Genomic DNA, 144,179 nt, shown 5'->3' with positions numbered 1-144,179 from the left:
TTGATTTTATCAAAAGCTTCTTGATATTCAACTGTCCATTTGATTGCCGCATCTTTCTTTAACAACTTAAATATGGGTTCACACGTGGAGGTCAATTGAGCAATGAAACGACTGATGTAATTCAATCTTCCCAACAAACTCATAACATCTTTCTTGGTTCTTGGAGGAGGCAAATCCCGAATAGACTTTATCTTTGTTGGATCTAACTCGATGCCCCTCCGACTGACTATGAATCCCAAGAGTTTGTCGGATGGTACCCCAAATGCACATTTGGCTGGGTTCAGCTTCAAATCATATTTGCGCAGCCGCTCAAAGAATTTTCTCAAGTCCCGAACGTGGTCGTCCTGGGTTTTGGATTTGATGATTACATCGTCCACATACACCTCTATCTCTTGGTGCATCATATCATGAAAAATGGCAGTCATGGCCCTCATGTAAGTTGCCCCGGCATTTTTCAGACCAAATGGCATGACTCTATAACAGTAAGTGCCCCAAGGTGTGGTAAAAGCTGTCTTTTTGCATCTTTTTCATCCATCAACACCTGGTGGTATCCTGCGTAACAATCCACAAAAGACTGTATTTCATGTTTGGCGCATTTATCAACAAGGATGTGGATGTTTGGCAAAGGGAAATTGTCCTTGGGGCTTGCTTTGTTCAGATCTCGTTAGTCAACGCACACCCGGATTTTCCCATCTTTCTTTGGCATAGGAACTTTATTAGCCAGCCATATGGTGTATCGGACCACTCGGATCACTCCCGCCTTTAACTATTTTGTGACCTCTTCTTTAATCTTGTCACTGATATCAATTTTGAACTTCCTCTGTTTTTGCTGGATAGGGGAATAATCGGGGTAGGTTGACAACTTATGGACCACTAAATCGACACTTAATCCTGGCATGTCATCGTATGACCAAGCAAACACATCTTTGAATTCAAACAAAAGTTGGATCAATGTGTCCCTGGTTCTTTCATCCGTATGAATGCTTATCTTGGTTTCTTTGACTTCTTCAGAGCTACCCAAATTAACCGGCTTGGTTTCATTTAAGTTTGGCTTAGGTTTATTCTCAAATTGTTCCAATTCTCGATTTATTTCCTTAAAAGCCTCTTCTTCATCATATTCCGGTTCTTGGTTCATTATTTCGCAGTTAGACAGCGTGTTTGGATCTGGGCATGAAGTCCGCAAGCATGTCATGTTATTTAAAGCCACATTATTAGAGCTGAAAGAAAAAAGAGAAAAAATAACAAAATCAGAAAGAATAAAGAAGGATGGACGATGAAATATGATTTCATTTCTTTGAATTTGAAGATAACAGGGTTTACATTGGAAATTAAAAGACAAGAAACTAAAGAAAAACATCCGAGTTACACCCTGACATAACTCGCGATGCAGAAAAAGTGGCAGGACAGGTCTACCGGGACTCCCACCTGATTGGGAATGGCGTAGCCTTCCAATTCTGTAGCTTGCCATTGGGTCCCATATACAGCACCTCAGCGGTGCTTGAGCCCTCCCCTGGCTGGACCATGTGGGTTTCATATAGTATCTTCCTCATCGCCCCACAGATCTCTTCAATCTCTTCGGCAGTAAAGGCCTCATCTTCTTCTTTCTTCTGGTATTTTGGCTTGACAAATGTTCTGTACAGATACGGAACCGGCTGAGGCAAGACCCAACCATCATTCTTTCTATCATCTACCCATCTTATATCAGTTGGAGTGGGTCGGAAGCCTACCCCGAAGAACCTTTCACTGGTGGGCAGGGTGATAAGTTCAACTATCCCTTGCAATGATTTCCCAAGTCCCTTCCCCAGTTTGAAGCCATGTCGGATCATTTCTTTGGCCACCATGATTGATGCATTAGAAAGGAAGGGTTGGGGGCAAGGGTTTCCTTCTTTGTACTGGTCTGCAACCACAATTTCAAAAGCCTGATAAACTATGTGCTCACTCCCCTCTCTTGCTTCAAGACATGGGACTGATGGGTCCCGATAAATTGATTGCTCATCTTCTCCGTGGACCACGATCTCTTGATCCTCATGCTCGAACTTCACCATCTGATGAAGAGTAGAGGGTACAGCCCCCGCTGCATGAATCCATGGCCTCCCCAAAACAAAGTTGTAGGATATGTCCATGTCTAGAACGTGGAAGGTTACTTCAAAGTCTATTGGGCCGATGGTCAGAATTAGATCGATCTCTCCAATTGGGTCCCTTTTGATGCCATCGAAGGCACGTACGCAGACATTGTTGGGTCGGATTATTTCGGTCCCGATTTCCATGCGCTGTAGAGTTGAAAGTGGGTAAATGTCTAATCCAGAGCCTCCGTCCAACATAACCCTTTTCACGTAGTGCCCTTTGCATTTGACTGTTAGGTGCAGGGCTTTGTTATGTGCGGCCCATTCTGAGGGCAAATCATTTTTGCTGAAAGTGATTTGGTTGATTGCGAAAAATCTTTCTGCCATTCTCTCCAACTGCTCTACAGAAGTGTCAACAGGCACATATGCTTCGTTAAGGGTCTTGATCAATACCTTCTGATGTTCGGCTGAGTTCATCAACAAAGCCAACAAGGAGACTTGTTCGGGAAATTTTCAAAGCTGGTCAATCACCTCATAATCTGTCATTTTCATGTTTTGAAAGAAAGCCTCCGCTTCTTCGGCACTCACGGGCTTCTTAAGTGGGAAGCGCTTTCTAGTAGCATTGTTCACCTCTTCCAAATTGGAATACTTTTCAACAAGGTTATTTTCTTGAACTTCTCCTGGGATTTCTTTGCCCTTATAGGTCACCACCGTTTTGTTGTAGTTCCAGGGCACAACAGTAGGATCTTTCATGGGCTTCTGTGGCGCGCGTCCAATAACCACGGGCTCATTCAACCTCGATGGCTTAATTGGCCCTCGCATCACATAAGCCCCATTGGGCACATACATCTGGGTTGTTTTGTTCAGCTCGAATCTCCTAGGAGGACTCAATGTCATCTGCTTTTCTTTATGGCCTTGAGGGACGTAGAGAACAACATCTTTGGGAGGCGTTGCCCCGGTCTCAACTTCAATTTTCTTCTCTGACTTTGGAGGGGTGGTTTCTTTCTTTTTCTCCCCTTTATCTTACTTCGGGGCAGCTTTTGGTTTCTTTTCTTCGTCAACAATGGAAATGATGGCCTTCAATGCTGGGTCAAATTCCTTATCCTCATAAATCATTCCAATTACCGGTCCATTGTTGTGGGCTGGCAGTGGGTTATTGGTCACATTAGGAACATCTTCATCCCTCATCACTATCTTCCTTTGTTCTATCAAGTTCTCCACGGCTCTCTTCAGAGTTCAGCAATCATCTATGTCATGCCCTTCTGCCCCTGAGTGATAGGCGCATCGGGTACCGGCTCTATAAGCGGGTGATGCTGGGTTTTGCCTGGTTTGAGGAACAGGCTGTAGCAGACCCATTTGAACAAGCTTTGGTAACAGTCTGGAGTAGGTTTTGCCAATTGGTGTGAAATTTGGCCTCTTGGGCGGTTCATGAGGGTGGAAATGATTTTGTAGAGGACGGGGGTTGTAGTGGGTTTGGTAAGGAGGTTGGTTTCTAGGAAATGGAGCTTGATTTCTGTTGTCTTGTTGTTGTGGCCGGACATAAGGCTGAGCATTCATGACCGAGTATGGCTGAGGAGTATAGGCCAAGTCTTGGTGAGGGTAATAGTGTTGCGGAGTCCTTTCTGAGAAAAGGGATCTGGGAGTACAGTTTCTCCTTGCACCTGATACTGCCATGGATGTTTCTTCCCTTTTCTTTCCCTTTGCTATTCCTCCAGACCCACCATGAATGGCTTGGGAGGTAGCTCTGATAGCGGATTGGCTTATAATTCGACCCATTTTCAGCCCATTTTCAACCATTTCGCCAATCTTGATAGCTTCAGCGAACGATTTACCCATTGCGGACATCATATTTTGGAAGTAGTCAGCTTCCTGAGCTTGGAGGAAAACTGTGACCATTTCAACCTCATCCATCAGAGGCTTTACCCTGGATGCCTGCTCATGCCATTTAACTGCGTACTCTCAGAAGCTTTCTGAGGATTTCTTTTTCAAGTTTGTCAATGAGTTCCTATCTGGAGCAATATCAATGTTGTACTGGAACTGCCTGATGAAATCTCTAGCAATATCATAACAGATGTACCAGCGGGATATATCCTGGTCCATGTACCACTCAGATGCGATGCCAACCAGACTTTCTCCGAAATAGGCCATGAGTAGTTCTTCCTTTCCACCGGCTCCTCGCAGCTGATTGCAATATCTCTTGAGATGAGCAATAGGATCACCATGCCCATCGTACTTCTCAAATTTTGGGGTTTTGAATCCCAATGATAGGTGCACATGAGGGAACATGCATAAGTCGTCATAGGATACACTTTTCTGTCCACTCAAGCCTTGTATGCTTTTGAGACTCTATTTCATACTCCTCATCTTCCTCACAATCTCTTCTTGCTCAGGAGTTTTGGTGGTCTTTTCTTGCCCCGCAGTGAACTCAAATTGGGGTGGCTGAGGGTAAGTATAAGTAGGAAACTGAGGAGGTTCCCCTGGGTAAGATGGTGCTTGAAATGTGAAGGAAGATGAATCAAAGTGAGGCCTGGGTAAAACAGGTTGTGCCGTAGCTGAACAAGGTGGCGTAGTGAATATGTTTGAAGCCGCACTTGAAGCTAACACCTGGGGGCGAGACTCAGAAGGTGTTCCAGTAAAGTGGGCTGAAATGGTAGGATATCCCAGTGGGGTATTTGGATAGCTTATGGGGATGTTGAAGGTCCCACTTGCCCTGGGAAAAAGCTCAGGGAATCCAGGGATCGCACTTGGTGGTTCTTTTCCATTGGCCCAGGCGTCCCACATTTCCATCATGCGGAGATGCAGAATTCTATTTTCCTCAGCCGTTGCTGACTCAGAAGTTGGGATGGCCGAGATCGGACTATCCTCTGGAATAGGAACTATTGGCAGAGGAACTTCCGAAGACATTTCAACGCTTCCTTTTGACCTTGTGAAGTATGAATGTGAAGCCAGACTACCACAAAACCAACCACCTTACTATAGAACCTTTTATAATAGTAGACAACAAACCAGTTAGTTTGAAGCAATTAATGCATAGGAAATCGCACGTTGGGGTGTGATGCACCTATATAGTTAAATGTGTTTCTACATGTTTCGCAACGGCTACATGTTTCATCCCGGCTCTGCTTATTTTCCCAATTTTCTTTTTCTTTCCACTTTTGCCTTTTGTACTTCTCCTCTTATTCCCATTTTCCACTATTTTCTTTCCTCTCTTTCCTTGCCTTTTTTTTTCATTTTTCTTTGGCTCTCTTTTTCACATCCCTCTCTTATTTGAGTTATTTACAAAAATTGTGACCGGATCCGATAAGGATTGCCTACGTATCACGACGCCGTGTGAATCAGATCATTACGTAGTTCAAGAAAAACAAGTGCGAAAAATAAAGAAACAATTTTTTGGGAATTTTCAAATTTTCAGTAATAAAACTCCTAAACTTTCTATTACAAAAGACTTCAAACTACTCATTTTCTTGGAATTTTAAAACTACCAACAGACTAAAAAATAATTTCCAAAATACAGACTCAATAAGTGAAAAATTATGAATACATCAATGCTTCGACTCCTGGGGCCCGTGGGACATCATTCGGTCTCACGGGCCTACGTGCGAGATCCCCTTGAAGCCGCTCCAAATCACTCATTATCTGGCAGACAAATGTCATTACAGCAGCGGAGAAAGTGGTCTGAGTTATATCCTCACATGCGTGGCATTTCATGACGATGTAGTCGGCAATGGCTCTAACCCTCTCTCGGACAATACCCTTTTCCTGAAGTAAACGCCCGATTTGCTGATTCCGGGCTTCCAACACTTGAGTGTCATGATGATTTTGATTCCGCAATTGTTGCATATCTTCGTCCATTTGGGCCATCAAAGCATAACAATGTTCCCTATCGGCTTTAAAATTCCTGGCCTGTTTGTCCGCCTCATTTTCAAGGGTGATTAGCTTTCTCTTTAAATTGGCGATTGTCCCCTCATATTTTCTTTTCATTTGTCGCACAAACTCTGCCCGCCCTTCTGCATTCTCTGCCAAGTGTGCTCGAACTTTTGCTAGACTAGCCTCAGATTTTTCTAGGTCATCTTGACACTCAAGTACTTTCTTTCTCAGACCGCTTATAAGCCTTTCATCTGCCCGGCTTCTTTCCGGGTTTCTAGCAGCTATTCTCATTTTATGGATTTGAGCTTTGAGAGCTTCGTTTTCCTGAGTTAGCCTTTTCTTTTCCCCTTCATCTGCGGCAGCTTGGATACTGTGGCCAAATTTGAGGTCTCTGATTTGTCCCTCTAATTACTTATCTTAGCCCTATAGCTTTCTTCTTTTGCCAACCATCCCCACTGCTCCTGCGAGTCGTTAGTGAATTGTTGGACATGAGGTCTCTTAGCAGGTCTCTCAGGCTCTCGAGGAATTTGAAATCTTTTGCCAAACCAAACCATATAATTGGGGTCCACCTCACCTCTAGCTAGATCCCGCACCATAGTCTTGGGTTCGAGAAATCTGCACTCATTCCAAACTTGACGAACTCTTCCTTCTGGAAATACAGCCTTTGGGCCCAATTCGACGACATGTACACTCAAATTTTCGTCATGGGGGACGGTTTGAAATCTTCCTAGTTGGCGCAAAACCTTGTGAGGAGTATATGGCTGGATGCTCCGGATGCCCATTAGGAGAAAGTAGCACACTTTAGCTGACATGTATATGACTTCGGTGGCAGGGAGCCATCCGAACGTCCACTCAATTTTATCCGAAGTTAAAGAACTCAAGTGGGCAAACCAAGCTTCGGTACCCTCTGGAAATTCAACCCCCGCCACTCGGCTTTCAAATTCTTCGATGCAATCCAAACCGGTCATGCCGTAGTTCATATACCCGACACGGTGGCAGAGATGTTCCAGTATCCACAATTGTAGTAGTAAGTTGCAGCCTTGGAAGAATTTTCCCCCTTCTCGACAGATGTCCAAAGCTCGGTAAATCTCAGATAAGATCAGGGGAACTAATGTGCCATTAGCTTTCTTGATTGCGACATCAACCATTCCCACGAGGCCCAATTCTATGTTGTCGTCTTTTCGCGGACATATTATAACACCCAAGAATGCTACTATAAAAACCAAACCCCGCCTTGCCTCCCATTTATCTTTATTTCCGGCATGGGTCAGACCAGTATTCGGTGCTTCGAAACCTTGGGGATTGCCATAGCGTTGGTACAGGAACTGGAAAGTGCAAAACCCTCCAGATAAATTCTCATCCTGAATATCCCGGCTAATACTCAACATATCCAGAAACTTGTGAGGAGATACTGGTCTCGGTGACACCGGGTACCGACTTCTAAGGTTTCCGCTAAGGCCGGCGTAACCCACAATTTCCTCTAGAGTGGGTGTGAGTTCAAAATCAGAAAAGCGAAACATATTGCGTGTCGGATCCCAAAAAGGTATCAAGGCTTCAATCACATCCAATCTTGGCTTGATGTTAAAAAGTCCGACAAGACCACCCAAAACTTTTCTCACAGTTCCTCGGCTACCTTTTCCTAGGTCATTCCACCACATGTGGAGCTGTAAGGGGATCTCTTCAAGAGCTGCGAAAGGTTCGTTTTCATCTGTGCTCATCCTGCACATTTATTAGGGTGATTTAATTTAAAAGGTTACGACTCATTTTGACTCAAGAAAAGGTTATCACTATTTGTTTTTTAAAAATTTCATAAAAAATTCGGCTTTGCAAATACGGCCTTTCAGCACTTCGGGGAAGAAGATTTTAAGGCTGTGTTTGCTAAATGGCCAAAACCTTAAAAAAACTACTAAAGGTGGTTGTTCTTGCAAAAAGGGCCTTCCGGCGCCCTTTTGGAGACAATCAACTATTTTAGACAAGAATGACATCACCTTCTTATTTACAATCAAAACAAAATTTTTTGTTCTTTTTGGGCTATTTTTACAAAAATGAAGTTGGACCCGATGGGGGTTGCCTACGTATCCCACATCCGGTGAGAATCAAACTAGTGTAGTTCAGGAAGACCAAAAATAAAGTAAATAAACTAACTCTTTTTTTTGGAATATTTTAATTTCCGCAAGAAAGACTTATAAAGAAGAAAGAAAATATTTTTGATTTCAATTTTTTTTTTGGGAATTTCGAAAGAAGAAAGATTTTTTTTTTAATTTAGACTTTTACTGGTTTTTTTTGGAATTTCGATAGAAAAAAAAACTTCTAAAGAAGAAAGAAAAATATTTTTGGAATTTTATTTTGAATTTATGAAAGAAATGCTTCTAAAAATGAAATATTTTTGAATTTTGAATTTTCTTTTCAATTTTGAAAGAAGAATGAAAATATTTTTGGATTTTTGGAAGAAATTAAAAGAAAATATTTTTGTATATATATATTTTTTTAAAAACAATTAGGGTCTAAAGAAGCAGTAAAAGAAAATATTTTTGTATATATTCTTTTTTAAAAAAAACAATTAGTTTCTAAAGAAGCAAGTAATGGAAAATATTATTTTTTGGATTTTTTAAAAATTGGGGTTTAAAAAAAAGACTTTTCTAGAGAGGAAGTGAAGGAAAATATTTTTGGATTTATTTTTTTGAAAATTATGGCCCGGAACCGATGAGGTTTGCCTACGTATCTCACATCCGGTGAGAATGAGACTCGCGTAGTTCGCCAGTTTTGACAGAACATGGCAGTTGAAAACTTTGGCTCATTTGGAGATGACTTTTTTTTTTTCCGGAATTTCGGCAGAGTTTCAGAATTTTCTAAATACCTACCTCTCACTCCTATATTATTATTATTATTATTACTATTTTGATTTTTTGATTTTTTGATTTTTTTTTTGATTTTCTTCCTCTGTTCTAGAAGCCGGTCAACATGAAAGCCGAAACAAACAGATGCGCAAGTAGCACGTAAGATGCATCAGGATGGTCTTTTTCATTTGGGTACACCTGTCCTAGACAGACCCAACCCCTGTGTTGAGTCTCCAAGGTCAAATGCACATAATGCAAACAAACGTTCCTACTAGGGATCCGACATGAGGCTTGGTATACTAGGTTTAAAAACCTGAGTTTATTGTTCTAGACATGGCTTACCCGAGCGGACAGCTCGAGCCGAGGGGGCAGCATACCGGGAATACAGAAGCTTCACCGGCTTTGCAACTTGTCTGAACCTCGTTCTAAATTGGGATAAGACTCTAACAGAAAAGAAGTCACACGAAGTGCACACTTCCCAGATGATTTAGAAGACTCGGAGAGAGAAGGGTTTCGTAGCAATTTATATATAGTCCAAACAATATCAAAGCGGTAAAAACGACATTTAGCACATTAGGCTCAACATGTAAAAATCAGATAAAACAAGCCAACTATAACAGTTATTCTAAGCTCGAATTCTTGAACCCTGAACCGAAGTTCTGGGTTTGGATCCCCAGCAGAGTCGCCAGAGCTGTCACACCTCCTTTTTACACACCCGAAGGTATATAAGGGAGTTTTTCCAATTTAAGTGACATTATTCGAAATGGGATTAATTATTCAATTCAGAGTCGCCACTTGGGATAGTTTATTTGGTGTCCCAAGTCACCGATTTATTTTAAATCCCAAATCGAGGAAATTTCGACTTTCCTTTTGAAGTCTACGAACCAGAAATTCTTAGTAGGGAATTCTGTTAACCCGAGAGAAGGTGTTAGGCATTCCCGGATTCCGTGGTTCTAGCACGATCGCTTAAACTATTAAAATTGGCCTATTATCTGATTTTTAAAACATTTTTCAACCTATGGTATATTTTTAACTTATTAGCCGCTTTTAATTAAAAAAAATGGAAAAATTCAACATCATATAAAACACGTATTGAACCACGTCACATGAAATGCACCCGCGGTCCACGACATATTTTATCTAACGTTGTTGAGATTTGTATTTGGGTCACATAAAATGCACACCCGAGTTTAGGAAATTATTTTTTTTAAAAAAATAAATAGCGCGCCTAAAGTAACTACGCACTTTCAAGTTTGTGAGGGCCATGGAAAATTCAACTAAATGGCACGCCTCGATTTCTAAGGATTAAAATTAATTAAATGAGGGCCATGAGTTTTGAGATTTTATTTGGCATGGCGCGCCTCGATTATTCTAAAAGGATTGTATTCAATTTAAAGCAAATTACAAATATTCATGATTACAGTCTTCCTAAAACTACTTTGAGATTATTGCAAGGTCATCATTTATGAATATGGAATTATTATTGAAGAAATATATGATTTGAGTTATTATGGACCTAATCACCCATGTCGGTATCAAATTTGCTATTGACTTAACATCCTTTAATTTGGATCCAAGCTATTACATCGTTCTCTCTCCATTTTGAATACATTTTCCTATCTTTCCCTATGAACTACAATCTCATTGAAGAAACTCATTCTGTCTTTTATGAATTCTATTTCTTGATGCTCTTCCTTCATATTTTTTTTGTTCATATCTTTCAAGTTGGTAGATAACCAAAATATAATATACAAATCAAAAGAAAATACGGTGAAAGAAAAATAATGGAAACATTGGTTAAGAAAAGAATGAACCTTTTATAGATGAAGATCTTATTCAATACATATGGAGCAAACAACCATCAAATTTAATGTGCAAATGAACCACAACCGGAGGCAATGAGCGGAAACCTTTCGAACCGAACTCGACTTCGACCTCTTCGGGCTAGTATTTTGGGCTATCTTTTAAATTGAGTTTGAAGCTTTTGGATTTGATTTTTGGTGTGATTTAGCTCCTGTTTTTGAGGTATTTTTTTTAAACAAGGTAATGAATGGCTATATGTTTTTTTTTTGTTGAAAGAAATAGGTAGAAATAATAAAACTAGTAGAAATTCTCTTTAGCATAGAAGAATAAAATTTATTTTCTCTCAATATTCTTCCCTCTTCTCTTCTCTCTTTTCTTCAAATATTTCTCTTCTATTTATAGGAGAATTTTTAAAAAAATTTAGTTATTTTTTTATTTTTTTATTTAAAATAAATCCCACTTATATTTTGCTTTTCTTTTTTTATAAAAAAGAATTACCACCTTTCTTTACTTTTATTTTTTAAATTCCAACTTTAATTACTTTTATCTTATTTAAAATCCCACTTTTTTTACTTTTTTAAAAGAGAATTCCACTTATTTTACTTTTCTTAAAAAAACAATCCACTTTTTTTTACTTTTCTTTAAAAAATTCTACTTTATTTTAATTTAAATTTTCAGCTACCTTTATATTATTTTTTAAATCCAACTTTCTTTTACTTTTTATTTTTAAAAATTTCCACAAAACTTTACTTTTATTTTTTAAAATTTTCACTTTCTTTTACTTTTTTAAAAGAGAAATCCACCTACTTTTACTTTCTTTTTTAATTCCATACTTCCCTTTTTCTTATTTTTTTAAATCTCTCCCGAAAATTTTAAAAAATTTTTAATATTTTTCTGATTTTTTATTATTATTTAAAAATAAGAATAAAAATAAAATAATATTAATAGTAATAATTCACCTTCTAAAATTTTGTATTTTTAACCTATAATAAAAAGTATAACAAAGCTAAAAATTTGTATGTTAAAACCCCCTAAAATATTTACATAGAAGAAGTGACAAAAAAAAATATTGTCAAAAATTAGGTGCTCACAAACGTTCCTGAGAGCGAGTTATGTGTACCAATTCAATCTTATTTGTGGAATGTGTGTGATGTATGTGGTGGTAAAAATGGTCACTTTTATGGTTGTGCTTATATTTCTTATCTTCCCCAACCTCTTACTATGATGGTTTTACCTTTTCTTGTGAAGTTAACAGGAACAAAGAACCTAGGAATGCAGACCTGAAGGAGATCAAGGATATGTTAAAGTGCCTTCTGAAACAAAATAATGAAAAACAATTGCATATAGAAAGGCAAGAGACAATTATTCGCATGTTGGAGGTTCAATTGAGTGAAGTGGTTGGAGCTTTTAATGCTCAACAAGCCAATATTGAGGATAGTAGCCAAGAAGAGCATGAATTTGAGGTGTTAATTGGGGAGGTCAGAGTGGAACATCAACAACCTAGCCAACTACAATTTGAGGATGTCAATGTGGAAGAAGTGAGACTAGAGCCAGCTAAGGACTTTGAGAATATAAATTTTGTTGACTCTAGTATCATTGATGTTGAGGATGTTGAAAGTCCTGAAGTTCATGTGTTTGAGCGCATTGGTCTACACTCCAAGTATTTTTTCACATTATGTTTGGATGAAGATATGGAAATAGAGTCATCCGAACCAACTGAAGAGTCAAGGAATGAGGAACAAGGTGCATATATTCTGAAATTCTTCTTGCTAGAAAGTCAGGATTACATACCTCATACAAAGACCAAGGAGTGAAGAATACTACATTATTTCCTTGGGCCAGTTAGATTTGTTCCACCGCCCCATAACCATAATCATAAGCTTGAATCAAAACTTGGGGTTCAATTCATAAGCTCGAGGTAGAGGCAAAAAAGTGATTCACGTCGTGCCGCGACATTAAATCAAGCGCTTGTTGGAAGGCAACACAACTTTATTTTTTCTTTATTTTTAATTTAATTTAGTTTATTTATTTTATTTTTATTATTATATTATTTTTGTAGTGTCGATTTTTTATTTTCTAGGAGCATGGAAAGTAAAGCTATTGGAAGGATGCAACAACAAACCATTAGTTGGAACTAAGTGTGAGGTACCCGCACGAAGGATCAGGCCTGGGAGAAGTCTGAGTACCCTATGAGATGCTAGTGCTTCGGCCTTTGGCCTACCAGGGAGTTCCTTTTACTCTCTTGTATGTATGGGTGTTCATTGGGGACAATACACAATTTTAAGTGTGGGGTGAGTAGATTGTCTGGGTGACTTTCTATGCTATTTTAGTTATGTTAGTTTAAATGAATATTTTTTTTACAAAATTAGAAAAGATTGAACTTTTTCCGACAATAGATCTATTAAATAATTTTCTTGATGGTTTTAAGTCTAAAGAAAAAAAATAATAAAAAGGATTTTTTTGTTAGGTAGTGTAGCAATTCCCCCATGGTTTTTCTTTGTGCCGCGGTTCTTTTTCAAGGGTTTTGTTTGAACCGGGTGTAGTTAGTCTTTTCTTTTTTTGAATAGGAGTCATTGTGTTGTGTTTTGAAATGAATCAATATCTCTTGACTTTGTTATGCCTTGAGAATAGTGAGTACTTTGGTTGTGACGCTTAGGCTCTGTTTTTAACTCTTGTATAAGTACCTTAAATTGTATGATCTTAAATGTGCTTAACTGCTTTGACTAGAGTGTCTTGATGAAACCAATCCTGAGTGAGTTATGTGCCGTGTGTGTGTGAGGTTTGGGTGTTATTCTGTACATTGCATTTGATGTCTAGAACTTGCCTCGCGTGTTTGCAAAGCGAAATAGTAGTTTTGTTCAGTCTTGGAAGTGATATAGGCGTTTCTTTATTGAGCCAGATATGTATATTTTACCCACCTAATTGTTATGTATCGTAGTTAACCCCTTTGAGCCTGTAATCTTATTTTTTTGGCAACCACATTACAAGCCTTGCCCATTTGTTTGAATTAACCATCTATGTAAACCATTGCAACCTCTCATGAGCACTTGAATTGTTTATGAACTGTGTAAAAGTTAAAGTGTGGGGTGGCTGATTGGCTTTTGAGTGGAACTGATGAAATAAGGAGAAAGATGCACTGTTTTGAACAAGAGAGCCACTTGAATTAGAAAAAAAATAGTTGTATTGATGTGGAAAAAAAAAGTATTCCTTGATAAATGGTGACTCTTGATGTAATTGTGCTTAAAGAAGTATGGGGTAATATACATTGAGGTGAAGGTGGAGTTTGGTTTTACATAAGTATGTGGTTTGAATGTTAAAGTATATATATTAAAGTGCTTAGGGAGGTGTAGTCACTCTTATATCTAAATGTATCATAGCCGTCCCGCAGCCTACATTACAAATAAATAAAGTCTTACTTGATTCTAGACTGAATGAGCTCAATTAGTAGAGTAGTACACTACGGACAAGCCTATGGTGCATCTTTTGTGACATATGAATGTTATTTCTAATAGTGAGTGAATTCTTTCTATCTTGAGTTCCTAAGTGTTCTTAAATTTTATTATGTGAAACTACTCTCTTTTGTTTTGTGGGAGCACTTGATTCATGAAAGAAAGGTAATGTCAGTGACCTCTATAGTAGAGTAAGTGGGTAAGTTGTGAAAATGCATGGTACTTGTGAGTCAAATCTTGAGGTGAAGATGTTATGCTTTTGTCCTTAGTCTATTTAAATACTCTTGGTGTGATGAGTTAGGAGAATTGTTTAAAAAAGTTGTGTCTATATAAAGTGTAGTTTGATTACTCGAGGACAAATAATGGTTTAAGTATGGGTTGTTGATGATAGGCTATAATTACGTATTTTAGTCGATTATTATACTCTAATTTACTGCACTTTAGTTGAGTTTGCGCTTTAATCTCTAGTGTTTTGCACTAATTGTGTGTTTTATGCCTTGTAGGAGTGATTCCAAGTTATGTAGATGTTATGAAATGAATTCAAGTGATTTGGAGCTTTGAAGTCTGAGTAAAAGCCCAAGAAATTAAGCTGGAATCGTATTCGGGGATCAACGGATAATAAAGAAGCAAAACAAAGAATCGAGTAGGCATATTGCGTAGTGTCTAGTAAAATGCACATACCTTTTCTCTGAAAACTCCATTTGGACTCCACAATATATGCTTAGAAATCTAACTCAAAGGACGACAACTTTCATGCTTTACGTTTTTCCAAATTCAAAATGTAACAGGGTTAAAAACGCGGTCGAAACCGCGATAGAGGACCTAGATGCGGACTGAGGCAGTCCAGACCTAAAAAATATCCTTTTTTGCATAGGAGAAGGTATAATTATTTGTGCCCGACTCTACTTGGTATATATACATGGAAAAATGGTATTTTAAGGGGTTGGACACACTTTTGACACAATTTAGACCTAAGGAAGCTGAGGAGACCGGGGATTCGACCTAAGGAGGCAAGAACACACTAGGAGCAAGACGGAGAATTCTTCTATGAGTTTTTCACTTCCTTCTTCCGATTTTCATTATTGATTATGAATTCTAGTATTGTAGTTTTGCATACTATTATGAATAGCTAATTTGTTTTCTAGGGTTTTGATGGAACCTATTGAAGGGTGATTTTCTTGTTAGATTAATATAGATTTGCCATAATATTTTCTTTATTTGTTCAACTATATGATTATTGTGGTTGGTTGAAGAGTTCTCAATCGATTGTGCCTATTTAGTGTGTATTACTCGGGAGAGAGTGCATATTTAGGAAGTTGTTGAACAACATCACTCCGAACATATATTAGGGATCAATACGGAGGGTTTAAAAGTGGGATTAGGGATAACGAAATCTTGGGTGCAATCTGAATGAGCCGTACTTAATGCGAGCTAACGTAATTCAGGAGAATATGTCTAGTAAATTGTGGTAATTACTCGGGAGAGAGTTACGACAGTCAGAGCGCTCATGATCGGTAGAGAATACTTAGGCAAATTTATAGAAAACGTAGTGGGAAGGATTCCAACAATAGGGGAAATCATTACTCTAGACTTCCTTAATCTTGTCTCTAACCCTTAGTATATTTAGTTGTTAATTTAATATTTTAATTTGTTAGTTAATTAGTTAAACATAAGATCTTAATATCTATAAGTTAGAAATTGTTCAAGTTTGTCTTCTTGGTGATAGTGAACCGTTGTACCTAAGCCTTAGTTCTCTGTGAGATTCAACTCCGGACTTGTAAATCGGATTATATTTGCAATGACCGCTTAGTCCTTTTTATAAGGCATAGTTGGACGTGATCAAAAAACACTACAACCTAGTTGATAATTAAAAAGACACTTCATTTCATATATTTTGGAAATCCAAACTACTATTATTGAAATGCAAATATGTGTGTTGAAGTTCAGGAAAATGCAAAGATTCAAACAATTATGAATATCTTGCTCACTTTCCTTTCTAAATCCTTCAGAAAGAAGATGTGGGGAATTTATCTGTATCTTGTTTTATTTCTTTTTAAACTTATAGAATCTCAACATCTAGGCACTGCTCCCCAAACTGGTAGGATTTGTAGTGGTTTGTATTGTGGTTGCACGTTAGTTTGTATGTCCCATCTTTAGTTTCATCACCTGTACGCATAATTCAGTTTACTTTGTGATAAGATTGCCTATGTATCGGTGGAACAACAGATAGAATATTATAATACTGGAATGTGAGGGAATTACTTTTTGTCAAGTGAATAAAGTGGGTGATAAAGTTGAAGGTGTAAGGGTCCTTACTGCTAACCAGAATACGTGTATTAGAGGAATTGTCAAGAGAATCGGCTCAGGTATGTTAAGACTAGTCCTTCCTTCTTTTGGCATGATCCAAGTAACGATACGTAAACGTAATGATATTCCATAAGTGGTTCTACTCTTAGAAATTAAGGATGTCTATGTTATTCATTTTCGTAAAGTGATATCCAAACATGTCTAACTATGTATCTAGTCCCTATTGAGATATATGTTAAAGAATGTGGATTCTATTCTTTCAAATACTTTTCTTCTAGGATTCACAAAGAAGATGTTGCATAAGATTGTTCTTATCAAAATATTTTACTTACTTCTATAGATTCATCCACATACAAGTAGATAACAAATTTTGATTGGTTTAGCATTAATTTGTTGCTAGTGGCACACATTTGCTGACAATTACATTATCCTTCCACAAGAAAGCATCTTCTATTTGGGTATCTTGTGAATTTTGATGGTTAACAAATGTGATATGCCTTAGTGGTTTAGGGGTGATTATCATTTATTGTTCTACTCATGATTTTCAAGGAGATTTCGTCAATCCTATCTTGTGGTAAGTACAAAAGCCAGGAAGGTTTACCAGAAAAGTGTAATCAGTCTAGGATGATTATTGTAGTTTGACATCTCGTGGCTAGTATGAGAAACCAACAAATATGACTAAGAGTATTTATTAGTGCTTTTACAAGAGTGTCCTAATTTTTGCCAAATTATGCATATTCATTTACTACCGTGCTATGGCCGGTTTGGCAGTCATGCATCTTCATTTACCATCGAGCTACGGTCGGTTGGGCAGTTATGCATTTACCACCGTGCTTTGGCCGGTTGGGTCATTCATTTACCACCGAGCTACGGCTGGTCGAGCAGTCATGCATTTACCACCGGTCGGGCATTTACCACTAATCAGTTGAGCAGTCATACATCATATAATATGGATAATAAAAATAGTCTCAAAGAGAAGCATATTATATATATATAAATGCATATACGGCGGCACTTCAGATATTCAGGTTATTCTTATATGTCTTTAATTAATGTTGAATTATGGTTATGTTCAGTTCTGCCTTACATACTCAGTACATTATTCGTACTGACGTCCTTTTGTTGGGGATGTTACATTTATGCCTGCAGGTATAGATAATCAGTTTGACGAGCCCTCATAATAGATGAGATTGGCATTCAACGAAGGATCGGTAAGACTCCACCTCATTCGGAGTGCAGCGGAGTCTATGAGTCATCGTGTCAAAGTTTTACTACAGACTTACGGGTAGGCCGGTACCCTATCCCATTTGATGTCAATTAATCTTAGAGGCTTTGTAGACATAAGTTTATTTTGTACAGTATGTCAGAGGCCTTGTCGGCCCATATGTATTTATGATTTAAGAAAGATGGTTCATTGATACAGTGTTTTCCCACTTACAGTTATACGTTACGAGTTGTGGCCATATTGGCCAATGATAGTTGTAGAAGAAAAAAATGAGTTACTGAGTGGTTCGCTCGGGTTTGGGGCGTGACACCCTACCGTTATACTTTAATTTAAAATTGCGCTTAACTATAACGAGGGACACGTGGCAGCTCAAGAATAAAACGTTCAACCCCCATTTTAAAATACCCGATCCAATTAAAACCACCCCTGATTTAACCCACTAGCCGACCCATATCCCTCATTCTCTTCTTCTTCATATCTCCTCCCTCTCCCTTTATTCCCGACCAAATCCAAACAAATTTCAATATAAAACAATAGTACTGGGAAAGGAGTTATGTTTGCTATTTGACTTCATCATTGATTTTTCTCATCGTTGATATTATCGATTTTCTCACCGGCGAACGGAAGAGAACCGCATCTGAAACTTTTTCATATCTTACTGGTTGAATCGCTATAGTTGATCATTCTTCGAGTTTCCATCATCACTCCTGCTCCACGGTTCCATCTCAGAAAACCCACAGTTTTTTTCATACGAACCAACCGATCGAACCAAAGAAGACGTTGGAAGTGAGTCTAATTTTCGTAATCACTACCATTGTCAATCTTACTTACAAATATCACTGCAATTGATGCATAACAATTTCTTTTTTTGAACTGAGGTTTCCAACTCATTGCTGTGCTTATTCTTATACAAGTCCAATCAGTAGCATCATCACACAATAAGAAACAAAAATGTGATAATGATGCTGGGTGTATTTTTGTGACAGATACATCTCCGTGATTCCACGCTAGTTGAATGGGTAATAAGAAATAGAGAAGCAGATAGCGAAAAATCGAGCAATGAAAATGAAGAAAGTAAGACATTTCACTGGTTAGAGGCTAGTATTCAGTAATTGAGTTGGTGACATTTTTCTCTTTAGTTCCATGATGGTGAAAGTTGTTCCTGCTTTCTGTGATAGTCTCAGATGAATTGTTCTTCTAAAATGAAAATTTTGGAACAAAGGAGAAAAAGATGATATAGCAGCGAGAGATGGTTCTTGTTTATAGGTGAAAAGGAAATGAAAGATGGGAGAGGAAGGTTTGCTAAGAGAAAAAAAATGAGTCGGCGGATAGATTTTTCGAGTGAAGTTTCGGATGGGTCAGCTAATGGGTTAATGGGTTAAATTAGGGGTGGGTTTTAATTGGACCGGATATTTTAAAATAGGAGTTGGGCTTTTTACTCTTGAGCTGCCACATGTCCCTTTATTAAAATTAGGGGCAATTTTGAACTAAAGTATAACGGCAGGGGTTCAAATACATTGATAATATAACGGAGGATAAATGTGAACAATTTTCGATACTAGAAGGATATATTTGGCCCTTTTTCCGTTATTTATTTATTGTTCCCGCTTTTTTCATTTGTGACTAGTACCCATTTTTTTGACACTTTTACTTGTACAATTTTTAAATATCAACGTTACAATAACAATTACAACACATCAAATTTGATTTCACAAGTAAAATTTGGAGAGGGTGGGATATACAGACCATCCCTGTCTTGTATAAGGTAGAGATATTGTTTTCGATAGACCTTCGGCTCAAGAAATATTTTTTCAAAATAAATTTTTAAAAAATATACGAGCAAAAAAGTTATGATGATTAAAAAAGAAAGTACTAACTGCAAAAATAGTAAAGGTAACTAAAGTAAACGGAATAACTATAGTAATAAAATTAAAGAATAAAATAACAATAAACTAATAATACTAATACTGATAAGGGGAAGAGGGGACAAATAGGGTTCTCTAAACTAGAATCATGCTCTCTTGTGGAGAAGAGAGAAATCACTCGGCTACCTACTAATTTTCTACCCTAATCCTCGACTTTTATGCTCTCCTATTTAGGGTCATGTCCTTGGTGAATTGGAGATGTGTCATGGTCTGTCTAATCAGATCTTCCCAATTCTTCCTCGGTCTAACTCTACCTTTCTTTAGACATAACACTACCAATCTCTTGCACCTCCTTACTGGGCATTTGTGTTCCTTCTCTGCAATTTTCATATACTTGAATTATCTTAGTCTCGCTTCTCGCATCTTGTCTACCATGGAGGCCACTCTCACTTGCTCTATATATCTTTGTTCTTAATCTTATCTCTCCTGGTATACCCACGCATCCAACTAGGCATCCTAATTTTTCATACTTTTATTTTCTAAACGTGTGAGTTCTTGACTGCGCATACAACATTTTAACTGCTCAGAAACTGCCACTTTAATCTTATTCATACTACCTCTCATAATTTTGTTGTTTCTCCTTTTAAAACAAAACATGTACATTCAATACTATAAACACTATTTGTAGTACATTAGGAAATGAATTGTGCAAGTCCAACCCCAACTAGAGTTTATGACCGTGAAACAATGGCAGATGATATTACTGAATGATTACACAAATTTGTGCTTACTGAAGAGGAAACAAAAGCTGTATCAATTGGCTTTCTAGATATTCAGCCAAGCACGAATGATTGCGAAGTAAGCTTATTGGGTAAGGTAATCTCTGATAGAAAGACAAATTTTAATAGATTTAACAACGCGATGCCTTTAGTTTGGGAAATCCAACGGGTTTGCAAATTAAAGAAGTTGGATGGAACTTCTTCCAAATCATCTTCAAAAATAAGGAGAGTATGAAAAAAATATGGCTTGGTGCACCATAGTTGTATGATAGATACCTCCTTAACCAGGGGCGGATGCAGTGTTGTATCTACGGGTTCAATTGAACCCATAACTTTCGACCGGAGTAAAAATTTATATATAAAAATTTAATAAAATTACAAAAAAAGTAAATTTGAACCTATAATTTTAAAAATATAATGGGTTCAATACTAAAAACCTTAAAATTGAACCCATAGAATTTAAATCTTGGATCCGCCTCTGTCCTTAACATTCATTCATGGGAACTAGGCTTGAAAAGCGACTCTCTGATTTTCAACATGTGCAACCCAAGTTAAGAATATTCCTCTTCATGGGATGTTTATGCACGTGGGACGTAAAATCGAACATGCTCTTGGAGGTGCAATGGATATTATAAGTCCAGAGAACGGAAGCAGAGAGGGAGCACACATGAGAGTTAAAGTTATGATGAATATTAATAAACTAATACTAAGGGGAAAACTGATAACTTTGGGTCTCGAAATAGTATGGGTTGAAATATGTTATGAAAACATGCCTTATGCCTGCTTGTATTGTGGTATGTTTGGCCATAATGATAAACCATGTGTGCAGAAAGAGAAAGATATAAGAATGGGTAACATAAAAAAAGATTATTAGTTTGGGACATGGCTTAGGGCAGAAAGTTATGGGATTTCATCAAAAAATATATGGCGTCAAGAAAGAATCATTAACGATAAAAGAAACGCTTGGGTTAAGAATTACAACTTTAAAGGGCTGCAGAGACAAGAGATGCGGGAACTAGAAGGAACTTTTTAAACTTGGAAGAAGGGGCGGACTCAACAGATTCACAATATGGGAAACGAAAGGATGATTTTTTGGGTGTCGAGCAACATGGTTCAAGAGGGAAACAAAGCATAATATCGGAAGGGAATAATACTAAATACAAACTAAAAAGATTATAAACTCCAGTTTGATCACATGGATGCGACGAACTACGACTCGGGTGAGAAACAATCTGTTGGAGAGGATTCTTCTGATGGTAAGGGTGTAAGACATTGCAAAACTTAGATGAAGGGCTGGAATCAAAAGGGTCGCAGCAGTATTAAGTGAAGAACCTTTCTTCGACGATACTATAGGAGGATGAGAAACGAAAATGTATTATCTGTTATCTCAACTTAAGGGATTAAGAGATTATAATGACGAGAATACTTTAAGAAAATATAATACATTAGTCATAAAGAAAACTGGAATTGTTGCTGCTTCTTCAACTGATGACGTTGAAAAAATGAAAACGAGCAATGTGCAGGGAAGTAAAAATTAGGTTTGTGTGGATTCCCTCTTGAATAATAGTATGTCAATGCTCATCTTACAAAGAATTTTCCAAATATTGATAAAATAGTTGCATCTCCTGAAAATAACATGAATTTCAGTGTGACGACCCAAAAGGTCATCTCTTGTTTTAAAAGTCAAATTTGTGTTCTGAGGCCTTAAAAACCTCCTTTTATCTCACCTCGATTTGTGTGCGCAGTCCGATCGTACATGTGGAAAGCCTTTATGTGAAAGTTTGAGGAAAATGCTAATTTTGCTTTTAAAATTGAATTTAAATTAACTTCGGTCAATATTTTGGGTACATGGATCCGGACCCGTGATTTGAGGGTCTCAGAGGGTCCGTAGAAAAATATGGGACTTGGGCGTATGCCCGGAATTGAATTCCGGGGTTGCTAGCCAGAGAAAGGAATTTTTGAAGAAAATTGTTTAACTGAAAATATAAGAGTTTTTGGAAATTTAGCGATATTTGAATTTGATGGTATCAGATCCGTATTTTGGTTCCGGAGCCCGGTATAGGTTTAATATGGTATTTAAGTTATGTCTATAAAATTTGGTAAGAAACGGAATTCATATGACGTGATTCGAACCCTCGGTTGTGAAATGGAAACTTTAAGAGTTCGTGAGATTTTTTTTTGATTTTGATGCTAAACTCGTAATTCTAGGTGTTATTTTGGCGATTTGATCGCACGAGTAAGTTTGTATGATATTTTTAGACTTGTGTGCATGTTTGGTTTGGAGCCCCGAGGGCTCGGGTGAGTTTCGGATAGGTTTCGGGATGTTTTGAACTTAAGAACTTCTACTATTTTTGTTACTTCTGGTGTACAGACATTTTATGCTTTGCGGTCGCGAAGCCACTCTCGCGATCGCGAAGTGTACTCAGGGCTGGGGCTGGGGCTGGGTTTGTTCAACGCGAACGTGGAGCATTAGAGGGCTGCTCTACGCAAACCCGACCTGTATCACGCGAACGCGTATAGTAAAATGGAGGCAGGCTGGAAAACAGTCATTTCTTCTATACGAACACGTACGATGGTCCGCGAACGCGAAGGCCTGGGGGGCATACCCTTTGCGAACGCGTGGAAGAACTCGCGATTGCGTAAGCCTGAGCAAGGCAGCTCTTCGCGAGCGCGGTAGGCCCTTCGCGAGCGTGGAAGGCCCCTCTCAGTTATTTCTGAAGAAATTTCTTCCTATCGCTCAGAGGGAGGACTATCGGAGGCAGTTTGAGCGTCTCCAACAGGGTTCTATGATCGTCACTCAGTACGAGACCACATTTACTGCCTTGGCCCTTCATGCTTTTATTATACTTCCCACACAAAAAGAGAGAGGGTGAGGAGGTATATTAAGGGACTAGCTCAACCTATCAGATTGCAGATGGCTAAGGAGACAAGGTGTGAGATTTCTTTCCAGGATGCAACCAATGTGGCTAGACGAGTTGAGATGGTTCTATTACAGGGGAGTGGTCAGGGGTCTGACAAGAGGCCCCGTCATTTTGACAGGTTCAATGGTGCCTCATCTGGAGGCAGGGATTCTTTTGGTAAGGGCTATCCTTCCAGGCCGTTTCATTCAGCACTACAGGCTTCTCACGGTGCTCCAGGTGGTCGTGGTTCTCATATGTAGTATTCTGATCAGTTACCCTACAGTGCACCACTAGATCCTCTCAGTGCACCTCCGCTCCAGAGTTATCATGGTGGTTACTCAGGCCGTCAGGGTCAGTTTCAGGGTCAGCAGTCTCAGCAGCCGAGGTCTTGTTATACATGTGGTGATTCGAGGCATATTGCTAAGTTTTGCCCTCGAGCTTCGAGTAGTTCTCAGCACCAGGGTTCTCGTGCCATGGTTCCAGCACCGGGTGATCCACTACCCGCTCAGCCATCTAGAGGTAGGGGTCGAGGTGTTAGAGGTGGAGTTCAGGCTGTTAGAGATGGAGGTCAGGCAGCTAGAGGTGGAGGCCAACCAACAGGAGGCCGTCCTAGGGATTTAGTTCAGAGTGGTGTGGCACAGCCCCGATGTTATGCTATTCCAGTCAGACCTGAGGCTGAGGCCTCTGATGCAGTTATCACAGGTACGGTTTCTGTTTGAAGCAGAGATGCTTCAGTTCTATTTGATCCAGGGTCCACATATTCCTATGTGTCATCTTATTTTGTCCCTTATCTGGTTGTGCCTCGTGATTCTTGAGTGTTCCTATATATGTGTCTACACTGGTGTATGATTCTATTGTGGTAGATTATGTCTATCGTCATGTGTGGTTGTTATTGGGGGTCTTGAAACTAGTATAGATCTCCTACTTCTCGATATGGTAGATTTCGATGTCATTTTGGGGATGGACTAGTTATCCCCTTATCATGCTATATTGGACTGTCATGCCAAGATCGTGCCCTTAACATTGTCGAGGTTGCCTCGTTTGGAGTGGAGAGGGACTCCTGGTCATTCCAGGATTATCATATATATGAAGGCTCGACGTATGGTTGATAAGGGATGTTTGGCCTATTTGGCGTATGTTCGTGATTTTAGAGCTGAGGTTCCTTCTATGGATTCTGTGCCCGTTGTCCGTGAGTTTCCAAAGGTATTTCCTGCAGACCTGCCGGGTATGCCACCCGACAGGGATATTGACTTTTGCATTGATTTGGCTCCGGGCACTCAACCTATTTCTATTCTACCATATCGTATAGCTCCGCCAGAGTTTTGAAAGAACAGTTGCAGGACTTGCTTGATAAAGGCTTTATTAGGCCTAGTGTCTTGCCTTGGGGTGCGTCGCTGTTGTTTGTTAAGAAGAAGGATGGATCGATGAGGATGTGCATAGATTATCGACAGTTGAACAAAGTCACCATCAAGAATAAGTATCCATTGTCGAGGATTGATGATTTGTTTGATCATCTTCAGTGTGCCAAGGTATTTTCGAAGATTGATTTGAGGTTTGGCTACCATTAGTTGAGGATTAGGGCATCCGATGTCCCTAAGACAGCTTTTCGCACTCGGTACGGGCATTACGAGTTCTTAGTGATATCATTCGGGTTGACAAATGCCCCAGCAGCTTTCATGGATTTGATGAACCGAGTGTTCAAGTCTTATTTGGATTCCTTCGTAATTGTCTTCATTGATGATATTTTGATCTATTCCCGTAGCCGGGAGGAGCACGAGCAGCATCTTCGAGTTGTTCTTTAGACTCTGAGAGACAGTCAGTTGTATGCAAAGTTTTCGAAGTGTGAGTTTTGGTTGAGTTCAGTAGCATTCTTAGGTCACGTTGTATCAGTAGAGGGTATTCAGGTGGATCCTAAGAAGATTGCGACAGTCAAGGATTGTCCTAGACCCACATTGGCTATAGAGATTCGGAGTTTTTTGAGTTTGGTGGGCTATTACCATCGGTTTGTGGAGGGGTTTTCATCTATTGCAGCCCGATGACCAGGTTGACCTAGAAAGGTGCTCAGTTCAAGTGGTCGGACGAGTGTGAGGTTAACTTTCAGAAGCTCAAGATAGCTTTGACTATGGCGCCAGTGTTGGTATTGTCCACAGGTTCAGGGCCATATACAATGTATTGTGATGCATCTCGTATTGGACTTGGTGCGGTGTTGATGCAGAATGGCAAGGTATTGTATATGATTCGCGACAGTTGATGATCCATGAGAAGAATTATCCAGTTCATGATTTGGAGCTAGCAGCCATTGTTCACGCACTGAAGATTTGTAGGCATTATTTATATGGCGTGTCGTGTGATGTGTTCACGGATCACAAGAGTTTGCAATACTTGTTCAAGTAGAAGGAGCTAAATTTGAGGCAGAGGAGGTGGTTGGAGCTATTGAAAGACTATGATATCACCATCTTGAATCATCCAAGGAAGGCCAGTGTAGTGACCGATGCTTTGAGTAGGAAGTCAGCCAGTATGGGCAGTTTTGCATATATTCCAGTTGGTGAGAAACCATTTGCTTTGGATGTTCAGGCTTTAGCTAATCAGTTCATGAGGTTGGATGTTTCTGAGCCCAGCCATGTACTAGCTTGCACAATCGCTCGTTCTTCATTATTTGAGTGTATCAGAGATCGGAAGTATGATGATCCTCATTTGCTTGTCCTTAGGGACAAGGTGCAGCACGGGGGTGCCAAGCATGTTACAATTGGACATGATGGAGTTTTGAGGATGCAGGGTCGTATTTGTGTGCCTAATGTGGATGGACTTCGTGAGTTGATTCTGGAGGAGGCCCATAGTTCCTGGTACTCTATTAATCTGAGCATCACTAAGATGTATCAGGACTTGCGGCAGCATTATTGGTGAAGGAGGATGAAGAAGGATATTTTGGCATATGTAGCTCGGTGTTTGAATTATCAGCAGGTAAAGTACGAGCATCAGAGACCTGGTGGTTTGCTTCAGAAAATTGAGATTCCTGAGTGGAAGTGGAAGCGTATCACTATGGATTTCATTGTTGGACTCCCACGGACTTAGAGGAAGTTCAATACAGTATAGGTTATTATTGATAGGCTGACCAAGTCAGCGCATTTCATTCCTATGGCAGTTTCTTATTCTTTTGAGCGGTTGGCGGAGATTTATATTCGGGAGATCGTTCGTCTTCATGGTGTGCCCGTGTCTGTCATTTCTGGCTGAGGTACGCAGTTTACCTCACATTTTTGGAGGGCAGTACAGCGTGAGTTGGGTATGCGTGTTGAGTTGAGCAGAGCATTTCATCCTCAGACGGACGGACAGTCCGAGCATACTATTCAGATTTGGAGGATATGCTCCAAGCATGTGTTATTGACTTTGGAGGTTCTTGGGATCAGTTCTTTCCATTAGCAGATTTTGCCTACAACAACAGTTATCAGTCGAGTATTCAGATGGTTCCCTATGAGGCATTATATGGTAGGCGATGCCGATCGTCGGTTGGGTGGTTTGAGCCGGGAGAGGCTCGGTTATTGGGTACAGACTTAGTATAAGATGCCTTAGATAAGGTTAAGATTATTCAGGATAGATCCATACATCTAAATCCAAGCAAAAGAGTTATGCCGACAGTAGGGTTCATGATGTGGCATTCATGGGCGGAGAGCGAGTGTTGCTTCGGGTGTCGCCCATGAAGGGTGTGATGAGGTTTGGGAAGAAGGGCAAGTTAAGACCTAGGTTCATCGGACCTTTTGAGATCCTTGATAGAGTGGGAGAGGTGGCTTACAGACTTGTGTTGCCTCCGAGTTTATCATTTGTGCATCTAGTGTTTCATGTGTCCATGCTTCAGAAGTATCACGGCGATCCATCCCACGTGTTAGACTCAGCACTGTCCAGTTGGACAAGGATTTGACCTACGAGGAGGAGCCAGTGGCTATTTTAGACCGACAGGTTCGTCAGTTGAGATCGAAGAGTTATTCTTCGGTTCGTGTCCAATGGAGAGGTCAGCATGTACATGAAGCTACCTGGGAGTCCGAGTCTGATATGCGGAGCTGATATCCCCATCTTTTCCCCGACTCAGGTACTTTTCTATATCCGTTCGAGGACAACAGTTATTTTAGAGGTGGAGAATGTAATGATCCAAAAGGTCATCTCTTATTTTAAAAGTCAAAATCTGTGTTCTGAGGCCTTAAAACCTCCTTTTGTCTCACCTTGATTTGCGTGCACAGTCGGGGCGTATATCTGAAAAGCCTTTATGTGAAAGTTTGAGAAAAATGCTAACTTTGCCTTTAAAATTAAATTTAAGTTGACTTCGGTCAATATTTTGGGTAAACGGACCCGGACCCCTGATTTGACGGTCCCGGAGGGTCCGTAAAAAAATATGGGACTTGGGCATATGCCCGGAATTGAATTCCGAGGTCCCTAGCCTGAGAAATGAATTTTTGAAGAAAATTGTTTAACTGAAAATATAAGACTTTTTGGAAATTTAGCGATGTTTGAATTTGATGGTATCGGGCTCGTATTTTGGTTACGGAGCCCGGTACAAGTTTAATATGGTATTTATGTTATGTCTGTAAAATTTGGTAAGAAACATAATTTATATGACGTGATTCAGACCCTCGGTTGTGAAACGGAAACTTTAAGAGTTTTTGAGATTTTTCTTTGATTATGCTAAACTCGTAGTTCTATGTGTTATTTTGGCAATTTGATCGCACGAGTAAGTCCGTATGATGTTTTTAGACTTGTGTGCATGTTTGGTTTGGAGCCCCGAAGGCTCGGGTGAGTTCGGATAGGTTTCGGGATGTTTTGGACTTAAGAACTTCTGTTATTTTTGTTGTTTCTGGTATACAGACATTTTATGCTTCGCGGTCGCGAAGCCACTCTCGCGATTGCGAAGTGTACTGGGGGATGCGGATGCGGAGCACTGGGGGCTGCTCCATGCAAACGCGACCTGTGTCACGCGAACGCGTATAGTAAAATGGAGGTGGGCTGGGAAAGAGTCATTTCTTCTACGCGAACGCGTACGATGGTCCGCGAACGCGAAGGCCATGAGGGCATACCATTCGCGAACGCGTGGACGAACTCGCGATCGCGTAAGCCTGAGCAAGGCAGCTCTTCGAGAACGCGACTGACCCTTCACGAACGCGAAGAAGACTGTCATGACCCAAGTTCTCCCTCCGTGAACTGTCGTGACGACACCTAGTCTCTACAACTAGGTAAGCCTAACAGATTGCGGAAAATAGAAAATAACAGAACAAGACTAGCCAAAATTATAGAAAAATATCAAATGAAACATTTAATATGCCGCTCGGCATATACAATACAACTCTCAAACTGGAACTACATTTCCCAAAACCGGAATCTCATGAAATCACAAACTTTTGAATGTCTACAAGTATCTAACTCCAGAATGTCTTACAAAAGAAAACACAGAAGGGCTAAAACTTAAGGAGAGAATAGAAAGGGACTCCTCGGTCTGCGTACGAGGAAGATATACCTCAAAGTCTCTAGGAAAGTCGCCTCGCCTCAAGGGTGGTAGGACTGAGTTGAAGTACCTGGATCTGCACATGAAAAACATGTGCAGAAAGGGCATGAGTACACCACAATGGTACTTAGTAATTGCCAAGCCTAACCTCGATCGAGTAGTGACGAGGAAGGTCAGGGCCCTACTGAGTTTAAATGAAAAACAAGGTATAATAGTATAGGGTAAAACAGTATAATTAAGTGCAATAGTAAGAAGTAACACAGGAGAGAAAGAACAACAACAACTATAACAAAGACAAAATAATCACAGAAAGGAATACAGCTCAACACAAAGATAACAACCGGGGATCTCCTAGGATACTGTCCTATATTCCCAAATATAAATGTCCAGTGGATCTTCCAGGATACCGTCTCGTAGTCCAACTCATAATGCGCGAGGATTTCCCGAAATACTGATTCGTAGTACCAAATGTAAATACCCAGTACTGGGGGAATCTACCGGGTGCAGTCCTGTAGTTCCAATATAAAAGTGCAGGGGGATCTCCCGGGATACCGTCCCGTAGTCCCAAAGTAAACATGCAGGGGGATCTCCCGGAATACCGTCTCGTAGTCCTAAAATAAACACACAGCAACAACACGAAGAACACTTAACTCAATTCAAATGTCATACCAAGGTACAATAGGTATTTCTAACCTAGCATGCTATAGGAATCCAAATAATGCAGTTTGAGCAAATAAAGCAATTAAGTCAATTATACATGCTTCCCTAAGCTAACAGTAGGCTTAAATTGCAAGTTGTATAAACAGGAAAAGAAACACAATTATAGTTAATTAATGAAAACCGAATTTTTCAACAATTAGCACAAGTACGCACTCGTCACCTCACTTACAAGGCATTTCAAATATCATCAATACCAAATCCTAAGGGGATTTCCACCACACAAGGTTAGGCAAGCCACTTACCTCGAACCGGCTCAAAAATCAACCCGAAATTACGTTCTTGCCACGAGTACTCGACTCCAAATGGCCCAAATCTATTTAATTCAATTGCATAATGTAAATATAACTTCAAGTAACTGATTCCACAAATAAATTTTAAGCTAATACGCAAAATTAGATAAAATGACCAAAATGCCCTTGGAATCGGGTAAAAGTTACAGATTATGAACCCTCATTCTGTCATGACCCTAAACCCAGACCCGGTCGTGATGGCGCCTCTCGTGAAGACAAGGCCAGCCGACACAACACCCAATTCATTTTAAGCAATTAAAATAACACAATTTAACTCTTTACCATGATTAAATCCCAAATAAACAGTGAAACAATACAATTTGCGGAAGCAGACACAGCCCGACATCGGGGTGTCACCAGTCATGAGCAACTAACACAAGTCTGGGAATATGGGAAAAGGAACTACACTATCTATTACAAAATCCAATCCAATACAAATAAAAGAAATAATGATAAGAGGGAGAAACACTGGGCTGCGAACGCCGAGCAGCTACCTAGTGGACTCCGAAAATCTGTTGGAAGCTATCAACCCTCGCTAGCAGGACCTGAAATTCCTGAATCTGCACACAGGGTGCAGGGAGTAAAGTGAGTACTCCAACTCAGTGAGTAATAACAATAAATGAAGACTGAGCGATAAGAAATCACGTAAAAACACAACAACATGCTATAAAGAGGCAGAGTAAAACCAATAAAGTGCAATAAAATATTGAAATATTATAAAAACACCTTAGTTCAGTATAAGCTTCTTTAAAACAACTTTTTAACAGTTAAACAAGTAAATGCATGACAGCTAGAAAGGATAAACACATAAAATCTGCCCCTCAGGCACAATGTCAACAGAATCAGCCCCTCGGGCAATAACATGGAACAACACCAGCCCATCGGGCTATATCTTATATCACAATGGGTACTCGCACTCACTGGGGGTGTACCGACTCCAGGAAGGGCCCCTTACGGCCCAAGCGCAATATCAAGTCATCTCGTGGCATAATCAATAGGCTTTCGGCCTCATATCAAGCCACCTCGTACAATCTCAGGCCCTCGGCCTCATAATCATAAATTAGTGTATCACTGTTGCGGCGTGCAGCCCGACCCAAAAGTATCCTCACAACACAGGCCCTCAGCCTTACTCAGTCAGAATCTCATAAGCCACTCGGGCAATAGTAAAACATGATGCTCAACCCAAAATATCATTTAAAATATCATTTAACATTTTAAAACAGAGTAAACATGACCGAGTTATGAAAATAGTAGAATATAGCATGACTGAGTACAAGTATAAAGTCAAAATAGGGAAGACTAAGTCACAATCCCCAACGGTGCACGACCCCACACTCGTCATCTAGCATGTGCGTCACCTCAACATAGCACAACGATGTGTAATTCGGGGTTTCATACCCTCAGGACAATATTTACAATCATTACTCACCTCGATCCGGTCCAAACTCTAGCCTGCGATGCCTTTGCCCCTCGAATCGGCCTCAATTCGCGTTGAATCTATCCAAAATCAGAATCACGACGTCAAAATATGCTAAGGGAACGAAGTCCATGCGAAAATAATTAATTTACAACATAAATCTCGAAATTAACCAAACCCGACCCCCGGTCCCACGTCTCAGAATTCGATAAAATTTACATCAATAGATTCCTTATCTCCCCACGAGTTCATACATATTAAAAATCCCAAAATCCGACTACAAATGGCTCCTCAAATCCCCAAGTCAAGGTCTCCAGTACCAAGCCCTAATTCACACTTTTTAACCCTTAATTTCTATTAATCTTAGGCCAAATCAGTGAAATAATGCCATAGGATCGATTATTAGGTTAAAAAATCTTACCTCCAGACGTTATCCCTTGAATCCCTCTTCAATATTTCCCAAAAAGCTCCAAAACCGACTTGAAATGGTGAAGAACAACTCAAAAATCGCGAAGGAATTCTTTTATACCTTCTGGCCCAGGCTTCTCACACCTGCGACCAATTCTTCGTGCTTGTGCAACCGCTTCTGCGGTCATCACTTAAGGCCCCTTCCGCACTTGCGACTAGACATCCGCTTTTGCGGGTCCGCAGGTGCGGTTCATATCCCGCATCTGCAGTTTTCACTTACTTTGCCTTTGGCCGCATCTGCAGCTCCTAACTCGCTTCTACGAGACCGCACCTGCGGTCCCCTAGCCGCAGGTGCAGTTATGATAGCAATGGGAAAAACTTCAGCTGTCAAAACCCAACTCAAATCTTCCGCCAACCATCCAAAATCACCTCGAGGCCCCCGGGACCTCAACCAAAAGCACCAACAAGTCCTATTCCACTATCCAAACTTATACCAATCTTCAAAACACCTCAAACCACATCGAATCAATCAAAACACCTCGGATTCAAGCCTAAGGTTCCCAAAATCTTTCAAATTATGCTTTTGATCAAAAAGTCTACCAAACCACGCCCGAATGACCTGAAATTTTGCACACACATCTCAAATGACACAACGGACCTACTGCAACTCCCGGAATTCCATTCTGACTCATACATCAAAATCTCACATAGCAACCGGAAAACGCCAAAATTCTAATTTCGCCAATTCAAGCCTAAATCTATTCCGTACCTCCAAAACACATTCCGATCACGCTTCTAAGTCACAAATCACCTCCCAAAGCTATCTAAACCATCGGAACTCACATCCGAGCACTTTAACACATAAGTCAACATCCGGTTGACTTTTTCAACTTAAGCTTACTCAAAAGAGACTAAGTGTCTCAATCCTTACCAAAACCTTTTCTGAACCCGAGCCAACCAATCCGATAATACAAAAATACAGATGAACAAGGAAATAAGAAGCAAAAATGGGGAAAACGGAGCGGTAACTCATGAAACGACTGGTCGGGTCGTTACACATTCACTCACGAGTCTAAACATACCAAAATTATCCAAATCCAATGCCAAATTCCCAATCAAAACTCGAAAATTAGGCCTAAGAAATTTTCCAAATTTTTCCCAATTTCTCACCCAAATCCGAAATTAGATGATGAATTCATGTTTAGATTAATGGTTTATAAGCAAAATGGGGTTAAGAATCATTACCCGCAAACTCTCTCCGCAAATCTTTCCAAAATTCGTCTCCTACCCAGCTCCCAATTCAATTTTGTGATATGAACTCAAAACCCTCAATTTTGAAATTTAAGTTCTACCCAGACGCGTTCTTCTTCACGAACGCAAGACTACTACCGCGAACATGATGCACAAAATTCCTACTGGCCAACTTCCTCTTTCGCGAACGCGATGCCCAAGTCGTGAACGAGATGACCATCTTCCCTTCTCCTACGCGAATGCGGGACCATCTTCGCGAACGTATAGGTATAAGAACCCATAGCCTCGCGAATGCATGAATACCTTTAAGAACGTGAAGCATTAAACCTCCACCAGTCCCAGCTCCTCTTCACGAATACGAGACTCCACTCGCGAACGCGAAGAAGGAAACCAGAACTGACTGCTGCAATTTTTTTTCCTGCAATTCTCTAAGTTCCAAAAATTACCCGTTGATCATCCGAAATACACCCGAGGCCCCCGGGACCTCAACCAAACATGCCAGCCAATCCTAAAACATCATTCAAACCTGTTATAACCTTTGAAACGCTCAAAACAACATCAAAACACCAATTTAACATCGGATTCAAGCCTAAGAACTCCAAAAATTCTCAAATTACGCTTTCGATCAAAAAGTCTATCAAACCTCGTCCGAATGACCTGAAATTTTGCTAGCACGTCACATTCAACACTACAGAGCTACTTCAACTTCTGGAATTCCATTCCGACCCTGATATCAAAATCTCACTATCGAACCGGAAACTTCGAAAATTCAACTTTCGACATTTCAAGCTTAAATAAGCTACGGACCTCCAAAATACCATCTGAACACGCCCCTAAACTCGAATTCACCCAATTGAGCTAACTGAAATATCAGAATTCCATTCTGAGGTCGTCTTCACACTGCTCCGACTACGGCCCAAATTCTACAACTTAAACTCTCATTTAGGTACTAAGTGTCCAAAAACACTTCGAAACTCAAAACCAAACATCCCGGCGAATCAAAATAACAGAAATAAACATGAGGAAAGAAGTTAATAAAGGATCGGGGCGTTAATTCTTAAAACGACCGGCCGGGTCGTTACAAAGGCCTGCCCACTCTTTTTAAAACAAAATCAAAATGGAAAAATGCCATAATTTCATTTCTCCTTCCACAGAATCCGGCCTTAGGCAATTTTTGAAGAGAAATTTCAACACCAAATCATAGGTATGTCTTCTTGAACTCATTTCTTTCATTTTCCATCAACACCCATTAAATTTCTTGGCCTAAATCTTGTTCTTTAAGGGTAGAAATCAGGGATTTTAAGAGAATTGGGGATTTTACAAAATTGGGGATTTAGATCTCGATTTGAGGTCGAATTCTGAAATTAATTACATATTTGGGTTCGTGGGTGAACAGGTTTTGGTTCGAACCTCGAGTTTTGACCAAGCGGGCTCGGGGTCGGATTTTGACCTTTTTGGAAGAATGTTGGGAAATCTGTAATTTTCCATTTGAATTGGTTTCTTTGGCTTCCATTAATGTTAATAAGTTAATATTGGCTAGATACAAGTGAATTGAAAGTGGAATCTAAAGGGAAAGCAGTATTTGAGGCTTGAGTTTGGCCGTGGCATCCGAGGTAAGTGTTTGGTCTTACCTTAGCTTGGGGGAATATGTGTTGCATCTTATTTGCTATGTGTTAGTGTCGAGTACGACGTATAGGTGAGGTGACGAGTATCTATACATTTCTGTCAAGCATGTACGTGAGTCTTATATTAAGATTATTGTGATTTTATTAGGTATTCATCATGCTTAAATTGATGATTAGCACTGTGGAATAAGATTTATGATAAATTCTTGGTAATTGACCATTGTCGAGTATTGGATCAAGTTGAGGTTTATTTTGTGAAGTAACTGTTGAAGCTAGGTTGGTTATAGCTGATTCCCTTGCCGAGATAATATTGTTTCTATTGTTGACTCCCTTGCCAGGACGGTATTGTTTCTATTGATGTTTCTATTGTTGATTCCCTTGCCAGGATGTTATCATTTCATTTGTTTGGGTGAGGAAGAGTGTAAAGCATGAAGGGTGATGTCGTGCATGATATTATGAGTGAGTATTAATGCACGAAGGGTGATGCCGTATCGATATTGTGAGTGATAATACACGAAGGGTGATGTCGTGCCATATTATTGAAAGTAAAGGCACAAAGGGTGATGTCGTGCCATGATTATGAGAGAGTAAAAGCACGAAGGGTGATGCCGTGCCGTTTCTGTTGATTTCTATAGTGAGGATGAGAGTAAAAGCACGAAGAGTGATGTCGTGCACTTGTTACTGTGTTATCATTTCCATTGCTTCAAGTTTGATAGTTGCTTTACTTTATTACTGTCATAACCTGATATCACCCCAGCATGTTTCCCCCTTTTCCCGCCATATTCTGCTTAATTCTTGTTATTATTGCTTCTCGTATATGATTTAACTGCACAGATGCATATGGTTGTCGCGTCCTAGCCTCATCAAGTTAGGCTCAACACTTACCAGTACATGGGGTTGGTTGTACTGATACTACACTCTGCACTCTTTTGTGCAGATCCCGATACTAGACCCTACGGACCGTAGTTCGAGGTTGCTTCCTTCAGTCCAGTATAGACCCAAGGTAGTTCTGCAGGCATCCACAGGCCTTGGCGTCCCCTTCTATCATATTTCCATTTTGTTTTTACTTATTTCGGAGACATATGTGTATTTTCTTTATTCAGACCTCTATTTATAGTATTCTTAGGCAGTCCGTGAGATTGTGACACTGGTTCTGGGTGGAGTTTTATTATGGATTCGTATTTGTATTAAGTTAAATTGTTAAATTTTGTTCTTCCGCATTTTGTTTTCCGCTGATTTTCTTATATCATCTGATAAATTGTTAAAGATAAAGGAAAAAGGTAAAACAATCAAAAATGTTGGGTTGCCTAGCGGGTTCAATATTAGGCGTCATCACGGTTCCGACGGTGGAAAATTCGGATCATGACATTTAGTGTGAACGCACAAGGAAAAGAATTAAACAAATAGTGAAAACGTTTGGCTAGGAAGAATACTTATTCTGATGGAAGTCAAGGAGAAAGTCTAATGGGCATGAATGAGGAAAATCTTGCGGATGCTAGTGTAATAGAGGAGTTTTAAAAGAAAGAAACTACTTTATTAGCAACTCACTTGAAACCAAAAAAAATTAAAACAAGTGGTGGAGCAGGAAGCCAACCCTAAATGGCTTCTATCGTCAGAATGAAGATGTTGGTGTGAAATTGTCAAGACCAGAGGAGGCACTTGACAGTTCCTTTTTTTAAGGAGTCGATAAAGCTCCATTCCTCAAATTTGGTGTTCTTATGTAAAATAAAAATAGAGTTGCAAGAGTTCAAAGGTTACAAAGGCAAATTGGAATGACAAACTTTCAAGTAGTTGATCTTGTTGGACTTTCGGGGGGGGGGGGGGGGGTGGTTTGTGCTTGCTTTGGTCTGATGCTATTCAGGTTCGTCATTTTTTTCATCTAGTTACTTTATTGAAGTTTTAATTAATGATAGTTATAACAAATATGAGTATTAGTATATTTTTCTTTATCTAAGTACTGATAGAGTTACTAGAAGAAGATAATTTGATGAACTTGTAACTAAATCAACTAAATAGGGTTTCTCGTTGATTATTACTTGTAATTTTATAATATAATAGACGAATCAGAAAAAATTGGAGGACGGGTTAGGGAATCTTGGTCCATCAATTATTTTAAAAACTTTATTTGGAAATTAAATGGAATTGTTTTAGGTTATAAAAGAAAGCCATAAACTTTATGGTGTTATAGGAAAATAAGGGTGTGATTGAAGAACGACGGGATAGAGCTATAGGATCTCCTAATTAGAGAGCTAGATTTGACAATACAAATGTTATCCATGTTGAAACTGAAGCTTTAGATCACGTGGCTCTTATTATATCAACCGAAGCTAGTCCTATAAGCAAAATAAAAGGTTTACTTTGATAAAAAAATGGTGTGACAAGGAGGAAATTACCGGCATGATTCAGAGAGCTTAAAATATTAATAATATTAATGACTTTAAACAATCTAAGTTTCATTTTAAACTAAAATACATTTAGTTGCTTGGTAAAGGGGATAATAGAAATTTTAGGAAAAAGATCTTGGGTAAAAAAAATAATTGAGAAAGTTAGAAAATATCTATGTGAGCTTGATATGAATAAACGGAAATGGGAAAAAATCAGAAATAGCCATATTTATAACTGGTAATTAAAAAATAGTCACAAAAAGCAATTGAAATTTAGTCACTTTTCATAATCTGAAAATATTCCAGCATAATATGATGGAGTTCAATTTTTTTACATATAAGCTTCCAACATAATATGCTAGTATGCTCGAGTTCCATTATAATATGTTGAAAGTTTATATGCAGGAGCTCCATAATTCCGCATATTATGTTGGTAACTTTTCATGTGCTGGAGTTCTAACATAATATGGTGGAAGTTTATATACAGAAGCTCCATAATATGACATATTATACAGGAACTTTATGTATTTCAATTAAATAATGGCTATTTTTCAATGACTTCTCAAATGCTGGTTATTTGCTAATTACCAGTCTGAAGAATGGCTAGCCCATGCTATTTTCACACTAAAAATGCTAAGGAAAGATTTAGGTCAAGCATATAAGGATGAATAAATTTATTGGAAACAAAAATCTCGAGCTTTAAGGTTGAAAGAGGGAGATAAGAATACATTTTTTTTTCATATGTCTATTATTCGGAGAAGAATGAGAAATACTATTAACAATTTTCAAACTGATGATGATCGCTGGATTTCATATCAAATAAGTATTGTGGGAATGGTAGAAATTTTTTATACTAACCTGTTTAAATCTACTAAACCATCAGATCTTGAGCATATTGTTCCTTGTGTGTCGATTTCTATTAATGAGTCAATGAATAGGAGACTAATAAGAGATGTATCAGATGCTGAAATTAAAAAGGCTACTTTTCAATGCATCCCTTAAAAACTTCAGGTATGGATGGAATGACTCCACTATTTTTTCCAGAAATATTGGCATATTACTGGTAAAGATGTTTGTGAAGTGGTTGGAAGTTTCTTTTATTGGGGACATTTAATTTCAGAATGGAGCAAAATTTTAACTACTTTGATTCCTAAAGTTAAAATCCTATCTTTGTGGCTCGAGTTAGACCTATAAGTTTGTGTTCAACTACTTATAAAATTATTATTGAAGTGTTAGTGGCTAGAATAAAAGAATTTCATCCTATGATTATCTCACCAAATTAAGTAGCTTTTGTGGGAAATAGATAATTTACTGATAATGTGGTGATTGCTCATGAATTTATGCATTTGCTTAAAAATAAAAGAGAAAAAGAGAAATTTATGGCTATAAAATTTGATATGTCCAAAGTATATGACAGACATGAATGGATTTTTGTTTCAAAAATATTTTTGATACATCTCGCGTTTTCGTACGTTAAAATTTCGTTTTTAGTTAATCGACGTAGACTCGGGGATGAGATCATCTTGACGTTAACGTATTTAAGCTATTTATAACAAGCGATAAATAAGTGTTATGAAGGATAAAAGGGGTACACGAATTAAAGAAAACGAGTTTCGTTGAAAGTGGCCAATTTGGAATAAAATATAGGTCGAGCGATAATATCCGATAATTATGAACTAGTACCATGCAAGGTACCATGTGACCACGGTAGTAAAATATATAAAGTATATATGAAGTATTTTAAAAATAAATAGAATTTTAAGTAATTTGGTGGCAATTTTTAAATTATACAGGTAATTAATAATTACCGGGTAACAGAACATTACCCAGTTAACTAATAAGTGGATAAGAAAATTAATATCCCCACCCCACATGGCAAGAAGCCACAAGTTTGAAAATGACTAAGTAGTCATTCTTGTCAGATGGCTAAATTATGAATATGACTAACTTTTGATTATTATTTAACTTACTAAACAATTCAATAGATAAGAACTTGCAAACCAAGTGTTAAAAACGTTGAAATCAAGAATTTGAAACCAAAATCATTTCATGTCCTTGGCTGGAAACCAAGGACTTTGAAACAGAAGCTTCAAGCAAAACGTTGGATCAAGTCTTAGCTTAAAACCATTCTTTGGTTCACAAAGCTTTAGAAGCAGAAGGCAAGTTCGTTTCAATTTCAAGGAAATACAAGTGTAGTTTCGTTTATATTTTGCAGAAGCAGATTCGTTCAAATAATTCGAGAAACAGGCATATTAAGGCCCTCCCTTCTTTCTTTTGGCATGGTTCAAGTTATACTGAAGAAACGAGCAAACACGCAATTTTCATAAATTACTCTATTCATAGAAATAGTAGGGGTGTCTATATTCTTGTTTACCCATAAAAATATTATTATCTTCTGTTCATGGGTCTCGGAATAATGCGCAGTTGGAAAAGTTTATCCGGAAGGAATATTGAGATGTTTACGTATTTTTCATCCATTTCACTCATTTATACATGTGCATTGACCCATGACCAGATGGCGTTATATACGCGTATATATGTAAATATATGTATATGGGATATGGAAAAAGGTTACGGTGTTATATCGCACCACCACCTGATCAGCTGGTATATGATGATGATGTTGCCCACAGTGGCTGAAATATGATTCAAACGGTGTTATATACGCATATATGGGTATAATATATGTATATGGGGTATGAAAAAAGATTACGGCGCTATATATGCACCACCACCTGATCAGCTTGTATATGTTGATGATGTGCCCACAGTGGCCGAGACGATATGATGGAATGCCCTCAGTGGCTTGATGATATTATGTACACCCATACCTATGCATGACATGACATTTTATACGCAGATGCATAATGTTATAAACGTTTTAGAATTTACAAAGTTATTCAGATTTAAAGACGTGTTTCTATATTCCATGTTTCATCTATGTCTGTTACGTACTAATTTTCATGCCTTACATACTCAATACATTTTTCATACTGACGCTCTATTTCACGGGGCCTGTGTTTCATGCTCGCAGGTATAGGTAGGCAAGCAGACGATCCCCCTCCTTAGGATCCCTGATTAGCGAGAGTTGGCATGCTCCACTTAATCCGGAGCAGCTTTGGTTTTGGTTAGATACGTTTGTATATATGTATATGTATATGGGTATGACGTGGCTTAGTCCCGTCTTTGTACAGTTATGTTTCTATTAGAGGTCTGGAGACAATATGTCTAGTTGGGTTGTATGTGGCCTTGACGGCTTTCAGTTTTGGATATATAGTTGTCTATAGCAGCCTTGCCGGCTCGCCCACATTCTACCTGTATATGTACATATGCCTTGAAGGCGGGTTTCCTTCATATATGTTATTTTCGTAATTCAGCAGATGTTATACAAGTTCATATCCTAGATGCATACTCAGGGGTGTTTGACAAGTAGGACTCAGGGGCCCGTCGTGGCCCATCGGTTTGGGTCGTGAAAATTTTTAAGAGTGGGATTTGATAAAATATTTGTGGTTTCAATAATGAAGTAAATTACTTAAACAAGTTATAAATTTAATATTAGTGGTAAAGTAACTGGATGGGTTAAGACAACAAGGGGATTACGGCAGGGTGACATGTTATCACCATATTTATTTTTGATATGTTTTGAAGATTTATCTACTCTCTTAAAAAATGTGGAAGATATGGGTCAAATTCGAAGCTTAAGATTGGTTAGAAATAGACCTAGTGTAATCTATTTACTTTTCGCGAATGATTCTTTAATCTTCAGTTCAGCTGGTACTCAAAGTGCTAGTACTAGTGTGGATATATATTAAGATAATATGCAAAATATTCTGGTCAAGTAATTAATGTAGAAAAATTATCACTATCCCAAATCTCCCTCCGTAGGATATCGTGATGGCACCTAGTCTATAAGACTAGGTAATCCTAACATACATGAAGAACTAACGTAAATAATAATAAAACTTTCAATTAAACCAACAACTATCATAAAAAGGACTCCACAATACAACTCAAAATAACACCCAAAATCTGGTAAAATCGAGTCATAAGCTCTACATGAGTATACCGAAATATCCCTAATACATCAGTATCTATAATAGGAGTATGAAATAGAAACTAATATAGAGGGTGACTCCGAGACCTGTGAACGCGGGCAAGTATATCTTGAAGTCTCTGATCCAAGCTCAACTCACGGATGCCAAGGCTGGTATGAAGTACCTGGATCTGCATAAAAAATATGCAAAAGCGTAGTATGAGTATACCACAATAGGACCCAATAAGTATCAAGCCTAACCTCGGTAGAGTAGTGACACAGTCAGGTCAAGATACCTACTGGAATAAATAAAGAAGCTGAACAGGTATGGTATAGTATAATAATGGAAACAAGGAAGTGATACAATGAAGAGATACAACAAGAATAGCTACACTGCAATTAAGGAAATAAAGGCATCACGGAAGAAACACATAATACGAGTACCAAGAAAATGATACAAACAAAACACAAGTGATGTAAATGAAAGATAACAACAAGAGTCACTACCGAAGTACCGCCTTGTAGTCTCATTTCACAAATCAAATCGCAATCTTTCCTTAAATCACCGCGGGAGCCTTGAATTTGGTTTTAAATATTATGTTCCCAAAATAGCTACCTGCGTTTTAGCCGACCTTATCACACCGTGTTGCATCAAGTAGCTCCCCTACTAGCAACACGCGTATCAATCCCACCGTATCTCACCGCATGCGTATCAACCCCTATCCTTATACCACCGAATGCATATCAATAATACAACATATCACAAATCTCACCTCAAGTGCCCAATACCACAACTTGCCAAAGAAGTCAACAATAATAATATTTTCACAATAAATAGCTCATGGATCAACCACAATATGTACAAGAGTCTCAACAATAGCAACTGAAAGTGAATAACTCAACAAGAATGGAATTTCAACAATTTGCAATTTTGCCTCAATGTGATCACGGCTTTTACAACCTCAACACCAAAACTCAACAACAATATATTCCAAGAAATAACAACTTCAAGTAAGGTAACTCAACAGTTGAGTATTTAATAAGGAAATGAGAAAATAGTAACTTCAACTAAGCATGCAAATAACAAGTAAGAGATGAGACAAGTATTAACAATGTCAAGTAAAGTATGTAAAGATAGATTAACGATGATGAATATAACATATGATGAAAATTTAATTAAAGGCATGAAAGAATTCACATAGCTTAAACCGGTCAATTACCATATTTAACCTGTGTACCCACTCGTCACCTTGCGTACGCGGCTTTCATGTACCACAATTAACAAAAACCAACACCAATCCTAAGGGGAAGTTTTCCCACACAATGTAAGGCAAGATACTTACCTCAAAACACGCTAACTGTTACACCCCATATTTTCGTACGTGGAAGTACGCCATAAGTAAATTGATATAAGCTCGAAAATGAGATATTACATTCCGCATTTTCGTACGTTAAAGTTTCATCGTAAGCTAATCACGTAAGTTCGAGAATGAGAATATTTTGGAATTATAAGTATTATATTATTTCAAACAAGTGATAAGTTAATTCGCGAAGGTGAGAGGGTAAGCAAATCGAAGAAAATAAATTCCGCCAAAGTTTGGCAATTTGGGAATAAAATACGGTCCAAGCTGTAATACCCCGTATTCATGGACTAGTGCCATACAAGGATACCACATGACCATGATAGTAAGGTGTATGAAGTGTGTTAAAAATAAGTAGTATTTTAAGTAATTTGAGATAATTCTTAAGTATGTGGATAATTTGTTAATTATAAATTTTTAGTGAGATATTAACTAAATAATTAAGCTAATTAAGTAATTAAGATTTGGATAAGTTTAAAGAACATAAACATGGCAGCCATGAAAACCAACAAAATTTGACTCATTAGCCACAAAGCAAGGTGGCATAATTTGGGCATTCTTTAGCCAAGTCACCACACAAGTGGGGCCTACAACCAAAGACATAAAGACCTCCCATAATTCACTTTTCATCTCTACAAGCTAATAGACAAATTCAGCAAGTATCGAACAAGACCTCTCAAATACAAAGTAAGATATCACATGATTTGAATGGCAACGAAAGTTACTTCAACAATTCATACGAAATTGTATCTTAGCCACGTGAGATTGTGCAATTTTAAGGAAGTACGGTGCAATCTTTCTCAAGGATATCATATGAATTTTTCCCTAATTCGATCCGCCGTTACGTGGTATCACAATTGACGTATGTTAGAGGAATTGTCAAGAGAATCGGCTCAGGTATATTAAGGTTATCCCTTTTTTCTTTATGGCATGATCTATACGACACGAACGAAACGAACGAATGCGCAACTTTCATAAATGACTCTATTCATAGAAATACTAGAGATGCTTATGTTGTTGATTCCCCATGTGTCATATTATTCTATCATCTGTACATGAGTCTCAAAAATACGTAAGTTGATAAAGTTTGTTTCATGATATTAATCAGAGGTATAATGGTCTTATGACGTACTGAGAGATTTTATTAACATATTTTCACATACATTCATGCATTTACATATGCACATTGACCCATGACCAGATGGCATTATATACGTACCACCACCTGATCAGCTGGTATACGTTGATGATTTTGCATACAGTGGCCGAGATGACATGATGGGATGCCCTTATCAACTGGTATATGTTGATGATTTTGCCTACAGTAGCCGAGATGATATGGTGGAATGCCCTCACAGGCCTAATAATGTTATGAAATATGTACCTATGCACGACATGGCATTCATTCGCATATGCATGACACTATAATAATTTCATGATTTGTAGAGTTATCCAGACTTACAGGTTGAGTCATTTACTCTATATTTCTTCCATGTCTGTTATGTACTTATTTATATGCCTTACATACTCGGTACATTATTCGTACTGACGTCCCTTTTGCCTAGGGATGCTGCATTTCATGCCTGAAGGTCCCGATAAACAGGTCGAGAGCCCTCCAAGTAGGCTATCAGCTCAGCGGAAGATGTTGGTTCGCTCCATTTGCTTCGGAGTTGCTTGTTTGGTTAGTATAATTTAGACGTGTATTGTTTGGTATGGCGGGATTCTGTCCTAACCTTTATGAAAATTATGTATTCTTAGAGGCTTGTAGACATATGTCATGTACGTAAAAGAGTGTATGTCCTTGTTAGCCTATGTTCAGTATACGAGTGGTTATTTTGGTCTTATAGGCCCGTATGTCTTATGTATATGTTGGTATCACATGTTGTATTCTACCTATCTCGTGGCAGCCTTCTGGCTTAGTTATCTATGATAGAATGACATGAAAAGATACATTATATTGGTATTCAGTTGAGTAAGTTACCGGGTGCCCATCGTGGCCCATCAGTTTGGGTATCACAAAAGTGGTATCAGAGCAGTTCTGCCCTGGGAGTCTACAAGCCGTGTCTAGTAGAGTCTTGTTGATGGTTGTGTCGTGCATCACACTTATAAGCAGGAGGCTATAGGGCATTTAGAACTGTCACTCTTTCTTCTTACTCTAGATCGTGTGGTGGAGCTCGGTTGTAAGAACTCAATTTCCTAAATCCTATCTTATTCATAATACGACGATGCCTTTATCTAGAAAGACATCTGGTAAGGGATAAAATGTGGTTGTGGAAGAATTGAGTCAGGGGAACTCGATTTTGCATCATTCTTATGATGAATGTAAGGTCTCCAGCAGAATATGAGGATACTAAGACGTGCAAGCTTCTTGATAAGGATCCCTAAAGCAATAATGCCTATCCACTTTTACGATAAAAAGGAAAAAGAGAATCGGAAAGTGGACATAAGTTCCAGCAAGTAACAGAAGCAAGGTGAAAAAGGGTACGAGGTACCCAGTTAATGAGGATTATCGGTATTTTCAATTCAGATAGAGGAATATAAGTCTTTTGAGTTACCTTCAACAGTACCAGAGGTATGTACAATTGGCTACATCGATCTTAGTTATGCCCTTTCGGAGCTAACAGATATGGTTTAAGAGAAGGATGGGATATCAGGATCCGACTGGGGTTAGAGTGACCCAAAATGGTGGATGGATTGTTTGCATTGGTTGACATTTCCGAAGGATATAGCAAATGTGCTAATAGATTTCTTTGTGAGGCACCCAGATGGTGCACTCTAAAATAGTACAGCTAGATATAAGTACTACAAAGATAGGCACTGGAAGCCTTGAAGGGATAAATATTACCTTAGTATGGCTCCCGTCCCTAGTAGAGAAAGAATGTTAGGCAATTCGAAGAGCCAATGGATGGAGCAAGGGGAGCTAAAAGTAAAAGAATGTCTTGTTCAAGTTTTCAGAATAAAGTGATAGACATAGATGTTAGCGGAAAATAAGAAGAGAGTTAATGAAGCATTATGAGTAAGATATGACAGTATTACAGAGTCTTTAGTCAAGTGAAGGAAAAGACGAGAGGTGACAGGCCTTGAGACAACAAAAGTATATAGGCCATAAAGTCATATCCTCATTTCGAGAAATAAGCTTGTGACTCCAACGCGACTACTAGAAGGAAAAGTTAGACCCCGGAGTAATAAAAATCAGTATGGACTGGTGAACAAGGTAAACTAAACATGAATTAAGGACTGAGTGATTTGATAATGGTCGGCATCATGAGAATTTCAGATTGCATTCTGGTGATAATAGAATGGACAATAGAAGAAGATGCTTAAGAAATTCAGAGAAAGGTCATTTAGGAAGATGCTTCCCTAAAGCAAGCAATGTGAGCAAAGTTAAGCTTAAGGGATTGTATGTGCCAGTTATACTAAGTGTCACCCTCACTAGTAAGGAATTTTGTTATCCTTGATACAGAAGGATTACCGCAAGGCGAGTAAGGGTTATCGATGATGTGAACAGATGCCAAAGATAATAAGGTAAAACATCTACAGGTAGATCGTTGTAGTGCTAAATCTTAGTACTCCCATAAAAAAGGGAATATGGACTGATATGGTATTAAGTCAGAATTAAGTGGTTCTAGTAATTATGGAATGGTAAAGGAAGAATGCGATAAAAATGAGAAAGGGATAAGATTTCACTTATTCAAATCCTACATATATGCTATGATTCTAGAACATTTTGCAAACACGACGTCAAGGAAAGAGAGTAAGGGTTCCTGCCCGGGATGTTATTGATAAATAAGGAGCCATTGCAAAAGGTAAGTTAAGACAAGGAAAATAACCCAAGAAAGATTACGCGAAACATTGATATGAGAATGGGCCAACAAATAGTTGGTAGTTGATTCAGGAAGAAACTAGTTATGGCTAGAAAGGAGGTTACAGACGAGTCAGTAGATCGTGCAAGATAAACATAGTAAAACCCAATATAATGAATTCAGCCTCGCAGTAATATCATTGTAATACTTGATAAATATTCAGATAGGAGTTGGGGTAGTTAAAGATACCATATGAGTATTACTAGAATAAAAGAGAGTGTCACTGGGAAGACAATCAAAATATCAGTTCAAAAGCAACCCTACAAGCACAAGGGCGTGGAGATAAGTAACTACAAATAATTATAGGCAAGGAAGGACATCAAAAGATCTGTAATAAGCTCATAGCTTTACAAGAGTCAGAGGGTCCTCCCTAAGTATTACAATGAAAGACTAGCTAAGGAAATAAGGAAGAAGGCTGCAACCTAAGCACAGTGATCGAAAAAGGAAAGGTCTTGTAACAAGAGCCTCACAACAACATCATATGCACTCCATAAGAAAGTGGCACCTATCGAAGCTAATGAGCGGAAAATGAAACCAAAAGTAATATTGGAGATCAGATGAGTTGCACGAAACACCGACATGTGTGGGAACTAAGGTAGCTAAGTAGGTATGCTACAGAAAGACCAGGAAAAGTAATAGCTTACATTTAAAGGAAGCTGAGAAGGAAAAAGAAATTATTCGACCAATGATCCAAAGTTAGTTACGTTATGAACGCACTTAAGAGTTCGGAGTATTATCCATGCAGCATATATGTTGACAGTCATGCAGCCGTAGAAGACTCCCATATAAGATAAAAGAAAGAATTAAGTCCAGATCATAGACAAAGGATTGAATCATTAGAAGATTGTATCATGGATATTCCATAACGTCCATGAAAGACTAAAGTAATACCATGAGCCAGAGATCGGAAGATAGCTTAAGCCAACATAAAGGTCGATCAGAGGGAAGAGAAAATTAAAGAGTTACATCAATGAAGTAAATAAGGAATCTAATTATTGGACTCAGAAAATTATAAACCTCGTGTGAGAACATTGTAGGATTACTCTTAATATCCGAGGTACAAGAGGGATAGTACAATTGTCATATTCTATAATGACCTTATGTTAAATTTAGCCAGTTAGAATAGTACCAGCCTCGTAAGAAGTCAACATGAAGCTCCCATCGGATTGTATATGCACCATATGTGCAAGTATTATAATAGAGCTTCAAGTTATGGGCGTGAATTATACCTATATGGAAGGGAGGTCATGAAAAAGATAGAAGATAGGATGCGAGGTTTTAAGGTAAGTAAGGTAAAAGGTGAATAACGTACGAGATACTCAAATGCAGAAAGTTATGAATAGTCCATACTTCAGATAGAAAGCTAGAAGCGCTGGGATTCAGTATTGATAGCGGCATCGTCAGTGACATATCTTTCAACCTATGGTTTCTAGGTATCGAGGAGGCTAATTAAGAGAGTAAAAAAGTATTAGATATAACATAATGTTTTGCTTGATGTTCCAGAATGACATAAGGAAATCTATGATGCAATCAAGTTGAAGGAAGGTTGCGAGTAGTATAAATAGATATATGTAAGACGCAAGCTAAAGTATGATAAAGCGACAAGGTTTTAGGAAGACGGGAATAAGGACAAGAAAGGGCGAGTGAGAAGGTGACGAGAAACATATAAGTTCTCGGGATTAAGCCCGTGAGAACAAGAGAACTGATGATTTCTCAAAGTTATAGAAAGCTCAGTATAGCCTAAATGAACTCAAAGGAGTTACTCATCATAAGTAGTATTTAAAAGAGATGGGATGTTGCCCTAATAGTAGAATAAAGGTGTAATTGTGGTAGATAAAGGATGATATTTGGGCCTTCGATTAAGTAATGATTTGAAGAAAGGGATTCATGAATTGTATGCGATTAATTTACCCACATAAGGTGAATCAACAATGGATGGACAAAAGTCACAAAGTATGAGATGAGATTAGGCCATCATTCTTAAGATGAACAGTAATGGGGGGGCATTAAAGGACATAGATTATACATATATGATAAGCAACGAGAGTAACCTGGAATTTCGTAGCAGACCTCAGTAATGATAAATCAAAGTAAGAGTTATGGCAGTAAAGTCATACGGATGGATAAACGGATCTATGAAATAAGGTATAACAATATTCGTAAGTTCGAAAAAGCATCGAGCGAAGAACTTCAGTATACCTATAGATGCCCAGTGGGAAATCTTGTCAAGCTCTGTATATGTTTACAAAGTGAGTCCTAGAGATTGGCCAAAAGCTAGAGGTAAAAGGGGAGAAGAGTCGCATAGGCGCACTTACAAGGTCAAAGTCGTACAGGCTGCATGATAGAAGGTAACAACAGTTACGAGATTGGAAGGATTCTGACCATAAGTCATGGTGTGAGAAAGAGTCCTAAAGGGGGGAATGCCCTAGCCTTTGGAATTATTCACAGAACAGTTGCTAGATGGCAAGGAGAGTACTAAAGTATTCAGAAGGCATAAGTCACAAAAATGATAAGTGCATTAACCAACATTCGAGGACGAATGTTCCAAAGAGGGTAATGATGTTACACCCTATGTTTTCGTACATGGAAGTATGCCGTAAGTAAATTTATATAAGCTCGGAAATGAGATATTACATTCCGCATTTTCGTACGTTAAAGTTTTGTCGTAAACTAATCACGTAAGTTCGGGAATGAGATTATTTTGGGATTATAAGTATTATATTATTTCAAACAAATGATAAGTTAATTCGCGAAGGTGAGAGGGTAATCAAATCGAAGAAAATGAGTTCCATCGAAGTTTGGCAATTTGGGGATAAAATACGGTCCAAGCTATAATATCCCGTATTCATGGACTAGTGTCATACAAGATACCACATGACCATGATAGTAAGGTGTATGAAGTGTGTTAAAAATAAGTAGTATTTTAAGTAATTTGAGATAATTCTTAAGTATGTGGATAATTTGGTAATTATAAATTTTTAGTGAGGCATTAACTAAATAACTAAGGTAATTAAGTAATTAAGATTTGGATAAGTTTAAAGAACCTAAACGTGTCAGCCATGAAAGCCAACAAAATTTGGCTCATTAGCAATAAAGCAAGGTGACATAATTTGGGCATTCTTTAGCCAAGTCACTGCACAAGTGGGGCTCACAACCAAAGACATAAACACCTCTCCTAATTCACTTTTCATCTCTACAAGCTAATAGACAAATTCATCAAGTATCGAACAAGACTTCTCAAATACAAAGTAAGATATCACATGATTTGAATGGCAACGAAAGTTACTTCAACAATTCATACAAAATTGTATCTTAGCCACGTGAGATTGTGTAATTTTAAGGAAGTACGGTGCAATCTTTCTCAAGTACATCATATGAATTTTCCCCTACTTCGATCCGCCGTTACGTGGTATCGCAATTGACATATGTTAGAGGGATTGTCATGAGAATCGGCTTAGGTATATTAAGGCTATCCCTTCTTTCTTTTTGGATGATCTATACGACACGAATGAAACGAGCGAATGCACAACTTCCATAAATGACTCTATTCATAGAAATACTAGAGATGTTTATGTTCTTGATTACCCATGTGTCATATTATTGTATCATCTATTCATGAGTCTCAAAAATACGTAAGTTGATAAAGTTTATTTCATGGTATTAATCAGAGGCATAATAATCTTATGACGTACCGAGAGATTTTATTAACGTATCTCATATGCATTTCATGCATTTATACATGCACATTGACCCATGACCAGATGGCGTTATATACGTGTATATATATATGGGATATAGGAAAGGTTATGGCGTTATATACGCACCACCACTTGATCAACTGGTATACGTTGATAATTTTGCCCACAGTGGCCGAGATGATATGATGAGATGCCCTCATAGGCTTAATGATGTTATGAAATATGTACCTATGCATGACATGACATTCATACACATATGCATGACACTATAATTATTTCATGATTTGCAGAGTTATCCAAACTTACAGGTTGGGTCATTTACTCTATATTTCTTCCATATCTATTATGTACTTATTTATGTGCCTTACATACTCGGTACATTATTCGTACTGACGTCCCTTTTGCCTGGGGATGCTGTGTTTCATGCCCCCAGGTCCTGATAGACAGGTCGAGAGCACTCCACGTAGGCTATCAACTCAGCGAAAGATGCTGGTGCGCTCCATTTGCTTCGGAGTTTCTTGTTTGGTTAGTATGATTTAGACGTGTATTATTTGGTATGGCGGGACTCTGTCCCGACCTTTATGAAAATTATGTATTCTTAGAGGCTTGTAGACAGATGTCATGTACGTAAAAGACTGTATGGCCTAGTCAGCCTATGTTCAGTATATGAGTGGTTATTTGGTCTTATAGGCCAGTTTGTCTTATGTATAAATTGGTATCACATGTTGTATTCTATTTATCTCACAGTAGCCTTCCAGCTCAGTTATCTATGGTAGAATGACATAAAAAGATACATTATGTTGGTACTCGGTTGAGTAAGGTATCGAGTGCCCGTCGCGGCCCATCGATTTGGGTCGTGACACTAACTCAACCCATTAGTAAGCCTTTTATGTGAATATCCAACTCTGAATGGCTCGAATCTAGCTAAAATAACTTTATACCATATATAAACCATAAGAAACTGTTCCAAATAATGAAGTCGCAAGCTTTAAAGAAAATCATAAAGTTGACCCTAGGCTCGCATCTCGAAACCCGACCAAACTTATAAAATCCGAACACTCATTCAATAATGAGTCTAACCATACTAAAATTACTCAATTCCGATCTCAAATCGACCTTCAAATCCACAAAATAAAGTCTAGGAAACTTTCACAATTTTTTCTAATTTTTCCAACTCAAAATACTAATTAAATAATAAAACGATGATAGATTCATGTATAATAGCCAAATCCATGTTAGAATCACTTACCCCGATCTATTTCTGGAAAATTCCTCTCAAAATCGCCCTAAACTGAGCTCTCTAAGTCAAAAGATGAATAATGAAATAAAACCCTCGTTTTTATCCCTTTTCTGCCCAGCAAACTCGCTTCTGCGAGCCCTCAGCCGCATCTTCGGCTCTGCACCTACGAAATTTTAATTGCAGGTGCGGCCCTCACTTAAGCCCATGAAAGATCGCATATGTGGACCCCTAAGTGCATTTGCGCTTGCGCTTCTATAGAGGCCAGCCGCTTCTGCAGAGGAATGACCGCATGTGCGGTCCCAACTTTCCAGCCCAACTTTCACTTCTGCAGCTCATAGGCCGCTTCTGCAACCCAAAGTGCGCAGGAGCAATTGCACTAGAACCTCAGCAATCCTCTAAGTCCAAAAATGATTTGATTCACACCCAGAGCCCCCCTCCCCCGGGACCCTGTCCAAATATACCAACAAGTTTTAGAACACATAACGAACCTACTCGAGGCCAAAAATCATATCAAACAATATCGATTCTACAAATTGCAACCCAATTCAAACCTGTGAAAACCATGAACATCCAACTTACAAAACTAACGCCGATTCATACCAAATTAACTCCGATTGATCTCAAATTTTGTACACAAGTCATAAATGACACAACGATCCTACTCCAACTTCTAGAATCAGAATCTGATCCTGATATCAACAAAGTCAACTCTCGGTCAAACTTCTCAACATTCAACTTTCTAACTTTTGCCAAATCAAGCCAAAACGACATACGGACCTCTAAATCAATATTCGAACACGCTCCTAAGTCCAAAATCACCATACAAAGCTATTGGAACTGTCAAAATTCTATTTCGAAGTATCTTCACAAAAGTCAAACTTCGGTTAACTATTCCAACTTTGGGACTAAGTGTCCCATTTCATTCCAAAACTCACCCAAAACCAAAATCAACCACCCCAGCAATTCACATAACCATAATATAACATAGATGATGCAATAAATAGGGAAACAGGGCTAAAATGCTCAAAACAACCGCTGAGTCGTTACATCCTCCCCCTCTTAAAACAAATGTTCGTCCTCGAATGAGTATATAGACATACCTGATATGGTGAAAAGATGCAGATAACGAGTACACATATCATGCTCGATCTCCCAAGTCGCCTCCTTGACTGGTTGACCCCTCTACTGAACCTTCATTGGAGCAATGTTCTTTGACCTCAACTTTCGGACCTGCCTGTCCAAGATGGCCACCGGCTCCTCAACATAAGAAAAATTCTTGTCCAATTTGACTGAGCTGAAATCTAATACATGAGACGGATCACCGTAATACTTTCGGAGCATAGAAACATGGAATACTGGATGAATAGCAGAATAGCTACACTGCAATTAAGGCAATAAAGTAACAAGGAGGGAACACATAATAAAAGCATCAAAGAAACAATGCGGACAAATACAAGTAAAGTAAGTGAGAGATAACAACAAGAATCACAACCGAGGTACCGCCTCGTAATCTCATTTCACAATCACAATCACAATCTTTCCTTATATCACCGCGAGAGCGTTACATTTAGTTTTGAAAATTATTTTTTCTGAAATAGCTACTCGCGTTTTAGCCCACCTTATCACACCGCGTGGCTTCAAGTAGTACCCCTACTAGCAACACACGTATCAATCACACCTTATCTCACCCCTGCGTATTAACCCCTGTGAGCACGTGATTTTTGCTTCACGGAAATTACTCCAAAAGAAATCGAGAAATAAAGCAAGTTGCCTTCGGGTACAATTTTGAGAATTTGCGTGACATTTTTGGTAATTATTTTGTCCGTAAATGTTTACCTTGTTGTAGTTAATTGAAAAATACAAAAATACATGTTGCATGCATATTTAGGATTTAATTATGCATTTAGGAATTAATTAAACCATCATTTGGCTCTAAAAGGAAAATCACAAAAATATGCATTTTATTCAATTTGTTGTCATTGTGTGATTTTATTTTAAGGTTTTAATTTGTATGTTAATTGTTGTAAGTGTTAATTAATATTTGTGTAGTTTTATTTTTGATTTTACAATTTAATTAGGAATTGTGTTTAAATTAGAAATTAGAAAAGAAAAAGAGTTCAAAAAATGAAGGAATTCAGATGTGAGCTTAAAATTGAGACCAAAAACCAGGCCCAAATCAATTCATTTGACCCAGTCCGGTTAGCTGGTCTGTCAGACGAAGGAAACGACGTTGTATTGGCACTTTTCATCTGGACCGTTGATCAAACAGATCTAACGGTCCAGTTCAGTTCTTTCATTAAACCAAACGACGCCGTATGGTTGTATTTGATCTGGACCGTTCATTGCTTTTGATCTAACGGCTCCCAGGTTTTCCCTCATGACCCGACCCACTCCCGTCTGAGACCGACCCAATTCCCACTCAATCAAAACGGCATCGTTCCCTTAAGTGAAGAGATCTTGGCTATCAATCTCACCTGATCCAACGGCCAGGATCCATCCCTCCCCTTTGTATATAAGACCCCATCTCTCACCCCACGCCCCGATAGCCAAATGCCCCCCTTCCTCACTTCGTCTCTCTCGTTTCAGAGACGAAACATAGGTCAAACCCTAGTCACCATAGCTCCCCTTCGCCTGAAACCTGGCGGCAACTACGCCGCCGGCCACCTCCTTAACACCATAGATCCACCTTAACACCCTGGTTACGAATCCACTACTCCCTTGGCTCCACTACTCCCTTGGCTCAAATCAATCCCCATATTCTCGAATCTTCATTTGAAGATTCGAGCCAAAACCCCATCTATGCCAAACCACCCCAAATTCATACCAGTTACTCCCTTGACCTCACTCGTAATCAAACCAAGCTTGGTTTGGTTCGAATCTAACCAGAAACCTTCAAGCCCCAAATTGACTGTATGAACCCTAGAAATCCAAAACTTTGGGGTCTGTCCAATTAAACGAAGGGTTGGGGTCTAATAGACCTTAATCAAGGTGTTCTCGGTTGAGAACACTTCGATTAAAGTCCGTTCGACCTCAAAGAGGTCGAGTCGGGTTCGAGACTGGGTCATTTTTGTTCTTAAGATTCAGAGGTATTTTTCCTTTCCTTCCTTCTGTTCATGTGTTCTATTTGTATCTCTTTGCATGTTTTAGTAGTTTGTGTGATTTTTCTACTTTTCTTTTAATTAATTATGTTCATCTTCAGTAGACATTTTATTTGGTCCAATTATATCATTGCTTCTGTTTGCTGTAATTGTTATGTGTTATAATTTGTGTAATCGATTGAATAAGTGACGTCGATTAGTCCGGTAGGCCTGAATATTAATTTAACATGATAGTAGTGTAATGTTGGTTTTGATTTCATGGTTCATGCTAGTCTGTTTCCCCTCCTACTTCGTTTCTGTCCTAAATGTTGTGTTGAAACGAGCCTGTTGGTATAGTTGAACTTAGTACTGAGCCTGTGGGTATATTCAGTTCGTCACATTGTTTTTGCTTGATCATTTGAAATGTTCTGAATTGCTTGGTCAATCGAACTACTTCATCACAGCTGCTATTTTGGTTGTCACCTAAACCTGCTGTGTCATGCCCTGTCAATCGATAGCCTTAGCCTTTATTTTGTTGCTGTTTGATTCAAGTTTAAGCAATTGATGAATCGAATCCTACTGTCTAGGGTCTGAAATGAATCTGACAACTGATATGAGTTCAGTATTGGTGATAATGTCAACTAGATAATAGTGAGTCATAAGGGTGCATTCAGAACTTATGAGCATTGGCTATAGCTGCAATTTCAGGGATTTTAGGAGGGTAATTTGGGAATTGAAAACAGGGAAGATGGGTGGTTTGAGTGTTCTGTCCACTAAGTATTAAAATACCATTAAACTAATGAATTGATTAGTATTAATGGTGAACAAAAGGGAATGGGGGGCTGAAAATAAGGAAAAAGTTTTCCTTAGTGGATTTTAAGTGGAAAATTTCAGATTTAGTGGGGAAAGGGGGTCGGGCAGTAGGTTTGGAAGGAAGGCAGACTTGTATAAGAGGGGGATGAGGTCTGTAGAGAAAAGGGGGGAGATATAGAGAGGACTAAGAAAAAAAACATCTTCTGAAAAATACTAAAAAGGAATCAGTTCTTCAGGCATTCTTGGACAACATTGTGAAAGCTAAAATATTCAGTTTCTCTTGGAGAGTTTAAGAGTGAATGGAAGCTGAACTTTGAAGAAAGAAAAAATATTCATAGTTCAAGTTAAAAACCTGCTGGATTTTATCATCAAAATTCAGTAATTTTTAGAGTTGAATAGGCTGAATTTTTAACACCTAAAAGTTCAGTAATTAAGGAAAAAAAGAAGAAAAAAAAAGTCCAGAAAATAGTTTAAGTGTTAAGGCTGGTTCTTTGATCCTCATAAGCCAGAGAAAAAACAAGAGTGTTGACGCTGGAGATTTAACCTGAAACTCTAGAGAAATAGAGTGCATATAGGCTGTGCTATTATCTTGCTAAGTCAGTGATAGAGTGAGTGTTTAAGGCTAAGTTTTACATCAAAGAGCTTCAGCGTTTTCTTCTTTGAGGGTTCACGATCAGAAAGCCACAGTTTTCTTGCATTTGCCTCTCTTCTGCTTTGACTGTAATTGCTTTATGGTACTGCTTGGTTTGAGTTTGGTATTTCCTGGGATTTCTGTTGGTTTTCAAGCACTGTTTTTTTGAGCTACTGGGCTCTTCTCTTGTTTTTAATCTGCTCCTAGGATTACTGCTACTGTTATTACTGGTTTCACTGGTTTTGCTGAGTTGCTGAACCTGCTGTGTTGCTGTGTGTGTGCTACTGCTGCTTCTACTGATCTTCCTCTTCTTTGCTTTCCAAATACCAGGTACACAAATTGATACACTAGTTCTTGTAGAATGGAAACTGAAGCATGAATATGAAATGAAGAGTTGAAGTTCTGAATTTATCTTAGTTATATTCTGAATTCTAGTTGTATATGTACATTATTTAGCTTCCTCTAATTAGAATCATGTAGTTGTTTGATATATATAATGGAACATCTGACAGTAGCTTAGTGGACGAACTGTCTATGTATGCTAGTTAAAAAGACTAATGGTGTAGTAGCTCTGTTCAGTTAGTTCGTTATTGTTTGATGATTATCATGTCTCAAAAAGCATGTTACCTGATTTAGACTATTCTTAAACATTCAACAGTTAGCTCATTAAACAAATAGCCCATTTCGGAACTTGTAGGAATATTGTTTAGCTAGATACTATTGGTTAATTTCAGCATGTAAATGGTTTAGGACTAAAATTAGATTGCCAAGTTCTTTAATTTGGCAAACTGTGAGCATGTGTAGTATAATGTAACTAGGTAGTAACATGTGAATGAGATGGCCCAGGTCCAGTTTTGTACCATACACGTTGGGCCTGGGCCCGTGTTGGCAACGGACTGCCATGATTGCATCATTTTCAGATTCTACGAATCATATTCGGAACCCAACTATAATTAACTCGTAAGCATGCAAATAAAGTAGGACCTTTTCTTCTTTCATTTTTAGAGACGGACGAAAAACGGAAAAATAGAAAAACATAGTCGCTTTAGGATATCCTTTTAAAACAAAAATGAGGCGTGTCTCGCCAAGTAAATCACAAGCTGTGGGGCCCTCTATACGTGTTTGTAAAGTTGCTTAGACTCCGGGACGGGCCGTTTAGCAAAATTTCACGGCCATGCCCAAAATAACACTACGCTAGTCGCTTAGGGCGCGTCTTTAATAAAATTACTTCTTTAAGTACGGGTGTGCATTTATTCAACCCAAATCTAAATCTCAACGGAGTCGAAACGTGTCTATGACCACGGGTACATTGATTGTGACGAGGTCCGAGATACGTTTTCACGACGTTGCAATTCTTTGCTAAAAATAACAATAATAATAATAATAAAAGCGGCAAAAAAAAAGTCATAATTCGCACTGAGTACATAATTGTTAAAATCAGATAAATAAGTCGAATATAACAGTTGAGCGACCGTGCTAGAACCACGGAACTTGGGAATGCCTAACACCTTCTCCCGGGTTAACAGAATTCCTTGTCCAGATTTCTGGTACGCATACTGTAATTTAGAGTCATTCTTTTCCTCGATTCGGGATTAAAACTGGTGACTTGGGACACCCTAAATCTCCCAAGTGGCGACTCTGAAATAAATAAACAAATCTTGTTCGATTGTCCTTTAATTGGAAAAAACTCATTCACCCCTTCGCGCGGCGGTAAAAAGGAGGTGTGACAACCCTTATCCTTATACCACCGCATTCGTCTCAATAACACAACATATCACAAATCGCACCTCAAATGCCCAATACCACAATTTGCCAAAGAAGTCAACAATAATAACGTTTCCACAATAAATAGCCTATGGCTCAACCACAATATGTACAAGAGTCTCAACAATAGCAATCGAAAGTGAATAACTCGTCAAGAATGGTATTTTAACAATTTGCAACTTTGCTTCAATGTAATTACGACTTTTATAACTTCAACACCAAAACTCAACAACAAGATATTCCAAAAAATAACAACTTCAAGTAAGGTAACTCAACAATTAAGTATTTAACAAGTAAATGAGAAAACAATAACTTCAACTAAGCATGCAAATAACAAGTAAGAGATAAGACAAGTATTAACAACGTCAAGTGAAGTATGTAGGGATATATTAACGATGATGAATATAACATGTGATGACAATTTAATTAAAGGCATGAAAGAATTCACATAGCTTAAACCGGTCAATTACCATATTTATCCTATGTACCCACTCGTCACCTTGCTTACACGGCTTTCACGTACCACAATTAACACAAAACAACACCAATCCTAAGGGAAAGTTCTCTCACACAAAGTTAGGCAAGATACTTACCTCAAAATACGCTAACTCAATCCACTAGTAAGCCTTTTATGTAAATATCCAACTTCGAACGGCTCGAATCTAGCCAAAATAACTCTATACCATAAATACAAACCATAGGAAACTATTCCGAATAATAAAGTCACAATTTTTTTAAAAAAATCAAAAAGTCAACTCTGGGCTCGCTTCTTGGAACCCGACCAAACTTACAAAATCCGAACACTCATACAATAACGAGTCCAATCATACTAAAATTACTCAATTCCAATCTCAAATTGGCCTTCAAATCCTCAAAATATAATCTATGAAGTTTTTACATTTTCCCCAATTTTTCCAACTCAAAATACTAATTAAATGATAAAACAACGATGTATTCATGTATAATAGCCAAATCCGAGTTAGAATCACTTACCCTGATCAATTCCTTGAAAATACCTCTCAAAATCGTCCCAAACCGAGCTCTCTAAGTCAAAAGATAAAGAATGAAATAAAACCCTCGTTTCTATCCATTTTCTGCCCAGCGATCTTGCTTCTGCGAGTCCTCAGCCGCATCTGCGACTCCGCACCTGTGAAATTTTCATCGCAGGTGTGGCCCTCACTTAAGCCCATGAAACATCGCATTTGCGGAACCCTAAGTGCATATGCGCTTGCGCTTCTACGGAGACCGGTTGCTTCTATAGAGGAATGACCGCACGTGCGGTCCCAGATTACCAGTCCAACTTTCACTTCTGCGGCTCACATGCCACTTCTACGGTGCCACAATTGCGTCCCAAAGTCTGCAGGTGCGATTGTACCAGAACCTCAACAACTTCAGCAACCCTCTAAGTCCAAAAATGATCTGATTTCAATATGATTTACACCCGAGGTCCCCAGAACCCATCCGAATATATCAACAAGTTCCAAAACACATAATGAAACTACTCGAGGCCAAAAATCACATCAAACAACATCGATTCTACAAATCATAACCCAATTCAAACTATAAAATCATGAACATCAAACTTCTAAAACTAACGCTGATTCATACCAAACCAATTCCGATTGACCTCAAATTTTGCACACAAATTATAAATGACACAACAGTCTTATTCCAACTTCCGAAATCAGAATCCAACCCTAATATCAATAAAGTCAACCCTCGGTCAAACTTCTCAACCTTCCAAACCTTCAACTTTCTAACTTTCGCCAAATCAAGCCAATTGCGAATTGGTCTACACAAAAGTCAACTTCGATCGACTCTTCCAACTTTGGGACTGAGTATCCCATTTCACTCCGAAACTCACCCGAAATCAAAACCAACCACCTCCGCAAGTCACATAACCACAATATAATATAGATGAGGTAATAAATAGGGAAATGAGGCTAAAATACTCAAAACGACTGGCCGGGTCATTACAAAATCTACCATTTATTTTAGTAAGAATACCATAAAGACTGAGAAAGAGGATAACTTTTAAATATCAGGACAAATCCAAGGAAATGGTATATACCTCAGATTACCTGCAGTAATAGGAAGATCTAAGAAATTAATTAATGTTGGATTTTATTAAGGATTGAGTGCGCACTGAGATTAAAGGATGGAAAGGAGTGTTTCTAAGTCCGGCTAGGAAAGAGGTTATGTTAAAAGCATCTTTAATAGTTGTACCTAAATATATTTTATCTTGTTTTTAACTTCCGGATGGGTTATGTAAGGAAATTACCTCTATATTATCAACTTTTTGGTGGAGCTAAGGGGACGGAACCCACAAAATTACTCTGAGAGATGGGATAAATTATATGAACCTAAATACAAAGGGGGCTGGGTTTTAGGGATATTAAGGCTTTTAATCAAGCAATGTTAGCTAAAATGGCATGACGAATTTTAGCTAATCTAGATTTACTTCTTTCGTGCGTCCTAAAAGTAAACACTTTTCGATTAACTCCTTCTTGAATACTATAATTTCTTCATCAGCGTCTTGGATTTGAAGAAGTATTATTTGGGGTAGAGAATTACTAGAGAAGAGAATAAGATGGAGAGTTGCTAATGAAAAAAAATGTTTATGTTTGGAGAGATCCTTGGATTTCCAATGCTACTAATTTTAGGCCTTATAGAAGTATTATTGATGATAACTTAGACCTAAGAGTGACAGAGCTTATAAATTTAGAATCTCGGACTTGAAAATTGGAAGAATTAAATAGACTTTTTTGTGAAGATGATATAAATGCTATGTTGAAAACTCCTTTATCCACCACTACTTTCAAGGATAAATTAATATGGCACTTTACCAAATTCGGTAACTATGAAGTTAGATCTGGTTATTATACTGCAAAAATATAGGCAAACAAGGTGAGAATAGTAGGAATATTGCTCAATCTAGTTGTCATTCTTTCCCTAAAGCTTTTTGAAATTATTTATGGCTATGGATAATAAAAATAAGCATAAACATTTTCTTAGAAGATGTATGTTTAACACTTTATCTGTGAATAATATTCTTAGAAAGAGAATGAATCAAATTAATGGTGTATGAAAAGGATGTGGCTTAGAGTCCTGTTAATTGGAATGACATTGATGGTATTGCTTATTTCTCTATATAGTGGAATGATAAGATTAACAAGGCAAATAAATTTTCTGATTCTGTTATGGTGCCAAATTTGTCTGTAATCATCATGTGGCTTATTTGAAAAGCTAGAAATCTTTGGTAATTTAGTAATGAAAAAAGTAAACCTCCTAATATTGTTGCAAAAACGTTGTTTGAATATAATGAATTCATTGAAATAAGGCTTGCTAACTCACCAAATGATACTTTACAAGAAAGTTATGAGTCTTCACTAACTATGTCCGAATATGGAATTTGTTTATTTGTAGTGCAAGGCTACATATTGAAAGAAAGAAGGCAAGCATTGGACTGGTTGCTATGGACAACAAGTGTGCTTTGCCTTATGCCCATAGATCCCCGATTCAGTTTGTTGGGAAGGCTATGATTGCTGAGGCGTTTGCAATTAGGAAAGCTATTGAAATAGCAATTCAAAATGGACGGAGGAAAATACATATTTTCTCTAATGTGAAAGGGATAGTAGATATGTTGAAGAAAAATATGACGGCTTCTTGGATGTTGAAGTGGCTTGTGACGATATTTGGAATATGTCTTCAATCCTTGAGCATGTTTGTTTTGTATATATTCCTAGAATATTTGATTTTGTTGCTTATAACTTAATGTAGTAATCTGTTTCTTTAGTACATGGTTTTCTTGGAAAAGTATATTCCCAAGTTGATAGATGAATATTTTCGATTAAAAAAAAAAGAATGAAAGGATGATAAGCCAACTACAGGAACAATAGACAAAAAAAAAACAAAAAACTACAGGAACTAAAAATGTTATTTTCATTTAAAACAATGGCTACCCTGTGTTATTTCTACGGATTTACATTCCATGTCAATTCGGACTTCCTCATTTTTCACGCGATAAAAATCCTACACGGGTAAAAAGACAACTCTTCGCAGAGTGGTTGGTGGTCCTGCCGGACTGTTTCGTTTCTCTTTCTTTTAATCAGCGCCTCATTACTGTTTCTCCCTCCTCTTGCTCTGGTCCTCCATTTTTCTCTCTCTCTCAGTACAATGACATTTAGGCTCTTCTTTCTCCTCGCCCTCTTCCTATCTTCTTCATCAATTCTTCAAGGTTCGTTCCTCAGATCCAGATCTCTTTGCCCCCACACTCCATTTCCTCTACGTTGTTCTTCTCAGATTCAGATTTCCCCCATTGGGCCAATTGCTCTAACTTTAGATATATTATCATTTTCTGCATGTACTGTATGCATTGTTTTGAAATATAAAATTTTTATACCAGTTCCGAGTCAATTGTGATCACAATGGAATAGTGGGTGCTTGTTAACTTAAAATCTCTGTGTTTATATATTTTCTGCATGCTCATGCAGGATAATGTGAGGAAGTGTATGTTGTTTTAACATTAGTTTATCATCCCTTGGTTTGATTTTGGGTAGTGAGATTCAATTTAGCCAAAATAAAGGTTTAATTATATGAGTGTTCGTCTCGATCACTTAATTTTACATTCTTAGAGTTGTGTTTTCCTTTTGCGATTGCTTTGTATTCGTTTCCAATAAAAGACAAATTATTGAGTATTGGAATGAAATAGGATGAAAAAGGGCAGAATGGATGAAGTTGATTCATCATTGACCATAGGTAATTTGGGATTACGACGTAGTAGTAGTTGTTATTATGGTATGGTCCGGGTGATGTTTGGTTGGATTTGATTTGGCCTTTTTAAGTAAATCTGTTATGTCTCTGTATAAGGTATTTTGTTCCTGTGATGTTAAATAGTAACCGTACAATTGAACTCTTTGATGGTTTTACCCAACTGAAGCTGGAAGTCAGTTCACATTTAATCTTTGGAAATACCCATTGGAATTTGTATTAGCATCATATTCATTTTTCATGGCAAAGTTACTCAAACTGTCTATTAGTTGAAATTTTCCTCTTCAATGTGCTGGAAAAAACTGTTGATGCATGCATTAATAGATCCTTTTCCACCATAAAGATTTTTAGTTCACTTGATTTCTGGTGTGAGTCAGACACATTTCAATACCTTATGATCCTTTAGGCTGTTGATTGTGAAGGGGATCTTGTTGGATTTGAGGCTATTATTTGATAATTCATTTTTGTTTTTTTACGATGTTTATATTTCTTGATAGTTGCTAGATGTCAATCCGACCCTGATACAGAAGTGGTGGAAGGTACTGAGGAAGGAAGGGATATTGGAATTGTTGGTGAGGATGTCCAAGATTTTAGCAGTGAGAGTTTTAATCCTGCACCTGGAGTTGAAACAGTTTGTGTATTCCCTAAAAACCCTTCTAAGTGTAAGTAAATTCAATGTTCTACTCGGCACCTTGCTTCCTTTTCTGCTTTTGGGATTGCCATTTGAAGATTGCATCTCTGAAATCAAGTTTCTCAATCATTTCAGCGGTGACAGCTGGTGAAGAGAGCGAGCTGTTAGTAGGAATGAAAAATGATGGTAATTTGTGTTCTTCTGTATGTTGTTTTCTCCACCCCCACCAAGTGCTTGGTTTTGATGAAATTTTCATGATTGCATGTTTTCTTGCATCTGTTCTAACGCTTCACTCCCCAACTTCGGGTAAACAGGGGAATCAAGACTGAATATCATTGCAATCCAGGCTAGCGTTCACCTTCCTGTTGATCATCGCTATTTGGTTCAAAATCTCTCTGCTCAGGTAATTGTTCGACTTATTCCCGTTTCTAGCAATCAAGCTATTCTCTACTTGTGCCATAAGCTGTGTTACAACATATGTTTGATTGAACCGACAAAAAACGGTTTTACTCCATCAAATATGTTCGGTAGTTTTTACTTTCTTTATTATGGAGCTTAGATGTTTTCGTAGTTACCCAAATTTAAATTGTTGTTACTGTATAATATCTTAATATTACCAGAAAGTTTCCATGTTAGTGTTTTTGGTTACAACTTTCTTCGGTTCAGTTAAAAAGGTTTCATTGCACTTCCTCGCAACAAGCTAAGTTAGATGATAAAATTGAACATTGAGAAAGTGTAGAAGTGGACTAGACTACCTTCCATTTCTATGTTGGATGACATTTTATTTAGAGGAAAATGTTTTTCATCGGAAAGGTTTCCATGGAAAATGTTTTACTTTGCGACCATTTCTTAAATTTTTGGTTAGGTTTAAAAAATGGGTGATATGAAAAAATCACCAGGTCTTTTCCTGATGAAAGTATGTGATATTTGGTATTGTGCAAGCCGTATGATAGGGTACAAGGATAGTACCATGGTGACATTTGAGTATTAAAGGTTGATAGCAATACTTAAGTGTTGATAGAAACAACTTATATGGAGTACGAGTTGAGATATTTGTCAAGGAAAATGACTTTCACCTACAGGTGACGTTAATCATTTTCCCCCTTTAAGTGGTAAATTTTCTCTTCCACTATAAAGGATAACCAAACACCGAAAATGATTTCATCAAGTGGAAAGCATTTTTGATCATACCAAATACGCTCATGTTTTCGTCTTGGACCACCAGTTCTACTTGGATGCACTACAGATGCGATTGCGGGAATGTGTTTCGGATAATTAATCTGTTGTACACTTGTTCTACAAGGTAGAATTTCCTTTATTTATCAAAATATGCACGTTGTTATTTCTGAGACTTGGTAATCACATGTAGTAATTGCATAAGAAACCTTACCATAGCATATGAACTATAACGGATGTCCAAAAAGAGATGATAGGGATTGGTTTACGTTGGTTATACTTACTAAGTTTGGAGGTGATCTCAGACACTAATCCATTCGTTTTCTCATAATACCATAAACCACAGATTTCATAGATTAAGAAAATGCTAATGTTCAAGAAAGTTGTGGTCGTAGAAGTTGTTTGACTTTGATAATGAGATTTTGTTACAGAAATGATAAATGTGATTGGATGGAGTTGTTTCACTCCGTTTTCTCCAATCTCTTTATAATGGCTGCTCTGGAACATTGTTAAATTCACTTTTAGGCTTATTTCAAAGGTAGAGAGCTTCTAAGATAGCTAGAAGCATTACATTTGTTGTACTTTGGTGTTATATCTCTTTGATCGGATAAATCTTCTAGTTACCATGCTTCTTTTCTATATATTAATTTGGACGGTTTGCTATCTGTGTATTTTTTTCATTTCCCAGGCTTTTAACAATGCAACAGTTCATCCTTCAGCTCAGGCTACTTTTCCATATATATTTGCAGTCAGCAAATTCTTGCAGGTAGGTTTCTCTGTCAACGTTGCCGCAATTTTCTTTCTCTTCAACTATCTGCTTATTTTCATGTTTATTTGCTTACACTTGAGTGCCACTGTATCTTTTCTGGGCTGAGTAAACTTTTTCTTTATGTTGCAGCCAGGAAATTATGATCTTGTTGGCACAATTATTTACGAGATAGACCAGAACCCTTACCAAAGTACATTCCATAATGGCACTATTGAAGTTAGTGAGCCTGGTGGCCTTCTCAGTGTTGAGACTGTTTTCTTGGTCTCCCTTGGAATTGCCCTCATTGGCCTTTCTGTATTCTGGATACGTGGTCAGATACAAAACCTCTCAAAGGTGATTGCGCATACTCATCATATGGTCCTTGTAAGGCCGAAATATGTTGCTAGTGCATCAGAGATAGTGGTTTGGACCATAAAATACTTATAGTGAAACCGGTTGTAGGGCTACAGTGTGTTCGTATTTGTTGGTTTACATTTTTAGCTCTTACACAGCCATACTCTTCGGAGCTAGTATATATTTTGGTTTCTACAATCTTTAAATCTGCTCCTCTAAGTAACTGAAACTTGATGTGGTTGTGCTAGTGAGATATTTAGGTATACAAAGAAATGACAGTAAGCACAAAGTGATCTATCGAGCAGCTGGAGCTAATAAAATTATTTGTATTCTGATACATGAGGGTGTTTATTATGTGGAGTCAAGACAGTCAAAGGATTTTTTTGTCTACCTTAACTCTCTAAATAGGTCTTGAGCGAGGTTAAACGTGCGACGGTATAATGAGGATATATGTGATGCATTCCCACCTATTTGGTGAGGTAAAGTGCCCTATACTTGCTCTGTTTTCCTCAAATTTTCTCCTCCTGTTTTTCAAATGTACAGAAAACTAAGAGAGTACCAAAGGCAAAGGTTGAAGTTGGAACTGCTACAACTGATGCATCCATGGATGAATGGCTGCAGGTTAGTCTTTTATCGTTAGGAGCTTTTTTCTGGAAAGGTTTTGTGTTTCAAATCATGGAATATTATCTCTACGCCTGGAGTTGGTATTGAAGAATTTATAACTTCCTTTTATCTTTTTATGCAGGGCACTGCATATACTCAGTCGCTCTCCAATAAGTCAAAGAAGAAGAAATGAATGATTTGAATTCTTTTTAGCTGTATGATGAGGCAGATTCAGGATTTAGACGGGATATATCAACAGTTCTAAACATGAAATAGGTTTTAAACGTTAGAATTGGTAGATTGTTTCGCTGTTGTAGCATGAGGAAAATTTGTAAGTGTTATTGTTGTTATTAATCTGTATTGCTGTAAATAAATAAAACAATAATCTTTCTGAAAACAGAAGTAGAAAGTTCGTAGAAATAAATTCTGAAAACAGTATTTGAACTTCAAAATAAATTTTGAAAACAATATAGGAACAAATCGAGCCCATTGAATACACAGTGTGTCCTTAAGGAAATTATTCCTCTCAAGTACTCGAGGTTTTTGTGCAGAAGAAGAAAATTATCAGAAAATTTCGTAAGTAAATATTCTGGGATTAGAAGGTACATTTATAGCCAATTTGGTATTGTTTTTGAAAAGGTTTGCAACCTTTCAGAACAGACATAGCTGTTGGAACAGGTTTGACACTGTTTCAGAACAACCATAGCTGTTGGAAAATTTTGCGGGAAAATTAAAACGGATTTAAAATAATTCGGGAAAGAAAACGGGCCAAACCGGACCGGGTCACGGGTCATAGGTTATTTCGGATTGAATTTTCATTAATTAATTTATTAATTAAATATTTGAAAAGAATTTTGTCCAAAAAGATTAATCAATCAATCTTTGACCAAATCCAAATCTGAAGTCGAAGCCGAGCCGAGCGACGACAACGGTGTGAGGCTTGCCTTCTTCTTTAGCTCTTTAAGAGTTAAAAGATGAGCTTCTCTATATATACACAAAGATTTTCTTTCCTTCTACCAATGAGGAACAAAGTGCATTAGTAAAGTGAACTCATTCAAAATTTCACTTCCCTCCATTTCTTTTCCCACCATTTTTCATTCACACTTCTTTTGTTATTAGTAACAAAATCCAACAATCCCCCACATGAATGTGAAATGACTATAAACTTAAAGGAATGCACGGACGTGTGTGTGTTTCACATGCAAGAATTAATTGCATCTGGATAAGTATGTTTCCCTTTGAACTTTCCGTAGTGAACTTATATCGGATATACTCGGCCAATCGGTAGATTTGATATCTTTGAACCTTCGAGCTTGGTTGTATACCTAGACAACATAAGTCACACAATCAATCCTTAACCATTTATGGTTCTCACGGTTGTGTTCGTTTCAACCATGAACATCGTCTAGTTTCATGAGTGTTTAGAGAATGGGCCTTTATTTTCATTCCCCTTGAAGCGGCTTACACTTCACACTCACATAGGTGATTCCTAAACGTGTAGTCCTAAAGACATACTATCTGGTCATATCCTGCCAGACTTAGCAAATCATTAAAAAGCTTTAAACTTTATTGACTTATCAAGAAGTCTTAATGCTTTACCTCTTTTTTGAACATTGTCTTCATCACGAGAATGGGTTGAGTTATTTGACAATGTTGAACCGTCATTCATAACTTTGTTTGATCTCTTTAAACCTAGCTCTTGGGATCTCCAGTCTGCTAAATAGAGTTATCGCCATGATGACTTGTCCTAGGCCTTTAACCCCATTCCGTTTGATGATCTTTCAATTGCCTCTCTAGATAGGCCTTTTGTAAGTAGATCCGACACGTTATCTCTTGACTTTACGTAGTCAATTGTGATAACACCACTAGAGAGTAATTGTCTAATGGTATTGTGTCTCCGTCGAATATGACGAGATTTTCCGTTATACATAACGCTCCCTGCCCTACCTATTGCCGCTTGACTATCACAATATATACAAATAGGTGCAAAGGTTTGAGCCAAAATGGAATATCTTCCAAGAAATTTCGGAGCCATTCAGCTTCTTCACCGGCCTTATCTAAAGCTATGTATTCAGATTCCATTATAGAACAAGCGATGCACGTTTGTTTGGATGATATCCAAGATACTGCTCCAGCCCCAATTGTGAAAACATATCCACTCGTGGATTTAACTTCAGATGATCTGGTGATCCAATTTGCATCACTATATCCCTCGATCACGGAAGGATATTTGTTATAATGCAAAGCATAATTTTGGGTATGTTTCAGATATCCCAAAACTCGTTTCATTGTCGTCCAATATATTGGGATTACTTGTAAACTGACTCAGTTTGCTAATAGCACATGTTATATCTGGTCGCGTACAATTCATGATATACATCAAACTTCCCAATACTCTTGCATGGTCCAGTTGTGAGTCACTTTCACCTTCATTATTCTGAAGTGCATAACTCACGTCAATTGGAGTCTTGGCAATTTTGAAATCCAAATACTTGAACTTGTCAAGTACCTTTTCAATGTAGTGAGACTGTGATAATGCTAGACCTTGTGGAGTCTTGTGAATTCTGATTCCTAAGGTCACATCAGCAACTCCTAAGTCTTTCATGTCGAATTTGCTAGTCAACATGCGTTTTGTAGCATTTATATCTGTCATACTTTTGCTCATTATCAACACGTCATCAACATATAAACAAACAATGACTTCATGACCTTGAGTATTTTTAATGTAAACACATTTGTCACACTCGTTGATTTTAAATCCATTTGCCAACATTGTTTGGTCAAATTTTGCATACCATTGTTTGGGTGCTTGTTTAAGTCCATAAAGCGACTTAACAAGTTTGCACACTTTCTTTTCTTTACTAGGAACAACAAAACCCTCAGGTTGTTCCATGTAAATCTCTTCCTCCAATTCTCCATTTAAGAAAGTTGTTTTAACATCCATTTGATGGATTTCAAGACCATACGCGGCCGCTAGTGCCACTAACACCTTAATAGATGTTATCCTTGTTACTGGCGAGTAAGTGTCAAAGTAATCAAGGCCTTCCTTTTGTCTATAACCTTTGACAACAAGTCTTGCCTTATATTTATCAATAGTGTCATCAGCTTTAATTTTTCGTTTAAAGATCCATTCCGAACCTAAAGGCTTATTTCATGGAGGAAGATCAACCAATTCTCATGTATGGTTATCCAAAATTGATTGAATCTCACTATTGAATGCCTCTTTCCAAAATGTTGAATCAGAAGATGACATAGCTGCTTTAAATTTAAGGCTCATTTTCAAGCAAGAATGTCACAAAATCTAGTCCAAAGGAAGTAGATGTTCTTTGACGTTTGCTATGCCTTGGATCTTCTATACTTGGAGTATTTTCCTTTGGTTCTTCCTGAGGTCGTTTAGGTCTTTCACTTAAAGACTCGCATTCAGTTTTATACGGATCGATGCTTTCAAAGAATTCAGCATTATCTGATTCCATTACCGTATGAACATGAATCTCGGGATTATCGGATTTATGAACCAAAAACTGACATGCTTTACTGTTTGTAGCATATCCAATAAAAATGTAATCTACTGTTTTTGGTCCAATTTTAACCCTTTTAGGTAAATAAACCTGTACTTTTGCTAGACACCCCACACTTTGAAATATTTCAAGTTGGATTTTTTTCATTTCCATTTTTCATATGGAATAGATTGCGTTTTGTTGTGGGGTACTCTGTTGAGTATCCGGTTAGCTGTAAGGATAACTTCCCCCCACAAACTTTGCGGTAATCCGGAACTTATTAATAAAGAATTCATCATTTCTTTTAATGTCCGATTTTTCCTTTCCGCAATTCCATTGGATTGAGGTGTATAAGGTGCAGTAGTTTAATGGATAATTCCATATTCCGAACATATTTCTGCAAATGGAGATTCATATTCTCCATCTCTATCACTTCTAATCATTTTGATATTTTTATTCAATTGATTTTCTACCTCATTCTTGTATTGCTTAAATGCTTCAATTGCTTCATCCTTACTATTAAGCAAATAAAGATAACAATATCTAGTGCAATCGTCAATAAAAGTAATAAAATACTTTTTTCCGCCTCGAGATGGTGTCGACTTCATATCGCAAATGTCAGTATGAATTAAGTGTAAAAGATTTGAATCCCTTTTAATAGACTTATAAGGATGTTTTACAAACTTAGATTCAATACATATTTGACGTTTCAATTTATTACACTCGAGTTTAGGCAATACTTCTAAATTAATTAACTTCCGCAAGGTTTTATAATTGACATGTCCTAAACGAATATGCCTTAAATCATTTGACTCCAATAAATAAGAAGAAGCTGAAATTTTATTCATACTGTCAACAACCATTACATTGAGTTTGAAAAGGCCCTCCGTGAGGTAGCCTTTTCCAACATACATTTCGTTCTTGCTTACAACAACTTTATCAGAAACAAATACACATTTGAATCCATTCTTTACAAGTAAAGAAGTAGAAACTAAATTCTTCCTAATAGTAGGAACATGAAGAACGTTGTTGAGCGTTAACACCTTACCGGAAGTCATCTTCAGGAATATCTTCCCATAACCTTCAATCTTGGTTGTTGCATTATTTCCCATGGAAATTTTTTCTTCGGGACCAACAGTAGAGTAAGTCGCAAATGCTTCTTTGACAGCACAAACATGTCGAGTGGCTCTAGAGTCAATCCACCACTCATTCGGATTTCCAACTAGGTTGCATTCCAAAAGCATTACACAAAGATCATCAATGTCATCGTTCTTCTCCACTATGTTGGCTTGTCCCTTCTTATTATCCTTTTTCAGGAGACGACAATCAGGGCTTTTGTGACCAACTTTTTCACAATTGTAGCAGCTGCCCTTGAATTTCTTTTTCTTCTACTCTTTAGTTTGTCCAGAAGACCTCTTCCTCTTCTTACTTTTTGAGCAGTCTCCTCAACGATATTAGCTCCCATGATCGTTGAATTTCCACGAGACTTCTTTTCGGCTGTTTCGTTGTCTTTCTCGATCTTTAGACATATCACAAGATCTTCCAACTTCATTTCTTTGCGCTTGTGCTTAAGATAGTTCTTGAAATCTCTCCACGAAGGAGGCAATTTTTCAATCATAGCAGCCACTTGAAATGCTTCATTCACGACCATACCTTCAGCAATAAGGTCGTGAAAAATAAGTTGAAGCTCTTGAACTTGGGTTCCCACAGTTTTGTTGTCTATCATTTTATAGTCTAGAAACTTGGCAACCACGAACTTCTACAAGCATGCATATTCTGTCTTGTATTTCTTCTCAAGCGCGTCCAATAATTCTTTCAAAGTATTCATTGCACTGTACACATTACACAAGTCATCCTCTAAAGCACATAGGATATAGCCTTTGCAAAGAAAATCTGTCTGCTTCCACGCCTCAACAACCATGAACTTTTCATTGTCCGGCATGTCCGCAACAGGCACTGGAGGCTCTTCACTAGTGAATTTCTGCATACCAAGTGTGGTAAGCCAGAAGAACACCCTTTGCTGCCATCCTTTGAAGTTGGTTCTAGAAAATCTCCCCGATTTCTCGGCCGGAGGAACAACAGTGCGGCTTGATGAGGCTATCATCGTTGCACCAACAATCGCAGAAGGATTTCCGTTATCAATTGCCATTTCCCACTGTCAACAACATAAGAGATCAATTAATGGCAAAACCAGAACAGTAAATAATATTGTAATCAATAAACAGTACGTAATAAAAACAACTAAAGTTTTTATATACTGTTTTACAGAAAACGATGAAGTTTTTTATGTTCTTCAAATCATTTTATGAATTTCAATACTCCGATGAAGTGTTTATATCTTCAAATCAGAATAGTAAAATTCAGACATAATACAGAAAATAATAAATATAATTTCCTTAAGATTATTATTAATCTGTATTGCTGTAAATAAATAAAACAATAATCTTTTTGAAAACAGAAGCAGAAAATTAGTAAGAATAAATTCTGAAAACATTATTTGAACTTCAAAATAAATTTTGAAAACGATATAGGAACAAATCGAGCCCACTGAATACACAGTGTGTCCTTAAGGAAATTATTCTTCTCAAGTACCCGAGGTTCTGGAATATATCCTCCCAGAAAATTTCGTAAGTAAGTATTCTGGGATTAGAAGGTATATTTATAGCCAATTTGGTACTGTATTTAAAATAATCCGGGAAAGAAAACGGGCCAAACCGGACCGGGTCGCGGGTCATAGGTTATTCCGGATTGAATTTTTGTTAATTAATTTAATTAATTAATTAATTATTTGAAAAGAATTTTGTCCAAAAAGATTAATCAATCAATCTTTGACCAAAACCGAAGCCGAAGCCGAAGCCGAGCCGAGCCGAGCGACGACGACGCGAGACTTGCCTTCTTCTTAGCTCTTTAAGAGCTAAAAGATGAGCTTCTCTATATATACACAAAGATTTTCTTTCCTTCTACCAATGAGGGACAAAGTGCATTAGTAAAGTGAACTCATTCAAAATTTCACTTCCCTCAATTTCTTTTCCCACCATTTTTCATTCACACTTCTTTTGTTATTAATAACAAAATCCAACAATTGTTTTATAGCCTATTTGGCCAAGCTTCTTTTTGGCCAAAAGCACTTTTGGCCAAAAATTGAGGTGTTTGGCCAAGCCTTTGGAAGGAAAAAAAGTGTTTTTGAGGAGAAGCAGAAGCAGTTTTGGAAAAGTAGGAAAAAGTAGCTTCTCTCCAAAAGCACTTTTTTGAGAAGCACTTTTGAGAAAAATACACTTAGAAGCAATTTTTTAAAGCTAGATCAAACACTAATTGCTGCTCAGAAGTGCTTTTCAAACTAATTAGCCAAACACAAACTACTTCTCACCAAGAGTACTTTTGAAAAAAACATTTTTGGAAAAAAGTACTTCTCAAAATAAGCTGATTTTTACAGCTTGGCCGAACGGGCTATTAGTCCCTGACTGGGGATAGAGGTAGCAAAAGAACAATTTTGTTAAATATGATTCTAAAGTTTACCCTTTAGCAAATTTGTTTCATTTCTTGGTTGACAATAGATGGTTCTTCTCTTCTGGTACATTGACTTGGGAAACTCCTTGATGATCTTTAATGGAGTCTCCATCCATGTTTCTATAACCAATTAGAGGGAACAACGCGAGGATATGATAGAAAATCCCATTTGAGTCTTAATGAATGGAAATGCTTGTTAGGCTATCAGTTATGCATAAAGAAACTTAACGAGGAGATGAGTTTTGGGAATTAATATGAGGTTTCTTCTATTTGTTGTTTAGGCTCATTGTATATTTCCTTTGTGGTTTTAGATGTTAAAAGTTATTGCTTACTTAACTATAGCTACTAGGATTTTAACTCTTCACATTGGAATCAAACTTGGATTTTTTCACTTACTTCAGTCGGTATTATTTCATTTGAGCTAGGAATTTTTTACCTTGTTAAAGCTTTCAGTGAAGTTATGTTACGTTCAACTAATATTCCCACAGAATGTTTAAACAAAAGCTTTGCTGAGTCAAAATTGATCAAATTATGCCTTACATGAAGTAATTGAATCTAATTTTGCCTTATTTCGTGGTATTTACTTTTTAAAGCGTAGATAAAACAATTATACAAAGTAATACAAACTTTTACTGGAAAAGGTTCATCAATTCTCCTGAAAAAATAAATTTTCCAAATCCAAAGTTATAGTTAGTTGCCTTCACGCTATTTTTACAAAATCTTGTTATGACCATTAAATGAAATTGAAGGAAAATTGGATACTTTACAAATGATAAAAAGCTGATGTGTGTAATGTTTACATCAAACTAAATTAATTTAATGTTAAAAAGATAATTCCATCACAATTGGAAATATTATTAAATTATATATTTCTAATCCGATGTTAATGGAAGAATATAATTATATGATAAATATCGATGCAATAAACTAATGCTATGCTATTGTACAAACTAAATAGGGTGTTTGTTTTGAGAAATTGAAAAACTAAGTTCTTTTTTGGAAGGCGAAATGGCTTCCTGGCCACTTAAATTTGCATCAGTTTGTAAAGCCGATATATGAACTCTTGAGTTTCCCATTCGAACACTTTTACTTGAAAAAATAGCTACTAATAAACACTTGTGATGGTGTGTGTTGTTCAATTATTGCTGACATGGATTTAATTTAATATTTTATATAGTCACATCATCAATTCATTCACATTTTGTTGACACATGTATGTTCAAGGTCCCAATTTGTGGGCCCCGTCTTTTTTCAAAATTAATTTATTGAGTTTCTATTTTTTCTTCTCTTTCCCTTCTTTTATTCTTCAACTCCTAGGCACGAATTGTAAATAAAAGCTCCGATAATGGAGACTGTAAACATAAGCTCCAATAATGGAGACTGAAATTCAATCGAGTTATGATATATGCAAGGCATTTATCAAAATTCTGATACTCCGCAAATTCCTATATGAAAAATCAATCACAATTAAGTAAAAAAAATTTCATTTTCATTGAAAGTAAAATATAGGAATCCTTAAGCCTGCAACTATAAAGAGCAAGAAAGAAAATAAAATAAACAACCTTGTTGAATTGGAACCATTCGTAACAAGGATGATCAAAAATACCCTCAACTTCAAATTTGCCTTGACAAGGAAAAAGTGCATTAACAAAAACAAGATCCAATTTTTCTACAACTTGAGTTGGTCATTTGTCAAAGACTTGTTTCTTAAGAATTTGGCCACTGGTTCGAAACCCATGAAGACAAAGAAATCTGGGTTTCCTCTGACTTTCCTCTGACTGGTAACGTTGTTGGTCGTGACATCACCTTCACTTCCCATGGTTATTGGAGTTTGGTGTTGATATCTTGGAAGGTGTTACGTGAGTGCGTTGGGGCGTGCTAAGGTTCTAAGCTTTTTCCTTGTTTGGGTTGTGTTCTATGTTTTGCTAGAAGTGGATATGGTAGAATATAAGGGAGAGGGGGGAAGGGGAGGTGGGAGTTTGGCAGGGAAGACGAGGGGAAAAGAGAAGGGAAAAGGGAAAGGTCTCTTTTTTCTTTTTCTTTTTTTAATAAAAATAATACTATACACGCGCCTTTGTAGCATGATTTGCATACAATTTAGCCATGTCAGTTGCGCCGCTTCCACATAGGCATAATCAACGGTTAAATGTGTTTATTAGTATTTGTTGCACCAAGTTGGAGTTTTCAAATGAGAAAAGTGCAAGTTCATGTATCGGCTTTTAAAAGCCCTATAAGTTTAAGCGGCGAGGAAGCCATTACGTCTTTTTGGAAATACTAAAGTTTACAAACTCAACCTTTTAGTTTGACTAAATACAGAGGCACTTGAGTTACCACAATTTTCATTTGTATGCATCAACTAAGTCTTATTCCAATTGAACACATATAATAGCCCAAAGTTGTCACGACCCCAACCCCGGTCATAATGGCGCCCAACACACTGCTAGGCAAGCTCGACCATTCAACAACATTATCCCAAATTCTTATTCAGATTATAGATAATCACAGAGAATTTACTAAGTCATTTCATTCAAGTGTATAATTAATAATAAAATCTGCGGAAGTTCAATTAAAATACCACACCATAGCCCAACAGAATCCGGTGTCACGAATATGAGCCTCTAATACAGAATATCGACCTATTACAAGTTTGTCTAGGAAAAATACGGAATAAAAGATAGAGATAGAGGGGAGAGATCAAGGCTGCGAACGTCATGCAACTACCTCAATACTCCCGGATACTGCCTGCTCAGCTAAACAATTCCTCACTTAGCCTGTGGTGTACCTGGATCTGCACGCAAGGTGCAGAGAGTAATGTGAGTACTCCGACCCAGTGAGTAATAAACATAAATAAAGGCTGAGAATAAGAAATCATGGAAAAATACAAAGTAAACTATAACTGGCAGTTTAGAACAACAAATAGTGAAGCAACAAGTCAATTACGTCAGAGTACCAAATACCGAGACAAGTATAACAGATAAAAACAAATGCATGAGTGCAATGCAATGCGTATGATGGTACACTCTAGTACCCACTGCAGCGTGCAGCCTGAGCCATCCATTTATTTATCGTCGACGGCGCTCACTGGGGGTGTGTGCAGACTCCGGAGGGGCTCCTACAGCCCAAGCGCAATATCAAACCATCTCATGGCATCAAATCTAGGCCCTCGGCCTCATATCAATCTCAGTATAATCAACCAGGCTCTCGGCCTCAATATCAATGTAATACTGCTGCGACGCGCAGCCCGATCCATGCTCAGTCCAGAAACCATCATAAGCCCCTTGGGCATTTGTAAAACAGTAGTTCTCAGCCCGAAATATCATTTAAAAATACCATTTAAGTTTTCAAATCTTAGAAAGATGGCTGAGTTTGCAAAACAGTATTTAAAAACCTTGGACTGAGATCAAATGATATGCATGTATGCGAAAACAGTGATGTCAATCCCTGAAGGATTCAAATAATTGGCAAGAAGCCCAAATGTAACAGTTAAATCCAAGTAAGGATGATTCTCAATTTAGTTCAAGTAGAAAACACGGTAAAAACATCTTTCGGGACGGACCAAGTCACAATCCCCAATGGTGCTCTACCCCACGCCCGTTATCCGACATGCAAGTCACCTCAATATAGCATTACGATATGAAATTTCGGGGTTTCAAACCCTCAGGACATCATTTACATCAATTACTCACCTCGAACCGGCTACTTCTTTAGCTCGCGACGCCTTTGCCCCTCGAATTGGCCTCCACGTGCGTCGAATCTATCCAAAATCAGAACGAATATGTCATAATATGATAAGGGAACAAAGCCCAATCAAAACAATCGAAAAAATACCAAAATTCTCGAAATTAGCAAAAAACCCGAGCAAAATACTACTCCACAATGTCTTTTCCTCTCAAATCGACCTCCGAATGCCTCGAATCTAGCCATAATAATTCGATTCAATCAATAAAAATTATAGGAATTAATTCCATATGGAATTCTACACTTTCTATTAAAAATCCGAAATTGCACTCAAAATTCGCCCGTGGGGCCCGCGTCTCGGAATCCGGCGAAACTTATAAAATCCGACAATCCATTCCGATACGAGTTCAACCATACCAAAATTATCAAATTCCGACAGCAACTCAACCTCCAAATCTTAATTTTTTATTTTTGGAAGATTTTGCAAAAATCTTGATTTCTTCCATTTAAATCCGAATTAAACGATGAAAATAACCATGGATTTATGTAATATAAATACTTTCAAGTATAGGACACTTACTTGAGGTGAAATCATGAAGAACACCTCAAAATCGCCCAAGAACCGAGCTCCAAAAATCCCAAAACGAAAATGAAGAAATCAGCATTTTTTGGTCCTTAAGTTTCTGTCCGCCCGTCACTAAAAGTCCAGTTTCGTCACTAAAAGTCCACCAGAGACAGCTTTACCAGCCATATTCAATCGATCATAACTTTCTGTAAAAATGTCCGAATGCCAAATGGTTTAAATTTCTGGAAACTAGAATACAAGGGCTACAACTTTCATGTTTTATACATTTACCGATTCCATATATATTTCGAGATATAAGCTTCCAAATTAGCCTCCTCGCATCAGAAATTTTTGGGAAATTTCAAAACACCTTTACTAGCCCTTATTCAATCGATTATAACTTTCTGTACTAATATCCAAATGATGAATGGTTTATATTTCTGGAAACTAGAATACAAGGGCTACAACTTTTATGTTTTATACATTTTCCGATTCCTTATAGATTACGAGATATAAGCTTCCAAATTATGCTCCTCGCATCAAAATTTTCGAACCTTGCTGTCAAAAATTCAGCAAGTTAAATTGGCCTAAAAATGGCGTGAAACCATTTCGAAACTCACCCGAGCCCCTCGGGACTCTAACCAAATATGCCAACATGTTTTAAAACATCATCCAAACTTGCTCCGATCATCAAAACACCTCAACTAACACTAAAAACATCGAATTACATCGAATTAAAGCCTAAGTTCTTTTAAAACTTCCAAAACACGCATTCGATCAAAAACCCAACCAAACCACGTCCGAATGACCTGAAATTTTGCACACACATCACAAATGACATAACGAAGCTACATCAACTCTCGGAATTCCATTCCGACCCTCGGATCAAAATCTCACCTATCAACCAGAATTCGCCAAAATACTAACTTCGCCAATTCAAGCCTAATTCTACACCGGACCTCCAAAATTACTTCCGATCACACTCCTAAGTCACAAATCATCTCCCGGAACTAACCGAACCGTCGGAAGTCACATCCGAGCCCTCTAACTCATAAGTCAACGTCCGGTTGACTTTTTCAACTTAAGCCTTCTTAAAAGAGACTAAGTGTCTCAATTCCTTTCAAAACCTTTCCGAATCAACTCGTTCACACCCAACACTGATAATGAAGCATAAAGAAATAGAAAATGAGGAAAACGGGGCGGTAACTCACGAGACAACGGGTCGGATCGTCACAAAAGTATACCATTGACGTATTTCGCACTGGTTTAGAAATATCTCATGCGTGTGTTTGTAAGGATACTTATATGAATAATTAGTCGATTAAAATATTGATTATACTTGAAACAGGTCATTTCACACTTTTTCTAGACAACTTTCCATATTTCTTCTTAGGTTTATCTTTCACACCAAATGATTGACTAAATATTACAGGTAATGAAAGCTTGTACACGCGCTTTAGATTTTTCCAAGTCAGTACAAAATATGTTTAATTGGTATACTTTGTACCTACTATAGTTGTTTTATCGAAACAAAGCCTAATTAAGGTACCTAAACAAGAAATCATGGCAATTTCAGAAGTTCAGCATTTAAGTTTTGTTAAATTGTGGTAGTTTGAGCCATTTATCCTAAACGCCTACCTAAGTTTTTACTTTAGTGGGTTCTAATATAACAGCTTGTTTGGATGGTTGTTACGTATCGTTTCATAATGTATCGTATCGTATTGTATTATATTGTACTGTATCGTTTGATGAATATAATGTTTGGATGGATTGTGTCATTTTGCCGTCGTTTCATGGTATCACGCACCAGTAATATGATGAATTAACTTGCAATATTATAAAAAAAATTATGATACGGTATATAAAAAGGTAGGATAAATGATAAAATAAAATTATTTAATAATAATAAAGGGTGAGATTGAGAGAAAAATACAAGGAAACGACGCGACTACACTAAATCGGTCGTTACATAAAGTGACACATTTTATCGTTACGTAACGACGGATTTAACAATACGATACAACAAAATTTAAGTAACAATCAAAACAAATATTGTATTTAAATAACAATACTATAGGTAACAACAATCCAAACAAGATGTAAAGTAAAATCCTGACCTTCCTGGCTCGGCATGTAACATTTGCATAGTGGCCGTTGCTAATAAACCCTGCGCCTCTTCCCACATTCCATGCTTGAGTAGTTCAGTGACTACTGTACTCTTCAGCTCTCAAATTCGAACCAAGAAAAGCGCGGGTTCGAAGAATTGCTCTTGGCTAGGGTTTCTACCCTGTCCGGATTTACTCCAATGGCGACACCTGCAAAAGCTAATGATGAAGTGACTGTTGATGCTTCGCTTTGGTGGGAGCCCTTCACTGAGTTGCTTACTGAACTCGAATCTGTTTCTCTCTCCTCCGACCTCCCTCCTCTTCTGGTAATTTCCACCTTAGCACTGCAAATAGTAGAGTAGGAGTATTATTATTTGATTATTTTATGGTATTGAAATCTCTACTAAAAGAACGGTAGAAAGGTCAGTACAAAGCGGAATGTGTGGTAGGATCACTGACGCTATTAAGTGGAGAAGAGTAGAGGGATGGTCCCTTTAATTCTCTAGCTGGAAACAGGATTTCTCCGGGGAAATGTTCTTTTTTGGGGGTGGGGGTGGGGGTGGGTGGGGTATGTGCGTGAATAATAAGGAAGGAAGAGGAAGATAGTTACGATGAGGGTATTTGGGTGCAACTCTAGTCTCCAGTCCTACAAGAGACCCTTTTCGGTCTTTAATTATGAGTTAACATGCACTATTTGTCCAGGAGCGGTTCAGCCTTTCAGAGTTTTTTTACGTTATAAAATATACATAACTCCTAATACCTTTTATTTGTATGTACATAATATTGGCATGAGATGAGTTTAAATGGAGTAACTTAGTCAGTGCCGTGGTAATTGAGAATTTACATAGCGGATCCCAACTTGTTTGGGACTGAGGCAGAGTTGTTGTTGATGTTATTGTTCTTGTTGAAATTTTCTCAATTCTTTTGGGTGAGGGTGAGCGCTAGATTATTGGGAAAGAGGAAGATATAAAGAAGGGGAACCTTTGGTGGATCGGTTAGACGGATGGGAAGAAATCGCCTAGCTTTTTACTTGATCAAAAAAAAGGAAAAAAGATAAAGGAATCACCAAGTTTTTTCTGCCTATTTCGGTCTGGAATTATGATATACACTATATGTCATACAGCTGTTGTCTTTTTTTTTCTTTCTCGATTTATTATTTGGGCGAGTGTGAGCCCATGAATAGAGGAAAAAAGAAGATAGAAAAAGGGAGGACTGTTGGTGTAATTGGAATGCTATAACTAGGTGAAGCTGGGTTGGAGCTAATTTTCAGTCTTAATTATGAGTTAATCTACAATATCTGGTATATAATTGTTCCTATGCGTTTGTAGGATTGGGTTATTCTTACAACTACTAGTATGTTTATGATTTACTCATTCAAACGCAGAAATTAATTTATTTTCCAGGAGAAGAAGATAAAGGACAACCATGCTTGTTTTTTGCACACAATTTCACTATTTAAGCCACCAAATCAAAAATCAAGAGACGCTTTAGATGCGGGACGACTAAAGATTGGTCCACACCAGATTACAGTAGAAACTGATAAAAAAGCAGCAGCCTTGAAAATTAGTTCTGCTATGGTAAAGAGCTACTTTTTCTGGACCATGTGTAAATCTTGGTACCGAACTCATAATGTTCCATGGATGGCCTGTAGTGGTTTGCAGTGCAGAAATGGGTTTCTGTTTGACACGGAAGACCATTACAGTTCTTCTATTTCTTGCCTTATTTAGTTTATTGTTGGAACGAAGTTAACTTCTCATATTTTGCAGTGTTTAGATGAGGTGCAGTCATATATTCTTGTTCATAGAACGAGTAATCAAAAAAGTATGGTTGCTGATAGTGTGTTTCGCGAGCTTTCTCATTTGGTTAGTTACTGAGTTTCCATGCTCTTTCATTCTCTAATGCTATTCATTAGTATTTTGGAGAAAGCAGCTTTTATTAATATTGTGTCGAATAACTTCTAGTGCGTGGAGGTATAATTGGAAACATGTCGATATCCACCCCCACCCCACCCCTAGTCCTGCCTCCACCCAACCCCTGCAGTATTAAAGATTTCAGGTAAACTACGTGACACATGGTACTTCAAGGCTGGTCCTTGTTAATCCAGCTATGCTAATCAGCAAAGTGTAGTTTACTTGCAATTTAAATTTGAAAGTGTAATAGCGTCACGTTCATTGTATGTTGAACTATTTGTTCAGCTTGTCTTTTGTTTTTCTCTTCTTTTGCTTACTGTCATTATCCAGGTTATGCTTCAATATTATATGGAACGGCAATGTCTCTTGAAGTGCACGCGGCTGATAATTACACAAGCTTGTGAGTCTTTCTTCTGTTTTATTGTTACTTATCGCGATGTTATTCTTGAACATTTTTGATAGGAATGCCTAGGTCGTGCAGTCCTTGTAGAGTTTCATACGAGTTCTGTTTTTCAGCAATTTTATTTTACCTTAAATATTAGTGATTTTCTTGGCCTGAAATAGTTTGTAGGGACTCTTAATTTGAGCTCCAAATTTCGTATGCGACTTGTAGCTCTGTTATTTTGTGCTAGTTTTAGTGAAGTTTTTTCATCTTGCTGTTACATTGTCGTGGAAATGCTGAGAAGCAGGTTGACGTTCTAAACTTGGTTCTAGTGTTGTCAAACAGCAAAGGAGCAGCTCGGTGCACAAAGCATTCCGCATTCACGCAGGGTCTGGAGAAGAGCCGCACCCTTGAGCCTTATCAAAAAAAAAAAAGAGCCGCACCCTTGAGATGTGACGTAGACAGCCTATCCTAATGCAAGCATTAGTTACTGCTTCCACGGCTCGATCCCATGACTTATATAGATCACATGGAAATAACTTTACTGTTGTTCCAATGGTCCCTTTCTTGTTGTTAAAGAGGAAAGTGCAATTAAAATGCGGGTTAGTAAAGAAAAGTGCAAAGGAAATAAAAAAAAAAGAAAATATATGTAATGCAACAAAATTAGAATAATAAATAACTACAAACAGTAATATATGGACAAGGAAAATATATAAATATCAACTAACTCTATGGATTTTTCACCAGAGATAAAGAAGCCTTATTTTCCATGATTAAACGAAATAAAAGGAGTCAACGGAAAAGGACCTTGCCGGAACACGGTTCAGACTCAAGTCAGGTTACTAAATTAAGATAACATTTGTATGTTGATGGCTGTATGGCAAAAAAGGGCAGCCCGGTGCACTAAGCTCCCACTATGCGCAGGGTCCGGGAAGGGCCGGACCACAAGGGTCTATTGTACGCAGCCTTACCCTGCATTTATGCAAGAGGTTGTTTCCTGATGAAATATGGGGAATTATCAAGAAATCATCCAAAAAAGCAGCTTTTTACGAGATTGAGTTTGAGAATTGATAGTTGCTTCTATCTCTTGCAATTACATTCTTTTAATTGGAGTACAAAAGAACTGAAAAATCTCTCTTTGAACTCATTTAGATTAATTTTCATTTGAGATTCTTGTCATAGTTTGATATCTTCAAGTTTTAACACCAAGATGGAGCTGAAAGTCCTCATCAATGATCTGTTTGATTATTTCTCAAGACTTGGTCTTTTGTAATTCTTTTATATGTTTTCTTAATTTCTGATGCACATATAGGAATTTATGATAAAATTACATCTATTTTCTTTTATTTCATTTTTTCTATAAGTTGTTCTCCATCATACTTGTTTATGCATTATATAAATGCTTGTAGTTCTTATCTTATTTGACTCTTAATGCAGTATATATTCCGACAATATCTGAAGATGCGTCTATTGTGAATGAGGCACAGAAATTGATTTCTGAGGGACTAGACACGAAGTTGCTTTCTGTTCTGCAGGAGAATCTGGCGGCCAGCTTTTCTGAGTACATGGTAAACTATGTTGTGTATTCAGTGTTCAGAATTTAGATTGTCCGACCTCAATCAGGACATGATGATACTTTTCTGAGTACACGGTAAATTATGTAGTGTATTTAGTGTTCAGAATTTAGGTTGTCTTACTTCAATCAGGACATGGTGATCAAAGTGCCGGGAATTGTGCGTGCGCGGACTTTAATGATTTGATAATTTGATTAATGCCTGAACTGGCTAATTAAGAACTTAACGATAGATAGGTATTGATGTATGAGCTACTAACAGTGGTTTCTTGGCCTTTTCACAAAAAAAGGGAAAAAAGAGTGCTTTATCCGTGAAGAAAAACGAGAGTGAAACTTCACCTCCAAAGGCGACTTATTCTACACAATTACCCAATTTTCATGATCATTTTTCTTCTTCTAATAAGATAATCATTTAAAGACTCTGTATTTGAAAGGAATACAATTTTTACATATCAAAGAGAAATAGAAAAATAGACAGGTGTGTACTTTTGGATCAGGATGCATGAACATGGAGACAAAAGACTTTTGGGGCAACAATTAGAAGATGAGGATTGAAGAAAAAAGGAAGCAAATGTGAATCTAGACATCTATCACTTTCTAATATTTTCACACAAAATAAAGTTGGAGACTACGAACTAGTTGGTCCCAGGACATCAAGGGAAACATGTGTATCAAGTCAAATTGGAAGCCATGTCAAAACACTTCCATACCTTGACTTCTGCATAAACTACTCATTTCTTTAATAAGAAATTTAATGGTTGCATTAGATTAATTTGTTTTTTTCAGTCGTTGCTACATGAATGGCTGAATTTGCTTGGCAACAAGGCTTGCAGTATTTCAGATAGACCCCATCATTGCCTAAACGCAATATATGTGTTCTAAATTGTACTTTCTTCTTCTTTTTCATCTTTAGTGCAATCCGTTCTTCTTGATTATTTCATAGATTTGAGTACCTTCCTTGTCATGCAAAATAGGATGTTGACCTTTATACTTTGTGGGCTGAGGAAATAGTAACCGAAGACAATCTGATATTGGATGTTCTTTTCCTCATTTTTTATGAGTTCAACCCCTGCACTGGTGAGCTGTGGAAAAAATTGTGCTCACTTTATGAGGTACTTCATTAATGCTTCAGTTGCAGTTATCTTCTCTTAGATTTTGCATTATTACTGATTCTAGCTCAATCTATTTCAGGGATTCATTTCAAATTCTTATAATTTCGGGAAGCTGGCCGTATCAGCCGAAGCCGTTTCCTCCATTTATCATGCCAAAGTGCAGCTGCTGCTTATCCTCATAGAAACTTTGGATTTGGAAAATCTTTTGCAGATGGTTCATGATGAAACTCCGTTCAGGTTATCACCAGTGCTTTATCTTCCGTGCTTACTTTTAGTTGGTTTACCTTTTTTTAATCAAGAAAGGGATTAAGACATTAATAATGGGAAAAGCTCCGATATTCAAGGACTCCAAAAATAGAGAACTTACAAAGATAAATGGTTCTCTGTGAAAGACACCCATCCTTGAATACAAATAGGAACCTCATGGGTCCCACAAAAAAAGAAAGAAATAAATAAATAAATAGAAGATAATGTGCAAAATCAAACTCACTTACTCCAAAAGCTCTCCTATCTCTCACTACATACTATCCATATTAAAACCAATGAGCATATCCGGCACTCTCCAGCTTCTCTTCTGCCTTTTGAATGCTTAGTTGACTAGAGTGTCCTTCATCGTATCCGGCACAGTTAATACTAACTCAAACCGTCTCAGAATCTTCCGCCATTGTCGTGATGCTATCTGGCAATGCAGTAAAAGGTGGTCTACTCCTCTTCCTCAAGTTTTGAGCTATCAGAATCACTCCTTTAACCGCCAGCCATACGAAAGCACATCTTTCTTGGTGCCCTTGGGATGCACACTGAAAAGTGTGGAAAGACTAGTTTATCTCTATCAAGCAACTTTCTATGATAAAGCTTTTCTTGAGAATGACCACTATTCTGTAACCCCCATCTCCAAAATCCTTATTTTCTAATGATATGGTTTGTTCATAGAACATTTCAAGCAGATGTTGAAATTTCTCCAACTCTTAATTTTGAAGATTCATCCTAAATTGAATATCCCAAATAATATTCCCCACTTGTGTTCTTTAAATCTGGTGGGTTGTCATATCTTTTTTGCATGAAAATATGTAGATGTTCGGCTAAATGAGTCTCAAAGTGGTGTCACCAAATCACTTGTGACCCCAAAATCTACGCCTACTCCAATCCTGAAAGTTATATTATCACTAAGATCCTCTCATCCATTCATGATGTTTCTCCAAAGCCCACACCAAAAAGAATATTGATGTTTCTAGTTCTCCACCCCCTTCCAAAATTCCATATTTTCTGCTATTACTTGTGAAGAAAAAAAGTCTCCCGTTGACTTGATTAACAATGTCTAGGAGGTGCTCATTATACAAGTGTCATAGACTATGCTAAATATATAAAAAAATTAATCCTATACTAAATAAGGTAAGTGAGTATTTAATAATTAAATATGGAATATCATAAGTTATCATTTGATTAGGTAATAATATATTGAAGAAGATAAGAGCGGATTGCTGAAGTGGTGAGCACCCTTCACTTCCAACCAATAGGTTGTGAGTTCGAGTTACCCCAAGAGCAAGGTGGGGAGCTCTTGGAGGGAGGCAATAAAAAAAAGAAAATAATAATTTATTGAAGAAGGGCAATAGTATACCAAAAAGTAAACCTTACAGAAAAGATATGGTTCTCTACGAATAACACCCAATCATCTATACATATATGAACCTCGTGGGTGCACCAAGAACAAACAAGGGATAAGAGGCTATTTGTCAGGTGTACAATATCATTGTTTACTCCTTCAAAAGCTATCCTATTTCTCTCTCCATAGTTCCACGTAAATGCTAATGGAGCAACATCCACGGCCTGCATCTTCTCCTCCGTCTTAATTCTATATGATCTTCCTTAATTCACTTGATATTTCTAAAATGCCCCTCAATTCAACGTGAGGAAACCAACTTGAGTTTGCTTATTTTGAAAAATAGAAAATTGACACAAAAATCTAGCCAGTATAGTACGCAACTACAATAAGAAAAGCGGTGCTGAAATTTTTACTCTAAAAAATCGGTGGGTACGAAAGAGCGGGCAGGGTGGTGAATTCTAGATCCATGAGAGAGTTTTCTAGCATTATTATAGATTTGTCGCTTGTTGATCTCCCACTTTATGGAGAGCAGTATACCTTGGTTCAGATATGCTGATGAGAATGTGGCTTCAAGGATTGATAGATTACGTGTTTCTAATGAATGAGATGGGTTTTTTAAGAGATATAAAGCAGACAACACTGCCGAGGGTAGGGTCTGATCTTGCCTTTATTGTTTGAATGTGGCGATTGAGAAAGGGAAAAAGTTACTTCAAATTTGAAAATATGTGGTTTGAGCATGCTGATTTCTTAGATCAGTAGGTTTGGTTCACATTTATTCCTCACAAGCTGTAGATGCTGATTTAATTTCTGAAAAAAAATTCTTTCTTGTCAAAGAAGTCGAATATATTGCAAAAGAAGAGGAGAGTTCGTGGAGGCAAAAATCAAGAAGCTTATGGATTAAACGAGGAGATTAAAAATGCATATTTTTTTCGCAGATTGGCAAATGCATACAAAAGATGTGATATTATTGATAGATTGGAAATAAATGACAGAATCTCAGAAGATAGAGAAGTGATCAAGGAACACATCCTTGAATTCTATAAAATGAAAAGTGGAGGCCACAATAGAGCAATGTAGGTTTGGTAGAATTAAGCGATGATAAAAAGGAGTGGCTTCAAAGACCATTTTCTATTGAGGAAGTAAGGGGGTCTTGAAGTTATTTGAAGTGGATAAGGCACCATGCCAGATTGCTTTAACATGACATTTCTTCAGAAGTGTTGGTATATTTTAGAAGATGAACATTATGAAGGCATTGAAATTATTCTATTTGGAATGATCTTTTGAGAAGAGTTTCAATGCCACATTCATAACTCTTATTCCAAAGAAAAAGGGGGGGGGGGAGGGTAAATATGAAAGATTGCAGGCCGATAAGTCTTCTAAGGAGTATCTATAAAATAATTGCAAAGGTGCTCACAGAAAGACTAAAGGTGGTGTTGAATAAATTGGTTTCAGGGATTAGAATACGTTAGAATACGTTTATTAAAAGCAGACAAATTGTAGATGTTGCTATGGTTGCTAATGAATGTGTTGACTATTATTTGAAGAAGGGGAAGGGAGGGGTTGTTTGTAAGCTTGATTTAGAAAAAGGCTTATGACCATGTAATTTAGTTCTTTCTAATAGACATCATGGAGCAAATGAACTTTGGAGAAAGTGGATCAAATGGATCAAGACATGCATTTCTACCGTCAGATTTTGAGTTCTGATTAATGGGGTCCAGAAGTTTGTTTAAAATCTCAAAAGGGCTTGAGGCAAGGAAATCCATTGTCTCCTTATTTATTTGTCCTTGTTATGAGGTGCTGAGCATAATGTTGCGGATAGAGCATGGATTAAAGGGTTTTGTGTTGAGGGCAATGGCAAAGAAAAGGTGGATATTTTTCATATTTTATACGCGGATGGTACACTATTGCTATGTGGCGCAGAAAGAGAACAACTCAATTTTCTGAGGGTGATCTTATTTGCTTATGGGTTAAAAACTAATCTAGCTAAATGTAGCATTTTCTCAGTAAATACAAATATTCAGATAGAGAAACTAGCTGAGATATTGGGCTGTAAAGTTGAAAGCTTTCCTGCCACCTATCTGGGGCGCCCTTTCGGGGCAAGAGGAAAAGATGCAAATATTTGGCAAGGTGTTATTGACAAGCGTGAAATAAAACTCACTACTTGGTAGAGACAATACTTGTCTTTTGGTGGTTGATCGATTAACTAATAGAGTTTAGACGGGATACCAACTTGTTTAATGTCATTTATTCCTATTCCCTTTAAAGTGGAGAAGAGGATAATTGGTTAAGAAACCACTTTTATGGGAAGGAAATGCCACTAACAAAAAGTTGCATTTGGTCAATTGGCAAAAAGTTTGTAGAGGTAAAGAAGAGGGGTGTTCTTGGGTTAAGCGGCTTGAGAATTTACAATAAGTGTTTGTTATACAAATGGTGGAGGTTGAATGATGGTAAGAATGCCTTATGGAAATCTCTTATTATTTCTAAATATGGTAAACAATTGTTTCGTAAGTTCAACACAATTATTTAAGAGTTCGACATGACTCGTAGTGAAGCTAAGCACTCTGTTTTATATTCGGCATTCTACTTCGAATCTATGTATTTATCTGGTGGTTTATGTTGACGATATCGTTATTACTGGCAATGATCAGGATGATATTACTAATCTGAAGCAACATCTCTTTCAATACTTCCAGCCTGAGGATTTCGACATATTAAAGTCCTTTGTAGGTATCGAAGTTGCTCAATCTAGCTCAAGTATTGTTATTTCATAAAGGAAATATGCTTTAGATATTTTTGTGAAGACAGGAATGATGAGTTGCAGACCCATTGACACTCCTATGAATCCGAATGCTAAGCTTCTGGCAAAACATGGAGAGCCTTTTAGTGATCCTGCAAGATATATGTGGTTGATTGTCAAATTGGATTACATCGCGATGACTAGACATGACATATCCTTTATTGTGAGTGGGGAGGTCAGCTTATGGACTTTTCGCATGATAGTTATTGGGACGCAATTGTCCGTTTTCTTAGGTGTATAAAATTAGCTCCAGACAAAAGACTACTATTCGAGGACCGAGGCCATGAGCAGATCGTTGGATACATAGATACTAATTGGGCAGGATTACCTTCTGATAGGCGTGCTACGACTGGATATTGTGTTTTAGTAGGAGTTAATTTGGTCTCTTGGAAAAGCAAGAAACAAATGTGGTTGCTCTATCTAGCGCAAAAGCAGAATATCAAGCAATGACTTTGGCAACATATGAGCTAGTTTGGATTAAACAGTTGCTCAGAGAATTAAAATTTGGAGAAATCAGTTAGATGAAACTTGTGTGTGATAATTAAATTGCCCTTCTTAATCTTACCTTATATAAAAAAAATTGCCCTTCATATTGCATCAAATCCAGTGTTCCATGAGAGGACTAAACGCATTGAAAATGACTGTTACTTCATTAGAGAGAAGATATTCTCAAGAGATATTGTTACAAAGTTTGTGAAGTCAAATGATCAGCTTGCTATTGTTCTCACCAAGTCTCTCACTTGTCCTTATATTAGTTGCATATGTGACAAGTTCGGTACATATGATTTATGTGCACCGGCTTGAGAGGGAGTGTTAGAGAGTTATTATATATGGTAGTACGTATATTATCCCACATTAGTAGAGAAGGGTTTACTACTATGTAACACCCTATATAAATAGGGCTAATGAAAGACAAATGAATACAGAATCCTTTCTTCCCATGGCTTTAACTCTCAGAATATGTACTTAAATTATTTTTATTTTCACTTTTATTTTATTTTGGTATGATGATGATATGAGTTGAGCTTAAAGGTTGAAGTGAGGATTCATACAACCGATCCCCACTTGTTTGGTACTGAGGCTTAGTTATTGTTGTAGTGGTAATAGGAATTGATTACGGAGATTTATTTGTAACCTTGATTTGCTTTCCTATTTTACTATAGGTGTACATCACCATTTAACATCCAAAGCTTGAGGGGAATAATCAAGCTGAGCTTTCTCTCAGTATTTTCTCCGGTTTGTTGAGCATTAACTTTATTTAGTGCTCAACAACTTAGATTTTGTCATTATTGGCACTTCTGCTTATTGGTAAAGCAACTTATCATAGTGGGAATCAATAAAACCACAATACTTTTTTCACACATTGTACAAATTGATGTATCATTATCAGTATCACAAGCATGGTCTCGGTATCACAATCATGGTCTTGAATGAACATTTTGCTAGTGCACCTCCTTTAGAGTTGAAAGAGTCTCTTGGTCATATTGCAAATTGTGTGATATCTCCTTTAAATTATGGAGGGGATTCTATTGCTTTTTTCTTCTGGATGCTTGACCTGTTTGGAGAGAAGATCAAATAGTGCTAGGTAGCTCTAAACGTTCTGAAGTTTACACAGATTCCCCTCTTTCTGTTTTGATTTCTCTTGTTCTTATGCTTTCTTCAACTTCTTTCAAGATTTTCTTTTCTCAGTACATTTGGCCTATTTCCTTATTGTCATAATGGCTGCCTTTTTTTTTAAACCCAGGCAGGGCCATGTTACTTTTTCATTGTCCGAGGTGCAAGAAATCGATGCTATGGTGTCCACTTTTGATGTATTTGAGCAGAAAGAATCAGGACCATTGACTTTGGCATGGGCAGTTTTCCTCTGTCTAATTTCATCTCTTCCTGGAAAAGAAGAAGATAATATACTGATGGTCTGTTTAGCTTCATATCACGTAATTGGCTTGCTTGTGCTTTCTCAGGAAGGTGTAAAATTTTGACATTTTTTTTGCATATCTTGAATTTATTTCAGGAGATAGATCATATTGGTTATGTCCGTCAAGCTTTCGAAGCTGGATCTTTGAGCTTTTTTCTTGAAATTATTGAAAATGATGTACTGAGGGATTTTGATGTGGGTGAATAGCTTGTTTACTCATTATTTGCAAATTATCTTTTATCCATCTTACCTTTCATACAGAGGTAGTGCATTATGTCATTTCATCTTTGCTTTGATATTTATTACTATTTTCAGGGTCCTATTGTTGGTCTTAGAAGCGTTTTACGGACATTTATATCAGCATTTATTGCCTCTTATGAGATCAATATCCAGGTTTTAAAGTTAATACTATTTATCACTTTGTGAAGGAAAACACATCTTCTCTATTATCATGCCTTTTCTGTGTTGCAGTTGGAGGATGGTAACCTGAAATTGATATTGGATATTCTTTGCAAAATTTATCAAGGAGAGGTTTGGAGGATTGTTGCCTTTTTGAGCCTTCAAAATCATATGTTTTTTCATTAATTCAGACCATTGACGTATATGGTGCAGGAGTCCCTCTGTACTCAGTTTTGGGATAGGGATAGTTTTGTTGATGGTCCGATCAGGTGCCTTCTTTGCAGCTTGGAGGGTGAATTCCCTTTTAGATCGGCTGAACTTTTACAGTTGTTATCAGCACTTTGTGAAGGAGCATGGCCTGCAGAATGTGTGTAAGTAACTTTTATTTTTCTCCAGGAGTCATTGAGGTTCCTTTCATTTATGAGGCTTGTAGAAGGTGTTGCAAAAAATTATGTTGATATGTTTCTTGAACAGATTTAACTTTCTTGACAAGTCCACTCGATTGTCATCTCCTGTTGATATCAGTAGCTGTTTGATATTGGATGATGCTTCTCAGACTGTTAAGGTGGTCCAACCATTACACCTTCCCGGTGTTGAGGGTCTGATCATTCCTAGGGGAACCCATGGTCATCTGTTAAAAATGATCGATAGGAATACTGCTCTAGTGAGATGGGAGGTAAAAATAACTTGTGTTTATTCCATTTCTCTATTATGCTATTAGCTTCTTTAACTCGTAGATTCTTTCTGCCACTAGCTAGGTGAGGAAGCTGTCTCTAAGTTTTGAAAGTTGTACTTTCCAGGAGCTAATTGTGCTGCATTCATCTTCAATTTCATGTATATCTTGCTGTTAGTTTCTCTGTTGATACCTTTCTTTGACAAAATTTATTTTGTGACTTTGGTTTTGCAAAATTCTATTGCTGAATAGCTGAGCTTCACTGTTTAGAGCTTTATTGGATGTTGACACTGGACTTCTTTATTTTCCACTATGATTATGTAGGTTTAGAGCTTTATTGGATGTTGACATTGGACTTCTTTATTTTCCTTCTATATGATTATGTATGCAAATTCTATAGTGAATAAATTACTTTGAACTCATTTTAGCAAATAAAGAATTGAATCCTAGATGGAGTCTTATTGCAGTTGGTTAAATGTTCAGTAGGTGCAAATCTAAGCATTGTGTGTTACAGGTGTATTTGCTGTGTTTTGCACTCTGATAAGACAATGCCCCTCTTGTACTGGAAAACAGCTAGTAGTTTTATTGAAAGTATAGCTCACTTAAAAATTGCTATTTGACGCTGAATTTCTTATCATTTGTTGGTCCATTTATTTCTTGGTTGTATTTGATGATTAGTCAGAGAATGACATGCATACACATGTTCTGAAACATTAATGCACCTAGGAAACTGAATCTTGTATTTGAAGTTTGACCAAATCAGCAAATTGGTTCATCCTGGTACTGATCATGCTTAATATCTTCTTTTCAAGTTTTAGAGTGTGGTGCACAGTGCGCCAGAGGTGAAGCACACCTACATTGCTGTGTGGTGCACTCTGATAAACCAATTCCCCTAATGGACTTGAGCGCAGGACTAGCAGTGTGTTTGAGAGTGTAATTTGCTTGAAATTGCCTGGATTTCTTATCGTTTATAGGTCTATTTTTTTGCAGGTGTTATTTGATGATTAATCAGAGATTGTAGCACTCACATAGTTTTGAACCTGAAATACACCCAAGAAGTTAAAACTTTTCTCTAAAGATTAGCTAGTCAGCGCATTTGTTGGTTTACTCTGGATTACTGAGCATGCTCAAAATTTTCTTTTTCAAGTTTTTGATGTGCTGAAGGTGTTTAAAGTTAAGACTCAGATTGATTATCTTCTCCTCAGGAGGTGTGATAAGGGGTTGTGCGAGGATTGTAAGGTGATCCCGATTCAGAACCTCGCGACACAGCATAGACTCTTGGTGATGGACGTTGGTATCTTGATAAAGAGGAAGAAGAGGTTTGTACGGGGTCAACCGAGGATCAGGTAGGGAGTCTTGACTAAGGATAATGCTCAGGAGTTGGATGGGCGATTAGCGGCTATGGGAGCCTCGAAGAGTGGTGGGTATGCTAGCATTATGTGGACGACGACGACGGACTGTATAAAGGAGGCGGCGAGAGAGGTTAGAGGTCTCGAAGGGATACTCAGGTGGGCACCGAGGCGACCGGTGGTGGAATGACGTGGTCCAGAGTAAAGTGGAAACGAAGAAAGTGGCTTACCTTAAGTTAGTGGAGAGCACTGACGAGGAGTAGAGGAGAGCGAATAGAGAAAGATACAAGGAAGCTAGGAGGGAGGCGAGATTAGCGGTCCCGGAGGCTAAGACTGCTGCGTTTGCGCGACTGTATGAGGAACTGGGGGTTTAAGGTGGGGACAAGAAGTTATTTCGTCTGGCCAAAACGAGAGAGAGGAAGGCTCGTGACCTAGATCAAATGAGGTGCATCAAAGACGAGGAAGGTTGTGTATTGATGGAAGAGGTCCGGATTAAACAGAGATGACAGTCGTACTTTCATAGACTTCTGAATGAAGAGGGGGACGAAAACATCGTGTTAGGGGAATTGGGGCACTCCGAGAGTCACCAAGACTTTAGATACTATAGGCGTATTAAGGCAGAGGAGGTTGTGGGACCGATGCGTAAGATGAGTCGGGGCAAAGCGACCGGACCAGATGAGATTCCAGTAGAATGTTGGAGGTGTGTGGGTAGAGCAGGCTTGGAATGGCTAACTGGGCTATTTAATGTTATTTTCAGGACGAAGAGGATGCCAGATGAGTGGAGGTGGAGTACGATGATCCCCTGTACAAGAACAAAGGTGATATCCAGAGTTGTAACAACTATAGGGGTATTAAATTACTAAGTTATACCATGAAAGTTTGGGAGGGTGGTGGAAGGGAGGGTAAAGAGGGCAATATCTATATCAGAAAACCAGTTCGGGTTCATGCTGGGTCGTTCTATTATGGAAGCTATCCACCTTATCAGCAGGTTGGTGGAACAATACAGAGATAGGAAGAGGGATTTGCACATGGTGTTTATTGATATAGAGAAGGCATATGACAAGGTTCCTAGGGACGTTCTTTGGAGATGCCGGGAGGTAAAAGGTGTGCTGGTAGCTTATATTAGGGCGATAAAGGATATGTATGATGGAGCTAAGACTCGTGTTAAGACTGTGGGAGGTGACTCAAAGCCTTTTCCGGTTGTTATGGGGTTACACCAAGGATCTGCGCTTAGCCCGTTCTTATTTGCCCTGGTAATGGACGCATTGACACACCATATTCAAGGGGAGGTGCCATGGTGTATGCTGTTCACTAATGATATAGTTCTGATTGATGAGACGAGAGGTGGCGTTAGTGAGAGATTGGAGGTATGGAGGTAGGACTTGGAGTCTAAAGGTTTCAAGTTGAGTAGGACCAAGACGAATTATTTGGAGTGCAAGTTCAGCGATATGTCAGGGGAAGCAGATGTGGAGGTGAGGCTTGACTCACAAGTCATCCCTAAGAGAGTTTCAAGTACCTAGGGTCAATTATCCAGGGAGATAGGGAGATCGATTGGGATGTCACGCATCGTATCGGGGTGGGGTGGATGAAATGGAGGTTAGTGCCTGTGTGACAAGAAGGTGCCACTGAAACTTAAAATTAAGTTCTATAGAGCGGTGGTTAGACCGGCTATGCTGTATGGGTTTAGTGTTGACTAGTCAAAAATTCTCATATTCAGAAGATGAAAGTAGCAGAAATAAGGATGTTGAGATGGATGTGCGGGCACAAGAGGCTGGATAAGATTAGAAATGAAGATATTCGGGAGAGGGTGGGCGTGACTCCTATGGACGACAAGATGCGGGAAGTACGACTTAGATGGTTCGGGCACGTGCGGAGGAGAAACCTAGATGCCACGGTTAGGAGGTGTGAGCGGTTGCTTTGGCAGGTACGAGAAGAGGTAGAGAGCGGCCTAAGAAGTATTGGGGCGAGGTGATCAGGCAGGACATGACGCAAATTCAGATTTCCGAGGACATGGCCCTGGATAGGGAGGTGTGGAGGTCGAGCATTAGGGTTGTAGGTTAGGGGGTAGTCGAGCGTTTTTCCTCGTTCCAGCTATTCTGATAGTGTTTTTTCTAGGATTGCTAGCGTTTTTTGTTTCATCATACTATTTTTATTTTTGATATACTTATTGTCCTTCCACTTATTTGTTGTCTCTTATGGTGCTGATTCTATTTGTCTGGTTTCTGTGTTGTTACAGATCTTTTGTCTCTGAGCCGAGGGTCTCCCGGAAATAGCCTCTATACCCCTCCGGGGTAGGGGTAAGTTCTGCGTACACTCTACCCTCCCCAGACCCCACTAGTGAGATTTTTACTGGGTTGTTGTTGTCTCTATATATTATGTGTCATGTTGCTCAAAATATGCTAGTCATTTCTCCAAAATTATCTGTAACCAAGGTTGTTACTTTTCTTTTACTTGGGTGAATATAAAGCTAGAATATAAGAGAAAATGAAAATCATACCTCCTCCTCCAACAAAAAAAGGAAAATTATTAGAGGAATATAAAATACTCATATTTTATCATATTTTGCTGCTAATATGCTTTCAGAAAGACCTGATATGCATCCATTCTTCACTCTACTAGCATTGACAATTTTACAGGAAATTTGAATACTTCAGAACAATATTTCATTACCAAAGGATATCCTTTCAGTTCCCTTTTGCTGTTGCTTGTATTCTAAGTACTTTTTTATTTACTCTTGGGATTTCTTATGTAAATGCGAATTGCATATCTCTCTTTGCAGCTGTCTCCATTTTATCTTCTTCTTCCTGATGGTAATTAATCTGAAATTCAAACCCTTTTTATTATATATTCAGTTTCAGTAACCATAACTTGCTACTTTGTAGTTTTCGCGATCTGGGGTTTTCGTGCTTCTTTTGCGTTTGGCCCAAGGGCTGTACTTGGAGAAAACCAGTGAATTCCTTCTGACTCTTCGGTTGCTCAGCCGACTTGTGACTTTCAACATGGTAATCCACGTGGAGTTAATTTTTTCTTGCACAGTTATTTTGATATATCTATTGTATCAGTCCAATCTAAGTGTCAGAGTCGTTCCTTCAGGTTAGTGCATCCATGCAACTGCATTTGCACTGATATCTTAGTTGATTTTAGTGTGGGTGATGATGTGTGATAAATTTGTATCCAAAGGCACTGGTGGTAGCAGATGATGTTCGCAGATGATGTTTTTTATGCTACTTCTTGAATCTTAGTTCTCTCATTGCTTCCGTTTCTACTGTCCTAAAGATTAGTGTGGTTGTCTGTCATCTGCAACAAGGGCTGCAGGAGTGACTGCTCTTGTTCTGTAAATGCCGCCCTTCTACCATACTTTCGGAGAAAACAGCAGTGACTTTGTTTGTTTAGTCGAACACTCAAAACAAATGTTTTGGGAAGACAAGCCCTGCAATGTCATGTGTCTTTCTCAAGTCTATGCTAAGTTTAAGCTGTTCAATTTCGCTTAGTTGTAGGCAAGGAGGTCTTCTCAGTTTCAATTAGTTGCTCAGTTCATGTTTGCTCATTTTTTTCTTTCTGTTAAAAAAGATGGGGTTTTAAGGGAGCAAGAGGAGAGCAGATTATGCAACTACTAGATGTTTCTTAATGAATGTGAGAGGTACTGTGCTGCAAAAGAGATAAAATCTCAAAATGGATGAAGTTCGGGCTAAGGTATTTTGTTGCACAAGCTCCAACAGCCTGCCAAACAGTTATCTTCACAAATTGCGGAAATTTACTCAAACCATAGTTGTTTAACTTCTACAGTTGCAGGCCTCCAAAAATATTTGGCTTTCTTGCTACATTGGGAAAAGCTGAAGGGAGAATGAAGCAAACCTTTTAAATGCTTCCTTGTTCCCTTTTCTAAAGGGGTAGAAACAAGTTAGACTGAGATCACTAACATGCTTACAACTAGACTGTTTAGTGACTAGATCCTTATCAGTTATCCCACAGCAAGTACAGTCATCTGGCCATTAGGTCTTGAGATGGCTGTATAACTTTTTAGGTATTTAGCACGTGTTTGGAATAATTGCGTTAATATGTCTCCAGTATGGTAGGCTATGCTCATATTTCTTGTTAACAAAGGCTTGCACATGTTTCCCTAGTAACATAACTTCTAGTCAAGACTGAGCAGAGAGACGGATCTGGAATTCAACCTTCCTTATATGCTTTATAAGGGAGTCATTGACTCCTTTTGTTTAGGACCAACTTTCCACATTCAACTCTGTTGTTCCGTGTGAAAAGAAAGGACAAGAGAAATCTGCAGGTGTAGTAGTTTCCTCTGTACATTCAAAGATCGAAAGTAGAGGTGGCTATTATGTATTCAAAAAGAGAACAAGATAAAATGTCTCCCTATAAGTCAGATTTCTGAGCCATTTCACGCATAGAATTGTTATTTCAACCATGGGTTCTCAATCTATCCTTCCTGCGTTCATACTGTAGTCCTTTTGCTTTCTGGAATAGGAAGTGTTTCTTGGTATTTTTCATTTCCAGTGTTTATCCTTTATATTGGTTGAGATTGAGTTAGTTAAGGCTGGAATAAGAGCCGCAAAACCCTTAGTTGACCCTAGAGAGGCGGTGAATAAGAGTTTTCGATTGCTTCTATATTTGCTCAAATTTTTGGAGAAGAACCATCAGACGTAAAGTAAAAAAGAATTTACGACAATTAATGTGAAAGACTCCAAGTAATGGAAAACTTTTGATTCCTTAATATGGAAAATTTGTTGAATTCAAGGGAAGTGATGACGAGACTTTTGAAGAGCTTTTGAAGGGGTAGAGATGAGTTTTGCCCAGTTGAGTAGTTTTGATCCCTTATTTTCTTTTGGTGCACCCGTGAAGTTCCTTGTTGTATAGAAGACTGGGTAACTTTTGTAGAGAACCATATCTTTCTGTAGGGTTCCTTTTTTTGGTATACCCCTTGTATACGGCCACTTTTGTTTTTGGCCATTCTTTAATGGAAAATTATTTACTTGATAAAAAAAAATGATGACAAGACTTTTGTTAAGTCTGTTTGCCGTCTGTTTTTCTTGGCATGACAACAATTGTTTCTGCTATTGATGTTTTCTTGCTGGTAATATTTGATGTCGCTAGGGTGTTTGTTCTGCTCTTCTGGACCTTGGTGGTGGCTATATGCATGATGAGATGAACTCACCAACAGAAAACTTGCGGTATGACTATAGGATTCATTAATCTACCTCCATCTCCTGTTTCCAATTGAATTTATCCTATATGCTAGTTACATATGAAAGAAATCCTAAATTCTAGGAAAATTACCATTTTTTTGATCAAATAACATCCCTTCTTCAAATGCAGTCTTAATGTGGCCGAGATCGTTTGTGCTTGGATCAAGAATTTATCTCCTAATTGCTCTGATGTGGTGTCGATGTCGATGGGAGTTAACATTTTGGCAAAAATGTTAAAATGGTAAGTCTTTTTGTCTCTTAAGTTATTTACTTTTAATGTTTTGGTTCTCTTCACTCCCTTGAATGCTACTGAATCTAGAATTTTGAAGAGAAGCTTGCTATATTACTTTATCTGGTAGGTTTATCTTTTGTTGGGTTATTGAATAAGCATTATGTTGTCAGAGGTAATATAAGTAGCTATTGAGTTGTGTTTATCTCACTGTTGAATAAATAATGGAATCTACCACAGGAATCTACCATTAGGGTTGGCTGTCTACATCACACCCCCGGGGGTCCTTCCCTGACCCTGCGTGAAAGCGGGATGCTTTGTGCACCGGGCTGCCCTTTCCATGAGGCGCTTTATCACTATTTTTTCATTTATTATGCTAGTTAGATTTTCTAATTCTTGCTTTTTCTTATTGCAGCTCACCGTACCATGTTTCCAGATTGATAGTCCAGGCGAATATCTTTGATGTTGCGTTTAAAACAAATCCTTTCAGAATTGGCTCCAATGGCTTGTCGAGGTGAAAAGGGTCCACCTATGCTCCTACTTCATATAGAACTTGCATGCTTGTACATTTCCATGAATGTTATGGGCACAATCTAGTGTATGTTGTCAGGTTGCTTGTGATTGCTTAACCATAACCTTTTGAGTACTTTTGGATACAATCTGGTTGAGATTGTACTAATGGCTTCTGACTGCTCTAGACTGCTTAGGCCGTAACCTTTTGAATAATAATATACTCTGAATTAATTTCTGAATTTCTGTCTTTTGAACTTTCCCTTCGTGCACTCTCTGAATCAAGCACACCTGGAGCTGGAATGGATTGAATATGTATGGCAATGCTTACAAAGCAAACCTTTTACCCATGGCAACTCGTGAACAGATATTGCTCGCTGTAAAACTTTTTTTCCATGCGGTCACTTTTCTTTTTGTGTGGCTTACCTTTTCTTTTACCTCCTCCTTTTGTGTTACTGTTATTTTTATTCAAGATTGAATCGTCAATCAGACGTATTGGTTGTCTGCAATATACAAAAAACCTGATGTGTGAGATGCCATGGCCAACATAGTTTTATTTCTTATGATTTGCTGTTTAGCCTGATGTCGTTAAATATCTCAGGAAACTTCTCTAATTCTAGAAAAACCAAACTTATCTTGACATTTTATTCTGTGTGTTTTTTGTGGCTACTTTAGTGGATCGTGGTTGCTTTCTGGTCGGCTCTCAAAAATGCTTTTGATCGACTGTGAGCAGAATGATTGTCAATTGACTCTTTCAGGCATGTCATTTAGTTGTATTGATTTATTTATGTTCATCAATTATATAACATGTTTGTATCTTATATAATGTCGTCGGCGTTCTGATTGCAGCTATACAGGGAGTCTATTTTCTTCTGTTGTTAACATAAAAAAAACATAAAAAAATACATATCTTGCTCCGTTTTTCTAATCCAATTTGTTTTTTGGTGTCTCATTGACATTGACCATTAATCATGGTGGCATATTTTCTTCTATTGTGCGACTAGATTCTTTAGATCGTTTTATGTAGGTCCTTACACGCTATTTTGTGATCTTCAGTGCTTGACCTCACCATGCAGCTTGTGGATGCTGGAATGGAAAATGATGTTGTCCTTGCACTTGTCATTTTCTCCATTCAGTATGTCCTTGTTAATCATGAATTCTGGAATTACAAAGTCAAGCATGCTCGCTGGAAGGTGACTCTGAAGGTATTCCTTGGATTTCCTATAATTTAAACAGCTATGCTTACTTACATGGTATGTAATTTTCTGCTTATAACTTTTACGTGCTTTGGATGCAAGGCAGTCCTTTTCTTTGAGAATGTTTGGGTGCTGTTTTTGTTTGTCTCCTTTACTCGGGACGATATAGAATACGAGGGTTATGGAAGCTCCATTACAACTATAATTATTCACGTAATGTACCAATTTGGGGAAGGTCAAGCTTTTTTCGATTTATAACTCCTTCCACCAAATATTGGCAGTCACTTTTTGCTTTTTGAGAGTGAACATCACTAATCTGCAGAGAGAATTTCTTTGGAAATTATACTAAGAGAATTAGACAGCAGATGGAAGTACTGGGAAAATTTCGCTTTAATGTACCAAAAAAGTTGTTTAAACAACTCTTAGTCGAATTTTATACTGATTCTCAAAAAGTAGAATGCGATATTTTACACCTATGGAGTAGTTTTGTTTTTTTTGTTTGAAGGAGTAGCTTAATGCTGTTGAATTATTTCTCAGACATTTTGTCACGACCCAAACCGATGGGCCGCGACGGGCACCCGGTACCTTACTCAACCGAATACCAAAATAACATATCTTTTCGTATCATACTATCATAATAGGTAAATGAGCCAGAGAGGCTATCGTGAGATAAGTAGAATAAAACATGGAGAAATACTCGACATTGGACAATCCAACGTGTAATCCAAACTTATACATATGGCGTACGGGCCTATAAGGCGACATGATCCTTTATATACTCAAAACATAGGCCGACACGGCCATACAAGAATCCGTATACATGACATCTGTCTACAAGCCTCTAAGAATACATAATATCGTAAAGGTCGGGACAGAGCCCCCCATACCAAACAATACACATCTAAATTATACTGACCAAACAAGCAACTCCGGAGTAAATGGAGTGCACCAAGCTCTTCCGCTGAGCTGATCGCCTACTTGGAGGTCTTTCGACCTGTCTATCGGGACCTGCGGGCATGAAATGCAGCGTTCTTAGGCAAAAGGGACGTCAGTACAAATAATGTACCGAGTATGTAAGGAATGAAAATCAGTAGACAATAGACATGAGAGAAACATGGAGTAAAAGACTCGACATGTAAATCTGAATAGCTCTGTGAAATCCTTTAATATTTAAAGTGTCATGCATATACGTATAAATGTCATGTCGTGCATAGGTACATGTGCTCATAATATCATCAAGCCTCTAAGGGCATCCCATCATGTCATCTCGGCCACTGTATGCAAAATCATCAACGTATACCAGCTGATCAGGTGGTGGTACGTATATAATGCCATCTGGTCATGGGTCAATGTGCATATGTAAATGCATGAATGTATGTGAAAATATGTTAATAAAATCTCTCAGTACGTCATAAGACCATTATACCTCTGATTAATATCATGAAACAAACTTTATCAACTTACGTATTTTTTGAGACCCATGAATAGATGATAGAATAATATGACACATAGGGAATCAAGAACATCGACATCTCTAGTATTTCTATGAATAGAGTCATTTATCGAATTTGTACATTTTCTCGTATCATTCGTGTCGTATAGATCATGCCATAAAGAAAGAAGGAATAACCTTAATATACCTGAACCGATTCTCTTAGAATTTGCAATTCACGCTTTACAAAATCAATCAACCAGCGTTATCAATTTTTTTTGGTACGGATTCGTTTTGCTCTAAAAGAGCTCATGATCAGCCATGGATTTGGTATGTTATTAAATGTTTTGCAATTCACGTATTTGGTTTGTAAGACATATGAACTTACATTGCCAAAAATGTGAAGTAATGTGATAGTCTTACAAGTTATGGAAAACTTTTGGGTGTGGCCCACTAGTTGGATGACAAAGCCATCCCAATCCTTCCAAAGATGACATCTATGCAAGACTAAATGAGTCATTTAAATGGGATTGGGGTGCTGCCACCTAATTCCTTAGTTGGGGGGGTTTAATCATTACCCAATAATCCCTTAAATATTTAGGTAATATCCCATTTCCCAATAATTAACCAATTACCCACATAATTAAGAATTATCTCAAATTACATAAAATGATACTCACTGTTAATAAACTTTATACACCTTACTATCATGGCCATCTGGTACCTTGTATGACACTAGTCCATAAATACTGAGTATTATAGCTCGGACCGTATTTTATCCGAAATTGACAAACTTCGACGAAACTTGTTTTCTTCGATTTACTTGCCCTCCCACCTTCACGAATTTACTTATCCCTTGTTTGAAATAGCATAATACTTATAATTCCAAAATAATCTCATTCCCGCACTTACGTCGATTAACTTACGACGAAATTTTAACGTACGAAAATGCGGGATGTAACATCATTCCCACCTTTGGAACATTCGTCCTCGAATGTTGACTATGCACTTGTCATTATCATAACCTATAGTTCTTGCGAATACTTTAGAACTCTCATTGCCATATAGGCAACTGTTCGGTGAATAATTCCAAAGGCCAGGGTATTTACCCCGTTAGGCCTGTTTCTCACACCACGACTAGTGGTTGGACTCTTTCCAATTTTCTTGTATGTGCGCCTATGCGACTCTTCTCTCCTTTTTCCTCTAGTTTTTAGCCAATCTCTAGGCGTCACTTTGTGAGCATATACGGAGCTTGAAAAGATGTTTCTAGGCGTCACTTTGCCCGATACTTCATTGAACTTACGAATATTGCTATATCTTATTTCATAGACTCGGTTATCCATGCGTAGGACTTTACTGCATCTAGGTAGGTCATATTATATCATAACTCTTACTTCAATTTATCGTTACTGAGGTCTTCTACTGAACTCCAGGTTACTTTCGTTGCTTATCCCATATGTATAAATATAAGTCCTTTAATTTACTATTTAAGAATGACGGCCTAGTCTCATCTTATACTTTGTAACTGTTGTCCATCCATTGTTGATTCACCTCAATCTTGATCTACAATATACTACTGATAACTTAAAACTTTTTTTACGTAATACCTTGCCATTAGGGCTTACGTCTCATCGGGGGATATCTGAAGTGATTAGGCTAATCCACCTGGGGGCGATACTATACTTTCATAACCGTATTTCATAGCATCCCAATGTGATACCTTACGTGGGTATTTTAATCCCGTACAATTCATGAAATCCTCTTCAAATCATTACTCAATCGAAGGCCCAAACGTCATTCTTTATCTATCACAATTACACCCTCATTGTACTGTCAGGGCAACACTCCATCTCTTCTAAATGCCATTAGTCTTAGACTCGTTTGAGTTCATTCAGGCTATCCTGAACTTTGTATAATTTAGAGAAACCATCAGCTCTCTTGTTTTTGATGGGCTTAATCCCGATGACTTATCCATTCTCGTCACCTTCTCACTCACCCTTTCTTGTTCTTACTCTTGTCTTCCTAAAGCCTGGTCGCTCTATCATACTTTAGCTTGTGGCCTACATATATCCATTTATACTGCCCGCAATCTTGCTTTACCATATATTTCCTTGTATTATTTTGGAACATCAAGCGAGACATTTCATCGTCTCCAACTCTTCTATACTCTCTTGGCTAGATCTCTCGGTACCTAGAACCCATAGGTTGGAAAATTTACCATTGACGATGCTGCTATCATTCCTGGATACTGAATCCTCATGCTTCTAGCCTTCTATCCGAAGTATGGACTATTCACAGCCTTCTGCATTTGAGTATCTCGTACGTTGTTCACCTTTACCTTACTTACTTTTAAATCTCGCATCGTATCTTGTATCTCTTTCACGACCTCCCTTCCACATAGGTATAATTCACGTCCATAACTTGAAGCTCTATTATAATACCTGCACCGCTAGTGCATACACAATCCAGGTAGGAGCTTCATGCTGACTTCTTATAAGGCTGGTACCCTGGTTTTATCGTAGAGCTGTCATAAAATATGGCTAATGTACTATCTCTCTTGCACCTCTGATATTAAGAGTGATTCTACAATGTTCTCAATCACATAAGCTGCCACTTGACCTATGGTCCAAATCCCTGTTACACACTTTCTAGGAACGAATATTACTTTACACACCCAACCTTTCCAAAGTGTATCTAATGCACACCACTTTTGGCAGCTGGCGCGCGCGTATTTTACACAAAAAAGAGGCGAGTGAATGTAAAACTTTCGGGTCTAAACCATTATCTAAATGCCACATGTCCCCAGCCTTTGTTATTTTTTTCTTTTCTATTTTTAGTTATTTCATTTCCAAATAATTTGGTCTTTTTTCCACACACCCCCACCCATTTTCTTCTTCCCCTGGACACCTACTTTGTCATCTCCATTAATTAAACTCTGAAACACAAAAATAGTTTTAGAGCTAGGTCCAAGTTTCAAATTAATTAGTCATCTCCTTCAAGTTTAAATATTTTTAGATCTGCTAATGAAATCAATGACTGATTTCTCCGTTTGTTTTCATAATTTTGTTTTTAGATCTGCTTATTTTTTCTTTGACTTCAAAAATTTAATTTTTTTTGAATGGGTGTGAAGAAAGGGTTTATAATGTAGGTTTTGCTCTAAAAATTATGGTGATAGTGATGGCTGCCATGGCCAACACTTAAAGCACCATGTGAAAGATCTATGTGAATATTGGCCATGACGATAGTGGTGGTTGCCATGGCCAACACTTGATTCATGTGATTTTTTTTTTCTGGTGGGTATTTCCATGGCTGTGGGGTTTTAGAGGAGGCTTGGTGGGTATTTCCATGGAGTTTAGAGGAGGCTTGGTGTGGGAGTTTAAAGAAGATAAGAGACGGGGGAGGGGGGGTTGTTTCTCGTTTTTTCTTTTTTTTCTTTTAAATATATCAATTGTGGTGTAAATTTAGTATTTTTATTTTTTGTTCTTTGAGTTAGGCATGTGTCACGACCTTATTGGTGCGTGATATTATACATATTCTGAAAAACTGGTTAAGAAAAAAATGGTGTGTCTTAGATACACTTTGGAAAGGTTGGGTGTGTAAAGTAATATTCGTTCCTAGAAAGTGTGTAACGGGGATTTAGGCCATAAGTCAGGTGGCAACTTATGTATTTTGCCTTGATGTAACTCTTTAGTTTCCTCTTTCCTCTGATCAACCTTTATGTAAGATTAAGCTATCTTCCGATCTGCGCTTCATGGTGTTAGTTATTACTTTATCCCTTCAAGGACGCTATGGAATACCCATGATTCAATCTTCTAACAATTCGATCCTTTGTCCGTGACCTGTGCTCATTTTTCTTTTAACTTATACCGGAATTTTCTACGTCTGTATGATTATCAACATATATGCTGCATAGATAATACTCCGAACTCTTAAGTGCGTTCATAACGTAACTAACTCTAGATCATTGATCGAATAATTCCTTTCGTTCCTTCTCAGCTTTCTTTAAATGTAAGCTATTACTTTTCCTGGTCTTTCTGCCCCCTTGTTGCGTGCATACTTAGCTTATCTTAATTCCTACGCATGCCGGAGTTTTCGGGCAACTCATATGATCTCGAATATTACTTTTGATTTTACTTTCCATTCATTAGCCACGGTAGGTGCCACTTTCTTTGGAGCGCTTACAATGTTGTTGTGAGGGTGTTGTTACACGACCATTTCTTCTTTAGGTCACTGTGCTTAGGTTGAAGTCTTCTTCCTTATTTCCTCAGCTAGTCTTTCATCGTAGTATTTAGGGAGGACTTTCTGATTCTTGTAAAGCTGTGAGCTTATTACATCGTATACTCGGCGGAATTTTTGATGTCCTTCCTCGTCTATAATTATCCGTAGTTACTTATTTCCACGCCCTTGTGCTTGTAGGGTTGCTTCTGAACTGATATTTTGACTAACTTCCCAGTGACACTCTCTTTTATCTCCGTAACACTCATATGGTACCTTTGACTACCTAAACTCCTATCTGAATATTTTTCAAAGGTCACGATGTCATAACTGCGAGGCTGAATTCACTGTACTGGGTTTTACTATGTTTATCTTGCATGATCTATTGGTTTATCTGTATCTTCTTGTCTAGCCCTAACCAGGCTCTTCCTGAATCAACTGCTAACTGCTCGTTGGCCCATTATCATATCAATATTTCACGTAAACTTTCTTGGGGTATTTCCTTTGTCTTAACTTACCTCTCGTACTAGCTCTTTTTTTTTTTATCCCGGGTCGGAACCTTTACTTCCCTTCCTTGACGTCGTGCTTGCATAATGTTTTGGAATCGTAGCATATCTGTAGGATTTGGATGAGTGCAATCTCATCCCTTTTTCATTTTACCGCATTATTCCTTTACCACTCCATGATTACTAGAACCACTAAATTCTGACTTCACGCCACATCACTCCATATTTCCCCACTTTAGGGGAGTACTAAGAGCTGGAGCTACGACGATCTACCTATAGATGTTTTACCTCTTCATCTTTGGTATCTTTTCACATCATCGATTACCCTTACTCGCCTTGTAGTAATGCTTTTTGTACCAAGGATAACCAAATTCTTTACTCGCGAGGATGACACTTAGTGTAACTGGCGCACATAGTCCCTTAAGGTTAACTTTGCTCATATTGATTGCTTTAGGGAAGCATCTTGCTGAATGACCTTTAAAAGGTATTCTTTTGTCGTCCATTCTATTATCGCCGGAACGTAATCTCTGAAATTCTCATGATGCCGACTATTATCATATCACTCAGTCCCCAATTCACGTTTAGTTTATTTTGTTCACCAGCGCATACTGATTTTTATTATTCTGGGGTCTGACTTTTCCTTCCGGTAGTTGCGTTAGAGTCACGAACTTATTTTTCGAAGTGAGGATATGACTTTATAGCCTATACTCTGTTGTTGTCCTAAGGCCTGTCACCTCTCGTCTCTTCCTTCACTTGACTATAGATTCTGTAATACTATCATCTTTTGATCTACCGTTGTCATCCATGTATCATATCTTACTCATAATGCTTTATTAGCTCTTTTCTTATTTTCCGCTAACATTTATGCCTATCACTTTATTCTGAAAACTCGAACAAGATATTCTTTTTCTTTTAGCTCCCCTTTGCTCCATACAGTGGCTCTTCAGGTTGCTTAACGTTCTCGATCTACTAGGGACGCGAGCCACACTAAGGTAATATTTATACCTTCAAGCCTTCCAGTGTCTATCTTTATAGTACTCATATCTAGCTGTATTATTTTAGAGTGCGCCATCTAGGTGTCTCACAACGAGATCTATTAGCACATTTGCAATATCCTTCGGAAATGTCAACTAACGCAAATAATCAATTCATCATTTTGGGTTACTCTAATCCCAGCTGGATCTTGATATCTTGCCCCTTTTCTTAATCTACACCTGTACGGTATAACTGAGATGGATGTGGCCAATTATACATACCTCTGTTACTGTTGAGATTAACTCACAATGCTTATATTTTTCTGCCGGAACTGTAATATTGATAATCCTCATTAATTGGGTGCCTCGTACCCTTCTTCACTTTGCTTCTTTTACTTGCTGAAACTTGTGTCTCCCTCCTTATTCCTTTTTACCGTAAGAGTGAATAGGCATTCTTACCTTAGGGATCCTAATCAAAAAGCTTACACATCTTAGTATACACATGATCTGCTGAATACCTCATATTTATCCATCATAAGCATGATGCAAAAATCGAGTTCCTCTGACTCAACTCTTCCACACCTGTATATCTTATCAACCGTCTTTTTGGATGTAAGTATCGTCGTGCTATAAGTAAGATAGAGTTTAGAAAATTGAGTTCTTACAACTGAGCTCTACCACACGATCTAGAGTAGGAAGAAAGAGTGACAATCTTAAATGCCCCGTAGCCTCATGCTTATAAGTGTGGTGCACGACACACCCATAAACAAGCCTCTACTAGACACGGCTTGTAGATTCCCTAAGACAGAATTGCTCTGATACCACTTTTGTCACGACCCAAACCGATGGGCCGCGACGAGCACCCGGTACCTTACTCAACCGAGTACCAACATAACATATCTTTTCGTATCATACTATCATAATAGGTAAATGAGCCAGAGAGGCTATCGTGAGATAAGTAGAATAAAACATGGAGAAATACTCGACATTGGACGATCCAACGTGTAATCCAAACTTATACATATGACGTACGAGCCTATAAGGCCGACATGATCCTTTATATACTCAAAACATAGGCCGACAAGGCCATACAAGAATCCGTATACACGACATCTGTCTACAAGCCTCTAAGAATACATAATATCGTAAAGGTCGGGACATAGCCCCGCCATACCAAACAATACACATCTAAATTATACTGACCAAACAAGCAACTCCGGAGTAAATGGAGTGCACCAAGCTCTTCCACTGAGCTGATCGCCTACTTGGAGGTCTTTCGACCTGTCTATCGGACCTGCGGGCATGAAATGCAGCGTTCCTAGGCAAAAGGGACGTCAGTACAAATAATGTACCGAGTATGTAAGGAATGAAAATCAGTAGACAATAGACATGAGAGAAACATGGAGTAAAAGACTCGACATGTAAATCTGAATAGCTCTGTGAAATCCTTTAATATTTAAAGTGTCCTGCATATACATATAAATGTCATGTCGTGCATAGGTACATGTGTTCATAATATCATCAAGCCTCTAAGGGCATCCCATCATGTCATCTCGGCCACTATGGGCAAAATCATCAACGTATACCAGCTGATCAGGTGGTGGTGCGTATATAACGCCATAACCTTTCCCATATCCCATATACATATATATACGCGTATATAACGCCATCTGGTCATGGGTCAATGTGCATATGTAAATGCATGAAATGCATGTGAAAATATGTTAATAAAATCTCTCGGTACGTCATAAGACCATTATATCTCTGATCAATATCATGAAACAAACTTTATCAACTTACGTATTTTTTGAGACTAATGAACAGATGATAGAATAATATGACACATAGGGAATCAAGAACATCGACATCTCTAGTATTTCTATGAATAGAATCATTTATGAAATTTGTGCTTTTTCTCGTTTCATTCGTGTTGTATAGATCATGCCAAAAAGAAAGAAGGGATAGCCTTAACATACCTGAACCGATTCTCTTAGAATTTGCAATTCACGCTTTACAAAATCAATCAACCAACGTTATCAATTTTTTTTGGTACGGATTCGTTTGCTCTTTAAAGAGCTCACGTTCAACCATGGATTTGCTATGTTATTAAATGTTTTGCAATTCACGTATTTGGTTTGTAAGACGTATGAACTTACATTGCCAAATATGTGAAGTAATGTGATAGTCTTACAAGTTATTGAAAGCTTTTGGGTGTTGCCCACTAGTTGGATGACAAATCCATCCCAATCCTTACAAAGATGACATCTATGCAAGACTAAATGAGTCATTTAAATGGGATTAGGGTGCTGCCACCTAATTCCTTAGTTGGGGTGTTTAATCATTATCCAATAATCTATTAAATATTTAAGTAATATCACATTACCCAATAAATAACCAATTACACATATAATTAAGAATTATCTCAAATTACATAAAATGATACTCACTTTTAATACACTTTATACACCTTACTATCATGGCCATGTGGTACCTTGTATGACACTAGTCCATAAATACCGAGTATTATAGCTCGGACCGTATTTTATCCAAAATCGACAAACTTCGATGACGAAACTTTCTTCTTCGATTTACGTGTCCTCTCACCTTCACGAATTTACTTATCCCTTGTTTGAAATAGCATAATACTTATAATTCCAAAATAATCTTATTCCCGCACTTACGTGGATTAACTTACGACGAAATTTTAACGTACGAAAATGCGGGATGTAACACATTTGGAGGGTTATCATTTGGAAGTTAATCTTACGTTGTCTATTACATAGTGTGATTATCATTCTTTGCGGAGTTGTTATTAAAAATAATTCTTTGGGGAGCATAAGGAATTTTTAGTCAATCATGTTTTAATTCTGATTAGCTTACTAGCTTATCATATTTTGGTCTATTATGCTCCAATATTACACAATGAATCCTACATCGAACCTTCTCCCTCAAAGAGAAACAATGTGATTTAGTATAAAGTTTGCTTGGGTGAGGTGCGGCTGGTGCATGATAGTAGGTGGTTATTGAGATGTTTTTATTCTCAGGCTGCTATCTAACACCAATACATGCATACATATGTATGTATTTGTGTAAATATTTCATGTGAAAAGGTGTACGGTCAGCTTGATTAATGCGACTTCTGTTGTTGTTGAAGGGTGAAAGGTAACTGCGATTGGAATCCTAGTCCATCTCTTTTCAGATGGTGGAATACCCACCAGTATTGATTTATTTACTGAGTCATTCTATTTGTGTTACATATTGACTTTATAATCATTTAAAATGTAATACTTTTTGTTGAGCACTAAGGGAAATGGACTTTGTTTTTATTTGCTTCTAGGTGCTTGAAGTATTGAAGAAATGCATTCTGTCAATTTCAAATATCCAGAAACTTGGTGAAGTGGTCAGGGATATTTTACTTGGTGATTCTTCAATCCACAGTGCACTATTTCGACTTGTTTGTACAACTTCAGATGGCCTGGAGGTGAATCTTGCAGCTCTTGAATATGCTAATAAACTCCTAATGTGCTCTGAATGCTCAGCCAGCATGTAGGATCAGCAGTTGATAACATTGCTTTATGTTTTGAAGATAAACTCTATTAACCATTTTTTATGTTTTATGTTTTATCTTCACCTTCAATAGAAGCTCTATTTTAGCCGACTTTATGGGCTGACAGAAATCGAAGGTTTACAACAGGCAATTGTCTTGGGATTGGATATTCTTTCCAGTATGCTTTCTGATCTCTCAAGGGTATGCTTCATAAATTTTTCGCAACTAGCATCTCTTACGTTGAACTTCTTTGAAGGGTTGCACGACTTGGAAGGAAGTTCACTTTTCTTTTATCCCGGTGCCCCTTTCTTTTCCACCTCAGGTTTAATAAAGACAATTTCATTCTCGTCTTTTACTAACTAGCTTATTTCTATGGGAATAGAAATGCTTGAGAAATTCATCCTGGGATGACTGCTTCTGCTGTGGGTGAGAGAGGATGAGAGCAATATAATATGCGTTTTTCTTTTTTGGGCTCAATCTGACTTTATTTTTCTTTCAAGAACTCTTACGCCCATAAAATGAAAGTAGCGGAAATGAGGATGCTGAGGTGTATATGTGGGCGTACTAGGAGAGATTTAATTAGGAACGAAGTTATTCGAGACAAGGTGGGTATGGCCTATGTGGACGATAAGATGAGGGAAGTGAGACTGAGATGGTACGGGCATGTAAAAAGAAGAGATGCACAGATGCCCCAGTGAGGAGATGTGAGAGGTTAGCTATTGCGGGTCCGAGGATAGGTAGGGGTAGGCCAAAAAAGTATTGGGGAAGTGATTAGACAGGGCATGATATGTCTCCAACTTACCGAGGACATGACCCTAGATAGGAAGATATGGAGGTCGAAGATTAGGGTAAAAGGTTAGTAGGCCGTCGAGTTTGAGACACCGTATCTCCTCCTTTTTCCCCATATATCAGTATTAGAATTATCATTTCGTATTTTTCTTATTCTGCGATTTCCATTATTATCCGTTGTTCGGTTATCTTATTGCGTTGTTATTTTGCTGTTGTTAATGTTCTTGTTTTTAGTATTTTCAACAAGGCCTCTTCATTACTGTTCTCTTGTTCAAACCTGATGTGAATTGTTTTTCTTGAGCCGAGGGTTTTTCAGAAAAATCCTCTCTACCTCCACAAGGTAGGGGTAAAGTCTACATATACTTTATCCTCCCCAGACCCCACAATGTGGGAATACACTAGCTAATGTTGTTGTTGTTGAATCCGAGTTTAATTTTTCTGGGGATGCAGATTGAGTCTGTTGTCAACAACACCAGGTGCCAATGACACTTGCATTATTTTGAGAGATCTGAATAAAGTATTCTGATCTTTAATAAAGTGAAAGGGGTCCCAGCTTGGAATTTATGATCTTTGTCAGAGTTCTTTTTTCATACCTACACCCTGTTTGAGTTGTTTCTTTCTCTCTCATCTGTGGTATTTATAGAATTCAGAGTTCTATTTTCTGCTTTCTTTTACTGCTGGAATCAGTGTATACAAATAATTTACAGCACACAGGCTGACTGAACTTTAGTTTCAAGTGACCACTGGTCATGGATATCCCTGATCTTGTTTGACTTTTATGATATGTTTGAAGCAGATACTAAGATCTGCTTGTGCTTTATTTCAGGATGTGCCCAATTTTATTGTCTTTCATCAGGCAATCATGTCATCAATGACAAAACCAGTGCCTGTGGTTACTGCAGCGATATCATTGATGTCATTCTTCCGAAATCCTGTATGTTGTAAATCCTGATATTATCATCACTATTTAGTTAAAATGCACTTGCTTTGTTGTTTTACCACATTTCTTTGGAATTAAGGAATTTTCTGTTCATTTCGCTAGAGCATGGATGCATTCACTTTGATATCACCCTTGCAATTGTTGGGATAATACAGTTTCACTAGATTATTTCCTTTAACTGTGTTAAGGTTTTGAAGATTGTCGGTCCCTATTCTTCCTGTGTTATCATGGTTTACAGTGCTAATTTCCGTATTGAGGTCAGGTATTGCTGCACCGGTGCTGAAATTCTGTTTCTGCGGTGCTGTCTCATTTCCAAGCCTGATAGTTGCATTAGTCTAATCTAAATTTGGATCGAATTTCTTTCAGCCAGCTACCTACTTTCCTCAACTTGCCAAAGTTATCTGTAGTGGTAATTGTTGAATTAATTGACCACCTCATCTATAGGCATATGCTGTCAGAGAGGGGACACCTTTATTTATTTAGGTCTGCAAACACGTCTTCTCACGTGCTTGCCTAGTTCTTTTGTTTTTGGCCAAGCATGTGGAAAATTGTTTTATTAATTTGGGTGCCAGTAAGACTTGAATCAGGAGCTCTGCTTGCTCTGTTACTATGTTGCATTGAGTGTCCCTTCACATAAAAGCGTATGTTGTCAGAGAGGGGATACTTTCACATTTTTTATTTTGGTATACAACAATAATGGTCAAAACAAAACATGTGAATTTCATGTACTATCCCAAAGTTTCTGACAATTTTATATTATGTTTTTATCCCATTCAGGGTAAACTGCTATCTCAGCCGTTATTCTGAAACGACTATAATTTATCCTGGTATGCTTGTTGGTATACTGCTTTTACACGGGAGTTTTTATCCCATTTTTAGTAAAGTTATTAACCTTTCTTTTGAAAAAAGAGTATTCCCCTGGCATAATCCTTGAAAGATCCTTCGTTTTCTGCTTCATAGTTTTTGTATTTGTAGCCCATCCCAACTGAAATGATGCAGCTAGAGTCACATGTTATAGCTTATATTCAAAACCATCATGAATTCAGTGTTTCACTTTTGCATCTAGCTTCTGCCACTTTCCTCAATTCATGTTCTTCATGCCATATGTGTCTATCAAGGAGCGTTTTTCCAAATTAATTTATTTCATGCGATTTTACATGTGTATCTAGTTGCATAATTTTTGTTACGTATCCCATATTGATTAAAGGAATGAATTGTTATCTCCTAATATGGTGTTAGACAATCCTCACCTCATGATTTAACTATTGTAGTTGAGTTAGGCCTAATATTCTTTCTCTTAACATGATATATCAACCCATTCCTATTCTTGGGTAAAAAGAAAGTGTGCTCTATGTAGTCCACATGCTAAGATATATTGTCTTGGTGTGCTCAGGGGAATGGTTTGTTAAGTGTCCTACATGGAGAGAATGGGTTACTATCTCCTTGTATGGTTCGGTTAAATCCTTACCTCATAAGCTACTTTTTGGGGATGAGTTAGACCTAAAGTCGTTTTCCTTTACAATTTGGGTTAATCCATACTTTGCCCTCTCATCTTGAACGCAAATCCCTTTGACACACCCCTGTTACCCGGGCGGCCTTCTCAAACCAAAACGTTTTTCCAACTGTGTCTTTTACACATCGCATTGGTATTTAATCGCTTTTTCCAAACAAGTATGTCACGCATCAATGGGGTCGTGACACATGTCATTAACTAAGAAAAAGAAAATAGTTTAAAATTACTATTAACTAAGCAAGGGGAAGAGATATGAATCCAAAGAAAAAGAAAAATGACCTTTAAGAGAGATTTAGATTATACCAAAGTTGCCAAAGCTGAAGAATATAGAAAAATGTCAAGGTCTGCCGGTGCTTGAAGCGCAAAGCATAATTAAAAAAAAGACTTTGGCAGCTGCTATTGAAGTAATCTAAATTATATGTGTAATGGAAGGAAATTGAGTTACGTAAACAATTATTATTTGAGAAATTGACTTACTTAAAATATTGGAAAAAATTAACTAAATGAAATATAGGAAGTAAAAATCATGTTAGGTAGTACTTAAGGTTGTGGCGTAGTGGTCCATGAAGTGGATGCAAACTTTGGAAACCAGAGTTTAAATCTCAGCAAAGACAAAAAAACTAGGTGATTTCTTACCATGCGCCTAATCCTTGGTAGGAAGAGTTACCCGATTCCTGTGATGGTGGGATGTAACAAGTACCCAATGGTTGAGATGCGCGCAAGCGATTGGAACACTCCTGTCATGTTAATCAAGTTCCAGAACTATTTTAGATTCAGATGTAAATTTGCCACTTGAGGTGTTTGGTAACTAATTTCCTTACAAATTTATAATTTCTCAATTCTTAATTTGTCTAAATAATTTATTCATGACATTTTGTTAATAATCGATATACCAATTCGCCAACTCTATTTATCGTCTAGTGCTAGACTCTTAATGACAGAGTCCATAAGGTGCATGCCTTAGTGCTTTGATGACTGCACTAAAGCATCTCTAAACAGGGTGTCACATAACTTCAGGGTTTAAACATGCCTCATGTCAGCATCTAGCAATACTAGATTATGCAACGAAATGTGACAAGATTCGTACGGAACCTAAATGCTGATTACAAAGAGAAATGAAATGGATTTGTTTTAATTTTATAAATGAAATCAGACTTTGTAAATTTTCTAATAGAGAATTTTGGGGAGTATAAAGTATAAACTACAAGAAAGAACTTGATCTTGAATTTAGATGTTTGAGGAAGAAGACTTATGTGCTGCATGGGGGAAAGAAAAAAGGAAAAATGAAAAAGGAATGAACAGGTTTTTGATGACCAGCAAAATCTAAAATATTTATTGCACGTATGCGTTCTATTTGTTTGACCTCTGGCTCTCTTCTGTGCATTCTTCTTTTCAATTGAAGGTTGCAGCATTTTTAAGATGCATCTATTTACTTTTCAAAAGACACGCTCGACCACCTAGTAACCTTTTATCCTAATTCTTGACCTCCACACCCTCTCAAACACCACTTGTGGAATTTCACTGGGTTGTTGTTGTTGTTGTTGTAGTATCTATCTACTTTTCCCCATTTTTAAAATATTTTTTAAATATTATTTTAATTTCCGGGTTGTACGAAAAATTAGAAGAAATATTTTTCCATTTCTCAAAATAGAGTTCTTGATGTTCTTATCATTCAAAAGGAAACCAAAATAGGTTCCATTTAAGTCATTCCAAGGTCGAATATAACTAAGCTAAATTCTCATGAACTTGTGCTGCCTATTCAGAAGATACAGGTGGGTGCTGCAAGAGTGCAATCCAGATTATTTGTTATTGCAGACGACTCGCAATCATGTGCGCTTAGCAATGCATATTTTGGTCTGGATGACAAGCAGGTTTAGCTTTACAATATCGGTGTTATTTTCTTGTTAGTTTAAAATTTTGAAGGTTGAATGTAAGCTGCTTTTAACTGATACCAGCAAATGCATTTGCAGATCTATAATTTTAAAAATACGATTTGTAGCATTCTTTGTCAAGAGAAGGTAGAAAGTGAGGATCTCATAATTGCTACTTTCAAGATGCTTGCTTCTGCTGCACGTTATCAGGTAACATACTACTTGCTTTCCTTTTGAGCTCATAATCTGCTGCATTACTGCCAGACTTGGGATCTAGTATGTCTGGATGACCTATAGTCCAGGAGTATTGTAAAGCTACTATCTAGCATAAAGTCTTTGAGCCCTTGTGCCTCAAGCTTGATCCAAGTTGACAGATGTTCGTGGTCATGGGTAAAGTAGAAAACAAATAAGGTACCAGTTCTGATACTATCAGCCCAACTTCTGTCCCCAAGGCTTTGGTCCAGTGGTAAGTGTACAACACATGATGTGTGGGCTAGGCGCATATCACATGTTCGAACCTTGCTGCAGACAAAAGCCTGGTATATAAGTGGAGAAGGGTGCAGGGGTAGACTCATTATCCATCGAGTTTCGAACCGTGCACCATTGACCTCGGGATTTCTAGATTATCAAAAAAAAAAAAAAAAAAAAAAGAAAAAAAAGAAATGGGGAAGAAGGAAGATGTTGTAGTAGTTGTGTCCCAAGTTTTCCTTGATATTGAAATATTCCACCAATTATTTGATGGGAAGAATGAAGGACAACTTGACATATTATGACCGTTTTGCCTCTTAAATCAATTTTAAGGTCATCGAGAATTGTTAATGACTATCGTACATCTTTATTCAACGCTTCTGGAGCACTTGCCCAGGTGTTTGCAACTACTTTTTGTTCCAATGGGGGTGAAGATATATAAATAACAGTTTGTACCCACTGCTTTTTACCTTAGGCAACCATGTGGAGAATGTAAACTCCTTGCTCCATCCTGCTGTATCTTATACTGTGTGTCTGTACCAACTAGTCATGATGCCTTTGTTTATGTATCCCTTATGTCAAGAGATCTACTAATAGGCTGTTTGGTAAAGCTGAAATCTGAATGAACATCTTATCACTAAATAACTGAAGTCCACTATGGAAATCGTTTTGAACGTCATTAATTTCATATTGAATTGTCTTCTAAAGCTTATTATTTTTTAATATTTAGTGTGCTATACAAATTTCTTGTATTCTGCTGTGTTAAACTTTGTCATTTTGATGTGCTTACTCGACCAGATATTTATACTTCTCAAATTTGCCCTTTTTAAAATAGATATTTGGACTTTTAAATATGAGATTATTGTCTATTTAGCTATGTTGCTCGGACTCTCCGAAAATCTTGCCGGGTGCGTGTCGGATCCTCCAAAAATAGTATAATTTTGGAGGATCCAACACGGGTGCGGCATCATTTTGGAGAGTCCGTGCAACATAGCTATTTAGAATGTGTCATATGACATCTTATGATTAGCCATTCTTTTTGTTTCAATGGAAACTCATGCATAAACTGTTCATATCAATTTAGATGTCACTAAAAGGTACGTAGTTCAATCTTTTGATACTATTGACATCTAGTGTCTAATCCTTTAATAAATTTAGTTTTTAAGTGCTGATTTGGGTATGAAGTAGACACTAATTTTGGTCCTTTGTTGTATTAAAATTGGAAATCGTTCTATCGCAGGCTTCTTTTCTTACCGCTGTGATTGCTTTGAGAGAAAATCCAATTTCTGAATCATGCAATGGTGACAATCAACCTGGAGACAATGATGCATTGCAGTGCAATTCTGCAAATATATTAGATTCCATATGGGTTTATGTTAAAAGAGCTGATGATCTTGTGATGACGTAAGGTTTCTGGTCTTTTATATTATGCCGTAAATTGTTACAATAGCCCTTACGGCATTTTATTGTTGAGGTGCTTCATGATTTGATTTAAGATATTTTTTTTTGGTTTCTTTCAGCAAATCACATATACTGTCTAATATGCTAAACTTCCTAAATGCATTATGGGAAGGAGCTGCTCATTATACAAATCTCCTGAAGCAGCTGAGAAACTCAGACTTCTGGAAAAAGCTATTGAATTCTGTTGTGCTTTCTATTGGTAAGAATAGTTGCCAATCTGAAAGTGCGACTAAATTGGAGCTTCAAAATCTGGTATACAGATATCAATGTCAACATAATGTATTGGATGTAGTGGCCTATGAGATGTTCCTGCAGAAAAATATTTTACATTCTGAGTTGGTCAAAAAAGAATCTTCCAAATCATTACATAATGGGTCTGATGGCTCTAAAGTACCAACACCTGAAAGTGCATCTAACCTGAAGGATATTTTTGGAGTGTGGTGTGGGAGCTCATTGGATGCGGAGACTATCAAGATGTTTGTTTCATTTGAGTATGATGATTCTTTAAATCTGCATGCAAGGGTGAGCTGTACTTCCTGGTACTCTTGTTTTCTCATTCAGGTTGAACGTAGTAAATAAGTCTCTATGTTGGTTTATGTCAGCTTACATCATTGCTAGTTCTGATGTTCCGCTTCATTTTGATAGTGAATATGAGTAAGGGTAGAAGCATTCTTTTTTACTTTGCAATTGGTACCTTTTGGATTAAAACTAAAGCTTTTTAGGTGCTTGAATTGTAGGACAGATTGTAATTTCTGGCTAGTGGCTTGAGGAGCTGAAATAAATTAGTGTAACATTTGGTTAAGTTACAATGTAAAGTGTTAGTGCTTAAATATTCGAGTTAGAATACCCATAAAAAAGAATGTTCGAGTTAATATGTCAGGGGTGTTGAGTCTTAAACTTTATTTCACTTTGGACAAACATACATGTATATTGTTTGACACATATAAATAGATGTATCTTATGTTCATCAAATTGTCAGGTCATCAATACAACTTTCTCTTCTCTTATTTTCTCAGGAGAGTCTTTAAGATCTTGATAGAGCCCTTAACAGCTTCTACCTATTAGATGTTGCATGTGGTTCATCAATCCAAATCTTTCTTTATTTTCATAGTTTTATTATCTTTTCGTCTTCCCAGTGATAAGTTCCCACGGTGTTATTCCTATTTATGTCGACCATCTTGGAGCACTATGCCTTATCTTCGGTGACCATCCCCGTCAGTATTGCTTATTTTCCTTTTGTCACGTTCTGGGGGTTCTGCATTTTAACCGGTGACTGTTCTGAGGCACCTCTCGTTTTCCCTGATGAACGTTTTGGAGGCACTGCATCTTTTTTGGTCACTGTTCTGGAGGATCACATCTTTTCCGTGAATGTTTTGGGTGGAACCGCCTCTTTCTTGCCACTGTTTTGGTTATTCTTCCAACTATTTTTCTAGATTCCCATGGTCAAATCTTACCCAGCATGATTCCGACGAAGTTTTGTCAGGTTTGTCAATTGTTCATGTGATACTATTCTAAAGCTCTTCTAGTGATTGTTCAACATTTTGGTGACTGTTTATTTATTGTATTACTTTTTTTAATTAAGCAAATGGTATTCAACCCTGAGTTTGATGGTGCATGTCACAATGTTAAGGTGGTGATAGAATGTCAGAATTGGTGTTATGGTGAATACTTTGAGGTCCCCCTAAACTTGACATGTTTTATCTAGTGCACAGCTGCACTATTTTTTGTGCAGATTATCCCTCTGAACTTGGCAGTTTGAGAGCCTTGACCCCTAAACACTGACATGAAAAAGAGCATGAATACACTCTCTTTTAGGCACGTGGGGCTAAAAAAAATCGAAAAATTAGCTTGTAGGTGGGGGTTTTTTCAACTATTGATCGTCATGTAGTCATATAGAATGATTTATTTGTACCGAATTTATATTTCTTCTTGTGTTTTTCTTAACATACCATGCATATTTGTTCCCAACTTTCTACTTCCTTTTATTTCTTCTTTAGATGCAATGACTATTTGTTTCAACTATAAGTAATTTTTATTGTTTTAGGGCCACATCTACAAAAAAAATTGACCGTAATTCTATCGTTTTTAGCCAAATAATTTTTTTTAGCCAAAATAGAGGAGTTCCAACTGTCTTGTTCTTTTTATCCTTCTTTAGATGCAATGACTATTTCTTTCAACTATATATTTCTTCTTTTCTGGCCAAATCAATGAATTTTTTTATCTGGTACTTATTATTTTTAGCCAAAATAATGGAGTTCTAACTGTGTATTTTTTTTTTCTTCTTCTTTAGATACAATGACAATTTGTTTCAAATTCTTCTTCTTTTGGGCCAGATCTGCAAAAATTTGGGTGAAACTCCATTACTTTTAGCTTAACAAAAGATAAAGAAAATTTGAGCCTTTACAATCATTTTTCCCCCTAAACAAATTGGGCCTGAAAAATATGATCCAAAAAGTTAACAAATTTAGAAAGGTAATAAAATATTGTATTTTTAAAAAATGTTACATGGAAATTTTTTTTACGTGGCAGGGCATGTCTCACCCCATTAGGTGAGATTGGTTAGGGGGGTCGAAGCTATCGAAATGCCAAGTTTAGGGTGGGTAATTTGAACTAGGCAAACATGTCAAGTTTAGGGGGTTCCCGAGGTATTCTGGTTTTTTTTTCTTCCGTGGATAAGGTACATTGTTTTAATTAATTCATAAGGCTAAGAGGGTACTAGCAAAATTTCAAAAGATGAGGGCAAGCTCCCAAATTACATCTTCCCTCCCATAAAACATCTTCTGTTCCTTTCTAGCGAAATGGTGGTCTCCCAAACAAATTGTTGTTATGCTTAATTCCAGTAGAGTTTTAGGATGTTAAAGAGACTAAGAGTGACAATAAGGTGTTAGTACCCTTTTACAGTTTATATATACTCCCAACTAATTTACACCTTACTTGGCAGCCTTCACCCTTCTGTTTCTGAATACCAGAGTCCCTTCTTCTTTGTCATCACCTCTTCTCTTTACTGATAACTACCACTTTGTGCTTTCCCCAGTCTAAGCTTAACTCTAGCAGCTGCAAACCCAGAAACCTGAAATCCTTATTCACCCCTACACTTTTGCTTTTACCTGTCTTCCAGAGAAACAGACCATTTATCATGGATCAGAATGAATCTACCGTTACAGAATGATACCTACAATGTTACTACAATCTTATCATGAATACTGATCTTTGATTCACCAATTGAAAAAGTTATTGATTGGCTTAACTGAAAAAACATATACCAGCAAAGGTGGCAAAGTTAACCTTGCAAAACTGGAATTTGTAAAAATGGACGAGGGAGCAAATGAATCAGGTGGCTTGGTTATATGAATTTTTCAGTTGCATTTTGATTTTGGGAGATGTAATGATCTACTTATGAATTGTTCTGATAGATCAGCCTCAAGGGTTGGTGGCAAGTAAGAAGCTGAGAAGAAGAGCAGTTCTCACTTCGCTGGTTGTTGAGGTCAAAATTATGATACTTGTCCCTTTTGTTGGTGGTCATCCTTGGTTGAAATGTCAAAACACTTATACAAGTTGTGCTATCTAAATAATATATTATTTAAATTGGATATCTCATGTATCATGTTAAAGGTTTTATCTGTCTTCTTAGAGGGCTGGTTCTATTGTTTTTCTTGTTCAAAGTCGGTATACTTTTGATCTCCATTTTGCAACGCTCTCTTTTTGTTTCTTTTGCGGCAAAATAAACACTTTATTGTGAGAGTCTTTTCCTACTCTCTAGGGCTTAATCAGATTTTCATTTAAATTCTACTCACTGTTTTCCTGATTGTTTTATTCTGATTTTGTTCTTAATATCACATTCAGAGGGGAATATTCCAAAACAGCTTGTTATATCTTTTATAACAATATGAGGCTTTTCAGTATGTTTTGGAAATCTTCTTCTTATTGTCCCTTGTTTATACATCAGAATATACCTTTAATTTTAGTTGATAGTGCTTACAGGTTGCTGCTGGTTTATATGCTGTGCGGGTGATGTGTAAAGTGAAAAGCGGTGATAGAGGAAGTTTGTCTGTTTCACTTATCGATAAAGTTACTAACTTGTGGCAAAAGGTTTTATTCTTTTTTATATTTATTTGCAGCTTCTCATACAATGTTGCGGTTTCATCCCTTCGCCATTTATTCCATTTACTCTAATCAAAGAACTGATACATAAAAACAACAATTGATGTCTCCTGAATTTTATCAACCTGTCAACTGCAGTTTGCAAACTTTCGTGCCTTTGGCATTTGTTACAACTATAGCTTTATTAAAGAGACTTATTTTCTACCTTAAATTTGTTTTCTCTTCTACAGTTGAGGAAGTTACCAGCCTTTTCTGAGTTGATGGGTTATTATGTGCACCGTGGTTATAGGTAAGTGCTCAGTATTGTCATGCCTTGCTGAAGTGAGACTCTTCCTGGGACTGGTTTGTCTATTTATTTGTACTCAGTTATTATCTCGCAGGGATATTGTGATTATAATGTTATCTGAAGTAAACTGTTATGGATTTTTAGCAATCTGTTACTCAAAGAGTTCAGGCAGAATGTCATTGGTGTAGTAGTTAATTATATTTGATATAATTAACCTAATATTTAAGTAGAGGCAATTGAAATGCAAAAGTATTTTATATATCTTCAGTGGATCAATATATTCTACAAGTTCACTGTAATTTATGACACGGATGCAAGACTTAAATCTTTCTTCCTTCTATTCCGTTTTCTTCCAGTGGAGGAAATGAATTGGATGACTTAATTCTCAATGATCTATTCTATCATCTGCAAGGAGAGCTTGAAGGTAGACAGATTGCCCACAGACCATTCAAGGAGCTGTCAGAATATCTGCTAGAGTCAGATTTTTTGCAAACGTATCGCCGTAAGCACGATGAGGACATTTTCCCTCAAACTGATGGTGTCTGCTTGTATGACACTGATCGTCTGCAAGGGGACATGGCAATTGATTTGTGGGATATTTCGGATTGGAAAGCATCTAAAGCGGTTGCAGAAGCGCTGTTGCTCTCGTTGCAGAATGTGAATTTAATGGTGTCACTCACAAGATCCAAGCTTTCAGCTTTAATAGCTTTGACAACAGCTTTCTCCATATCTGACAATGTTGATGTGAGTGCTGCTGTCAGTTGCATTTGACTTCTAATAGTTTGTCTCCTACATTTAAGTCATTTGACCTTGCTGATTCTCATTCGTATGTGCTTTTGTCTTAAAAAAGCGTCGGCAACAATGTTATCCATGGTGATGCTGTTAGCTCCAAATTTAGTTGCATGTTCAGTTTCGTCGTTTTTGCTCTAGATCTAGGTCATTTACCTTACTGTGGGTTTTTAAATCTTATAGCTCTATAACATTGTATTTATATGTACTTAGATGGTTGTTAAGAATTATAAGTTTCGTCATCGAGTTCATTCAACTCATTTAGAAAATCCTTACATTGTCAAACTTTGGTGAAATACCATGGTTGGTGAGACGGAAAAAATTGGCAAATATCAAGCATTAGCCAAAATTTTAGAAGCTATTACCATTTAGCCACTTCTTTGACTCAAAAATTACATATAAGGAAGTTGTTTCCAATGACCTACAATTTCTTGGAATCCATGCACACTAGGAAAAAGCAGGGCACAATGAAAAAAAAGGTCTGTAGGTGATAAAAATAAGTCGTGAATATTGTTCTAGTCATGTTTGTACATTTACTTTAAGTCCTATGTTTTCATGGTGTCTTTTAGTCTTGTGTGAGATTTATATGCCAATAGAAAATATAGAGAACTTGTATTTTTATTTTGTATAATATTGATCCAAAATGGACTTAAATGGAGGGACATTGTTAGTGAGGGTTCATATAGTTGACCTCAACTCGCTTAGGATTTTGGCGTGGTTTTCGTATGTAAAAATGTCTGAACTCATGCTGACTCTATAATTTCTCCAAGGGTAGCTGTATATATTTGGTTTGCTATGACTGATATGGTTTCCCTGTTTATGCAGTCAGTTGAGAACGAGGTTAAAACTGCCAGAAATATTCCTGAAAAATTATTGTCATCTAGCATTGACAATATATGCGAGTCTCTCACCCGCACAATCGAGCTGTTAGTCCCAGTCCCTGATGCTAGTAAAGACATAGTTGAAATTCTTGCAGCTCAAGCAGACCTGCTTTTCCGCTTTACCAGGTCGCTGAATGCACAATTGTCTTTATCTATGTGCCTTCTCATATTAAAAACTGTAGGTTATGGCCTCAAGGTGTTGAGCAACTGTAGGCCATTGGCTACTGGTGTCCTTAGTACAATGAAAATATTTCTGGAGCTGATTCTCTTTTCACTCAAGTCAAGTTGGAAAGATTCTCGCCTTGGTGTACGAACAGAAATGGAGCATAATGAAGTCTTACCTGAGGCAGCTAATGCGAGCTTGGGGCTACTACCATTGCTTTGCAACTGTATAGAACTTACTGGACACTGCTCCATCTCTATGATTATTATCGACCAAGTACTCAAAGGTTTTTCAACACCTGCCACTTGGTTCCCTGTCATTCAAAAGCATCTTCCGATGCAGCATATTGTTCTTAAGCTTCAAGACAAAAGCTCTTATTCAGTCATTGACATAATATTGAAGTTTCTTTTGACTATTGCACATGTGAAGGAAGGTGCTGAGATGCTTCTGAATGCTGGTTTCTTTGCATCATTAAGAGTATTGTTAGCTGATCTATCTAATGGTAGACCTCTCTCAGTAGTTGAGAATGAGAGAAATCTGGCAAACTCCTTTGAGAATAATGAAAGGTCTCCACCCATTTGGGGACTTAGCTTGGCTGTGGTTACAGCAATTATTAACTCTTTAGGAGAAACTTCGATTTTAAATGTGGATCACGTGATGACTTACTTCTTCTTGGAGAAGGCTGATCTAATTTCATATTATCTTAGTGCTCCGGATTTTCCATCAGATGATCATGATAAGAAAAGACCTCGGGCACTCAAACCACATACTTCATTGAGTTGTCTTAGAGAGAGTGAAAACACGGTTATGTTAATCTGTGTTCTGGCAAAGCACAGGAATGCCTGGTCTAGGGCCATGAAAGAAATGGAGTCACAGTTAAGGGAAAGATGCATCCATTTATTGGCCTTTATTAGCTGCGGTACACAGCGTCATGGGGAATCGCCAGGAAGAGCTCCCCCCATCTTTTGTCATCCTACCCTCCGAGAGGAGTACGAGTGGCACAAAAAGCCATCATATATCAATAGCAAAAAGGGCTGGTTTGCTCTTTCTGCTCTTTGCTGCGGTCTAAATCCCAAATATTCATCTTTTTCGTCAAGAACTGCTATTGTGATCAAAGATCAAACAAATGAGCATGCTAATCTGACTACGCAGTCTCATTTTTCAGATGCAATGTCTATTCAGATATACAGAATTACCTGTCTTCTGCTCAAGTTTTTATGTCTACAAGCTGAAGAAGCTGCTGAAAGGGCTGAAGAAGCGGGTTTTGTTGATCTTGCACGTTTCCCAGAGCTACCAATGCCTGATATCCTTCACTGCTTGCAGGTGAAACACCCAGATCATTTTTGTCTGTTTTATCTTCCTCTTTCCATAGTTGATTTTTGCATGATTTATGCATTGAGCTCAAGTCCCTGTGAGTATTCTAATTTAAGTTTTTGATGGAGGCAGTGGTTTCCATGTGCCTAACCATTGAGGCTTAAGATTGCAGGGTGACCTCCCAGGGCATTCTTATTCTAACCACTTGTCTTGTTTAAAGGGAAAATCAACGGAACTAACAGAATGGATCAATTTTATTTAATTGCTTCTGCAGAACTCAGCATGTTGCTCTCGATATTTATGTGCTCCCCAGTTTAAGTTTGTTAATTTTAATCTTTAGTTTTCTTTTGAGAGTTTTGACTATTTTAATCACTTGACGTGTTTTTGCAGTCGAGAGTAATTCTTAGAAGATGATCAAATTTAATTTTATGTAGACAATGTGAGGAATACAAATTTTGTGCTGTAGGATGTAAAAAGGAGAGAACTGCACGTAGTTTTCAACTCAGTTGGTCAGTTTTTAAAGCTTCACGAGTACACGGCCATATGCCCTTCCTAAAAGATACTTTTGAGCAGTCTTATGATGCTTAGGCTATGTTTCACCTTTTGGTTGTAGGATCAAGGAATTTCTATCATCACTGAATTGTGTGAAGCCCACAAGTTGAAGCAGGTTACTTCTGAAATTCAAGGGGTCTGTATTCTACTGTTGCAAATAACAGTAATGGCATTGTACCTGGAATTTTGTGTGATCCAAATCTGTGGAATGAGACCTGTCCATGGACGTGTTGAGGACTTCTCAAAGGAATTTCATGCACTGAGTAAAGGTAGTAACTGTTTGATTCTTTCTGCATGGTGGTTGTTAATGCGTTTGCTATATCTGGCTACGTCGATTTATTATTCTTCATTGGTACTTGCAGCTGCGGAAGGACATGCATTTTTAAAAGAATCTATGAACTGGTTAAAGCAAATGGTATCTTCTGTGTATCCTGAATTATTATACGCAGAAAATATGCTGTGAAATTCATGGTGTCTTTGAGCCTCTGGTAGGTAAATCTCACTCATAATATTGTTGATAATTATGGCAAAATGTTGTTCTCTAGTGCCTCTTTTATGTGCTTTTTCCTGCTCAAGGCATTTCATGCTATGTCAGTGCAGATATGAAGCCTTTTGTCCCAAAAATGGTCACTGAGGCAGGAAAGTTCCAGTGTAGGTCATGATTGTTGACAATGATAAAGGGGCATGAATTCAACTTAATATTTGAAAGGCTGAAAACCATCGAGAACAAGTATGGGAAGGAATGCAAGATCCTGCTAGGCAAGGGGATTTAGAGAGAAATGTGGAAGTCCCCCCCCCCCCAAACACCCCTCGCCACACGCACACAAAAATCATATTTTTAGGATACTCGCTGTTGAACACTTTGCAGCAAAGTGTAGCAATGTAATATTTAGCAATAGAAGTCTTATGGCGGCAATATAGAACATACAACACAGAAAAACGGCTGAAGAACTCAGTCCATGTAAATCTTGACAGTTATGGTTTGGTTAGTTTCGATTGAACCTTGCGACTGACAGATGTGAAGAGGTTTAGATGATTTAAGTCAGTAGGTCTCATCTCTGGTTGGGTGTAATATACATGGCTTGTCATTTTTGTGACTATAATTACTGGTGCTCGTAGTCAATTGCTCGAGTGATCAAGACGACCATGTTTCTGATTTTTTTATTTCTTAAGATCTATGTATACAGCTAAGCTCACCCGATCTTGCTATTTAATCGAGACTAGGGGATCGCGTTGGGGGTCGGCCTCGTAATGGAACGGGCCAGAGTACGAAGACGGGGTGTCAAGTTCAAGAATCGAGGTGCCCGTCGAGATTGAGGCCAGCAGCGATCGAGACTAAGTATGACCAACTTCGAGTGAAGTACAATAACGGAAATGCGAGATATTCGTAATCGGTCGGAGATCACGGCGGAAATCCCGGAACAAATCATATCAAGGGCGGTTATTCGTATCAATCATGGGATTTACTTCCATAATAGAATTGTACCATAACTAGGACTCTTCTGCTATATAAAGAGGACCCTAATCATTTCGTAACCTACTTACATTCACACAGATAAAAGGAATATCATATTCTCTCTTTAATTCACGTCCTCTTGTTCATTAGTTTGTTGCTTTTTAACTGTTCTAGCTCTACTAGTTCGAGGCTATTCCAACTCGAGGGCTTTGTTTAAACACTGGTTCGCTTTACATTATTGTAAATTTTTATTCCTTATCTTCACGTTTCTCAATTGATATTAAGTGAAATCACGTATCTTTAAAATCATATTACAAGTTTAATTATTACTCAATTTTTAGGATAAACAATTTGGCGTCCACCGTGAAGCTAAGGATAATAGTGATTGCTTAATATTTTAATCTTCATAACACATATGTAAAATGATTTCAGGAATCAACATGTTGAACTCTCAAGCAGTACCCACTCACTGATATCGCCTTTGGTTTTCATGGCGAAAACGAACACGTAGTCGCCTCGGGAAACGGAGTGCCTCCAATCAATCCCGACGCACTGCAGGTCGTAGATCTGGTTGATGTCAGTTCTCGTGTTGCCATTCGTGGAGATTTAGGCGTCGACCCTGAAAATAGCGTCTGCAGAGACGCCCGGGCAGCCGATCAAAATGCATAAAATGGTGAAGAAGGCGGAATTAGCCTTCGAATGATATTTGACATGCTACAAACTCAGCATGCCGAGATAGCGCAACTCCAAAATCAGAATCGAGCCCCAAGCAAAATCGAACTCGATGCATCATAGGAAGTTGTTCATAGGGTCGAACCCGTACAGGAGAAATTGAACGATAATGGATCGAGAACTGATCCTGCCATCATGAAGATGCTCGAGGAGCTCACCAAACGGATTGAATCGGGAGAAAAGAAGATCGAGGCTAATGATAAAAAGGTAGAAACATACAACTCCCGGGTTGATCAAATACCGGGGGCACCCTCGATTCTGAAGGGTTTGGACTCAAAAAAGTTCGTACAGTAGCCTTTCCCACCAAGTGCGGCTCCGAAGCCCATTCCGAAGAAATTCCGCATGCCAGAAATTCCCAAGTACAATGGAACCACTGATCCTAACGAACATATCACTTCTTATACATGCGCAATAAAAGGAAATGACTTAGAAGACGATGTAATCGAATCTGTTTTGTTGAAATTTTTTGGAGAAGCTTTATCAAATGGGCAATGATATGGTACCACAATTTGCCGCCCAATTCCATCGATTCTTTTGCTATGCTTGTCGATTCGTTCGTAAAGGCACACACCGGAGCAATAAAGGTCACGACTAGGAAGTCAGACCTCTTCAAAGTGAGACAAAAGGACAATGAAATGCTAAGGAAATCCGTATCTCGATTTCAGATGGAGCCCATGAACCTACCCCCGGTTACCGATGATTGGGCTGTCCAAGCCTTTACTCAAGGTTTGAACGAGTGAAGTTCGGTAGCGTCACGTCAACTAAAGCAGAATTTGATTGAATATCCAACGGTGACCTGGGCGGATTTGCATAATCGATACCAATTAATGATCAGAGTCGAGGATGATCAGTTGGGAACCCCGTCTGGTTCCGTTTACCCAAATAGATCCGAAGGCAGGATTCAAAGAGACATCGATAGAGAGCCTCGATTGAACAGAGATCGGTACCAATCATATAGCATAGATCGTAGAAATAACAGACCGGGACGTAATCCCGTTCGAAATGATCGAGGTCAAAATTCTCGAGGGCTCATGAGTATGAATGGCTTCGATAAACATGTCGAGCCTAAGAAAGCACCACGATTATCGGAATACAACTTCGCCGTTGATGTTTAAAGTATTGTGTCAGCCATTGGACGAATCAAGGATACTAGATGGCCCAGACCCCTGCAGACCGATCCAGCTCAAAGGAATCCAAATCAAATGTGTAAGTACCATGGAACCCATGGTCACAGAACGGAAGACTGCAGACAATTAAGGGAGGAGGTAGCCCGTTTATTCAACGAAGGTCATCTTCGAGAGTTCTTGAGTGTCTGAGCAAAAAATAACTTCAGAGACAAGGATGCAAACATGAAAAATGTACAGGAGGAACCGCAACACGTGATTCATATGATCGTCGGTGGGGACGATATTCCTCAGGGTCCGACATTTAAACGCACCGAAGTTACAATCACAAGGGTGAAGTTTACCCGGGACTACTTACCAGAAGATACCTTATCTTTCAGTGATGGGGATGCAGAAGGGATCGAACAGCCTCACAACGACGCACTGGTAATATCTATCCTTATGAATAAAATTCAAGTTAAACGTGTGTTGGTTGATCCAAGTATCTGTTCGATCGAGGGTCGTGGAGCAGCTCGTCTTTCAGGATCAAATCGTGCCTGCAGCTCGAGTGCTTAACGATTTTAACATGGCGAGTGAAACCACCAAAGGGGAAATCATGTTGCTAGTAAACGTGGACGGAACTATCCAAGAAACGAAGTTCCACGTGATCGAAGGTGATATGAGGTACAATGCGCTGCTCGGAAAACCTTGGATCCATAATATGAGGGCAACACCTTCAACGCTTCATCAAGTGTTGAAATTCCCAACACCGGAAGGAGTCAAAACGGTGTACGACGAACAACCAGCAACCAAAGAGATGCTTGCAATTGATGAAGTAATACCAGTATCGGCACTAACATCAACAAAGGGAACAAAACAAAGGAAAAACAGGAAGTCAAATAGCAACCACAGTCGCCGGCCTCGACCAGATCGGACCAATAGGAAATTATCGAGGATGATGATTGTATATGTAAGGCCCCGTGAAATTACTACTCAAAAACCCGAATCCCATAGTGCCAAGTTAGGCCGCGGTTCAGACCCTTTGGATTGATATGTGCATTAAATAGTTAAGGAATAATGTTTTCCAGGAAAATGCATTTCTGCGGTCCATTATGTGATCGCATAGTAGCTATGCGGACCGCATAGTCGTCGCAGAGCCAGACAGTTTGTTGGTTAATTTGAGGTCAACTATGCGAACACATAATCAATATGCGGGCCGCATAGTCATCGCATAATCCCCTAGGAATTTTTGTGAGAAGCAGTTCTGCGGTGCATTATGTGACCGCAGAACAGGTATGCGGACCACATTTCTGTCGCATACCCAGACAGTCTGTTCAGGTTTTAGGACCATTGTTGCGATTTTGTGGGCCGCATGTCTCAGAGAAAGGAAGTGCCTTTCATCAAAATTGCTCCACAAATCCTTGTTAAAACATTGAAGATAATCAAGTGAGGCACCTAAATCTTCATCCCAGGAGGTAAGACTTCATCACCTAAGCTCTTAATTTTAAACATAGCTATAAGGGTCCATTAGTGAGGTAATTCATGGGGATAAGGGTGATTACATTGCATGCATGTGTTCTTAGAAGAGATGGGGAAATTATAAATAGAGAGGCATGGGGAAAGGTCTAGTGTAATCTTGCATAAAAGGACCATAAGGCCTTGATGAACACTCAATGCTTGATAAAATGCTCAAGTGAGCTTAAACTATGATCTTTTCCTGATTATGGGTTCAATTGTGCTACATTGCATAAATAGATTGAAGTACGAACATTCCGGAACATTATAGGATTAAGGGAAATCTCAATCAAGGTATGTATGGCTAAAACCCCGTCTTTTAGAAATTGAGCTCCGTTGGTATTTGTGTAAATGCGGTAAGATTAAGGTTGGATTGTTATATTGATTGTTGTTTCACATGAATTGGAGTTGTAACCTTGTAGCTAGGCGTGAAAGATGTGTCTCAATGTGGTCGAAGTGCTATTCTTGATAACTTGAAAAGGTGCAATGAATATGAATCATATATTGAAATGCCTAGACCCTAAATTAAGATTGAAGCTGCATATTTTGTGCCATCTATGTGAAGTCTCATCTATGCTTACAATTTTATTTGCTCTTGTGTGCACATATTATCCTAAATTACAAATCTAACATTGAAATTGGGAATGATGTGAGATGTAGCCTAGTGCCAAATATATGACGTGATAGCTATGGCCCCAAGTGCCTATGAAATGATATATGTGAAACAAATATTTAAATGAGATGATTGATGGAAAAGGGAAACGCCTTGGTAAGGCGGCCTAGCCGATCAAGCCGATCAAGCCGAGATCGGACGCCATACCGCACACATGGTGGTATTGTATTTGTGATTGAAGTGTATGTCTCAAATGAGGCAACCTATCCGATCGGGTCGAGATTGGACTCCGTTCAAGATAGCAGTGGTATTGTGGAAAATGATGAACAATATGAAATGCCCCAAAACTAAAAGCTATGGGAAAATGATGTGAAAATTGTATGATTCTTTTATTTGATAATGTGGTAACCATTTAAAGTGTTTGAGTTATACTTGTGATTTCCTTATTCCTGTATGAAAGTTCTTTCTAACTAGATGGTGTTTAGTTATACATATTAGTACTATTCCATGGTAATAACGTCTCTTTTGCCAGGGGCGCTACATTTTTAAATGAATGTAGGTGGTTCCGTAGCGGACAGTGCCGATCACGCGTAGCGGAATGTCCTCCTCTCAAAGTCTTGGTGAGCCCCTTCTTCCTTCAAGGGGTTATGTTGTATATACTTTGTTGTAGACTTCTACTTTTGAGGTATAGCCGGGTCCTTATTGCCGGCGTTGTTATAATTTGTCTTTTGTATCCATAGAGGCTCCGTAGATGTTTGTGTGGGTTATGTACGGGTGTTGGACGGGTCTATGAACTAGGTTGAAATCTTAAACTCTTGTTTCTCTAAATTGTAACTGTATGGGATCTTGGAAACTTAACTACGGTTTAAGGTTGTGATATAAAATGAATCAACCATGTTGAATTTACGATTTTGCTATTGGCTAAATAAACGAATGCAGGGTTTCTTAATCGTATTGAGCTGGGTAGAACTTGTTAAAAAGGCTTGCTCAATTGGTTCACTCGATTGAGCTCCGGTCGCGCCTTCCGAGGATGGGGCGTGACAGTATGATACCACGAACCTTCGTAATCCTCGATGATTCCGACGCCACAAAGTCAACGGTCGAAGAGCTGGAGCAAGTCATACTGATCGAGCAACTTCCCGATCGAAAGGTACACCTGGGCACGATATTAACTCCCAAGCTCAGGGAAAAAATCATTAAGTTCCTTATTAAATATATGGATTGTTTTGCTTGGTCCCACCTTGACATGACAGGGATCCCACCGAAGATCACCACTCATCGATTGAGTTTGGACCCAAAGTTCAGACCAGTAAAGTAAAAAAGAGGGCCACAGTCCAAGGTAAAGCATGCATTCATCAAGGACGAGGTAACCAATCTTCTCAAAATAGGATCCATCCGGGAAGTAAAATATCCCGAATGGTTAACAAACATAGTTGTAGTCCCCAAGAAGGGGAATAAACTTAGAATGTGCGTAGACTACAAAAACTTGAACAAAGCATGCCCTAAGGACTCCTTTCCTCTGCCGAATATCGATCATATGATTGATGCCACGACCGACCACGAGATCCTCAGTTTTCTCGATGCCTACTTCGGGTACAACCAAATACAAATGAACCCGGAAGATCAAGAAAAAACTTCGTTTATTACTAAGTACGGTACTTATTGCTATAATGTAATACTGTTTGGACTAAAAAATATTTGTGCTACTTATGAACGCCTAGTAAAACGAATGTTCGAAGAACAAATAGGTAAGTCAATGGAGGTTTATATCGATGACATGCTAGTTAAGTCCATGCGCAGAGGACCATTTGACACATTTGCAGGAAACCTTCAACATATTGAGAAAGTACAACATGAATCTCAACCCCGAGAAATGGGCATTCGGGGTTGGTTCAGACAAGTTTCTTGGCTTTATGGTGTCAAATTGGGGAATCGAGATCAACCCCAATAAAATCAAGGCAATCGAAGATATCACAGTCGTGGACAACGTTAAGGCCGTACAAAGATTAACATGGCGAATAGCCGCTTTAGGCCGGATCATCTCGAGGTATTCAGATTAAAGCCACAGTTTCTTCTCACTGCTAAAAAGAAGAACAATTTCACTGGGACCTCGGAATGCCGACAAGCATTAGAAGAACTAAGCGGTATTTTTCGAGTCCGCCATTGCTTCACACTCCAAAAGCGGATGAGCAACTCTACTTACATTTGGCAGTCTCGGAGGTAGCGGTAAGTGGTGTCCTAGTTCGAGAAGAGCAAGGTACGCAATTTCCTGTTTACTATGTTAGCCGGACTTTAGGTGAAGCCGAGACCTGGTACCCACTTAGAAAAATTAGCACTTGCCCTAATAAGCGCCTCTAGGAAGTTAAAACCGTATTTTAAATGTCACCCAATTTGCGCTGTAACCACTTATCCCCTTCGCAACATTTTGCACAAGCCCAAACTCTCGGGCCGACTGGCCAAATGGGCCATTGAAATCAGTGGGTATGATATCGAGTATCAACCCCGATCGGCCATCAAGTCTCAAATCTTAGCAGACTTCATGGCCGACTTTACACCAGCCTTCGTACCCGAGGTCGAAAAGGAACTATTGCTAAAATTGGGTACATCCTCGGGGGTGTGGACCCTTTTCACAGATGGTGCTTCGAATGTGAAGGGGTCCGGGCTAGGCATCATTTTGAAGTCACCCACAGGCAATATAATTAGACAATCTATCAAAACTCCTAAGTTGACTAACAATGAGGCCGAGTATGAAGTCATGATTGCAGGTCTCAAACTGGCTAAAAGCTTGGGAGCAGAGGTCATCGAGGCCAAGTGTGATTCCCAACTCGTGGTTAACCAAGTCAACAAAACTTTCGAGGTTCGAGAAGATCGAATGCAGAGGTACTTGGAAAAATTGCAGGTAACCTTACACCGGTTTAGAGAATGGACCCTACAGCATATACCTCGAGAGCAGAACGGTGAGGCCGATGCCCTTGCAAATTTGGGGTCATCAGTTGAAGATGATGAAATTAGCTTGGGGACTGTCGTCCAGCTTTCAATGTCGATAGTCGAAGAAGGCCACGCCGAAATAAACTCCACAAGCTTAACTTGGGATTGGAGGAACAAATATATTGATTATCTGAAGAATGGGAAACTTCCGTCGGACCATAAGGAATCGAGGACTCTGCAAACGAAAGCTGCACGATTCACATTGGCCGAAGATGGAACATTGTATAGAAGAATGTTCGATGGGCCGTTGGCAATATGCTTGGGTCCGGGAGACACCGACTACGTCCTACAAGAAATTCATGAGGGAACTTGCAGGAACCATTCTGGTGCCGAATCACTAGTTCACAAAGTCATCAGAGTAGGGTATTATTGGGACAGTATGGAAAAAGATACTAAGGAGTTCATTTGAAAATGCGACAAATGCCAAAGACATACACCGTTTATCCATCAATCCGGGAAGTAGTTTCATTCAGTCTTATCCCCATGGACGTTCGTGAAATAGGGAATGGATATCATCAACCCTCTGCCATCGACCCCAGGTAAAGCTAGGTTCATTTTATTTATGATTGACTATTTCTCTAAATGGGTTGAAGCACAGGCTTTCGAGAAAGTCAGAGAGAAAGAAGTTATAGACTTTATCTGGGATCACATTGTATGCCGATTCGGGATACCCGCCGAGATAGTGTGCGATAATGGAAGACAATTTATCGGCAGCAAAATAACGAATTTCCTCGAATATCAAAAAATAAAAAGGATATTATCGATGCCGTATCATCCTAGTGGGAACGGACATGCCAAATCAACAAACAAGACCATCATTCAGAACCAAAAGAAAAGGTTGAACGACGCCAAGGGGAAATAGAGAGAAATTTTCCCCGAAGCCTTTTGGGCATATCGGACAACGACAAAATCCAGTACGGGGGAAACACCGTTCTCCTTAGTATATGGCGCCAAAGCTCTGATCCCGGTCGAAGTCGGGAAACTAAGCGTCAGGTTTCGATACATAACAGAAGAATCAAATCATGAGGCTATGAACACAAACCTCGAATTGCTAGACAAAAAACGTGAAGCTGCCCTCGTCGAATGGACGCCCAAAAATAGCGAATCGAAAGATATTATAATCGAAGAGCCAATCTTCGACACTTCAAAATAGGGGACTTAGTTCTGAGAAAAGTCACGATGAACAGTGAATAACTGCCAAATAATTGGAATGTGTCACTCTTCAAATAATACTATTGCTAAGGTATGAATCTCTCCCCTTTTCATTTATATTTGATACTAACTTATTACAGGTGTTCGAACAAAGACATCGGGAAATTTTTCAACACAAAGACCTCAGGTTTTAAAGCACGCGTTGCACTCTTTTTCCCTTAGATCGGTTTTGTCCCAAATCGGTTTTTTAGGCGAGGTTTTAAACGAGGCAACAATTATTTGTGCTACCCGAGGATAATTCAATAGTATCCGAGGCTTTTTTACAATCAACCTCAAATACTGGTGGGCATCACCCTCGAATATTATGGAAACCGACTCAAGAACCAATCACAACTAAAGCTCGAGCAATTAACCCTGTACTATGGGACTGCCGTCCCAAAATCGACATGCTCGAATTATTAAACTTCGAAATGTTAAGACCTTAAAAGGGTAACCCTTGATTTTATAGGCCACGGCCACCCCACTCGGGGACTGATACTTTGAACAAGTTCGAAGTATAATCTAGAAACAAGCCCAATGGGCAAATATCAAGTTAAAGGATACGACCAAACTAACATGATTCGGAGATGTCCGAATTCCATAATCAAATAGGCCTTCAAATATTTTCATAAAACTGGTTAAAAAGGGCTACCCTCGGCAAATTTACACAAGGTTTCGATAACATCAACCCTCGAAAACCTTAAGAGGTACCAAATTGTTCGAACTCTCGAACAAACTTATGCTAAGGCATAACAAAGCTTTTCGATAACATTAAATCCTAATGGGTACAGATTTATCTCATGCTAAGGCATAATAAATTTTTATATGATGAAATATTTTTAAGCCGAAAAAAGCCACTCTTTTAATGCCATATCAGCCCGATTCAAGAGCCTAAGGTCCATTACATTGTTGAGTTCGAGGACCCATCCTCTCTCAACCGAAACTAAAGGATTTTTCTACTCCGAGTTCAAGCAAGTACTCACTCGATTATAGAGACTATAATAATCTGATTTCAACAAAATTTTCGCAAGGCAACAAAGTGAGTCAAAATTCTCACAAGATCTAAAGTATATCAGAATTATCATAAGGCGAAAACAAAACAAAGTTTTCAAAAAACGGAAATTTGAGACAAATCGAAAAGAAAAGGGACCTTTCATATATACAAAAGTATTTACAAAGACCACTCAAAGACTTACACAAAAAATCCAAAAAGAAGAAAAATTTCTAAGTGCCTAATCTTCCCTGGGAGATTCATATTCGTCTTCTCCACTCTCGGATCTTCTTGCGCTCCCGAAGTCATCATCATCAGAGAGAAAAGCTTTGGCTTCGGCCTCTAGCACTTTCGCGTTCTCGATATCGATAGTAAGGTCAAAACCACGAGCATGAATTTCTTCGAGAGTCTCTCTCAGAGACTGACAATTGGCATACTCGACAACGCAGAATGATTGAACCTGAGAAGCATAAGAAATTTCCTTTGCTCGGGCATGAGTGGCTTCAGCATCAGCTCGGTAGATGGTCACGACCACCTCCACATCATCCTTTACTCTTTCTACTTGAGATGCGGCCTTCGCAAGCTCAACAGCCAACCGAACCTCGAGCTCCTCAATTTTCTTGGCTCGGGCCAAGCTCTCCTCCTTCATGCTTTGGAGTTGATGTTCGGCCGTAGATAGCTGGGCCCAAGCAATGTTTTTCTCCGAGGTAAGGCGGTCCATGTTTTGTTTCCACCCCAAGGTCTCTGCCTCCTTCATCTTGGCCTCCTCACGAAGTTGCTCGATCTTTTCGGCCTTCTGCTGAACCTGCAAGATTGAAGTGTTAGTCTTCATCTTCGGATTAATAAAACGATCTTCCAAAAAGTCGCATTACCTGCTCAATCAAGTTAGTTTGCCCTTTATGAGTTGTTACCAATTCATCTCTAAGGCCCTTGACCTCCTCTTCCTTTTGCTCAATAAGGAGTTTTAGGGCATCTCTCTCCTCCGTAAGCTTTTTGAGATCAGCCTCACACTGGTCAGGCTCTGCCCGAGATTTAGAAAACCCTTCCCGGTGAAGCGTCAAAGCCTATGAAGAAAGAAAGGAAATCAGACAAGAACAATAAAGACAAAGATAATATTAAGGGAGCTAAGGCTTACCTGGCTCAGAAGTCGATGGGCTTCGTCAAAGATATTCGATGCATTACCCAGATCGGAAGCCTCTTCGACCCCCGTGAAGCAACCACGAAAAAGGTCTTCCCCTTCGTGGGTTGTTCCCACATCGGGGGTCCCCATGGCCTGGGCTTCCTGAATTTTTCCTTGAAAAATGAAGGGAGGTATGGTAAATCGTCAACATTTATTGCCCCAAGCGGGTTACTTGGGGTGTTCTTTTCATTTTGAAGGGCCTCAGAACTGGCCCCTTGAGGTACGTCCACGGATTGCCCATCACGGCCACCCTCCGAAGTCCCTTCGGCTCGAAGCTGAACTTCTTCGATCGTCACCGGCTCAGCAGCCTATGGGAGCTCGACGCTCCTCTTTCAAGCCACCAACTCGTAGTCAGCATATTCTTTTTTCTCTTCCTCATCTCGTAACTTCTGAACTATATCCACATGCAGGGTGGCGATATCTTTGTTCGGCCTGCGAGCTGTGCTCTTCTTAGGCTTTGGAGTATCGAAAGGCGAGACCCTTTTTCTCCTTTTCTCTTTCGACTGCTTTGGAACCTCCTCTTCCCCAGGTGGAGGCAGCCTCATGATAGCATTGTCCCCCAGACCTTTATGAAAAGAAATCAAGTAAAGATAAAAAAAGAGACATTTTAGAGAAGAGCTTCAAACACATGGAAGGAAATTTACCATGATTTTTGGCCTCCCATCGGCTCCTTGCCAAATCATGCCACGAGCGCTCGACATATGAAGAAGTCGATGCCAATTTCTGAACCTAGCCCTCGAGGTTCGGAATTGCACCAGGCACCTAAGAGACCGCTGCATCAAAGGAAGGAACATCAATAAGAAAAAAAGCAAAAGAAACGAAATAGTAAATGGAGGTCAAGGGCGGGGTTCGTACTTACCTTCATGTTCCACTCTTCGGGGAATGGAATCTTCTCGGCTGGGATTATGTCGGAAGTCTTCACTCAGACAAACCGGCCCATCCATCCTCGATCGTTGTCCTTGTCAATGCTCGAGAATAGCACTTTGGTGGCCCGACGCTAAAGCCTTATTAATCCGCCTCGATAAAGACGGGGGCTTTACAGTCTGATGAGATGGTCGAGGGTACAAGGCATCCCCTCAACCTTGCTCACGAAGAATCGAAGCAAAATGATGAAACACCAGAAAGAAGGATGGATCTGGCCTAGGGTTATTTGGTACTGTCGGCAGAAGTCGAGGATAACCGGATTGATGGGACCCAACATAAAAGGGTAAGTATAAACACTTAAAAGCCCTTCTACATAAGTAGTGATGTCCCCTTCAGGGGTCGGAATTACCACCTCCTTATTTTCCCAATGACAATCTTTTCTTATCTGCTCAAGATCGCCCTCAGTTATTGAGAATATGTATCTCGACATTGGCTCACATCGGCCAGGTACCGATGAGGGTTTCTCAACTTTAAATTCGGAAGTAAGATCGCATGACCCAGTAACACACTCTTCGATGCGTGGCTCCACCGGCGTTTTATCACCGGCCGACCGCGATGAAGAGGCTTTTTCTTTTTGAGGAACGGTTTTCGATGTTTTTGCCATTTTTACACAAGTTCAGAAAAAGAAGAAGATAAAACTTGTTGTTTGATGAGAAGGTTGGCAAACGGGATTTGAAGAATTGAGAAACTTGAAGGGAGAAGAAGTGCTTTGAAGATTGGAAGAGATTTTGGAAGTAAAGTTTGAGAAAATTATGAAGATGATCTATTTATAATATTTGCTATGACGGTTCAAAGGCATTAGTGGTCGACCATTAACTGACACTAATTAATGATCCTGGGAACTGTGCAGACGCGACGCTTCAGTCGCCTCCATCGCTTACATCACGAGGCTGACGTCATAATTGGTCGAGGTACAAAATCGAAGGCTCAGTTTGTTTATTCTCATTACACTCCAAGAAACGAGGGGACTATCTGTATACGGTTAAGATCGGGCTCTCCCGATCTTGCTATTTAATCGTGACTAGGGGATCGCGTCGGGAGTCGGCCTCGTAATGGATCGGGCCAGAGTACGAAGGCGGGGTGTCAAGTTCAAGAATCGAGGTGCCCGTCGAGATCGAGGCCAGCAGCGATCGAGACTAAGTATGACCAACTTCAAGTGAAGTACAATAACGAAAATGCAAGATATCCGTAACCGGTTGGAGATTACGGCGAAAATTCCGGAACAGATCAAATCAAGGGCAATTATTCGTACCAATGGAATTTACTTCCATAATAGAATTGTACCATATCTAGGACTTTTCTGCTATATAAGGAGGGCTCTAATCATTTTGTAACCTACTTACATTCACACAGATAAAAGGAATATCATATTCTCTCTTTAATTCACGTCCTCTTGTTCATCAGTTTGCTGCTTTTTAACTGTTCTAGCTTTACTAGCCCGAGGGTATTCCAACTCGAGGGCTTTGTTTAAACACTGGTTCGCTTTACATTATTGTCAATTTCCACTACTTATCTTCACGTTTCTCAATTGATATTAAGTGAAATCACGTATTCTTAAAACTACATTATAAGTTTAATTGTTACTCAATTTTTAGGGTAAACAATCTAATTGTATCATGTCTGGGAATAACTAGAAAAAGACAATTACTATTGTTCTTTTGAGCTCTTACACGGAGTGATCTCTTGCTAATTTTTATTTGTACTAATTTCAATGAGCAAATGTTGATAATAAGAAATTGTGTTAACGGGAATATTATTCGCTGGAAAATAAATAGTTAATAATTACATACTTAGTAAAGAGATTTAGGGACATCGATTTAAAAGTTCTACAATATGTTTTGTTTAATTAAATTTGGAATAGAAAATACCAGACGTAAAATAAGTGATTAAGAGGTTAAATTTGTAGCAGTTCTTTTTATATTACTAGTTTCTCGGCGCGTGTGCGTTGCACGTGTATGCCGAGTCATGTAGTACATGCTTTTTAAAATAACTAGTTTTTACGAACGTGCATTGCACGTTAATACCATGTTAATTATTGCAAACTTATATAGAAGAATAAAGATTGTTGTAAAACTTAAATGGGCGTTATTATTTTAATGATTTTTTGAATCAAAAGACATGTTGCAAAGCATTAGAAAGAATAGTTAGATAGTAACCTAAAGAAAATTTGCATATTAACCAACCACTAAATTATAAAAAGTTTTTGTTCTTAAAATCGTTGCAAAATTCCAAATTTTTAGATACTTCTCCATAATTTTAAAACAAAAACACAAACAAAAAATATTGTTACCAGAATTACCATATAAAAAATTACAAACATATTTCGAGCATCGTGGGATTTACCAATAATTATCTTCTATGAGACACTTTTTAGTAGGCCCTAGGCCTTAGTAATTAAATAAAAAAGGATTCTTCCTTCTTAATACTTCAAAAAGGATTCCATCAATAATTCACATATCAAAGGAACACCGAACACGTATACGTTTGTTTCATCTATATACCCGTACACGTATACGTTACTTCTATTCAAATTGAAACATATTTAGTAAAGAGTTTTCTTTGCAAACACAAAATATATGTAAAATGTGAAAGAGTCGTTCAACATTTCATATTGGTTCTTTATTTTATTTTATTGTTCTATAGATTAATATATAGATTATGTATAAGCACCAAAATGCAGAATTTTTAACTTTTAATTTGCATAATCAATTCACGGTAGCCCAGGACTCTCATATGGATCCATTGATTCTTGGCTTCCTTCCCTTTACATGAAAATTATCAAAAGGAGACGTGCTTATATTGAGGAGAAGTCCTAGAGTACTCACTTGGGAAACTATTCTTCCAAAGTATGAGAATCATTAACTAACTTGATGATTAATTTTAGTTAATCTTAAAGTCCTAAAATGTTAGGTAAAAATAAGATTCACAATGCTACGATTTTATCTATTATGGCTTTAGCTATAAGAAACTACCAATTTTTTTAATTGAATGCATGCATAATTCTATAAAAATGTTATACCAGTATCTCTAAGTTCTTTTTTTTTTCCCTAAACTTTGTGGGTGAACATTTATCCAATAACTATAATTTTTAATCAACTTGTCTATGATCAAAATCACAGAGTTCCTAATGAGTAATATTAATCAACTATGGCGTAAAGAATTAGGAGCTCAAGGTAAGAAGAACAAACGAATTGCCCTCATATTTCTTTTGTTATCCTAAACATGTTGTTGCATATTAATGTCGGTGATTTAATTGATCCAACAAGAGACTAAATATATATTTCGAAACATATTTTAGTCCAATTCTAATTAAAGAAAACAAGAACTAACTAATGTACGCAATCTCAAAAAGTGCCGTCGAATGGTTGGCAATTAAGAAATCTGCCGGTTTATTACAACCACATATCCTCAAATAAAAGCAACACATGAATATAAAGTTATTACCTATATTCCATATTATTAGTGGTAACGATTTTTAAAGTATGTAATCTAGTTTTAGCAACAATAGGTCTTCCAGATAGTCGATACCTATCAATTAGTACCATTGTGGGATATTAGAAAAGAGGTTCGAGGAAGGATGATTTATGAGAACAGTTTCAGCCACAAGTGTTTCATTATTTTAAATTAGCGTGAAACTCAGATTGAACGTCAACTCTCTTCCTCTCTGCTATTTATTTTTAGTTCACCAAACATCTATTGTTTACTAAATATGATGGTAAATTCTAAGAAACTTTCACTACGATAGAATGGAAAAGAAACATCAGAAATTTGACATGCACCTTTCACCAAACCTTGATTATTATTCGATTTTTTCTCAGTATTTAATTTATTGTTGGGAAATATTAACTTCCCTAAAGATTACTCAACTTTTAAAAAATAAGAATATTGTACAAATATATTGACGTATTTTCTATTTGTCGATTGAGAATTGAGATGCACACATGATTAAGAAAATAAATTACCTTGAACAGAATTGATATTCCATATATGCAGCAATATTCGTTGATACAAAACATATAATTAAATAATGCAATAATAGAATTAGTCTAAAGATATTACAGTTGAATCAACTATGCAACACGAAGACCAAAATCTCAACAAATAAGTCTCGTTACCTCAAATTAGAGCACAAAAAGCACCACATGTTCGTTATTTTACGAACTTATATTTATGAAGAGAAGACCCTACCCAGAACTGCAACAAGACCCTAGCCACCTGAAAGCACAGTTGTCATTGACAATTTTGCAAATAAGAAAATAAAAATATCAAGAAGGAAAGACATACTTTATTACATAAATTACCTGTAGAAGAATGATATTTCATATATATATGTGCGAGGCAACATAATCCTATATATAATGTGTAGTATTATGTCCTAAAACTAATAGGATTACAAGGCTAATGTATAGAATTCCGATTATGTCATTTTATTGTGAGTTATTATACTTAATATTGAAAGGTTATTTTTGTAAACCAGTATTTTATTCACGCTTTTATAATAATATAGATAGATAATAATATTACTAAAATAAAGTTTTAAATAAATATTTTTACATAAAAAATAAAATATAATTTTCTATGAACGTTCAATTTGTATCGACATATGGTGACTCTTGTCGAGGTCAAAATAAGTAGTTATCCTTTAAACCTACAAAGAAGAATAATCAAAATTTAATTAGATATATATGATCCTTTTGTTTACTTAATTTGATTTTATAAAGTACAAGCATATAAAGAAGCGTATCTCATCTAATTCTTCCATATAGACAATTTTCCTGGTGTATGTTCCTTCCATATGTTTCATTTGTTCAGACATACTTGCCATGGTTGTAGCATCTATTTGAAAATGTATGTCATATCTAAAGTGAGTTGTACGGCCTCATAAGAAATATTGTAACCACTACATAGATGTAGATTATACCTTTTAACTTTGCAATCTACTAATAATTATTTTAATTTAAGGCATCAAAAAGTATAACACCGATAAGTCGTTCTTTATTACTAACTTCAAACTTTAAAAAATATTTAAAACATTGTAGACAAAGGGTGTGTTTGGTATAACGGAAAATATTTTTTTTTCTTGAAAAATAAGTAGTAATCTTATTCATTTTCCGGTGTTTGGTACGCAAATTAAGGAAAATAAGTTCTCAAGAGTATTCATAAATAATTTGGATACAATAAACATGAAGCTATAAACTTTCGAACCAACAACCTTCCGAACCCACAAATTGCATAAACTTCTCAACCGCTAAACTTTCGAAATCGCGAACTTTCGAACCCGTAAACTTTATAATTTCTAAACCTGTAAACTTCCAAATACATAAACCTCCAAACTTGGAACTTGTAAAATTTCGAACCTGTAAACTAAAAGATGAAAAAATTAAAACTAAAAATATATTAAAAAAAATATTTTTTTCCCCGAGAGGGGGGGGGGGGGGGAGGGAGGGGGGATGGGTGGTGCAAAGAAACAAAAAATAGAAATTTAAAAATTACAAAAAAAAGTAAAAAAAAAAAGGCGTTGGGTGGGGAGGTGCAGAAAAACGAAAAATAGAAATTTGAAATTACGAAAAAAAATTGGGGAAGGGGTTGGCGACGGAGAAAAATTAAAATTTAAAAAAAAGCCTTTCGGAGAGAGGGAGTTGGGTGGGTAGGCGTGGGGTGGGTGAGTGTGGGGGTGTGAAGTGGTGAGGGTGAGGAAGATTGAGAAGGAATTTTGGAAAATATTTTCCCTTCTCTTGATAAGGAAAACATTTTCCTCCAATTGAAGGAAAATAGGTTCATAAGAAAAATGTTTTTCAAAACATTTAAGCCAACCAAACATAAAAGAGGAAAATGTAATAACTCTTTTATTCCATGAAACATGAAAAGAATTTTTCAATGAACCTTACCTCCCTTTATAATCAACATTTTATATGTTAGAATTGCCACAAGTGCACTATTATCATGAATAACATCCACTCTCTTTTGTAGTACCCTTTTTGCAAGAAGCATACGATGAACTTGTAATGTCCGTCATCTTCACAATGCACTTATAATATGCATGCTATAT

General features: G+C 37.9%; 2 protein-coding genes and 1 long non-coding RNA gene across 12 annotated transcripts; 2 read left to right on the top strand and 1 right to left on the bottom strand.

Annotated features, from left to right (window-relative positions):
- The first annotated feature begins 61,196 nt into the window (after nt 1-61,196).
- On the top strand, nt 61,197-65,893 carry LOC107780285 (translocon-associated protein subunit alpha). Its single transcript, XM_016600815.2, has 8 exons — nt 61,197-61,392; nt 62,423-62,587; nt 62,692-62,742; nt 62,871-62,959; nt 64,421-64,498; nt 64,631-64,834; nt 65,378-65,455; nt 65,580-65,893. The coding sequence occupies exons 1-8, from the start codon at nt 61,332-61,334 to the stop codon at nt 65,628-65,630; spliced, it is 777 nt and encodes a 258-aa protein (XP_016456301.2). The 5' UTR covers nt 61,197-61,331; the 3' UTR covers nt 65,631-65,893.
- Nucleotides 65,894-75,092: 9,199 nt separating this feature from the next.
- Nucleotides 75,093-78,935, bottom strand: LOC142181611 (uncharacterized). The gene is made up of 3 exons (XR_012710317.1): nt 78,802-78,935; nt 76,128-76,195; nt 75,093-75,229 (listed from the first exon to the last, which is right to left on the bottom strand). It is a non-coding gene; the product is annotated as an uncharacterized LOC142181611 (long non-coding RNA).
- LOC107807932 (uncharacterized) lies at nt 78,770-126,557 on the top strand. 10 transcript variants are annotated; one of them, XM_016632389.2, is made up of 34 exons: nt 78,770-79,115; nt 80,193-80,366; nt 80,556-80,651; nt 81,030-81,099; nt 82,519-82,649; nt 83,629-83,766; nt 83,846-84,003; nt 89,908-90,076; nt 90,175-90,273; nt 90,394-90,471; nt 90,550-90,609; nt 90,691-90,848; nt 90,952-91,153; nt 95,382-95,501; nt 97,609-97,685; nt 97,831-97,941; nt 98,345-98,443; nt 99,115-99,197; nt 99,496-99,644; nt 110,100-110,243; nt 110,403-110,510; nt 111,925-112,032; nt 115,315-115,422; nt 115,522-115,632; nt 117,131-117,294; nt 117,411-117,873; nt 120,770-120,835; nt 121,333-121,440; nt 121,683-121,741; nt 122,095-122,482; nt 123,353-124,894; nt 125,499-125,706; nt 125,800-125,925; nt 126,038-126,557. In XM_016632389.2, the coding sequence occupies exons 1-33, from the start codon at nt 78,990-78,992 to the stop codon at nt 125,898-125,900; spliced, it is 5,976 nt and encodes a 1,991-aa protein (XP_016487875.2). In that variant the 5' UTR covers nt 78,770-78,989; the 3' UTR covers nt 125,901-125,925; nt 126,038-126,557. The 10 variants fall into 10 exon arrangements, with proteins under 10 accessions (XP_016487875.2, XP_016487882.2, XP_016487887.2 ...); XM_016632396.2 differs by having other exon boundaries at nt 126,033-126,557; XM_016632401.2 differs by having other exon boundaries at nt 125,800-125,929.
- Nucleotides 126,558-144,179: the final 17,622 nt, after the last annotated feature.

Source organism: Nicotiana tabacum, chromosome 6, assembly GCF_000715075.1.
Source record: "Nicotiana tabacum cultivar K326 chromosome 6, ASM71507v2, whole genome shotgun sequence".
NCBI lineage: Eukaryota > Viridiplantae > Streptophyta > Magnoliopsida > Solanales > Solanaceae > Nicotiana > Nicotiana tabacum.
The sequence above is the reverse complement of the archived record's forward strand: the minus strand, read 5'-3'. Positions and strand labels throughout refer to the sequence as shown.

Excerpts from the sequence above, each read along its gene's own strand:
- LOC107807932 (XM_016632389.2), top strand. The coding sequence starts at position 78,990 with ATGGCGACACCTGCAAAAGCTAATGATGAAGTGACTGTTGATGCTTCG. Across the intron at positions 90,849-90,951 it reads GCATGGCCTGCAGAATGTGT|ATTTAACTTTCTTGACAAGT; the intron begins GTAAGTAACTTT and ends TTTCTTGAACAG. Across the intron at positions 110,244-110,402 it reads CAACTTCAGATGGCCTGGAG|AAGCTCTATTTTAGCCGACT; the intron begins GTGAATCTTGCA and ends CACCTTCAATAG.
- LOC107780285 (XM_016600815.2), top strand. The coding sequence starts at position 61,332 with ATGACATTTAGGCTCTTCTTTCTCCTCGCCCTCTTCCTATCTTCTTCA. Across the intron at positions 61,393-62,422 it reads TTCTTCATCAATTCTTCAAG|TTGCTAGATGTCAATCCGAC; the intron begins GTTCGTTCCTCA and ends ATTTCTTGATAG. Across the intron at positions 62,743-62,870 it reads AGTAGGAATGAAAAATGATG|GGGAATCAAGACTGAATATC; the intron begins GTAATTTGTGTT and ends TCGGGTAAACAG.